Source organism: Tachyglossus aculeatus, chromosome X1 (assembly GCF_015852505.1).
Source record: "Tachyglossus aculeatus isolate mTacAcu1 chromosome X1, mTacAcu1.pri, whole genome shotgun sequence".
NCBI classification, from domain to species: Eukaryota; Metazoa; Chordata; class Mammalia; order Monotremata; family Tachyglossidae; genus Tachyglossus; species Tachyglossus aculeatus.
Window position 1 is genome coordinate 52,794,443 of NC_052101.1, and position 143,745 is coordinate 52,938,187.

The 143,745-nt window shown below is 51.3% G+C and overlaps 1 protein-coding gene across 3 annotated transcripts; it reads right to left on the reverse strand.

The window, feature by feature from the left end:
* Positions 1–9,563: 9,563 nt before the first annotated feature.
* KLHL3 (kelch like family member 3) lies at positions 9,564–99,243 on the reverse strand. 3 transcript variants are annotated; one of them, XR_005457350.1, is made up of 16 exons: positions 98,924–99,243; positions 87,316–87,435; positions 77,366–77,472; positions 65,814–65,935; positions 54,965–55,127; positions 41,873–41,982; positions 34,029–34,145; positions 31,380–31,529; positions 27,912–28,029; positions 26,914–27,111; positions 25,842–25,943; positions 21,196–21,324; positions 19,383–19,523; positions 17,243–17,386; positions 14,750–14,956; positions 10,089–10,156 (listed from the first exon to the last, which is right to left on the reverse strand). XR_005457350.1 is itself a non-coding variant. In XM_038772751.1 (15 exons), the coding sequence occupies exons 1-15, from the start codon at positions 98,935–98,937 to the stop codon at positions 10,053–10,055; spliced, it is 1,839 nt and encodes a 612-aa protein (XP_038628679.1). In that variant the 5' UTR covers positions 98,938–99,243; the 3' UTR covers positions 9,564–10,052. The 3 variants fall into 3 exon arrangements, 2 of the variants coding, with proteins under 2 accessions (XP_038628679.1, XP_038628680.1); XM_038772751.1 differs by lacking the exon at positions 14,750–14,956 and having other exon boundaries at positions 9,564–10,156; XM_038772752.1 differs by lacking the exon at positions 10,089–10,156 and having other exon boundaries at positions 11,948–14,956.
* Positions 99,244–143,745: the final 44,502 nt, after the last annotated feature.

Below are 143,745 nucleotides of genomic sequence, written 5' to 3' on the forward strand. Positions count from 1 at the left end.
TGACGGTCTTAATTTCCATTAAGATACAATTTGCTTCTATCTACCCCTGCAATTAGTACAGTGCCAGGCACATAGTGCTTTAGAAATACTGCAATTATCATTATTATCATTACCATTACAGGTCCCTGATATGTGGTCTAGTTTCTAGGAACCTGCAGGGTAACAGGAATGCCACAGCTCCCCAAAAGGGCCCTCTCCGGGGAGCCACGGGTCAGGGGGAAGAGTCCGGCAGGGTTACCAGACTCTGCTTACATGCCTGGTTCACCTGCCCCCCAAGGCAGGAGTCCATTGGCACTCTTGTCCTGCAGTGCCACATCCACCCCTGGCCCTCACTTTCAGCCCCTGTTGGGCCCATGGGACAATTCCAGGAATCTCTAAACTCCCCCAACCCATCCTAGCCATCCTGCAGAGAGATTGACCTGGGTGCCCAAAGCTGGTCAGGGTCACAGTTTGGTGCCTCTTCTCATTAGCTGAGAATGCCAGTGAAAAGCAGAATAGCCTAGTGGAAAGAGCCCAAGACTGGGAGCCAGGAGATGTGGGTTTAAATATCAGCTCTGACACTTACCTGCTGTGTGACTTGAGCAAATCACTTGATTTCTCTGGGTCTCATTTCTTCATCTGTGAAATGGGGGTTAAAAACCTGTTCTCCCTCCCCTTTGTGAGCTCCTTCTGGGTCAGGAACTGCATCTGATGTCTTGTATCTACCAAGGTGTTCGGCATATAGTAAGGTTTAAACCAACACTACACTTATTTCCATTATTATAATGAGACCAGTGTGATTGGCTTCTCTGCTGGTCAGAGCACATATACGTGGGTATGTATGTGCCCAATTGTGCTGTGCAGGGCCTCTCCCCACTCTCTCCCTTTGCTCCATTGTGAACAGGAGTAAAATCTGCTGGGTTTTTTTTTTTGGTGGGGGGGGCGGGCGGTGGGAGTTCCCTTATTTTACAGATGAGGGAACTGAGGCCCAGAGAAGTTAAGTGACTTGCCCAAGGTCACACAGCAGACAAGTGGCAGAGCTGGGATTAGAACCCAAGTCCTTCTGACTCTTAGGCTCATGCTCTATCCACTAGGCCATGCTGCTTCTCTTGTGCTGTGTTTGAAGTCCTGCTCTCCCAGTGCCCATGGTTGGCACTTCTAGAAGCCCTTGGGGGGCAGCTGGGCATAGTTTCTACAAAGCCACTCAGCCCTCAGCGAGCGGTGGTGGTTCCTGGGTTTGGATTTGGGATGCCCATAACTCTGGAGGGAGCAGGGAGAGAGGAGGAGGAGAAGGAGGAGGCAGAGAAAGGAGCAGCATGGCCTAGTTGAAAGAGCACAGGTCTGGGAGTCAGTGGAACTGGGTTCTAATCCCAGATCTGCCACTTGCCTGCTGCATGACCTTGGTCAAGTCACTTAAATTCTCTGAGTCTCAGTTCCCTCATCTGTAAAATGGGGAATCAATATCTGTTCTCCCTCCAATTTACAATATGAGCCCCATGTGGGACCTAATGATCTTGTATCTACCTCAGCGCTTAGTACAATGCCTGGAACATAGTAAGTGCTTAACAAATGCCACTATTATTATTATAATTGTTGTTATTATTATCCACATGGATTCTTGGGGCTGACTCTGGAATAGGACCTCAAAGGTGGCAGGTCTATCAATGAGGCCTGGCTGTGGAAAGTCCCAGAAAGGCACATCCACCAGTCTAGCCATGTCAGCCCCAGAAAACCATTAAACTGGCACAGTCACTCAGTTTTGGCTCTGTAGTGGGCATAGTCACCATGTATCTCCCCTTTTTGGGCCTGCAGGAGGAGGCGGGGTGGGGGGGTGGGGGGCTCCCAACACCCCACTCTCCCAGCTTTTATCTCCGAACAGCAGCTCAACATTGCTGCCAGGAAGAGCTGAATCCTGCTTACCCTAGCAGGACTGGCGTTTGGCAGGGAGGGGGCAGGAAATGGTGACTGGGCAAAGGATGAGGAGTAATCCACAAGAGCAGCTGCCTGGAGGGGGGAACTGAAAATGGGATCAATCAATCAATCAATGACATTTATTGAGTGCTTACTGTGTACAAAGCACTGTACTAAGCACTTGGGAGAGTACAATATAACAACATAACAGACACATTCCCTGCCCACAATGAGTTTACAGTCTAGAAAGGGAGACAGATAGAAATATAAATGAATAAATTACATATATGTACATAAGTGCTGTGGGGCTGGGAGAGGAGATGAATTAAGGGAGCAAGTCAGGATTACGCAGAAGGGAGTGGAAAAAAAGGAAAAGAGGGCTTAGTCAGGGAAGGCCTCTCAGAGGAGATATGCCTCAAATAAGGCTTTGAAGGTGAGAAGAGTAATTGTCTGTTAGATATGAGGAGGGAGGGTGTGCCAGGCCAGAGGCAGGATGTGGGCAAGAGGTCAGCGGCGAGATAGATGAGATGGAGGTACAGTGAGAAGGTGAGCATTAGAGGAGTGACATGTGTGGGATGGGTTGTAGTAGGAGAGTAGGGAGGTGAGGTAGGAGGGGGCAAGGTGATTGAGTGCTCTAAAGGCAGTTGTGAGGAATTGCTGTTTGATGTGAGGGTGGATGGGCAACTACTGGAAGAGTGGGGTTGGCCCGAACGTTTTTGTAGAAAAATGATCTGGGCAGCAGAGTGAAGTATGGACTGGAGAGTACTATACAACAAAATCAGCAGAAACATCCCCTGCTCTCAATAAACTTGCTGTCTGGAGATACGAACAGCAGCGGTTAGGATCAGGGCAGGGCCAAGGGCAGCAGGGTTTGGGGCAAGGACAGATGGCCCTGAAAGCGGGGGCCCTTAGGGAAAAGGAGGCCAGAAGACAGGGAGCACAGGGCAAGGTCTGATGGGCATTTGAAGGAGCTGTGGGAGGGCTAGGGTTAGTTGGAAGGGAGGAACTAGGAGTAGATATAAAGGCCACAGTGGGACATTCAGGGCCCTGCCTGCTGGATCACGTCACAGTGGAGAGCCCTGGTGGGAAACACAGCTGTCCTGCCTGCTGCGCCCCAGGACTCCTAAGTGAGGACCCTCTGGCAATAGGGTGGGTGGACAGCAACTTCATCTGCAGCTGTTTTCTCCATTTTATGGCCTCTCTGGCTTTCCCTCCCACTCCAAGCACCAAGAAGACCTAAGGAGCCCCTGCAGTGGCTAAAGAGAAAGGGAACATGATTCCCCCGCCAACCCATGAGCCTGGGGTGTCTTTGAAACCTGCAGTTCCCTGCCCTGCTCTTGGAATGCCTATGGCTGGAATCCAAGTATTAGTGACCTGGGGCTTTACTGGGCAGTCTGGGGCCTTGCTAAGGGGCCTGGAGCATTGCTGGGTAGCCTGCAATTCATTCATTCATTCAATCATATTTATTGAGCTCTTACTGTGTGCAGAGCACTGTACTAAGCGCTTGGGAAGTACAAGTTAGAAACATATAGAGACGGTCCCTACCCAACAGCGGGCTCACAGTCTGGAAGGGGGAGACAGAGAACAAAACAAAACATATTAACAAAATAAAATAAATAGAATATGTGCAAGTAAAATAGAGTAATAAATACGTACAAACATATATACATATATACAGGTGCTGTGGGGAAGGGAAAGGGGGATGGAGGTGGGAGGAGGAGAGGAAGGAGGGGGCTCAGTCTGGGAAGGCCTTCTGGAGGAGGTGAGCTCTCAGTAGGGCCTTGAAAGGAGGAAGAGAGCTAGCTTGGCGGAAGTAGGGAGGGAAGGCATTCCAGGCCGGGGGATGATGTGGGTCGGGGATAGATGGCGGGACAGGTGAGAACAAGGCACAGTGAGGAGATTAGCGGCAGAGGAGCGGAGGGTGTGGGCTGGGCTGTAGAAGGAGAGAAGGGAGGTGAGGTAGGGGAAGCCGAGGTGATGGAGAGCCTTGAAGCCCAGGGTGAGGAGTTTCTGCCTGATGCGTAAGTTGATTGGTAGCCACCGGAGATTTTTGAGGAGGGGAGTAACATGCCCAGAGCGTTTCTGGACAAAGACAATCCGGGCAGCAGCATGAAGTATGGATTGAAGTGGGGAGAGACACGAGGATGGGAGATCGGAGAGGAGGCTGATACAGTAATCCAGATGGGATAAGATGAGAGGTTGAATGAGCAGGGTAACGGTTTGGATGGAGAGGAAAGGGCAGATCTTGGCAATGTTGTGGTGGTGAGACTGGCAGGTTTTGGTGATGGCTTGGATGTGAGGAGTGAACGAGAGAGTGGAGTCGAGGATGACACCAAGGTTGCGGGCTTGTGAGACGAGAAGGATGGTAGTGCCGTCAACAGTGATGGGAAGGTCAGGGAGAGGGGAGGGTTTGGGAGGGAAGACAAGGAGTTCAGTCTTGGACATGTTGAGTTTTAGGTGGCAGGCAGACATCCAGATGGAGATGTCCTGAAGGCAGAAGGAGATGCGAGCCTGGAGGGAGGGAGAGAGAGCAGGGGCAGAGATGTAGATTTGGGGGTCATCAGAGTAGAGATGATAGTTGAAGCTGTGGGAGCGAATGAGGTCACCAAGGGAGTGAGTGTAGATCGAGAACAGAAGGGGACCAAGAACTGAACCTTGAGGAACCCCTACAGTAAGGGGATGGGAGGGGGAGGAGGAGCCTGCAAAAGAGACTGAGAATGAAGGACCAGAGAGATAAGAGGAGAACCAGGAGAGGACGGAGTCTGTGAAGCCAAGGTTGGTTAGCGTGTTGAGGATAGGGTTCTCACAGAGGGGCATTTCTTGGTGTTGAGGAAGGAAAGGGTTAATGTTGAAGTGCTCCTAATAGGGGAGTTTCCCCTTGATGGGGAGACTATCTTTCCAAGATAATGGCAAGATAATGGATTGTGTGTAAAATGCTAGGAAGACCTGGAGACAAATATGTAGGGAGGCTTGTGGGAAACTGGAAATTGATGAGGGGCACCAGAGGGACTAGGTGTGGCTGATCACCTGGCAGATGACCTGGGCTCTCACCATAGCAGCTAGATGTGTGCAGAACGATGAATTTTATGTCATGAGAGACTCATCTGAATGAATGGTCATGCCACGTGTGTGAAACACCAGTTCCTGCCAAGTCTGTGCAGTAGAGGGTGCAGCGGAGAAGGCAGAGACTAATATTGCTTCGTCCTTTGGGTGGCGCTCACATGAACTGCAGGGGATAAACATGTGAGCCCAAGGGCGAGGCTGGAGTACTCGGGCTTTTCTACAGGGGTCTTTTGCATTCAGTCAGTCTTTCGGTAGAGGTGGATCTCTCTGCCAAGAGACAAGGGTCTGCAAGGGACCCAGCCAATAAAGTCAATCAGCTCTGTTCACATAATGGGTGTTACTTGCTGTAGGATAATTTAGTAGTAATAGTATTCATTAAGCCCTTACCTTGTGCAGAGCACTATACTAAGCTCTGAAAGAATGTCCACAACACCCCCGGGAAGTAGGGTTAGAACTTAGAACTGCTTCGGGCCAGGATCAAATACTACCAGCGCTGCTTGCAGAAGGGGAGAGAGGGAGGATTTGCTTGGGTCCTGGCCAACACTTGGCAGAGTGGGGCATCACTTGTAGATGTAGGGCACCCTTGGGCAATCTGGGGCATGGCTGGGTGGTCTGGGCCATCTTTGGGCAGTGTGGTGCTCGCTGGGCAGTTTTGCACATCATTTGGCAGTCTGAAGCTTAGTACAAGCGCTCAGTACAGTGCTCTGCACACAGTAAGCACTGGATAAATACAATTGAATGAATTAATGAATGGAGCATCCTTGAGTGTTTGGGGTCTTGCTGGGGAATTTGGACATCGCTCAGCAATCTGGAGCATCACTGGTGGGACTGAGGCATCCCTGGAGGGTCTGGTACCTCCCTGGGGCGGTGGGGGGGGGGGGGGAAGGGGCTTGGAATCTCACTGGAAGCCAGGGGCAGCTTTGGTTGCCCTGAGGCATGGCCGAACTACCTGGGGCATATCGGGGCAGTCTGGATCACTGTTGGGTGGTCTGGGGCCACGGACCCTATGGGAACCATGTTGGGGTGGGGTTGGGAGAACAAGGCCATGGATTGAACATTTGAAGCCTCCTCCTGGGGCCTGGGGATCGAGCTTTGTTGGAAGTCAAGAGTAGGGGGTGGGAGGGCACAGGTCCGCACTACAGCACCATTACTCAGCCATCTGGGGGGGGGGGGGGGGGGGGGGTTTAAGTGCCACCCTGATAGAAGGCAGGGGGAGGGGTGGGCTGACCTCTCAGGGTCACTCCTTCCCTCAACAAGCCAACCCTTTACCAATTATTTGAGAGGAATGGTTGGAATCTGCAGCCACTAAGTGAGGACGGCGGGTGGGGCCCCAGGCAACAGTTTCCACATGCTGGCTGGTCACTGAGGGTTGCGCGTGGACAGACAGCCACCCTCAGCACCTGCTGCAGGGGGTGGCGAACCCAGTCCCAAGGTGGGGCCGGGCACTTTCACATGGCTTTCCGGCCTACTCAGCCCAGAGAAGTTAGCCACCACCCCTGCCCATCCACCCACACCCACCGGGACACAACCATTTTACCTGAATAAATGGAGCCCCAGAACTGTTGGCTTCCAAGGCTTAGTCGGGCTAAGACAAAGCAGGGCGGATGTGAGTCTTCTCTTTCACACTTCTTCTCTTGGCAGCCCTGCCTCCCTTGCCCCAACCTGCAGCTGCTGCTGCCATTGCCCCCTGCCTCCCTTTCACTCTAGATTTTCCCATCTGGGGGAACCCATCAGTGGAGAGCAGCTTGTAAAGCAATGTTTTAGCTGGTAGAATCCAACTAAACGCTTACTACAGTGCTTTGCACATAGTATGCACTCAATAAATACTCAAAAAGCACTCAAAAAAATTAATAATAACGGTCACCTGGAAGCTATCACTTGTGGAGAATCAGGACTTAGTAAGCCACACACTTGCGCCCTACTGTGGCCTATTACCATTTTGGCAGGACTAACCTCCTGTTTGTTTTTCAAATAATAATTATGGCACACTAGCACTTACTCTGTGCCAAGCACCATTTTAAGCTCTGGGGTAGATAAAAGTTAATGAGGTTGCTTGGCACATAGTAAGCGCTTAATAAATGCCATCATTATAATTAGGTTGGACACAATCCTGTTCCCACATGGGGCTCACACTCTTAATCCCCATTTTACAGATGAGGTAAATGAGGCCAGAGAAGTTAAGTGACTTGCCCAAGGTCACACAGCAGACATGTGGCAGAGCTGGGATTGGAACCCAGGTCCTACCGACTCCCAGGCCCGTGCCCTGTCTGCTAAGCCACACTGCTTCTGTAAGCTCGCCCACCACCAGAGGGCAGTGTGGCCAAGTAGAAAGCACAAAGACCTGCAAATCAGAGGACCTGGGTTCTAATTCCAGCTCTGCCGCCTGTCAGTTGTGTGACCTTAGCTAAACTTTTAACTTCTCTGGGCCTCACGTCCTCATCACCTCTTACTTCCTCTGAGCCCCATGTGGGATAGGGATTGTGTCCGACCTTGATTATCTTACATCTATCCCAGTAAGAACAGTGACTGGCACATAGTAAGTGCTTAACAAATGACATTATTACAGCATGGCATAGTGGATAGAGCACAGGCCTGGGAGTCAAAAGGTCATGGGTTCTACTACTTCATTACTTGTCTGCTGTGTGACCTTGGGCAAGTCACTTCATTTCTCTATGCCTCAGATACCTCATCTGTATAATCGGGATTGAGACTGTGCGCCTGACATGGGCCTGGGTCTGTACCCAACCCGATTTGCTTGTATCCACTCCAGGGCTTAGTTCAGTGCCTGGCACATAGTAAGCGCTTAAGAAATACCATAGTAGTAATTATTATTACAGTGTTTGGCACATAGTAGGCAGTTAACAACTACCACAATTATTTTTACTAGGGAAGTGAGGTCCTTCCTTCAGGAAAAACAAAGGCCTTCACATTGTTGTAGGATGCTAAATCAATCTTTGTAGCTTGATTTCTACTCTTCCAGAGATGATAGAAGCTGTGGTATCCTTTGGCCCCTTAGGTATTCACCCTAGTCACTTAAATGTTCTTTCTAGTGTTAAAAGAAATCAAGCCCAAACATATCCTTGGGGTGAAGAGGGCAAGAAGGCCTATCGAGGCTAGTTGGCTCAGGCTCAATCAGGGTGAACAGTGAGTCTAGGCAGTGGAGGGAATGGAATTCAGTCAGCATTGGCCCTAGGCATTCCCCTAACCTGGAATACCCTGCCTCATCTTCTTTTGCCCAAACCACATCCCTTCATCAACATGCTACCCAAAACTTTTGTCTACTGTGAAGCCTTCATGGGTTCACACTAACTGGCTCCTGTGGCTTTTATACCTTTCAGCACTCCTATTTCTGTAAAGTGCAGCAATGTGTTTGGAGCTTTAGGCTTTTTAAGTCCTTTTACAGTCCACAGGCTTGCCTATTTGCATGTTGATGTTGCTAGGTTAGCTCTGCTTTCTCATTAGACTGTCAACTCCTTGCAGGCAGGCTCCAGGTCTCATTATTTCTCTACAGCTCTCCCTTGCACTCACTTCCAGGCCCATACACTCAGGTGACACTCCTTAGTTCCCAGCCACCCACTGACAGATTTCTCCCTGCAGTGAGCTTTTCTGAACTGTTAAAAACCTGACTCAGCCCACCCCCACCAAGATCCCTCCTTCCCTCCCCCTCTACCCATCTGCTCTTACCTACCCAGCTTCAGCCTTCCCTCATCTTTTCTCCCTTCCCGGCTCGGCTCCCTCACCCATCTGCCCCTCCCCATGCAGCTCCTTCCTTCCCGCCCCCTCCAACTCTTCCCCACTCTGCCTTCTTACCAATCTGCCTTTCACCACCCAACTCCTTCCCTCCCTCCCCACTGATTAACTCTGCAGTCACAAGGATCCAGGATTTAGGTTTGGGGGCATAGCCTGGCCCTGTTACTGGCTGGCTGGCCTTGCTGACTACTTCAGCTGTGGTTGCTACAAGGACTCACTGCAGGGCTGGTTTTCTGGCTGTCCAGTTTGGATGGGTGAGGGGCTCAAGGCCACTACTTGCCTGAATCTTACCTACTGAATGGCAGGAAGGGACCTAGAGGTTTCATTTAGTCAACCCCTGCTTCCAAACAGTGCTGCTTCAAAACCATCCCATACTGAACCATGATTCTTTTCAGTAATCTTAGACTTCTGCCAGATCAGGCCAGGCCGCTGTGTGTGCTTGGCGGGGGAGCGGAGAGGGGCATTGGATTTACAAATGGTGCTCTGGAGGAAGGGAGGGAAGGAAGGTCTGGGGCCCCAGAAGGTGTTAAGGAGCTAGAAGCACTAGAGAGCCAGGGAGGATTAGAGTTAAGCTCCTGGTGCCAGGATTGGGGAAGGGGCAGAGTAGGGGTTGTAGGTGCGTAGTGGGGATGGGAGGAAGGGGAGGACTGGGGGGAAGAGGAACCAGGTATACTGAACCATAAGGGATCTCCATAGAGGGTCTGCAAAACCATAGGTGGCCCTCCCTCTTTTGACCCCCCCACTCCATAACCAAGACCCACTACCCCTGCCAGTCAGCGCTCGCTACCCATCTGCCTGCTGCCCCCCACCGGGGAGAGTTGAACCCCAGAGAGGCGGTCTCAAGGAAATATTGAGACGGGTTTAGAGTCCAGCTTTTATTCCCATTAAAGTGAGGCTGGGAGAACACCATTCCCATTAGGAGAGCGCAGCTCCGGCTTCCCCAACATGGATGTGATCATGGCTGCCACGACACCCCCTCCTTCAGGGGCCTGGCCCGCCACGCTCAGCACAATGCCCTGGGCCCAGGACAGCTCCATCCAGCCCCCACCCCACCTCCTGCATGGCCCCCTGTGTCACTCTCCAGTGGAGAGAACAGGGTGGGGGTTCATGCAGTGAAGCGCCACGTGGCATGTACAGAGAGAAGCAGCACGTAATCACAACACAGCAGACAAGATCTCCTGATTGGCCCCTGTAGGCAGGCGAAGCACTTAACAATGGTGGCAGAGCGGAGCCCTGGGGACCGAGGGTCCAACTGTTCCCTGCCCCGAATGGTCACCCCTGGGCCAGGCCTCCAGAGGGTCCAGCTGCCCAGAGTGGAGTGCCTGTGCCCAGGAGCCCTGCGGGGCAGCCTAGCCCTGGCTTTTGTAAGAGCGGTGGAGCAGTCCCGACGTCACCCTTAGCTGGGGGATCCTCTTCCGCTTCCAGATGCAGGCCTGGGGCAGCGCCATCGAGCCTGCTCCACCAAGGGACAAAAAACATAGGGCAAGGTTACAGAGGCTGACCATTGCTGGGGCTGTCATGAGAAGAACACTGTGCCCACCTTCCTGGCATAGGGGCCTGGGACAAGCTGTCATTGCAAAGGTGCACAGCCTTGCCCACATTCCCCCAGGGGAATGCAGGCCCAGCTGCACCCAGGCCTGCAGCAATCTGAGGCCGCCCATCCCCCAAAGAAGAGAAGGGAATCAAGGCTGCTGGGGGATTCAGTGGGGAGAAGCCCCTCCTCCACTATTCTTCCTCTCCTCCAGAGCATTGGGTTGGAGCTCCCTGAACAGCTTGCCCCATGCGGCCCCTGAGTGGCCCTGACAGGTTTGAGGTGCTGCCCCTGGCAGCCACACTGGCCTCTTCTGGGTCCCAAGCCTGGAGGCCACAGGAGGCTGCAGGAGGCTGTGGCTGGTCCCTATGCAGATTTTATGTTCCAGCCCAGGAATTCAGGACCACCTGGGAAGCTGGAGCAGGGGCGGGGCCCCAGGCAGTGTGGAGCAATGCTGGATTGTGGGGGAGTAGAGGATGAGGGAGCCTGTGGTGAAGGCAGTGGCCAGGTCAGGCCGGGCAGGCACATGGTATAGGCACCTGCACGGTGAGATGGGCACTGGAGAGGCCCCGTGGATTCAGGCCATCTGGTTGGAGTTTTCAAAGGTTAAAAGGTTCCAGGCCCAAGACTGTGGCACCCCGCAGTGGCCTCCAAGCCTGGTTTGTGTAGAAAACACTGCAGCCAAACTCTGTGCGGCCGCTGGCATGGGCCAGGCAGAGGGAGAAAAGCACAACTGAGGCGCTGCCTCTTGATCCCCACATACCATAAAAAGTGATCAAAAATTCTTAAAAATCTTATAAAAATATCTACAGTAAGTCTTCAGCCCGAGCCTGCACTTGCAATGCAATAAAAAAGCGAGATCTTTGACAGGCCAGGTTCAGGATCAGAAAAATGTTACTCACAAATACCGAAGTAACGACAGGTGAACTAGTGTTTCTCGGGCAGTTACCACCAGGGTTCCACAGAGTGACGTCTGGCATATTGCATAGCAAAAAACGAGGTCTTCGGAATTTTCATCATGCCACATCTTTTAGGGCAGATGGGAAGCCACCAGGCCACCGTGAGGAATTACCTTTGGAACCTGGGGCAGAATGGGCACTTTGGGCTGAGGAACCCCAGCCACGCCAGCGTGGCCTGCCAAAACCCAGACCTAGTGGCTTTGGTCAAACTGGGAGAGCAAACATCAGAGGATAGACTGGTCTGCTGGACCAGCGGAGGCCGCAGGGCCCACGAGACCCTACTCGGGGGTGGGTGAGGGGTTGGGAGGGGATTTCAGGGGCTTCCATGGCTTGGGCCACATTGCCCCTGAATGAACTCAATTTATCTGGGACTTTTACGACTGGCCACAGCTCTAGGTGGACTGGTCTTCTAGTGTGGCCCGCCAGGGTTCAGATCCCTTGGAGCAGGCACAGGATGGGGCGGATGGCATTTCCCTGAGGCCTCGGCTATTACATGGCCTTCTGGGAGTCAGAAGCAGCAGCTAAACCAGAACGGGGGAGGGCAGAGCTACAGGGCCACCATTTGCCTCCACCAAGAGTGTGTCCATGGGTGGGGCACATACAGCAGAGCTCCCCTCCCTCCTAATTGCTTGATGCCCCAACTCCCGCCTCCCATGGGAGGGTTGAGCTGACAGGCAAAGTTCATTTTTCATTGCAAACTGGGTTTAACCCAAAGCCACATCTCCATCTTCATCTCCTCCTCTTCCTTCTCCTCCTCCTCTCCCTGCCCCTTTCCTCCCTCCTCCCTCTTCCTTTCTATTTCCTCTTCCCTACCAGCCCCTTCTCCTGCTGGTGGGAGGGGAGCCTCCGCAGCCGGCCCCGGGGCCGGCATGGCTCTGGTGGAATCAGCGTTGTCGCAACCCCTGCTCTTCCCTTCAGAGGAACCCCTCTAGCCCAAGCTGCTAGATCCCATCAAAGAGGTTCAGTCCATCCCTGAGGCAACGCAGTCACTGGCTTTGTGGCTGGAGGGAACACCGGCAAGCACAATGCAGGAAGGCGCTTCTCAAGGCAGCAGGGCCGACACCATGGGCGTGAGGGCAGGGAGGCCAATGGGCATGCAGACATCTGTGGAGGGGCTGAGGCTCCCCCACATTGGCTCAGCCAACCCCGCCCTAGCGGTGCTACGTGTTTGGAAGCTAGGCAGTAGGCATAGTTCCTGTGTGTGTCCTGGAATGATCAGAAGGGCTAACAGCCCATCTGGCCTCCAGAGATGGAGACAGTCTCTGTGGCTCGCCCCAATGTGGTATTTGGTTCTGGGGGTCCTTCCTTCCCCTGGGCTTCAAGGCCAGATCCGAGAGCCAGCCCCCACTGCCACAAAGCTGCTGACTACATTCTCTCAGCTGGTGACCACGGGTCACCGGCACCACTCACAGAGCTCAACCCCTTGGTCCCCAGAGATGAAAACCAAGGCTGGAAGCCTCCACTTCCACTCTATTCCATTCCTTCCCAGTGGCTTGGGACAGGGCTCATCCTGGGCCTCCCTGCCCCCTCAAATACACACCATGCTCCCCTGGCTCTGAGGCTGCCACTCAGGAGGAAAGCTGGGACCAAAAAGGCCGGCCCAGGACCCCTCCCCTGTGTCTAGTGTACACGAGACCCGAACCAGGGCAGCCCATCTGTTTTGGTATCCGTCAGTCCGACCACGCTTGGACGATGGATTTGTGTGTCTGACTGCCATTGCCCTGTTGGTATTCCCCCCATCCCCCCCCATCACTGTGCCTGCTGCCTGCCTGGGGATCCCTCTGGACATCCAGAGGGTGGAATGGAATGTGCCACAGCTGAGCCAGTGGCATGCTGGGCCTGTGCTCTGGGTGGAACCATGGGCCGGCTTCCTGTGGGGGCAGGGGGGAAGAACCTTCCTCCTCCTCTTCTTCCTCCTCCTCTCCACACATCCATGAAAAAGACTCCACCAGGTGGGCTGGGGCTCTCCCCGCTTGAGAAATTAGCATCTCCAAGACTTCAAGGCAGCCCATTCTCTGTTTCTCCTGCTTCTCAAGGCCACAAGCCAGGGATCCACAGACGATCTGTTCTGTTGATTGCTCCATGGACTGCCTGAGGAGGGCTGCTCTGTGGACCACACCGTGGACTGAGGATGGCTCTGTCACCTGCTCTATGACTTATTCCGTGGACTCCCAAGAATGACTCCACGGCCTGTTATGTCTAACTTGTTCCGTGGACTGCCCAAGGATGACTCCATGACCAGCTCTCTGGTCTGCTCCGTGGAATGCCTGAAGACTCTCTGTGATCTGCTCTGCAGACCACTCTGCATGTGGATGGCTCCATGAACCACTCTGATCTGCTTTGTGGATGGCTCCATGGACCACTCTGATCTGCTTTGTGGATGGCTCCATGGAACACTCTGTGTACTGTTTTTGGGTGACTCCATGACCTGCTCTGCAGGATACTCCATACTTGAGCCTAAGGGTAGCTCAAGGAACTGCTCTGTGATCTGCTCCATGTACCACTCTATTTTCTGCCTGAAGATGGCTCCATGATCTGCTCTGTGGGCTGCTCCGTGAACTGCTTGAGAACTGCCCGAGGAGGGATTAGGGGACTGCTTCGTGGGTTACTCCTTGGACTGCCCAAGCGTGGGGAATTGCTCCATGTCTTGACCACTCTGTGTTCTGCCTGACGACTGCTTCATAACCCTACGGGGTTACTCCGTAAACTGCCCAAGGATGGTTTGGGAAACTGCTCCGTGTTCTACTCCATAGACCACTCTGTGTTCATGTCCAGCTCCATGGACCACTCTGTGTTCATGTCCCGCTCCGTGGACCACACTGTGTTCTGCCTGAGGACGGATCCATGACCTGCTCTATGGGCTACTACATGGACTATCCAAGGATGGCTTGGAGGACTGCTCCGTGGACTACCCGAGGATGGCTTCATGCCTGCTCCATGACCTGCCGTGCGGACTGCCTAATGTCGACTCCACTGACTGTCCCGAGGACTGCCCCGTGAAATTTGATGCATTGCTGGCCCGTGGCTTATGAGTACAACCGTGCTTCCTGGCATGAGAATGGCAGGGCCCATCTTCAATCGCTCCCCAGCTGATCACCACAAAAAGTTTACAATTGCCAAGAACTGATACATGCACGTGGTCTCTAAGAGGATACTAATGGACTCAATACCACCCCAACTGCTGTCCCATAAGGCTGCACTCTAAGGCCAGCAGCCTTCCAAACTCACCACCTATGCAGTACAAAGCTCCTGGTCCCGTAGTAACAGGACCACCTTATTGGGCTGGATAGCCCTTGCTCTGGCCTTGGGGGGCGAGGGGGGCATGGGGAGAGGGCAGGATCGGAGGATCAGCAGAATTGAGGCTAGGGGGCTCTGGCCCCACCGATCCCTACAAAAGGTATCATGTCCGACCTGAGCCGGTCAGTTCTCTGGCTTCGGCACCCTGGCGTGGGCCAGCAGCCACTCTCAGAAGGCTGTTTAGGACAGCCCAGAGGCCGAAGCAGAGCAGAAACGTAGAAGGTTCATCATAGGGTTTTCACGTGGTTTCACTACTCACTGCCGAACCAGAGCGGCGGGGACATTCTTGTGATTTTACTGGCCGTGTGCTGGATGAGGTCCCCGAGAGTTGGATAAAGTCAGGTGACAGTCACACTTCTCTGTGCTCCCGGCAGCAGCAGCAGTGGCAGCATTCATTCACTTCCTATACCTTCCGCCTGCTTGAGGCTGGATGTGTGTCACAATGGCTTATGAATCACAGCAACGCCTAGTATGAGAACAAAAACAAAATAAAAAAAAAATCACATCTACTTGTGTCTCTCCTCACTTGTGTGCTCGGTGGGCCCAGGAAAGCTGCCAAGGCTTGGGCCACACCTCCCTGGCAAACCAGAGCCGGGTGGCAGGATCCTCCCTGAATATTCAACCCAACGGGGAAGGTGATGTTTCGGGGGGTTGGGATGTGTGGGCAGCCTTACAATCTGCTGGTCCCAGATAGCCCCAACTACAGGACCAGCAGTGCCTGTCTACCCAATCTGTCCTCGGCCCCCTGCCCAGGCCTGCTCCGACAGGTCAAGGGACAGGCAGGTCGCAGGACAAATCTGGATGGGCACCAATTGTTCTTTCTCCAACTCAGACTGCTGGAAAAAGAAGGAGCCCACAAACCAGATGGGTGAGATCAAGCAAACACTGGAGGGTCTGAGAACCTACACAAGTGACTGGGGAGTGACCACAACCCCGTCCAGCCCATCAGTCTGCCAGCCGACCTCCGCCAACATCCCCCAGTGAACGCCCATCTGCCCCTCGGGTTCCATGCCGGGGCCCCTGTTGGTGACGCTTGCCTCCAGGTGTGCGGGCAGCTGAAGACATCAATGCAGGACGGGCAGTCCTGGCCTGCCTCAAAGACTGTCCATGGGGCACCATCCCGCGTGCTGTTTGCAGCACCTAATGCTCCTTCTTCTGCTCTGACCCGCTGATCCCCCAGGTCTCCCGGAGTTCCTGCTGCCCCAAAGAGGCTCCTTCCCAGATGGCCAGGGGTTGGGCGGGTCTGCGGTCCAGCATCCTGTTGTTATGGCACTGCCCAGGCTCTGGGCCTGTGGAGGAAGGGTATGGCGGCTGCCTCCTGGTCTTCCATCCCTGTGGTCAGGGAGATTCCTTCCATCCCTGCCAGCTTTGCCCCGACACCATGTCTTGGGCCAAGTGTGCTCCCGGATTCAGGTCACAAATCTTCTTTGCTCCATCAGCGGGGGCCTGCCTGTGCTCCATCTCAGAACAAACCCTAGCCAAACCCCTCCCACTCTCAAGCCACCCAGGACTGGAGTTACAGAGTTGGGAAGAGGGGCCTTCACTGAGCCAAGCTACCTTAGGATGCCAGGAGCAGGTTCAGGGCTTCCCTGGGTCCCTCCCTCCCCGATCCTAGGCCCACCGTCCCACGGCCCCCAAACTGGCCGGCTGGAGCTCAGCCCATCCCTTTTGTCCCAGGCTTGTTCCTGCTCAGGAGGGGCTTAGTGGCAGGGGTCCAACATCACCTGGATTAGTCCCCTCAGAAACACCTCCAAAACTGCATTTCCAAAGTCCCTCCCAACTGCCAGATTCTGGAACTAATGGCATGGGATCTGAAGGGGGAGCACAGGTCCCATCGTCGGGGGCTCAGCACCCCTGAACTTCCATCAAGTTGATGTGTCCTCCGAGGCCAGCCCAGAACCTTACTGGCTGGGACACTCTCTGGGCAGGTTATTTCAGGAACTCTGGATAGGAACAAACATTAATCATTCTTCCTTTCCTTCCTTCCTTTCTTCCTTCCTTCTTTCCTTCCTTCCTTCTGGGAAGGATGGTGATGGACCTATTTGCCAAACATGTACAATTCTGAGGGATGAGTCTGGGCTACTCGTAGATTCTGGAAATAGCTGTCCCTGGGCACAAAGAGACCAAGAATGTTCTGAAGGGTCAATTTGTTCTTTCCTGCTGGGAAGTGGGCTTTCTTTGAACAGATGCATGGAGCGGTGAATGCTGATGAAATCCAGGCTCCCTGGTGGCCAACCTCTGCTCCGAGAATGGGGAAGACCTCCCTCCAACCAGTGCGTGATTCATTTCTTTTGTCCACCAAGAGTGCAACCTTGCCAAACCACAGGTGGGCCGGCTGCTCAGCTTAAGCGATTCCCCACTTAGTCTCCACCTAACTGTTAGCTCAAAGCCAAAATTTCCTCCATCACCCGCACTTCCTGCCTGCTTCCCGAGCAGCCAACACTGAATGAGTTACACTGTAGCAAGTACCCGAGGCGCTTGTCTCCACCGTGCTCGACTCCGCCTCTGTCTCCACCCTTTCTGGTAGCTAACCTAACTGCCTGCCCACCCATCTATGACCTTACCCACAATCTAGCCACCAACCCATTTAGAGTCCCCCCGCCCAACCACCTACACACCTCCCCACGGCATATCCATCTACCACCCACCTATCCGCCCACCTAGGCACCTGCCCACCCATCTACAGACCCACCCACCCTCATACAAAGCAAGGTGTAAGCATGTGAGATGGCAGTTTGAGAGATCCCCTTACCTGCATAGCTCCTTCCTGTGCTCATATTGGTTGGCAATAACGTCCACTTATCAATGACGGGATTGTAGTATTCTACAGATGCCAGGTTGCATGACCCATCATCTCCTCCCACCACGTACAGGAGTCCATTCACGGCACACACTCCTAGGAACATAGACAGGCCTTGGATAAAGCTTGCAGGCCTCTGGCAGCCCCTGAGGCCAGTAGCAGTAGTATTTATTAAGTGCTTACAGTGTTTAGAGCACTGTACTAAGGAATGAACACACTGTTGGGCACTAGACACATTCCCTCACCAACAATCTCAACAACCTCACGGTGCAGCTTGGTGAGAAAGGAGTGACCCTGGACCAGAAACACACCTCTGAGGCCAAACGTTCACTGGCTTGGACTCCCTGAAGGGTCTGATAGAGTCCCCACAAGGAGGAATTTTACTGACTGTTCCCTGTAAATCATTCAACTTTCTGAGTCCCATTTTAACCCTTCCCCATCTGCCTGGTCAGGAGCTTCACTGTTGTCACCAACATTATTTATTGAGCACCCACTGCAGGCAGAGTATTGGACTAGGTAGCCACTCTGTGCAAGGTGCTTTACTGAGTGCCTGCCGTGTGCAAAGCCTTGCACTGGGCACCCTCTGTGTGCAGGGCATTTTACTGGCCACCCACTGGGTTGCAGGGGCCCATTCTAAGTACCCACGGTGTGCGGGGCACTGAACTGGACCTCGGGAGCCTACGGAAAAAGGCGTGGACCAAGCTCTCAAAGGTCCTGGTCTCCCTGGTCCTCCATCTGCCCCTGCCCGGAAACAGCTATCTTCCTCTTTCCTCACTCCCTCTTTAAGCTGCCTCCTGAGCCTGTGGCTTCTCCTGCCCAATGCTGCCTCTCTCTAGCTCTGGCCCTCTCACCAGGCTACCTGCCTGACAGGCCATCAGCCCCACTGCTCCACCCCCTCCCTGCCCAGCTGCCACCTCATTGGGCTGTGGCTCTGGTCTCCACCTGGACCTGGACCCCTACACCCAGTTCCCCCTGCCACCAGGCCCTCTCTCCACCCTGTCTGCCTGACTGTTTGACCTCTTGACTCAGGACCGATCTTACAATAATAGCGGTGGCTTCTCCCTTCCCTCCCTCTTCCCCCCCACCATCAAGCTTGTCCAGGTGGCTGGCAGGGCAAGTGGGGGTGGGGCTGGCAGGAGACAACCAGGCCCAGTGATCTGGATGGCCCTTGGCCTGGAGTCGGCTTCCAGGGTGCAAGATGTACCCAGGAGGGAAGCTGCCTCAGTCTGGCCCAGTGATCTGGAAGTCAACAGGCGGCCAGGAGCCGTGGAGTGGAATCCTGGCAAGTGCCTGGAATACTGCAACACTGGAAGACTGGAAGGGAGGGAGGTGGGGGCTTGCAGGGGCTGGAATTCAGATGCTTTTGGGGGTTCTAAATCCCCAGCCCAGTGGCAAGAGGGAAACCACAGTGGGGATGTAGCTGTGACTCACCCCACCTGGGAAGGGCTGGGATCTGAGTCACCCCCTATCCTCCCAACATTGGTATCTCCCGCTGTGGAGCCTTGTGCCCGTGGGGTCTGGCTGCCCCACGACACTGCTGATCAAGCCAGCACACTCCTGCATACGCCTTCCTGGTCCAACCAATGGAAGTATTTGGACCCCGATGAGGGGTTCCTCCATTGTACTGTATTGTTGTATTGTACTCTTCCAAGCACTTAGTACAGTGCTCTGCACACAGTAAGCGATCAACAAATACGATTGAATGAATAGCTGCCTGCCAGAGGTGCCTACTTGTCACTCTGGAGAAGGGACAGGGTCTTTAAGGGAGGGGACAGGCTTCAAAGAGCTAACAGGCCAGAGAGCCCCTATTTTGGATCTTTCGGGCCCTGACTGGAAATCCCTGGGCCACATCAGAGCCCTGGAGTGAGCGGGGCTGGGAGTCAGTTTCAAGCAGCCAAAGGGACCACTGCCCCCATTCTCCCTGTCATCAACGTGGGGTGGGGGCACCTACGATGCCAGCCACACTGACCACCTGTCCATGCTGTGCACCCATGCTGTCGTCTCCTTGGGGCAGGTGTAGGGACAGACCCAAGGGGACAGAAGAAGCTCTCCCACAACTCCACAGCACAGAGTCCTTGGGGGTGGAGATTACCTGCATTCCTCCTGCACATGTTCATGTCCGCAACCTGCTTCCAGGTGTTGGTCCCGGGGTCGTAGACCTCCACGCTCTTCCTGACCAGCGGCCCGTCGTGGCCCCCCGTGGCATACAGCTGGCCGCTGAGCACGCCCACGCCTGATAGATAGACAGAGCACAAGGCCTGCACTCGCCCAGGCCCTGGCACCCGAGCTGCACCCAAGCTGTACCCTCACCACTCCTCAAATGGCTCATGTCTCAGCTGTGGCGGCCAAGAGCTTTCCTGCAAAAGGCTGTGGTTGGTCTGGAGGGCCTGCAACCCCCTCCTGGCCTCCACGGTTTCACAGACCTGCTGTGGGACCACCTGAGAAATGACCTCGGTGGAAATGACAGCAGAAGATGCTACACCCCTGCCTACCCCCTCACTCATCACGCTTTGGGCCTTGGCGGAAGCACGACCAGCAGAGATGAGAGAGTGCAGGTGTCGCCACGCACAAGCCCATAATGCTCTCAACAATTTCTTCCTGAGGGTTATCGGCCCTCAGGTCTCAGGAACAAAGCTCCTCCACCACTGTCGTTGGGGGACTCCTTCCCCATCCCCACCTGAGACAAGCTGGAGCTTGTCCCCGAGGGACCCCAATAATCAGTCCCCGCTGTCTCTTCTCCAAGGCAGGTGCGCTCAGTGTCTGTGGTTGGCGGGGCTAAACCGATTAAAGCAAAGTCGCTCCAAACCCAGCATGGGACTCAGCACAGGATCCAGCACAGCACATAACTGAGTTTCATGAGGCAAAGTCTGGTGGGGCTTTTTCGTTGTCTTTTTCCCCAGGGGGCAAACACCACCACCACCACCATGATGAAGCAGCAGCGGGAAGGGGAATGACCCCTCTATTTTCAGGGAACTGTCTTGCTATGTAGCTCCTCCTCGCTGAGGGCTAAGGGCAGGAACGGGCATTGGAGATAAACACCGGTCTCGGGTTCTCCCTGAGGAGCCCGCACACCCTGGTCCCACCCCATCAGAAGCCGTCTGCCAGGACCATGGCCAACACCCACTCAATCTCTAGAGCCAGAACACTGCCAACTACAGACCATCGCTCTCCCAGTCCTGGGGGGAGCAGTCATTCTCCTGGGCACTGGCCAGGCAGGTCAAAGCCAAGGCCTTGGGCCTGGTTTTGCAGGGGGATACTGATTTACCCGGCTCGTCCTGGCACCATTTTCCACTGCCCAATGGGGCCAACTCAGTGCCCCAGAAGGGCAATGTGTCAGAGCCACATAGGGTACCTGTGGCTCTGGCAGGGGTACAGGACCGTCTCTGAGTCTGGACCGGGATGTGCGGGGCCTCGTTGGGGAAGTAATTATTGAAACTATGGCACATGGAGTTCCTTTGCCCAGCAGAAGACTGCAATTTGAACTCCAGAGTGCAACTGCAAACACCCATGGGGACTGGCAGGAGGAAACTGAGAAAGGCTCTGGGTGGCTCATCACCCACAGAGAAGGAGACAAGATTGGCTGTGGCCATCTGTAACTGTGGGCAATTATGGGAAGCCACTGGCTGCCAAGGGCAACTGTGGATAACTGCGGGTAACTTTGGGCAACCGTAGGCAACCCTAAGTAACCACATGGGCAATCGTGGGCAACTGTGGGTAACCACATGGGTAAAGGTGGGCAACTGCAGGGAATCAAGGGCAACTGCGGACAACCATGGGTAACCGCAGGCAACTGTGGGCAACCGTGGTCAGTTGAGGACAACCATGGGTAACCGCAGACAACCATGGGCAACCATGGGTTCGGGATGCCCCTGATTCTCCGCTTTACCAGGGGCCATGCTCGCTACCTGCACCGCTGCGCCGGGTGCTCATGTCAGCCACATAGGTCCACTCGTTGGTGGCGGGACTGTACTGCTCTACTGTGCTCAGGCATTGGCGGGATGCCCCGTCGTAGCCCCCAACCGCGTACAGCTTCCCTGAAAGACATAAGCCATCAGTCCGTCAGCAACACTGACTGCCACCACCTGCAGACCCGGTGCAGTGGCCAGTGCTGGCGAGGACATGGCAGGAGCAAACCCTGGGCCCTGATCCTCCAGAACCAACGAGATAGAACCTGAGGCTGGGCCCCGACCCTTCTGGGCTGACAGGCTAGAACCTAAGCCCGGGCCCTTGCCCTCCTGGCTGATGGACTAGAAACTGAGCCCGGGCCCCGGCCCTCCTGGGATGACAGGTTAAAACCTGAGCCCGAGTCCTGACGCTGCACAGAGCACAGAGCTCCCAATCAGTTTCCCACTGAGTCTGGAGAGGCTCTAAGCAAGATGGGCCCTACTGTGCTCCTTGGGAGCCAGGAGCCCACTGCCAGCCAAGATCCCCCACTCAGAGTGCCTGCTCCATGCGCCCACAGGCAGCTGCGGGGGTTGAACAAGTGCCCCACTACGGTGGTTCCTATGTGTAGAGTGAGGGGTACTGTCAAGACGTCCAGTCGTCTTGGCTGCTCTGGGCAGGACAAATGGGACAAGTTGGGAAATCCACCTGATGGGTAGAGATCTGACCTACTGCAACCGTCTGCCCAGCTGGCCTTTTGTCTTCAGCGGTGCGACTCCAAACTCGGCCTCCTCCTCCTCTCCTTCTCTACTCTAACCAGTCCAGGCAACAGGAACTGGACGGATCCCAGCTCCGCCATTGCCTGCTGTGAGACCTTGGGCAAGTCACTTCACTTCTCCGTGTCTCAGTTTAAATCGTCCTCCCTCCAGTGTAGACTGTGAGCCCCATGTGGGACAGGGACTGTGTCCAACCTGATTATCGTGTAGCTACCCCAGTTTTGAGTTCAGTGCCTGGCACACAGTTAGCACTTAATAAGTGCCATCACTAAATCCTGTTAGTTCTATCTTCACAACACCGCCAAAATCCACCCCTTCCTCTCCATCCAAACTGCTACCACAATAATGCAAGCAATTATCGTATCCTGCATTGATTATTGTATCAGCCTCCTTGCTGACCTCCCTGCTTCCTGTTTCTTTCAACTCCAGTCCATACTCCGTTCTGCTGCCCAAATCATTTTCCTTCAAAAACGTTCAGACCATGTTTCCCCACTCAAGAAACTCCAATGGTTGCCCATCCACCTCTGCATCAAGCAAAAACTCCTATTGGCTTTAAAGCACTTAAGCACCTTGCTCCCTCCTACCTCACCTTGCTGCTCTTCTACTACAACCTAACCCACAAACTTGGTTCCTCTGGTGCTAAACTTCTCACTGTATCTTGATTTCGTATATCTCGCCGCCAACCTCTCATCCACATCCAACCTCTGGCCTGGAGCGCCCTCCCTCCTCATATCAGACAGATAATTGCTCTCCCCCCACTTCAAAGCCTTATTGAAGGCACTTCTACTCCAGGAAGCCTTCCCTCACTGAGCCCTCCTCTCCTCTTCTCCCACTCCCTTCTGCGCCACTCATACTTGCTCCTTCATTCATCCTCTTTCCCTTCCCCACGGCGCATATGTATATATCTGTAATATATAATAATAATAATAATGGCATTTGTTAAGCCCTTAATATGTGCAAAGCACTCTTCTAAGCACTAGGGAGGATACAAGGTGATCAGGTTGTCCCATGTGGGGCTCACAGTCTTAATCCCCATTTTACAGATGAGGTAACTGAGGCACAGAGAAGTGAAGTGACTTGCCCAAAGTCACACAGCTGAAAATTGGTGGAACTGGGATTTGAACCCATGACCTCTGACTCCCAAGCCTGTGCTCTTTCCACTGGGCCATAAATATATTTATTTGTTTATATTATTGCCTGTCTCCCGCCTGTAGACTGTGAGCTCACTGTGGGCAGGGAATGTGTTTGATGTTATAGTGTACTCTCCCAAGTGCTTAGTACAGTGTTTGGCACACAGTAAGCATTCAATAAATAAGATTATTATTAATAATAATAATAAAATTCAAAAAACATCCTTGGTCACAGGCTGCAAACAACACTCCTCTGGGCCAACAGGAGTGGAGGCCTTGCAGGGCGGACAGACTGCTGACCCACTTGGGACAGACAGACATAGTGCAGCCAGCCCAGATACCACCCCAAATACTGGAGAAACACCCGAAGCCATCACCATCCAAGCCACATGGGTCTCTCCAAAGGTGAGAATTCTCCTGGGTGGGCTTCCCTGGGGCATATGCATGGGAAGGCATGCCCTTGGGGAAGCCCTGCCTGGAGGTACCCTGGCACTGCTGCCTGTGTCTTGGTCTCACTGAGACTCACTTGGGCACTGGTTCAGCCTAGGTCAGCTAAGGAATCCAGTCTGAGCCTAGGAAGCCCAGCCTGGCCAGGGCCAGAGAAGCTGGCAGTCAGTCAGTCAGTCAGTCTCTCTCTCTCTCTCTCGCCAGGAGAAGGTTTACTCTCTCCAGTCAGTGCAGGGTTGGGATGGGGACCATCAGGGTAAAGGGTCTCCAATGTCCCATTGAGAGATGCTCTGGGGTCTGAGACTCAGGGATAATAATAATAACAATAATAATAATGGCATTTATTAAGCGCTTACTATGTGCAAAGCACTGTTCTAAGCGCTGGGGAGGTTACAAGGTGATCAGGTTGTCCCACAGGGGGCTTACAGTCTTAATCCCCATTTTCCATTTTACAGATGAAGTAACTGAGGCACAGAGAATCAATCAATCAATCAACCGTATTTATTGAGTGCTTACTGTGTGCAGAGCACTGTACTAAGCGCTTGGGAAGTACAAGCTGGCAACATATAGAGACAGTCCCTACCCAACAGTGGGCTCACAGTCTAGAAGGGGGAGACGTTAAGTGACTTGCCCAAAGTCACACAGCTGACAATTGGCAGAGTCGGGATTTGAACCTATGACCTCTGACTCCAAAGCCTGTGCTCTTTCCACAGTCCCTGAGACAGCCCACAGTGGAAAGAGACCTCCCCTGATGGACACCAAAGGATGGGGTGCTCAGCTGGGGAAGGGATGGCCTAGCCAAACTCAGGAAGTTAGGCCATGAATGGTAGGAACTGCTACTGAGTCTCTTCCCCTCAACTGAGTGTCTGATACAAACTGCCTGTGCTTTGTTCCCACTGCCGGGATGATCCATTTTCTATCCCACAGAGAGCTTGGTCAGGTGACCCTAAGGGGCACACTACAGCCCTTCCAGGGGTCTGTCACCAAGCAGGATGGCTGGGGTCAGGGATGCAGAGGAAACATTCAAAGGAATTCAGAGTAATTCAATTCATGTGAAAAGAAGAAGCTAAAGAGGCTTGGTTTGAACTCGGTAGGGGAATCCCATATCTGTTGCTGATGATTTGCACCATCAGCTGCTGAAATTAAGATACTAGCTTGGTGCTTGCAAAAAACTGTCCCCCGGAAAAACAGCACTTTCTTTCCAACATTGAATAAATGGATGATACATTCAGATGGCCATTATTTTCATTTTGTTTTTCCAATCAATGGTATTTATTGAATGTTTACTGTGTGCAGAGCACTGTACTAAGCACTTGGGAGCAGTCCACGGACCTGAACAAAGATTCTTGATGTTCTAAAACACCTGAGTCTCAAAGGCTGCCCACCTATTTCGGAAGGAGGCAGAAATGCTTTGGAGGGCCTCTGCCAGACATCTTGCCTGACTACTGGTGAGGCAGGGGGGCCTAGTGGAGGGCACACAGGGCTGTGGGGCTGGAGACCTGGATTTGAGTCGGCTCTGCCAGTGGTCTACTTGTGTGATCCTAGGGAAGCAGCGTAGCCTGGTGGAAAGATCACAGCCCCGGGAGTAAGAGGACCTGCCCGAGTTCTAATCCTTTCTCTGCCACATACTTGCTGTGTGACTTTGGGCAAGGTGCAACGTTTCTGTGCCTCAGTTCCCTCATCTGCAGAATGGGGATTCAATACCTTACCTGACTCCTACTTAAGACTGTGCGTCTCATGAGGGACCTGATTATCTTGTATCTACCCCACTGCTTAGTGAATTTCTTGGGACATAATAAGCGCTTAACAATACCATTATTATTATTACTATTATTTATTAGGGGTGGCAGGGGAGATTTGTGCAAAACCTGCACATTTTAATTAAAAAACTGAGGTAGGAAGATCAGAGGTTCAGTGGTGAGCCTTAAGCTGCTGGGTCATGATTTAACTAAGGCATATGCCATGCCTGTCTGGGAATACGCTGCTCCCTTCCCACACCAACCCAAGAACACACCTCTCCTCAACACACCTATTCAGAACATGCCTCTCCCTCCTCACACCTGCCCAAGAGCCCATCTCTCCCTTCCCACACCTGCCATGGGACACATCTTCCCTGAACACCTCATAATAATAACCATGGTTCATGTGTTCAGCACTTACGGACCAAAGCGCCGGGATAAATGCAAAATATTCAGGTCAGTTCAGACACAGCCACTTGCAGATCCGGATGCGGAGGAGAGACCCACCCACCAGCCCATCTGCCGGCGTGGCACTGCACGCTCGCCTGGAGGCCGCCGGGGAAGCACGACTCCTCACCTTCCACCACTCCCACCCCGACGCTGCTGCGGCGCGTGTTCATCGGGGCCACGAAGAACCACTCATTCGTCTTGTAGCTGTAGGCCTCCACCGACGCCAAACCTGGGGGATGGCAAGGGACGGAATGGGCTGAGCGGCAGCCGCTTCCGACCAAGGGGTGAGACTTGGGGGCTGTGGCCCGAAGGCCAAGCCCGGACCGTCCTCCACCTCCACTGCGGGCACAGGAAAGGAAACAATCCAATGGCCAGGAAGATATAAGCCTGGCACAAGTGTGGTACTGCTCCAGCCGGGAGGCCGAGGAAGCCATGGGATAAGTTTCTGGGGCTGGGGGCATTTTTGCTTAGAGGCAGGGCCCCAGAAAAGGATCCAGTGGAATTCATAATCTTGGCTTTGGAGGCCCGAGTGGTTAAACCGGAGGAGCTGCCAGGGTAATAGATCAATGGTACTTACTGGGCTCTTACCAAGAGCAGGGCACACGTACTAAATGCTTGGGAGAGTAAAATATAATAAAGTTGGTAGACAAGATCCTTGCCCTCAAAGAATTTATAAACTAAAGTGGGAGTCAGACATTAAAATATATTTCAGATAGGGGAAGGGGCAGAGTGTAAGGATATGTGCATAAGGGCAATGGGGCTGGGGGTGGAAGGGGTACAGGCCCAAGCGAATAGGTGACACAGAAGAGAAGGGGAATAGGGTGGGGAGATGAGAGATTTGTCAGGGAAGGATCCATGCTGGAGATGTGATTTTAGTAGGGCTTTGAAGTTGGGGCCGATTGAAAGTCTTTCGGAAGCCAAGTGGGAGGGAACTCCAGGCAGGAAGGAGGGAGTGAGCAATAGTTGGAGGCAAAAGAGATGCAGAGTAGTTTGGTTTTAGGGTCTGGGCTGCCTCTAAACTTAATGAAGTGCGGGGGGGGGGGGGGGGGGAGGGGGGTCTCCTCTGGGAGGCTGTGTGGTCCAGGCTCTGCGGGAAAGCAGGGGCCGAGGCAGTGCCTGAACAGCTCCCTCAGCTTCCTGGGGTACCTGATCCTTCCCGGCCTACCCCCCGGCACCACCCAGCCCCACTGAGCACGCACCGGTGCTACCGTCGAAACCGCCCACAGCATACAGGAGATCATTCAACACCGCGGCCCCAAGCGTGCTCCTCCGCTCCTGCATGCTGGCGATCGACGTCCACTGGTCCTTCGCCCCATCGTACACATCCACTGTCCGCACCCGCAGGGAGCCGTTGAAGCCACCCACAGCATACACGCTGCCGGCCATGAACACTACGCCTGCCGGACACAGGGAGGAGGCTGAGGTCCCAATGGGGAGCAAGCCCCTGGCCCCCCAGGTCTCAAGGCTTGGAGGCTGAGGGAGCTCCTAGGAACACCAGTTATTCAGAGACTACTAGGCCATGTGGGGCTGGATTGTCCACTCTAGGCATTCACCGTGCCATCTGCTGGCACAAATGCTCGGCTGGCCCTCGGGCAACCCAGGCCACCCCACGCCCCCCGACACCATCATGGACTGACCGATCAGACCCATGCCCTGATTCCTCCTTTACCCTCCCTGCTACTTGCCTTGGGAGTGAGAGTGCCTGCCTATGTGGCATTCTGACCTGTCCTTCAGTCCTCAGGGACAGTGCACCCCATCCACACAAGGATCCGACCCCGGTCCTGGTCCCAGCAGGAGCACAATAGTTCAGTAGATTTGTCCTTCCTGATCGTGTTCTTCACTATATGAAGAGCAGGCTCAGCCCTGCAGGACTGCGTTGGGTGACCAGGCCCAGGGACCCAGGCCACCACGCAGCTGCACTGGGATCCAACAGAGGCCAGGCCGTCTTACAGCTGCATGGGGACTCATCTGGGACCACACTACGCAAATGTTCCCTCTTCCCTGAGATCCTCCTTCCCACTCCCCCTTAGGCATGGCAAACTCTGGCTGCACAAGCCATTCCTCAGAGTATGGTGGGAATTCTGGTCAGAGGAGGCAGTGGCCCCTTGGATTACTGAGCCCCGAAGCGGAGGGATCGGAGTGGGCAGATGCCGGGAGCCACCGCCAGGGGAATGGGGGAGTGCTGCGCCCTCCTTACCCGCCCGGCACCTTCTCGAGGGGAGCTCGGCGATCTGGTCCCAGCGGTCCTGCTCGAAGTCGTAGCACTCCACACTGCGGATGGCCTTGGGTGCCTGCCCACCCACCACGATCATCACCTGGAGAGAGACGCCGACACAGAGCCCAGCCGCCATCATCAGAATTTACCAATTCTGTTGTATTGGTCTCTCCCAAGCACTTAGTACAGTGCTCTACGCACAGTGAGCACTCAATAAATACCACTGATCAGGTCAGAACCCTGCAACCTATGCCCTCCAAGGCCTGAGTCCTCTGTGGCCTGTGGTCTCCACAGCCCACGCTTACCGCCCCCATCCCTGCAGCCACTTGGCTCCACACCCAACCCACTCTGGCCTGAGCGGAGCCCGTCCAGCTCCCTGGGTGAACATGACCCAAGGGCCAGCCGCAAAACCATCCTTCAGCTCCCTGGCCACCTTCAGCCTCACCAGGAGTCCAAAACTAATTCCCAGTGGAAATAGCTTGCCCACATTTCCAGAGAGGAAAGGCAGAGTCATGTTAGATGCCACGGCGTGGTGGTGGAGAACCTGGGGCATCTCTCCAGCTTCTGCATGTTCCCAGGGCTACTGCTGATGGGTGAGGGGACGGAGAATTGGGTGGCTCTCGAGGGTTGCCCATGGCAACTGAGCACCTGGCTACCGTGACATGTGTTGGTTCTGAAACAGCATTGCACACCAGCCTGGCATCAAGGCATAAGTGAGGTTTGCCCCCAGCTAGGGGATCTGCCCACCCTGACTCACTGGAGTCCCCAGGCAGGGGAAGTTGGTGAGGAGGGAGGGCAGGGCATCACCAGTCACTTGGCAGGAGGGAGGCAAGGGCAGCCAGGAAAGCCAGTTTCAGGCAGTCAGCAGGAGGCGCCCCTGAAGCCAGTGTACACTTCGCTTGCCCTGGCTTGGGCACTGGGCTAGGCTGGCCCCAATGCCCAGCCCCAGGATCCACAACCCAGCTCCAACCCATTGCCCAGACCAGCCACCAGTCCCAGCCAGCACCCACCTTCAGTGCCCAGAGCCCAGCTCTGCATCCAACCCCAGTGCCTAGTCGAGTGCCCAGCCCAGCACTCAGGTCCCAGTCCTCAGCCCAGCACCCAACCCAACCCTAGCACCCAGCCCAGGGCCCAGGGCCAGTGCCCAGCTGCAAGAAATGGGCAGTCGGGCCCAAGATCCCTCCTGGCATAGAGCTGACAACTGCCTCCGCCCAAAGCATCTGTCCATCTGTCCAGGGAGTTGCCGACAGAACCCACGCCCCTGCCAAAAACCTATCAGCAGCAGTGGTGGGTGTGGGTTGTCCCAGCGGGGCCCCGGGGTCAGGCTCAGTCTTGGCACTCTCATCATTAGAAAGTGGTATATCTTTTTAGACTGAGACCAATGGAGAGATGCTATTCACAGGTCCTCACTAATCACAGCGAGGAATCCCTTGACCAGGTCCCAGCCCTCGGTTCTGCCAAGACCAGAGCTCTCCACCAAGCCACAGTTACTCCTCAGAGGTGGCACACCTGCACCAACCCCTGCTGTCCCTTGCAGGACCGAAACAATGACATGGGAACCTCCAATACGCTGAACGGAAACAGCCCAGGAACAGGGGCAGAGGACAAAAGAACTTCCAGGTAAGGCAAACAGACCAGTGTCCCCAGAGGAAAGCTTGGGCCTCAGGCTGTGTGACTGGGTGATTCCACAGATGCTAGCAGGACTCGGTTTGGCTTATACAAAACAGTCCTGGTTCTTCTCCTGCTCTCTCTGACTGCTCAGTTTCTCAGTTCCATCTGCTGGCTCCTCCCCTTCCTCTCATACTCTTACCATAGGTATCCCTGGAGGCTCTATTCTGGGCCCTCCACTCTTCTCGTTCTCCCCTCTTTCTCAGGGAGCTGGCCCGCTCACATGGCTTCAGATACCAACTCTATGCAGAGGACTCCCTCGTCTGTCTCTCTAAGAATAATAATAATAATTTTGGTATTTGTTAAGTGCTTACTATGTGCCAAGCACTTCTCTAAGCACTGGGGGAGATACAAGATAATCAGGTTGTCCCACATGGGGCCCACATGGGTCTCACAATCTTAATCCCCATTTTCCAGATGAGGTAACTGAGGCACCGAGAAGTTAAGTGACTTGCCAAAGTCACACAGCTTTGGGCGGAGCCAGGATTAGAATTGATGACCTCTGACTCCCAAGTCCGTGCACTTTCCACTGAGCCATGCTGCTTCTCTAGCTCTGACCTGCAACCCTACATCTCCTCTTGCCTCCAAGACAACTCCCCTCAGATGTCCCGTTGGCATTTCAAAACTCAACATGTCAAAAACATAACTCTTCCTCCTTCCCGCTGAACCTGTTCCCCCAACTGACTCTGCCAGCTTGAGCATCACCACCACCATCTTCCCCATCCCATAAGCCCACCACCTTGGTGTCCCCCTTGACACTTCGCTGTCGTCTAACTCCCACCTCCAGTCTGCTGCCAAATCCGGAAGACTCTTCCTGCCCAAAGTCTCCTGGATCCTTCCCTTCCTTTCCTCCTAAATTGCCAGCACCCTAGTAAAGGCTCTGGTCTTGCTCTGGCTAAGCTACTGTCACTCCAGCCCCGTCACTGGCCTTCCAGCCCCCAACATCCCCCCAACCCCCGCTTCCAACGTGCACCACACCCTAAGGCTCGGATCCCATCTTTCTGAAGCTCCATTCGTCCTACATCTCTCCTCTTTCTGAAACCCTCCACCGTGCCCCACCGTATCAGATAAAACCTCCTCCCGGTCGGCTTCAAGCCTTGCCACCATCTGCCTCCCCCCACTCACCTCCTGCTCTCTTCTCCCTCTTTCTCCAGCTTGCTGACTTCACTCCTCCCAAGCCAATCTTCTCGCTACCTCGCTTCCCACCCTCCTGCCTCCGTCCCCTGGCTCATGTTGCTCTCCCAGTGTGGAACTCCCTCCCCACAGCAGACAGACCCCAGCTCTCCCCACATTCAAATCCCTCCTAAATTCCGACCCCTTCCAACAAGTATTCTCTGATTGGTTTCCAGGCACCCTGAGTCACATCAGCCAACTCTACCACTTCCAAACTTAGCGCTCAAGTATATATGCTCTCTCAATTTATTTCGACCACTCCAGTTGTAGATATTTTTATCCATCTCCCCCATTGCACTGTGAGTTCCTTGTGGGCAAGGAATGTTTCACTTTGCTATTTTGTTCTTCCCGAGCGCCTAGAATAGTGCACCTCGTTACAACTCCTCCTCCTCCTCTGCCACTACAGACCTTGCTTAATTTGGAACCAGCCTCAGCAGGAGCCCAACTGCCCGAGGGACCAGCAGTGGTGACAGGATTACCAGGGCTCAGTGTCCACCTTGGGGTCACTTGCCCCCATTCCATCCATGGAGGGGGAAGGTCATCCCCAAGTCTGGGCTCCCTAGGAGACTGCTAGCCAGAGCAACATACAGGGACCCAGGACGGTCTTACTTTGGGCATGCTGACGGGTGTGCGGGGCTTGGTTCTGGGGTTCTTGATCAGTTGCCTTTGGTCCAGAGGCAGTAGGTGGTACTTCATGGCCTCAATGAGGAAGTCCTTGCATGTGTTGTTGTTCTTGATCAGAGCTTCTTCCTCCACGGTCTGGAAGACACAGCACCAGTTACCGGGAGAAGTAGGCATTGATGTTCATACGGCATGGGAGGCAAGGTGGGGGGAAACTGTCCTAGCCCCAGAGCCTGGACAGCCAGGCAGTCAGACAGGTAGCCCAGGGAACACACCTCTTGAGAAAGGAGGGTTTGGTCTCAGACCGGGGAGCTCAGTCTGGGAGGATCAGGCTGAGGACTCAGACGAGGTCGGGCGCAGGAAGGGACAGGCAGGCCCACTCAGAACAGATTTCTTCCCAGATTTTCCAAACCCCACTTGACCTCAGCCAGCTGCAGACCTCCTACTTCCTCAGCCTTCCTGGCAAGGAAACATCACTCCCCTGTAGTGCACCCAGCAGCTGAATGGGAATCATCACTAAAATCGCCTTTGGAGTCATGCAAGCAGGAGATTTCTGCCCATAGGCGATACGTGCCAGGGTCCTGCTGCAGTACCCAGCAGGGCTCCTGAGGACAGGGATCAGGCAAGAGTGCATTCAGCACAGTCATAGGCTTGGGAAGCAGGGATGCAGCCCGTGTGCAATACTGGACAAGGGTGACTGGCAACTCCGGAATGCAACGAAAGCCTGAGGGAAGAAATGGGGTTCCAGGGAAAAGAGCATGGGGTGGGGTGTCAGGACAACCAGGTTCTGATCCCAGCTCTGCCCCTGGCCTACTGTGTGATATGACACTGGGTAAGTCACTTAACCTCTCTGGGTCTCAGTTTACCCACCTACAAAAAAGGGATAAGACAGCAGCTCTCCCTGCCCCATAGGGCTACTGTGAAGATAAAGAGATAAATACCACCAGAAGGCTTTGGATTTTTTAAAATGATATTTTTTAAGCACTATGTGCCATGCATTGTACTAGGGTAGATACAGGATAATTAGGTTGGACACAGTCCATGTCCCACATGAGGCTCACGGTCTTCATCCCTGTTTCACAGATGAGGTAACTGAGGCACAGAGAAGTGAAGTGACTTGCTCAAGATCATACAGCAGACAAGTGGTGGAGTGGGGATTTGAATCTAGGTCCTTCTGACTCCCAGGCCTGTGCTCCATCCACTAGGCCATGCTGCTTTTCAATAAAAACAAGAACAGTCTACAAATACTAGGTGCCATTACTGTACTTTCCCAGTTGTCTGGAAAAGAACCCCTGTCCCTGTCTGCCACTGATCTGCCTCTCCAGGCTTTTCCTCCAGTTGTCCTTCTCCTGGCAGAGCACAGGGCTGCTGTATCCTCCCCCAGGATTGCTCTCCACCCCTGATGGTGGTCAGGCAGAGCTGGCCCCTGGACCAACGAGAGAATGACCCTAGGGGCCCAGAAGAGCAGGACTCCCTGGAAACAGTCAGATCTCAGGGCTGGGATCCTGGGGATTCCAAGAAGCAGGGAGAGTATGGCATATAGACAATGCACTCTTAGAAGATCCCAGGCCATGGTCCCATCCAGGGAGACAGTGCCTAACAGCCATAGCTCCCCCAAGACCCTAAATCCTTCCTCACTGCTCCTCCAAGACCTGCCTACTGACCGCAGGACTCCTGCAATCCAAGGACTCGTTGTCTGACATGGGTGGTGAGGCCAACCAGTGGAGGGGCCCCGGACCAGCAGTCCAGCAGGGGTTCCAGGGTGACTGAGGCCAGAATGCTACCAGGGCTCGACACTTAGTTGTCTCTGGCCCTTGGACGCTACTCCCTCCACCTTAGCAGAGATGCACACAGTAAGTGTTAAGTAAATAGGATTGAAAGAATTGAATGACTACATAGACCTCTTGGACCTGCCCCTAACCCCAACCTCTCCAGCTTCCCCCAGGACAAGAAGAGCTGAAAGAGCACTAGGAGCTGAAGCCTTCCCCCTTGGGCAGAGCAGCCCAGGGAGTGGGAACATCTCTATTTGGGGCCAGCAAGAAGAGACCAGTGACCTCCCTATAAAAGCTTTAATGGCTTCCCAAGCCACAGAGAGCAGTGGTGAGCTCCTGCACACTAGGCTGAGGCTCTGACCCTCAGGCAGAGGCCGGATACTGAAGCTGCAAGCTCCTTACACAAACTACATCCTGGGCTCAAAGGCCGGTGGCTTCTTGGGCTTTTGAGAAACCCCTTCCCACACTCCTGCCCTGCTGAATGGGGAGAAAGTCTTCAGCCCTGCCATTAATGGGAAGCCCTCCCTTCACTCCCAGGCCTGCTCGTCCATGCCCTGACCCTCTCTGCTGGTCTTCTGGGCCCTTGGGTGAGCCCTATCCTGGGGTGTCCATTGGTGGAGTGGTTTGGGGCTAGGGGATTGTGAGGCTGTCCTTAGGCAGTGCCCTGGGAAGCTGGCTGATGGCTAGCCAGGGTGGGGCAGGGGAGGGCAAGGGGTGGGCAAGAGGTGGATGAGAGCTGCTGGTCCAGCATGGGGTGGACCACAGCCACTAAACCAGTGTGCATTTCAGCCCACAAACCCAGAACCAAGCAAGGCCCAGTCTGGCACAGACAGCTGCCCACAGGTCAGTGGCAGCCGTTACTCACCTGGACGAGGTAGTCCCGTGGCAGGAGGGGGAGGCGCACATGTTCCATCAGCTTGGCCATGTGATCGAGGCGGGTCTCCTTCTCATAGTTGATCCAAGAGATCACAGCCTCGAACACCTGGGGAGAAAGGCGGTAGAATCATCTGCTGGATTGGACCTGCAGCCAAGACCTTGAGCAACCTTGGGGGGGCTCCCTCCGGGTTGAGGGTAGCCAGGGTTTCAGCAGGCTCCATGGAGCCCCTGAGCCCATGGTCTCTTGAGAAATCATAGAACTAAACTGTCGCGGACAGGATCTGGGCAGTGGGGAGGGGACTACACCTCCAGGGTCCTGGCACTAGGGAAAGGGCTGTCCACTGCACGAGATGAAACCCCTTCCACCGAAATCATCTCCTTTGCCCTGCTTCCTCTCACTTTGTCCATTTCCCTTCCCCCTGTCCCCATAGGGGCCCTCTCTGACTGGAGCCCAGCCAAGTGCAGAGGGCAAAGCAGAAAGGGCTCAGGAGCCATGAGGAGCTCAGTGGAGGGTGGCGCGGACCACTGAGGTTTAGCTGGTGCTGGGGCAGATTGGAGAGACAACATTACTCAAGAAGGGAGCAGTGTACCACTAGCGAAGGGGCCACAGATCCTGGAGTAAGGGATAATGGCTACTCCTGAACCCCCCTGGGCACTGGGAAGGGATCAACCGGCCCCAGCTTGCCCCTGGGGGTTGGCCGGGGGTGCTAAGCAGAAGTGGGTCCAGATGCGGGGGACACTGAATTGCTGATGACGCAGTGGGCATGAAAGCTTCAATCCGCTGGGAACCTTAACCCACTGGGAATGGGGATCTGAACCAGTCCCGGGGAAGAGACCAGTGGTGATGATGGAGTCTCTCATCTTACACAGGATTACAGGCGGGCCACCTCAGACCTGTTTATGGCTTTGGGACTGAGAATCTGGGAGAAGGAAGGCATTCAAGTCTGGGTGAAATATAAGGCCCAGTTTCAAGATAAGAGCCCTCTTGGCTCCCCCTGACTCCCCTTCCTCTGTCCTCTCTATTCATCGCCTTCTCCACCTCCTGTTCTTCCTCCATCTCCTCACCTCCTCCGTCTCAATCAACTCCATTTCCTTCCCCTCCCCCTTCATCTCCTCCTCCATCTCCATTTCCTTATCCATTTCCTCCTCCTTCATCTGTCTCCTTCACCTTCTCCATCACTTCCTCTATCTCCTCCTTCCTTTTTCTCTTCCTTCTTTCCCCATTTTGCTTCCTTAAAGCCCCACCCCAAGAGCCCCGCCCCCTCAAATCTCCGCCACATGCTCACCTTCACGCTAGAAATGAAAAGCGGGCACCCCTGGGTGGGTGAAAATGAGGTATTCTAGCAAAACAGCGCCCCATGTGCTGTCGGCATGTGTCACTGGAGCCACACATTCATTCATTCATTCACTCGATCATATTTATTGAGCACTTACTGTGTGCAGAGCACTGTATTAAGTGCTTGAAAAGTACAATTCGGCAATAAAGAGAGACGATCCCTGCCCACTCTGGGCTTACAGTCTAGAAGGGGGAAGACAGACATCAAAACAAGTAAACAGGCATCAGTATAAATAAATAGAGTTATAGATAGATGCAAATGCACTCGAGTGCTGTGGGGCGGGGAGAGGGGGAAGAGCAAATGGAGCGAGTCAAGGCGACGCGAACGGGAGCTGAGGAAAAGGGGGGCTTAGCCTGGGACTAATGGCAATGACACAAGGCAACCACAACCACAGGCACCACCCCCACATGCCACCCGAAACTGTACATGCCACCCACAGCCATACGTGCACACTCTCTCTCCAAGCCCGTTTTAGAACAAATCCAAACATATTGGTGTCATGACAAAGTAGCAGTGGTGGGAGCCACTGTACAAATCAGTCCAGGGAATCCCATGGAAGAGAGGGTCAAGGATGAGTTAAGGTGGAGAGTGGTACAGGAGAACAAGAAAGCTTCTCTCATAACTGAGTGGATCAGGAAAAGTCAAGAAACCTGAAAATGGGACTTCTATCTTATGAAAATAATAAGTCTACTCTGAACTGGTCAAGGGTTTCCATTATCCTGGAGGCCCTTCACCCCCACTGTTACCTTTGCCTTTCTCAGGCTCTGTGGCAGAGAGGGGAGTCCCAAACTGCTTCTGCCATGGAGCTGACACTAGTCCCTGCCCCACACCTTCCCAGTCCTTGTCCACTCCATCCTTCCCCTGGTGCCACAGAGCCCTGCAAAGAGAGTTCAGGCTGCTGTAGCGGGGGTTAGGAAGAGCAGCCCTGGGGGCTGGGATATAGGCAAAAGCAAGGGTGAGGAAGAGCACCATGCAGAGAGCTTGGGCTGTTGCAGAGCTGGTGTCCCCTTTCCCCTCACCTCAGAGATCGGAGCCCTGGTTCCAGGCCCCCATCGCCTATTTATATCATTGCTACTGTTTTATCGCTTCTGTATCTCAATTGTTAACCTCCCGCTGTACTGTCACTCGCCCTGCTGACCTCACCATGAACTTTCAATTCCCTTGCTCCCAACTGCCATTCCCATTCCTCACCTTCCCCTTCCCCTTTCCCACACAGCTTTTTCCCTCCCTCTCCCCTACCAAGGATCCCTCTGTACCAGCCCCAGTCCTCCACTCCTCCCTCCCAGCCCCCTCCCTCCCCTTCTCCCCGCCCCCACCCCATCCCAGTTCTCCTTTCCCATCGCCACCCCTCTTCCCACTCTCCCCGCCCAGGCCCCCGCCAACTCATCCCAATCCAAACCCTCCCCACCCCTCACACCCTTCCCCCTCCCTCCCCTCCCTCGACAGCTACTGCCAAGTGTGGCCTCTGGAACCCTCGCTCCATTTTAAGTAAGATCCCTTTCATCCTGGACCTATTCCTTTCCAGCTCTCTACTCCTCCTCGCCCTAACTGAAACATGGTTGTCTCCGGACGACACAGTCTCTTATGCTGTTCTCTCCAGTGGAGGCCTCTTCTTCTCCCACTCCCCCAGACTCACCGGAAAAGGAAGAGGTGTCGGTTTCCTTCTTGCCCCCTAATGTTGCTTTCGCACTATCCCTCCTCCCCCTTCCCTTTCCTTCCCTTCCTTTGAAGCCCACATTATTCACCTCTACCACCCCCTCCAGATTTTTGTAGCCATCATCTACCACCCCTCCGGCCCCACCTCCAACTTCTTTAATGATTTTGACCTCTTCCTCACCTTCCTTCTCTCCTTTTCCACGCCCACTCTGATCTTCGGAGACTTCAGCATCCACATGGATATCCCTGATGACTCCTCTGCCGCCCGCCTTCTATCTCTCCTTGATGCTGCCAACCTCTTGCTCCACCCCACCTCACCCACTCACCAACTTGGTCATACCCTCGACCTCATCATCTCCTACCGCTGCACTGTGGCCACCCTCACCAACTCTGAAATCCCTCTCTCTGATCATAATCTTCTCACCTGCCTCCTCACTCACACTCCTTTCCCCATATTACTCCCTCACAGAGCTCTCCACTCTCTTGACCCCATCCATCTTTCTGAGCGCCTCACACCCCACCTCGCCTCCCTCTCCTCTCTACCCAGTCTTGACGATCAGATTACTGCTCTCAACTCTACCCTTTCTACTCAGCTAGACTCACTCGCTCCCCTTTCCCTTCACCGCTCTTGTACCACTAACCCACAGCCCTGGATCACTGCCACAGTCCGCCTCCTTCGCTCTCATGCTCGACCTGCCGAACGCTGCTGGCGAAAGTCTAAACACCATGCCAACCTCGTTCACTTCAAGTTTATCCTTTCCTGTCTTAACTCAGCCCTCTCCTCTGCCAGACAAAACTATTTCTCCTCCCTTATTGACACCCATGCCCATCATCCCCGTCAGCTCTTCCGTACATTCAACTCCCTTCTCAGGCCCCCAGTTCCCCCCACTCCTCCTTCCCTCACCCCCAACGATCTGGCCTCCTACTTCATTAACAAAATTAAATCCATCAGGTCCGACCTCCCCAAAATCACTCCCCCACCTTCTCCAACCCCCCAGCTCTCAACACTCTCTGCTACTCTCCCATCCTTCCCAGCAGCATCCTCAGAGGAGCTCTCCTCCCTCCTCTCAAGTGCTACTCCGGCCACCTGTGCTTCTGACCCCATTCCCTCTCATCTCATGAAATCTCTCGCTCCATCCCTTCTCCCCTCCTTAACTTCCATGTTCAACCGCTCACTCTCCACTGGTTCCTTCCCCTCTGCCTTCAAACATGCCCAAGTTTCTCCCATCCTAAAAAAACCCTCTCTTGACCCCACCTCACCTTCTAGTTATCGCCCCATATCCCTCCTACCATTCCTTTCCAAACTACTTGGAACGAGTTGTCTACACGTGCTGCCTCAAATTCCTCAACACCAACTCTCTCCTCGACCCCCTCCAGTCTGGCTTCCATCCCCTACATTCCACGGAAACTGCCCTCTCAAAGGTCACCAATGTCCTCCTGCTTGCCAAATCCAATGGCTCATACTCTATCCTAATCCTCCTCGACCTCTCAGCTGCCTTCGACACTGTGGACCACCCCCTTCTCTTCAACATGCTATCCGACCTTGGCTTCACAGACTCCGTCCTCTCCTGGTTCTCCTCTTATCTATCTGGTCGTTCATTCTCAGTCTTTTGCAGGCTCCTCCTCCCCCTCCCATCCCCTTACTGTGGGGGGTTCCTCAGAGTTCAGTTCTTGGTTCCCTTCTGCTCTCGATCTACACTCACTCCCTTGGTGACTTCATTCGCTCCCACGGCTTCAACTATCATCAGCGTAGGCTGATGACACCCAAATCTACATCTCTGCCCCTGCTCTCTCCCCCTCCCTCCAGGCTCACATCTCCTTCTGCCTTCAGGACATCTCCATCTGGATGTCTGCCTGCCACCTAAAACTCAACATGTCCAAGACTGAACTCCTTGTCTTCCCTCCCAAACCCTGCCCTCTCCCTGACTTTCCCATCACTGTTGACGGCACTGCCATCCTTCCCGTCTCACTAGCCCGCAACCTTGGTGTCATCCTCAACTCTGCTCTCTCATTCACCCCTCACATCCAAGCCATCACCAAAACCTGCCGGTCTCAGCTCTGCAACATTGCCAAGATCCACCCTTTCCTCTCCACCCAAACCGCTACCCTGCTCATTCAAGCTCTCATCCTATCCCATCTGGACTACTGCATCAGCCTTCTCTCTGATCTCCCATCCTCGTGTCTCTCCCCACTTCAATCCATACTTCATGCTGCTGCCCGGATTGTCTTTGTCCAGAAATGCTCTGGGCATGTTACTCCCCTCCTCAAAAATCTCCAGTGGCTACCAATCAATCTGCGCATCAGGCAGAAACTCCTCACCCTCGGCTTCAAGGCTGTCCATCACCTCGCCCCCTCCTACCTCACCTCCCTTCTCTCCTTCTACAGCCCAGCCCGTACCCTCCGCTCCTCTGCCCCTAATCTCCTCACCATGCCTCGTTCTCGCCTGTCCCGCCATCGACCCCCGGCCCACGTCATCCCCCTGGCCTGGAATGCCCTCCCTCTGCCCATCCACCAAGCTAGCTCTCTTCCTCCCTTCAAGGCCCTACTGAGAGCTCACCTCCTCCAGGAGGCCTTCCCAGACTGAGCCCCCTCCTTCCTCTTCCCTTCATCCCCCCTCCATCCCCCCGTCTTACCTCCTTCCCTTCCCCACAGCACCTGTATATATGTATATATGTTTGTACATATTTATTACTCTATTTATTTATTTATTTATTTTACTTGTACATATCTATTCTATTTATTTTATTTTGTTAATATGTTTGGTTTTGTTCTCTGTCTCCCCCTTCTAGACTGTGAGCCCACTGTTGGGTAGGGACTGTCTCTATATGCTGCCAACTTGTACTTCCCAAGCACTTAGTACAGTGCTCTGCACACAGTAAGCGCTCAATAAATACGATTGATTGATTGATTGATTCTCCCCCTTATTCCCTGCCCTGTGGGTTCTGGAGTCAAGCAGCGGGTGGAGCTCATCCCGACCCTCCCCAGGTGCCTCTTTCCCTTCCCGCTCCCCAGGGCTCAGCCCCTTACCAACGGGGACCTGGGCTCTGCCCCTTGCTCTCTGGAATCCGACTGGGGTCCAATCCCAGCATCTTGCTTCCTCCCAGAACTCAACAGGAGGAGGGCCCAGACTGTGCCTCTCAGCCTCAGCAGGCTGGCCGGAGGTCCAGGCCGGGTCTGCGCAAGGCGAGCTGGGGCAAGGCAGCATGACACTGCGGCAGCAGCATCCTGCAGGCCAGCCACAGAGGGGGCCACTCCCCTGCCAGCCCTGACAGTCACTAGGCTGTCAGCTCCTCCAGGGCAGAGACTAATGCCCCCCAAGTTCTACTATAGTCTCCTCAGCACCCGCTCCCATGCTCTGCACACAGCAGGCGTTCCCAACCTCTCTGGTGCTATGTCCTGGACAAAGAAGGCGCACAGAACGGTGCTCTGCACCCAGAGAGTGCCAAGTATAGTGCTCTAAACACAGCAGTACAGCACTCAACACACAGCAGGCGACCAGTACAGCATTCTACATACAGGGGGCACCCAATACAGCACTCCGCACACAGTGGGTGCCTAGTACAGTGCTTAGCACACAGTGGGCTCCCAGTACAGTGCTCTGCACACAGTAGGAACCCAGTTCAGCACTCTGTACGCAACAGGCATCCAGTACAACACTCTGCCCTGCCCACTTGCCAGGTGTCCAGCCCCCAAAGGTCCCTGGCTGGGCCACAGGCAGGGCTGCTGAGCAGGCCCCTAGAGGGCCAGAGGTGGAGACCCCTCCGGGGCAGGGTGACCTTCTTGACTTCCCACCAAAACCACTATAAGCCGAGGTCACCTCCACTCCGAGGGCTCCAGGAAATGGCCCACAGCTGGGTCAGAGGCAGCGAGTTTTTCCAGGCCCTTGGGCAGACCGATGATGACTCATCATGGGCTCAGAACTGACAACCCCAGCCTAGCAGGGCCTCAGTAAGGGCATACACTCACACATGTGTACACAAGCAGTCCCTGCCCCACATACCTGCACACCCTTCCCTTCCCCATATGTACACATGCTTGCCCCTCCCTCTCCACACACACCCCAAAATACACCTACTCCCCAATACACACATACCTCCAAGTGCACACACATACCTATACACACACCTGCACCCCTGATGCCCTGGCATACCCAAACATGTGCACACACACTGCATCCGACACTGCGACACACACACACACACACCCATGTTGCCATGCGATACACCAGGCCTCTTCTATCAAGGCAGAGTGTTTTTATTAATTATTCCCATTTTTAGCATTTTTCCTTTAGAATTAGTTTCACCCCAATCTTAACAGAAATAATTAGCACATGCAGGCTTGGGACCCTGCTCTTTGACAACGCTCTCGTTTCTCACTCTTCAAGAGAACACCTAAGAATCAGGCAGAGAGTGGCCCTGGGGCCAAGTTCCACTTCTTCCCCATCCTGGCAAGCTCAGACATCTGTCCTATCGGGACAGGGGTCGGCCGTTGTTCCTCACTGGCCAGCAAGCGGGGCCAGAACAGCAGGTTTACATAGTCTAGAGGAAAGAGCCTGGGCCTGAGACTCGGGGGGTCTGGGTTCTAATCCTGCTTCATCACCTTGGGCATGTCACTTCACTGCTCCATGCCTCAGTTTACTCGATAAAATGGAGATTCGATACCTGTTCTCTCTCCTCCTTAGACTGAGGCCCATGTGGGATGGGGGCTGTGTCCAATCTGACGGTACTGTATCTACCTCAAGAGCTTAGCACAGTGCTTGGCACCCAGTAAGCCCCAAGAAGATATCACAGTGATTATAATCACCGCTTGTAGCTCCTCCGGGCCGCGGGGTCCACGCTACCTTTTCTTCTGAAGAGACGGTCAGCTTGTCGCTGGATATTAGGCTGCACACCTGATCCAGGCTGAGGCTGAGAAACTCTTCTCCCAGCATCACCTCCGGAAAGTGCTGCTCTGTGCCAAAACAATGAATGGTGGACACACAGTCATGGCTGCCCCATTTAGCCATCACATCCCTCCCAGCTGCCCCACCAGTAGAAGCAGGACAGAACCCCAGCAAAGCCCGCTCAGTCCCACTGCTGCCCAGGGTCTCTGGACAGACACCGTCCTGGGCTCCCTCCCCTCCAAAATGTAAACTCCCTGAGGGCAGGGCTTGGGTCTTCTAACTCTTTTGGATATGAAGGTAAGTTCTTAGAAGGTGGGGTAAGTCTGTGGGTAGAGAAGTGCCATGGGTGCATATATATAAAATTGGCACAGGAGGGCTGAGATGCTAGAAGGGGGATGTGACCCGGAGAGAAGAAATGTGAATCAGGGAAGGCCTACTGGAGGAAATGTGATGGCAGAAGGCCTTTGAAGCTGGGGAGAGCTGTGGTCTGGTGGATTTAAGAGAGGAAGGCGTTCCAGAAAAGAGGAAGGGCATGTACAAGGGGGTTGGAAGCAGGAGAGCCGAACACGAGGCCCGGTGAGTAAGTTGCCTTGAGGGGGACGAAGACTGTGAGCTGGGATATAGTGGGACCCGCGAATGGATAAGTAAGTAAGGAAAAGGGAGAGAGCTTCTGGAGGGCCTTGTTGCTGGTGGCCGAGGGTTCCTGCTGAGGCAGGGAGAGGGCCACAGGCACAGGAGCTGAGGAAGCCCATCCTCTCACTGACTGTGAGCCCCACGTGGGACAGGGACTGTGTCCAATTTGATTAGCCTGTACCTACTCCAGTGCTTAGTATAGTGCCTAACACATCAAAAACACTTAATGAAAACAAAAGACTTGGCTCGCCCAGGTCAGGGGCAGGGAGAGTGTTCCCATTTGGTGGCCAGAAACCGCCTGGAGCTGGGCCAGGGGTCATCGCCTCCTCCTTTCTGGGCCTGTGAGCTCTCCTCAGGGTCCCAGCCTCTAAGGTCCCATCGCCCCATTCAGGCCCTTGGCTTCCCCGTCGCCTGCAATGTCAGCCCAGCCATTGGTGTCATTCCAATTAATCAATCAAACAATCAGTGGTATTTATTAGATGTCTACTGTGTGTAAAGCATCATCCTAAGTGCTTGGGAGAGTACAACAGAGTTGAAAGACACATTCCCTGCCTACAAGACCCTTACAATCTATAGGGGGAGACAATAGGAGCAGCGTGGCTCAGTGGAAAGAGCACGGGCTTTGGAGTCAGAGGTCATGGGTTCAAATCCCGGCTCCACCAATTGTCAGCTGTGTGACTTTGGGCAAGTTACTTAACTTCTCTGTGCCTCAGTTACCTCATCTGTAAAATGGGGATTAAGACTGTGAGCCCCCCGTGGGACAACCTGATCACCTTGTAACCTCCTCAGTGCTTAGAACAGTGCTTTGCACATAGTAAGTGCTTAACAAATAGCATTATTATTATTATTATTAATAGAAATTAATGAATTTCAGATAATGTAATTACTTTTCCAGGAATGTTTGACATAGCATTCCTGCTTGCCCCTTCACGGCCAGAATTCCTTCACTGCCAGGGGGCGAAGTCTATGTGCCTTCCCGGGGTCTGGGACATGGCTTAGAGTGTGGTCCCAGGCCCTCCCAACTAGCTCCCAAGCATCCCCAGGTTCCCCCCCACCCTTAATCTGGAACACAACCTAGCCTTCTCCTCCCAAAGTTATCCAGACCAGTCTTCCGCCTCTGGCTCACCATAGGCACCAAGAGTGTCTCAGGCACTGACCAGGCCCCCAGAAGGGAGAGTGCAAAACCTCATTCCCAAGTGTGAGGGCAGTTCTGCCCCAGGGCAGAGCCATCGGTGCCATGCCCTGCCTCCCAGGGGAAACCTCCAGCTTCCCCAGCCCAGGGACCTCCATGGAGTCCAGCGGGTGTGGGCCCAGCCAGCCTCGCTCCAATCCGCGTCTGTGCCTCCAGGAAGAATGCCCACTGCCGACAAAGACACCAAGGGCAGCCATTCACAAGTGGGGACTCGGTTCCCACGGTCACACAGGAGGGAACTAAACACTCATCCTCACCTGCTCTAATTCTGTTCTCTCTTCTGCACAGCAACACCATGTTTCCTCCCTCTTCAGCTCCCAAGCCCAGTGCCCCCACCTCACCCCAGGAGAAGCAGCGTGGAAAGAGCATAGGAGTTGGGAGACCTGGGTTTTTATACCAGCGCTACCACTTGCCTGCTGTGTGACCTTGGACAAGTCACTTGACTTCTCTGTGCCTCAATATCCTCATGTGTAAAATGGGAATTCAATCCCTGCTGTCCCTCTCCCTTAGACTGTGAGCCCCCTGTTGGGCAGGGACTGTGTTGGATCTGATTGTATTATATCTATACCAGTGCTTGGCACAGAGTAATTGCTTAACAGATACCATGATTATTATCATTATCTTGCCAACAACTTGGTTGACAAAATCGAACAAGTTCCATGATGTGTTGGCACATTTTTTGCTCCACAAAACATTATTTAGGCAAAATCCTTCAAGATGATATGACATTCCTGTGCTTTGGAGTCAATCAATCAACAGTACTTGTATGTACTGTTTGTATGTATTTATTACTCTATTTATTTATTTTACTTGTACATATTTATTCTATTTATTTTGTTAATATGTTTTGTTTTGTTCTCTGTCTCCCCCGCTAGACTGTGAGCCCACTGTTGGGTAGGGACTGTCTCTATATGTTGCCAACTTGTACTTCCCAAGTGCTTAGTACAGTGCTGTGCACACAGTAAGCACTCAATAAATACGATTGAATGAATGAATGAATAGTACTTATTGAGCACTTATTGTGTGCAGAGCACGGATAATGATTGATCCTCTCCAAGTTTGGATTAATAGGTCGCCTGATCTTCTGAGCAAGGGGTGGCACCAGGGAAGAGGGAGGTGGGACTTTTTCTATGAAATGCAGGACAAAGGAACCTGGGGCAACTGCACATGCATTTTCCTCCTCTGTCCCGGCTCATTTTCCTGGGACTGGATGAGGGGAAAAAGTAAAATGCATTTTACCGGCCTCCAGAACAGTGGTTACAGAGTGGAAAGCAGGAAAACCCATTTTCCTCCATTGCCTTGGCTCACTTTCCCAGGTTCCAGAGTGGGAGAAGCAGGAAAACATGTTTTCTTCCACTTGTCGTGGCTCTCTGTTCCAGGATGATCACCACAGCAGTTGGAGAAATGCTGCTGCTGCTGCCACTGCCACACTTGGGACTGAGGGATGGAAGAGAGCTGAGCTCCCCCAGTGGGGCACAGAGAACTCGGGAGGTTTGTGCTTTCATTCTGCCTGAGGTCTGTTTCCCCGTGGGGCAGGTAGAGGAGGTGGAATGAGAAACCTTGTGGTTATTTTCTTTTTATTTTAAAAAAGCCAAAAAAAATAATCCTTAAGGCCAGTAGTGCTCCCAGGCAGGGATGACTCCATATTGGGGAGTGTTGAGGCCACAGCCTGGCCTAGTGGGGCCACACATGGGGGCAGGCAGTAGGTTGGAGCCAGATTTCATCGAATGACTTGTGGGTGACACGAAGAGGAGGTGCTATCTTGAACCATAGTTCAACCCCTTTGCCTCAGGATTGGTAGAACTGACAGGCTGCCCAGACAAAGTTGAAAGCCAACCAAATGCCTCTTATGCACATCATACCATCATTGAGGACTCTCTCCTCCTTCTTAGCCATCTCTCAAGAGACGACCTCCCACCTGCTTTCAAAATCTATCCCTTCCTCCAGTGCCTCCAGCCTCATGCCTTTGCACCTTATGAAAACACTTGAGCCTACTCTTCTTCCTTCCTCAATTGCTTACCCTCCAATGACATCTTCCCATCTGCCTTCAAACATTCCTACATCTGCCCTCACCTTAAAAAAACAACAACAAACAAACTTTGGAATTCCACCACCCCCTCTCCCTGCTCCCATTCTTGTCCCAACACTTTGACCAAGTTGCATAAACTCCACTTTCCCTCTTTCAATTCCCTTCCTGATGCTCTAAAATCCCACTTCCACATTCTTCACCTCCTGAGGCCGCACTCTCCAAGGTCACCAATGAACTTCTTGCCAAATCCACTGGCCTCTATTCTATCCTCATCCTCTTCAACCTCTGTGCTGCCTTGTTTTTTTCTGACAAGGTTTTCTCCTGTTTTCCTCTTACCTTTTTGGTTACTCTTTCTCAAGCTGTTTTGCCGGTTCTCCCTCTGCCTCCCACCCCTTAGCTGCAGGAGTCCCTCAAGGCTCAGTTCTCAATCCCCTTCTATTCTCCATCTATTCACTGCCTTGGGACGCTCCTCTGCTCCAATAGCTTCAACTACCAGCTCCCTGCAGGTAACTCCTAGTGGAAAGAGCTGAGAGTCAGGAAACCTGGGCTGTCATTCTGGCCATGACACTTGCCTGCTGTGTGACCTAAGACAAGTCACTTAGTTTATCTGTGCCTCAGTTTACTCACCAGCAAAATGGGGATTCCATGACTGTTCCCCCTCCTACTTAGACTGTGGATCTCCATGTGGGACAGGGACTGTGTCCAACCTATATATCTTGCATCTACAATAGCGCTTAGAACAGTGCTTGACACATAGCAAGCACTTAAAAAATACCACTACTATGATTATAATTATTCTCTGCAATTTTGCATCTCCTCCTGCCTTCAGGACATCTCTAGCGGCACCTTAAGCTCAATATGTCCAAACCGAACTCCTCGTCTTCCCTCCCAAATCCTTTCCTTCAACTAACTTTCCCATCACAGCTGAGGAAAACACCATTCTGCAACCTTGGCAGCACCCTTGTGTCCTCCTCTCTTTCAACCCCCATATTCAGTCTGTTGCCAGATCCTGTTGGCAAGGCCCTGTCCTCATGCAGTGGTGAGAACAGACAGACCCAAGTCTCCCAGATAGTAGCCCCGGCCTTGCTGCCACCGCCAGACTCTTCAGTGATGGACCCATGTGGCATCCCAAGGCTGTTCAACAGGTGGCGCTCTTGAGCTAGGCCCACCAGCATGCGTGTAACCGCATTTACAGCAAAAGGAAATTTGGATTTCAACCAATCAGATTTCCCGTCATCTGGGCATTGATGATAGCTGCTGTCCTGAGGGAGCAGAAGAAGCACTCTTATTTTGTACCTGGCTTTTACCTTCATTTTGTAGAGTGACCACAGTACAAGCTGAGGGAGAGGGTGGCAGTGGAGCAAGAATCTAAGACACCCCAGACTTGGGTGGGTGGATTCATCATGTAGTGGTCTGTGAGCCAGGTCTGGGTGGGCAGGAGTGGGTGCAGAGGTACAAAGACAGGCCTGATCTAGGGAACAGCAGGTCCAGAGGGTGTGTTCTCAATCAGACAACCAATATTATTTAATAATGACAAAGGTGTCCCATCACTGTAGACAACACCTCTATCCTCCATATCTCACAAGCCTGTAACCTTGGCATTATACTCGATTCATCTCATTCACTCAACCTTCTGTCACCCAATCCTGTCGGTTCAACCTTTACAAAATCACTCAAAATCCACCCTTTCCTCTCTATCCAAACTGCTACTATGCTGACCCAACCACTTTGCGTATCCCACCTTAACTACTGCATCAGCCCCCTCACTGACTCTCCTGTCTCCTGTCTCTCCCTGCTCCAGACCTTACTTCACTCTGCTGCCCAGATTAGTCCATGTCTCTCCACTCCTCAAGAACCTTCAGTGGTTGTCCATCCACCTCTGCATCAAACAGAAACTCCTTTCCATTGGCTTTAAACCATTCGATCGGCTCTCCACCTTGCTGATTTCCCACTACAACCCTGCCGGTACACTTCAGTCCTCCAATGCCAACTTACTCACTATCTCAATCTAATTTTTCTCACCGCCAACCCCTTGCCTGGAACGTCCTTTCCCTTCATATATGACAGACCACCACTCTCACCACCTTCAAAGCCTTATTAAGGTCATATCTCCTCCAGGAGGCCTTCTCTGATTAAACCCTCTTTTCCATGGTTCCTGCTCCCTTCTGCATCATCTATGCATTTGGATCTGTACCCTTTGGACACTGGATATACACCCCACCCTCAGCCCCACAGTTCTTATGTCCACATGTGTAACTGATTTTAATGTCTGTCTCCCTCTCTAGACTATAAGTTCACTGTGGACAGGGAACATGTCTACCAGCTCTGTTGTACTGTACTCTCCCAAGAGCCTAGTACAGTGCTTTGCATACAGAAGTGCTCAATAAATACCATGGATTGATTGATAAAGGCAGCCTTTGCCAAGTGCTGTGTTAAGCACTGTGCTAAGTGCAGAGTTCGTACCTTGCAGAATATCAGAGGCCGTCCCTGGTTGGCTTGTGGGTCTGAAGTGGCCCCAGGGCCCCCCACCAGCCTCTTCCTGGGGCCAGCCAGATGCACTGGAATCCTGCAGAGCTCAGGTGCTCTGTCCTGGGGGTGGCAGAGATGGAGCCTGCGCTCCAGGGCTGTGCTTCAGGGTTTGGGCTCTAGGTGGGTGTCCTCATGTGGAAACAAGGAGCCCAAAGAATGTTAATTATCCCCAGATTAATGGGGCCTAGGGCTGGCCAAACAACAAAACTGCCATATATGAGGAGTTAAAGATTAAACAGCCAGAGAAATCGCAGACCAAGCTGGCACCTGGCCAGTTCCACACTGGGGGGTATCTCTCTGGGCTGGGTGGTGCAGAGAGAAGAGTCTCCCTGACACACAGGGTCTGGGAGAGCTGGCGGCCAGTGAGGTCCCTTATGGGCGGGCAGCAGTCTCCTGGGACAGGAAAGCAGGCCCACAGAAAATAGCCACTTGCTTCAGGGAACCCAAGGCTCCTGTCCAAAGTTGGAAACAAAGCCCACAGATCGAAGAAGTTAGCACCTCGGCCCATCTCCTTCCTGTCAACTCTGGCCAGAGCAAACTGGGCCAGAGCAAACTGGGTAGGCAGGAGAGGCTCTGGGGAGGGGCAGGGGAGCAAGCCAAAGCCTGTAGAGCTCTGTGAGGCCTTGCTTGAGGATCCAGGCTCCCTCCTCAAAAAAAGAAAATCCAATAGTTGCCCATTTCTTTCCACATCCAGGAGAAATCCCTGACTGCTGGGTTTAAGGCACTCAATTGGCTCTCTTCCTACTCCCGCCACACTGCAGCTCACACTCTTCATCCCTCTCAAGCCAACCTTGGAGGAGGGGAGGAGAGTGGAAGTTGGAGTGGCTGGCCAGCTTGCCGGGTCAGCTCTGCTTCTCACTCGCCCCAAGGCCGTGTTGACCCTCTGGTTCCTGCTCTGGCCCGAGTCACTGTGGAGATTTTAACCCCCTGAGCCACAGTGTGCATTTACACTGTAAGAGAAACAGTGTGGCCTAGCGAATAGAGCACAGGCCTGGGAGGCAGAAGGTCCTGGATTCTAATCCCGGCTCTGCCACTTGTCTGCAGGGTGGCCTTGAGCAAGTCACTTAACTTCTCTGGGCTTCATTTACCTCATCTGTAAAATGGGATGAAGACTGTGAGCTCCCATGTGGGACAGGGACTGTGTCCAACCTGATTAGCTTGTGTGCTCACTCTGGGCAGAGAATGTGTCTGTTTATTGTTGTATTGTACTCTCCTAAGCGCTTAGCACAGTGCTCTGCACACAGTAAGTGCTCAATAAATATGATGGAATGAATGAATTAATATACCTCAGTGCTTAGAATAGTGCTTGACACATTCTAAATGCTTAACAAATACTATTATTATTATTATTAACTGTACCAATCAATCAATCAATCATATTTATTGAGCGCTTACTGTGTGCCGAGCACTGTACTAAGTGCTTGGGAAATACAAGTTGGCAACATATAGAGACAGTCCCTACCCAACAGTGGGCTCACAGTCTAGAAGGGGGAGACAGAGAACAAAACAAAACATATTAACAAAATAAAATAGAATAGATATGTACAAGTAAAATACAGTAATAAATATGTACAAACATATATACATATATACAGGTGCTGTGGGGAAGGGAAGGAGGTAAGACGGGGTGGATGGAGAGGGGGACGAGGGGGAGAGGAAGGAGGGGGCTCAGTCTGGGAAGGCCTCCTGGAGGAGGTGAGCTCTCAGTAGGGCCTTGAAGGGAGGAAGAGAGCTAGCTTGGCGGATGTGGGGAGGGAGGGCATTCCAGGCCAGGGGGATGACGTGGGCCGGGGGGTCGACGGCGGGACAGGCGAGAACGAGGCACGGTGAGGAGATTAGCGGCAGAGGAGCGGAGGGTGCAGGCTGGGCTGTAGAAGGAGAGAAGGGAGGTGAGGTAGGAGGGGGCAAGGTGATGGAGAGCCTTGAAGCCGAGGGTGAGGAGTTTCTGCCTGATGTGCAGATTGATTGGTAGCCACTGGAGATTTTTGAGGAGGGGAGTAACATGCTCAGAGCATTTCTGGACAAAGACAATCTGGGCAGCGGCATGAAGTATGGATTGAAGTGGGGAGGTGCCAGGCTTGAGCAATTGACATTTGGCCCCTCCCACCAGGGATCAGAAGTGAGCCAGGCTTCTGGAGTTCCAGAAGTCTCTCTGGAGCTCCCTCTCTGAGGCCAGGGGCCAGGAGCATTTGGGAACTCAGATAGCAAAGGTGAAAGTACTTCTGGTACTCTGGGAGGAGCCTGCTTCTGGGCAGTGTGGAAGCAGGGGCTCGGAGGAAGTCGGTCTGGCTCTTCACAGACATCGGTTGATCCTGTCAGCTTAGAGCAAGCAGAGGCTGAGCTGCCTGTCCATCCTGAAGGCTTTCAAAGGCCCTGGCAGATGCAGCTGCCCTTGATCCCTAAATGGAGCCTCCCTGCCCCAATCTTGACCTCAGCCTCAGCCTTTGCGGCCTGGCAGGTCAGCCTCAGACCCCGTCCAGGGGTCATTCCAGCCCGGCCCCCTCCTTGCTCTGGGATCGCTCTGGCCCAGAAGTGTCCATCAACTCTCGGAGAGGACCATATTGGCCTTTGGTGATGGTGCTCAGCACGAACCTCCCCAGCTGAGGAACCCGAGCACCCAATCAGTGGGGTAGCTGGGGCTCTCGAAGTGTAGGCCCAGGCTTTCCCAGTGGGCAGGTGGACATCAGGAAGCCTGGGCACAGAGTAACTAGTCAACTGTGGGCTAGTCATTCCCTTTCCCTTCAGAACAGAACTCCTTGAGGGCAAGGGCCATGCCACCCTGTGTCCTTGGTCCCTAAGCATCCAGTCCAGGGCTCTGCTCAGAGGAGGTGCTCAGTACAGAGCAGTGGGGATGCTGCAGTGCATGATAGGAGGCCAGAGTACAGAGTACAGGAGTAGGTGTATGAGGAGAGGGGACAAGAGAGGCTGCAGGTTCTGTTCTTCCTGCATATGCTCACCACTCCCCAGGCACCTCCTCGCCACCTTCACCCTTGAATCCTGTCCAAACGAGTTGGCATCATCCCATGGAGTTGAGAGGGGGTTTGTGGCCCTCACTCACTGGCTCTGATTTTCCCTTCTGACAGGCAGCCCTGGTCTGGAAGAGGCAAATTTCCAGATCCTTCCTGATGAGCCATCGGCAGGGTGGATGGTGAGATCGGGTAGAGTGGAATACTGCACTCTGCATACTTCACGCCGCTGCCCGGATTGCCTTTGTCCAGAAACACTCTGGGCATGTTATTCCCCTCCTCAAAAATCTCCAGTGGCTCCCAATCAACCTACACATCAGGCAAAAACTCCTCACCCTCGGCTTCAAGGCTCTCCATCACCTCGCCCCCTCCTACCTCACCTCCCTTCTCTCCTTCTACAGCCCAGCCCGCACCCTCCGCTCCTCTGCCGCTAATCTCCTCACCGTACCTCATTCTCGCCTGTCCCGCCGTCGACCCTGGCCCACGTCATCCCCCTGGCCTGGAATGCCCTCCCTCCACACATCCGCCAAGCTAGCTCTCTTCCTCCCTTCAAGGCCCTACTGAGAGCTCACCTCCTCCAGGAGGCCTTCCCAGACTGAGACCTCTCCTTCCTCTCCCCCTCCTCCCCCTCCCCCCGCCTTACCTCCTTCCCCTCCCCATCCCCCCCGCCTTACCTCCTTCCCCTCCCCACAGCACCTGTATATATGTTTGTACGTATTTATTACTCTATTTATTTATTTATTTTATTTGTATATATTTATTATATTTATTTTATTTTGTTAATATGTTTTGTTTTGTTCTCTGTCTCCCCCTTCTAGACTGTGAGCCCACTGTTGGGTAGGGACCGTCTCTATATGTTGCCAACTTGTACTTCCCAAGCGCTTAGTACAGTGCTCTGCACACAGTAAGTGCTCAATAAATACGATTGAATGAATGAATAGAACGTGAAGCAGGCAACTGGAGGGACTACGGATTAGAAAGCAGAGTGGGCAGAGAGGTGGCAGTGGTGGGGACAGCAGGCTACTTTCAGTTTTGTCCTCTGCAAAGGTTTTCCTGGCTAAGGAAAGATGGCAAGGAGTCAGGGGCTGGGGGGACATCCCAGCCACTCTGCTTGAGCAATGAGGGGTCACCTGGGGGATTCTTTCATGAGGACAGATTTGTGGGAGTGAAGCAGGATAGGGGAGCGGACAGAGGGGGACGGGGGTGGGAACAGCAGAGGCAGAGTCCGAGGGCTTGGGGGAGGTAAGGAGGAACGATCGGGAAATCCAAAGGTATGAGCTGGGGCCAGGGGTGTGAGGGGGCAGGTGAGGATGAAGGGAGATACTTAAGGAGCAGGGCTGGGGGAATAGCTCTCACCACCACAGCCCCTTCCAGACCCCCCAATCCAATGCCAAGGTCCCTGGGTAGCAAAGGGCACCAGGATCCCCCGGAGCAGAACAAAGCACAGGACCTGCTGGGCCAAAGCCAAATGAGGCACCAGGACCCTCAGGGCAGTATGAGGTACTAGGCCACCTCCTACCCCAGGTCAAAATGAAGTGTCAGGATCCCCTAGGGCAGAACAAAATGCTGGGCAGGTGCTAGGTGCACATGATAGGGGCAGGGGCCAGGACCCCCCAGCCAGAATGAGGTGCTGGGACCTCCGGGGCAATCAATCAATGGTATTTATTGAGTGCTGGGTGTGTGCAGAGCACTGTACAAAGCATTTGGGAAAGTATAATACAACAGAGTTGGTAGACACATTCGGTGCTCACAAGGAGCTTACAGTCTAGAGGGGGAGACAGACAATAAAGTCAGTTACAGATGTAGACATACTTCTGGTGGGGCTGAGGGTTGGGTGAATATCAAGTGCCCAAAGGGTACAGATCTAAGTTCCTAAATGGCACAGAAGGGAGAGGGAGCTGGAGAAAAGAAGGCTTAATCAGAGAAGGTCTCATGGAGGAGATAATAATAATAATAATAATAACTATGGTATTTGTTAAGCACTTCCTATGTGCCAGGCACTATACTAAGTGCTGAGGTGGATACAAGCAAATTGAGTTGTATACAGTTGCTGTCCCATGTGAGGCTCACAGTCTCAATCCCCATTTTACAGATGACGTAACTGAGTCCCAGAGAAGTGAAGTGACTTATCCAAGGTCACACAGCAGACAAGGGGCAGAGCTGGGATTAGAACCCTTTTGCTCTTCCCCCCATCCCAGCCCCACAGCAATCAAGGCAGAATAAGATAAGTGCTTGAACCAACATGGTAGAAGTTAGGACAGAGATGTGATTTCAGTAAGGCTTTGAAGGAGAGGAGAGTGACTATCTGTCATATGTAAAGAGGGAAGGAAGAAGTTCCAGGGCAGAGGGAGGACATAGGCAAGGGATCAGCAGGCAGATAGACAAGATCAAGGCACAGTGAGTAGGTTGGTATTAGAAGAGTAAAGTGTGCATACTGGGCTGTAGAAGGAAATCAGTGAGATAAGATAGGAGGGGGCAAGGTGATTGAGTGCTTTAAAGCCAATGGTAATGAGTTTCTGTTTGATGCAGAAATGGATGGGCAACCATGGAAGGATCTTGAGGAGTGGGGAGATGCAGACTGAATTTTTTTTTTTGAAAAAATGATCTGGGTAACAGAGTGAAGTATGGACTGGAGTGTGGAGAGACAGGAGTCAGGGAGATCAGCAAGAAGGCAGATGTAGTAGTCAAGATGGGATATAAGTGCTTGTATCAATCAATCAATCCTATTTATTGAGTACTTACAATGTTCAGAGCACTGTACTAAGAGCTTGGGAGAGTACAATATAACTGAGTTGGATCAGCATGGTAACAGTTGGGATGGAGAAGAAAGGGTGGATTTTAGCAATGTTGTAAAGATAGAACCTACAGGATTTGGTGACAGATTGAATATGTGCATTGACGAGAGAGATGAGTCGAGGATAATGCCAAGGTTATGGACTTGTGAGACAGGATAATGGTGTGGTCTACAGCGATGGGAAAGTCAGGGAGAAAGGGTTTAGGTGGGAAGGTGAGGAGTTCTGTTTTAAACATAAGTTTGAGGTGTCGGCAGGACATCCAAGTAGAGATGTCCTGAAGGCAGGAGGAAATACGAGACTGCAGAGGAGAAAGACCAGGGCTGGAGATGTAGATTTGGGAATCAACCCCATGAAGATGGTAGTTGAAGCCATGGGAGTGAATGAGTTCTCTAAGGGAGTGGGTGTAGATGGAGATTAGAAGGGGACCCAGAACTGCACCTTGAAGGACTCCCAGGGTTAGGGGGTGGGAGACAGAGGAGGAACCCATGGAAGAGAATGAGAATGAGGGGCCAGAAGACAGGAAGAGAATGAGGAGAGGCAGCCAAGTTTGGATTATGTGTCCAGGAAAAAGGGGTTATCCATAATGTCGAAAGTAGCTGAGATGTTAAGGAAGGCTAGAATGAACTACAGGCCATTGGGGAAGCAACAAGATATCTGGACCCCCTGGGCCAGAATGAGAGCCAAGACACCCAAAGGCAGAATGAGACAGAATGAGACACTTGGTGGGGTCGGGGGGAGGAGTGTGGCCCCATGCCGCAGGGAGATACTATGAGAGCAGCAAATTATTTGCTAGAACTGGGGTTGGAGGCACGGGGAGACAGGCTGCTGGTCAGCTGACCCTCCCATCGGCGACCCAAGCCCCCAGCCTGGAACCCCCACCATCACCCACTGGAGCACACTGCTTACCTGCGTAGGCATCGGCCTGCTGGAGTAGCTCGGTGCAGGTGTGCACGTCGGCAAATGCCCGGATGCCCAGGCAGTTGGTGGGATGCAGCTGAGCCTGTAGGAAATCACAGCAGTTCTGCCGGACATCCATCAGCTGAAGTAAGCTGGCGGCTGGCAGCAGGACCTGTGGACACAGGAGGGTGATCTATCAGAGGGCCGAGGGACTGGGGCTCCTCTGGGGCTTGCCCCATGCTCCAGGCCTGTCCCTAGAGCCAGGATGCGACAGCAGCCACCCACCACTTCCCAGATGGAGGGGGGTGAGACAGAAGGCGGGGAGGAGGGAGGACGCAGAGAGATGAGATAGACAGAGGCGCAGAGGGAAAGAGGCCAAGACAGAGATATTATCCAGCAAGACCCAATCCCAGCAGCTCCCACACAAACCCTGCCCTGAGAGAGGAGGAATGGGGGAAGGGCTGGCAGGCGATTCCAGTCATCAGGGCAGAATGACCTCCGCAGAGAGAGGAGGGGACGTCATCTCCACCATCCTACAGAGAGCTCTTCATCCCCCTGCTGATGCTCTTCTGGACATTGGCAAAACCAGAGGCCCCTGACTCTCCTCAGAGTGATCCCAGACTGGCCACTCTGCCAGGCGTGGCAGGAGAAGCGGTTCTCCTGGGCCCCCACTCTCAGGTCCGCCCAGTGCATTGGGTTTTGTCCAGAAAGAGGTATGAGACCTGGGATTCTTGACACTGATTTTCCAACTTCCCTTCCTCTCCCCATTCCCCCCGACCACCCGGCATACCCTAACACCCACCCAAAGCATAGCCCCACCCTGTAGCCTTTGCCCCTACTTCCAACAATAATCACTGCCTTCCAGCACTGGGAACAACTCTGCTTCCCAGTCCCTGGCACTGGGGTCAACTGACTTTCCATCCACGCAAAAAGGTTTGGTGATGGAGCACCATGCTAATGATGCATTGGTGCCCACTGCTGGGGGCAATTCCCAAGAGATGGTGGGAGATGGGCAGAGATAAAGGAGATGGGCAGAGATGGGGAGAAGAGCAGAGGTGGGCAGAGGCAGGGGAGATGGGAAGAGATGGGAAGAGATGGGGAGAAGGGCAAAGATGGGGGAGAAGGACAAAAATGAGGAGTAGGGCAGAGATGGGGGAGATGGCCAGAGATAGGGGAGATGGGCAAAGATGGGGAAGAAGGACAAAGGTGGGGAGAAGGGCAGAAGTGGGGAGAAGGGCAGAGGTGGGGAAGGAGGGCAGAGGTGGGGAGAAGGGAGAGACAGGGAGATGGGAAAGATGGGGAGAAGGGCAGAGGCAGGGAGACAGGCAAAAGCTGGGAAGAGATGGGATGGAGATGGGGAAGAAATGGGCCAGACAGGAGGGGGATGGGGCAGAGAGAGCACCTAGCTGCAGAGAGACCTGAAAAGTCACACTCTGCTGCCCCATAACCCTGTTTGATGATAATAACAATAATTGTGGTATTTGTTAAGCACTTACTATGTGCCAAGCACATAGTGCTGGGGTAGATACAAGATAATCAGGTCAGACACAGTCCCTGTCCCACATAAGGCTCATAATGTAAGTAAGGTATTGAATCCTCACTTTACAGATGAGGAAACTGAAGACCAGAAAAGTAAAGTGCCTTTCCCAAAGTCACACAGCAGGCGAGTGGCAGAGCCAGGTTTGTAACAAAGGTCCTCTGACTCCCAGGTAACCAATGACCTTCTTCTCGCCAACTCTGGCAGCCTCTTCTCTATCCTAATCCTTCTAGACCTCTCAGCTGCTTTCGAAACTGTAGACAACCCCCTTCTCCAACCTGGGCTTCACTGAGACTGTCCTCTCGGTTCTCATCTTGTCTCTCTGGCCACTCCTTCTCAGATTCTTTTGCTGGATCCTCCTCTTCCTTCCTCCCTCTGACAGTGGGGCTCCCTCAAGGCTCAGTTCTAGGTCCCTTCTATTCTCCATCTACACCCACTCCCTCAGAGAACTATCCACTCCCATGGCTTCAACTACCATCTCTATGCCGATAATTCTCAAATTTACACCTCCAGCCCTGATCTCTCTCCTTCCCTGAAATCTTACATCTCCTCCTGCCTTCAGGGCATCTCTATCTGGATGATCCACTGACACCTCAAACTAAACATGTCCAAAACTGAACTCTTTATCTTCCCACGCAAACCCTGACTTTCTCATCATTGTAGACAATAGCACCAACCTCCCTATCTCACAAGCCTGTAACCTTGACGTTGTCCTCAGCTCATCTCTCTCATTCCACCCACATATTCAATCTGTCACCAAATCCTGTCAGTTCTACCTTCACAATTCTGCTAAAATTTGCCCTTTCTTCTCCATCCAAACTGCTCCCACACTGATCCAAGCACTCATCCTATTCCACCTTGACTACTGCATCTGCCTTCTTGCTGAACTCCTGGCCTCCTACCGCCCTCCGCATTTGTCCATACTCTGCTGCACAGATCATTTTTCAACAAAAACGTTCAGTCCATGTCTCCCCACTACTCAAGAACCACCAATGGCTGCCCATCCACTTCTGCATCAAACAGAAACTCCACACCATCAACTTTAAAGCAGTTGATCAGCTTGCCCCATCCTACGTCACTTCACTAATCTACTACAGCCCAGCCCGCACACTCCCCTCCTCTAGCCCCAGCTTACTCACTGTGCCCTGATCTCGTCTATCTCACTGCCAAACCCTGTCCTATGTCTTCCCCCTAGCCTGGAGCCCCCTCCCTCTCCATAAAAGCCAGACTACCATTCTCTCCACCTCCAAAGCATTATTAAGGTCAAATCTCTTCCAAGAGGCCTTCCCTAATTAAGCCCTCTTTTCCCCAGCTCACTCTCCCTTCTGCATTGTCTATGCACTTGGATCTGTGACCCTTGGACTTTTGACATTCGCCCCACCCCCAACCCCACAGCACTTATGAATGTATTTTTAATTTATATATTATAAATTACTTATTTAATTACATTAATGTCTGTCTCCCTTTCTAGACTGTAAGGTCATTTATGGGCAGGGGACATGTCCACTAATTCTGCTGTATCATACTCTCTCAAGTACAGTGCTCTGCACATAATAAGTGCTTAATAAATACCATCGATTGATCGGTTGATTGACTGATCCCAGGCCCGGCCTCTTTCTACTAGTGTCTTTTTTTTCTCCTCCTTCCCTTCCTCTCCCTTACCACTTCTTCTCCTTCTCCCCCTCTCCCCCTCCTTCCATCTCTCCTCCTCCTTCCCTTCCTTCCTCTTACCGCTCCCCCTTCTCCTCCCCCTACCTCTCTCCCTCCTCCCCTTCCCTACCTCTCCCCTTCCTTCCTTCCCGCTACCTCTCCCCTCCCCACCCCCACAACCTCCCCACCCCCACAACCTGGAGAGAGACCAGCCCCAGATCAGCCATCTCCCTCACCTGACCCAACCACTGGGGGAAACTCTTCCTGCCCTCTGACCTCCCTTCCTCATCTTCCTTCCCTCTCCTCTCCTCTGCCCCCCTCCCCTCCCTCTTCCATCTCAGGCTTCCAGCAGGTCAGCTGTGAATTAGCAGTGTGTCCTTGGGTATTTTCTGAGCTACTAATTCATTCCAGCAGAAAACAAGTCCTAAGTGTGCACACGCATGTGTACATACACACACACACACACACACACACACACCCCACCCCCACTCCATCCTGGGCTGCCTGCAAGCCCAACCAATGGCAGGATAATGCCCTGTTCCCACCAGGCAGCCATAAAATGGGAAACTCAATTAACCTGGGGTCGGCTGGGCCTGGGTGCCCACAGATTCCAGGAACAGATTAGCCACTCCCGCTGGGTAAGTTGAGTTAACCATTCTTGCTGCTCTCTTTCTTTTTTCCCCCAAACACGAAATGAAGCCTGGCTTTCTGCAGGCTAGACAGAGAACAGAAAGGTGCCTGCCTCCATTCCTTGGGCTGTCCAGGGGAGAAGCCAACCTTGTCCAGAGGGACATGGCCCTCGGCCTCTCAGAGACCGAGGGGGTGGGGAGGGGAGAGGTAGCGGGAAGGAAGGAAGGGGAGAGGTAGGGAAGGGGAGGAGGGAGAGAGGTAGGGGGAGGAGAAGGGGGAGCAGTAAGAGGAAGGAAGGGAAGGAGGGGGAGAGATGGAAGGAGGGGGAGAGGGGGAGAAGGAGAAGAAGTGGTAAGGGAGAGGAAGGAAAGGAGGAGGATCAGGTGACACTATGCAGCGCAGGAAGGAAAACTCGCACTGTGGTGGAGGAGGAGCAAGGGTGGGCAGTGCTGCCCATTTATCTGAATGGAGCAGTGCAAGCCAGGGGTCCACAATGCCACCAGGCTTCCCTCTGGACACAATGTATCCAAGCTTCTGCCATTCAGACTAGGGGGCAGAGTACAGGACCAGGAGTCAGGAGACCAACACTCTTGTCCCTTCTTGGCCACTAGCGTTCTGGGTAACCTTGAACAAGTCACTTGACCTCTGGAGCCTCTGCTTCCTCAGTGGTAAAATAGGATAAACTCCCTGCTCTCCCCTCCCACTTGAACTGGAAGTACCATTTGGGACAAGAACCGGGCCAAACTCCATGTTCGCCCAAGTGCTAGGCAAAGAGAAAGTGCCAGATGCTCCTGGAAAATGCTGGGAGAGGGGAAGAAGATCCCAGAGGCACCCAGGGCCTAAAAAGCACTGGGCACACAGAGAACAGAATGGCAGACACCCCCCACCAGCATCTCCTCAGAGGATGGCACCAACTCAGTCTCCTCCTTCAATCAATCAATCAATCAATCGTACTTATTGAGTTCTTACTGTGTGCAGAGCACTGTACTAAGCACTTGGGAAGTACAAGTTGGCAACATATAGAGACAGTCCCTACCCAACAGTGGGCTCACAGTCTAAAAGGGGGAGACAGAGAACAAAACCAAACATACTAACAAAATAAAATAAATACAATAGATATGTACAATTAAAATAGAGTAATAAATATGTACAAACATATATACAGGTGCTGTGGGGAAGGGAAGGAGGTAAGATGGGGGGGATGGAGAGGGGGATGAGGGGGAGAGGAAGGAAGGGGCTCAGTCTGGGAAGGCCTCCTGGAGGAGGTGAGCTCTCAGTAGGGCCTTGAAGGGAGGAAGAGAGGTAGCTTGGCAGATGGGCAGAGGGAGGGCATTCCAGGCCCGGGGGATGACGAGGGCCAGGGGTCGATGGCAGGACAGGCAAGAACGAGGTACGGTGAGGAGATTAGCGGCAGAGGAGCGGAGGTGCGAGGTGGGCTGTAGAAGGAGAGAAGGGAGGTGAGGTAGGAGGGGGCGAGGTGATGGAGAGCCTTGAAGCCCAGGGTGAGGAGTTTCTGCCTGATGCGCAGATTGATTGGTAGCCCTCAGATTTGCACCTCTCAGCCCGACTGGGCCAGACTGTTCAAGCCTCACGGGGCCATCTGAGCTGCCCCAGTCAATCTGAACCTCACCAATCCGTCTTGGTGTCACAGGATCATCTGAGCCACACCATTCATTCATTCAATTATTCATTCATTATTGAGTGCTTACTGTGAGCAGAGCACTATACTAAGCACTTGGGAGAGTACAATATAACAATAAACAGACACATCCCCTGCCCATAACGAGCTGCCCAAGCCTGCCCTGGGCCACCTGAACCTCATCGGTCTGTCTGAGCATCACAGAGCCATCTGAACCACACTAGGCTGCCTCAGCCCGCCCTGGTCCACCTGAATCTCATCGGGCCATCAGCACCTCAAAGGGCTATCTGAGCCACCCCAGTCACCTGAACCTCACTGGACCGAGCCCGTTGTTGGGTAGGGACCGTCTCTATATGTTGCCAACTTGTACTTCCTAAGCACTTAGTACAGCACTCTGCACACAGTAAGTGCTCAATAAATACAAATGAATGAATGACCATCCAAGCTCCTTCAGGCTGCTTGAGCCCACCCCAGTCCATCTGAACATCATCTGGTCATTCAAGCCTAATGGGGCCATCAAGCTGCCTGAACTCTTCTGCCATTCATTCATTAATTCAATCGTATTTGACAGCTTACTGTGTGCAGAGCACTGTACTAAGTGCTTGGGAAAATACAATAAAACAATAAATGGACACATTCCCTGCCCACAACGAGCTTACAGTCTAGCAGGGGAGACAGACAATATATATAGATAAATTACAGATATGTCCATAAGTTCTGTGGGGCTGGGGGCTCAGGGTGGGGCGTGAATAAAGGGAGCAAGTCAGGATGATGCAGACAGGAGTGGGAGAAGAGAAAAGGGGGACTTACTCAGGGAAGGCTTCTTGGAGATGTGCCTTCAATAGGGCTTTGAAGATGGGGAGTGCAATTGTCTGTAGGATTTGAGGAAGGGAGGGTGTTCCAGGCCAGAGGGAGGATATGGACGAGGGGTTAGCGGTGAGGTAGATGAGATCGAGGTACAGTGAGAAGGTTAGCATTAGAGGAGCGAAGTTTGCAAGCTGGGTTGTAGTAGGAGAGTAGTGAGGTGAGGTAGGAGGGGGTGAGGTGATTGAGTACATTAAAACCAATGGTGAGGAGCTTTTGTTTGATGTGGAGGTGACTGGCCAACCACTGGAGTTTCTTGAGGAGTTAAGAAACATGTCCTGAATGTTTTTGTAGAGAAATAGTTCGGGCAGCAGAGTGAAGTATGGACTGGAGTGGGGAAGAGACAGGAGTCTGGGAGGTCAGGAAGGACGCTGATGTAGTAATCATGGCGGGAGAGGATAAGTGATTGTATTATACCAGCTCTTCCTGCCTCTCACTCCCTACCAGTGTGTGTGCCTTGGGGCCCCTTTTTTCTCCCCACACATTACACTCACTCTCCCTTTGGAGCACTTAGGCTCCCAAGGTTTCCATTAATACCTTCATGTGAACAACTCACAATCTATCCTGCCAGCCCTGTAGTCTCACCTCCTCTGCCCCTGATTGTCTACTTTAAGGCACGCCATTATCTCTCTCCCTTCAACTTACCCACTGTGTTCTTCCATTGCCCCAGGCTGGCACTTTTCATTCTGCTCAAGTTCACCTTCTCATCATGCCTCACTCTCAACCCTCCCACCTCCAACCCCTGGCTCACATTCCCTCCTGCCTGAAACTTCCTCCCACTTCAAATCCCTCTTCTTCCCATCGTCAAAGCTCTTTTGAAAGCCCACCTCCTCCTGGAGGATTTCCCTGATTCATTTTTCTCCTCCCCATGTCAGACTCTCCCAATTTCCATCCTGACATTTATGCCCTCACAACGTAACCTGTCTGTACATTCAGACTGCCATACTCTACTGTCTTAGCACATATTCATCCGCATATCCATTTGGCTATTCTCTTTGTCCGCCTATTAGTAATTATCTTGTGTCTGTCTCCTTTGCTGAGCTGTAAACTCCACAAGGGCAGGGATCGCATCTATCAGCTGAAGCAGCATGATGTAGTGCATAGGGCACAGACCTGCGAATCAGAAGGTCATGGGTTCTAATCCTGGCTCTACCACTTTTCTGTTGTGTGACCTTGGGTAAGTCACTTAACTTCTCTGGGCCTCAGTTACCCATCTGTAAAATGGGGGTTAAGATTGTGAACCCCATGTGGGACAGAGACTGTGTCCAACCTGATTAGGTTGTATCTACCCCAGCAATTAAAACAGTGCTTGACACTTAGTAAGTGCTTAACAAATACCATCATCATTATTATTATAACCCTCCAAAGGGCTTAGTACAGTGCTCTGCACACATCAAGTGTCCAATAAATACCATTCATTGACCAAACTCAAGCCGCCTGCCACAAGGCATGATCAGTAACACCTTTGGGAGTCTCTTCTGTTCCATTTGTAAGCCTTCTCTGAAGAATACTGCCCAGAGTTTTTTATTTGCCCACTATTTGCCCAAAGGGCTGGGGAGATGGAGGCTGGAGTAGTTTTCTCCCAGTCTGTCTCATCTGCTTCTGTTTTCACAACACTCTCGTGGCTCATCCTTAAAACAAGCAGCCTTTGGCCTTTGCTATTAGTCACCCCGCCTGTCCCATGCCCACTCGCTCGGCCAAGATTGCCCATTAGTAAATGGATTCCTGGCCCTTTCTGGCCTGGCCTAGAAGGTTGTGTAGCCTGGTGGAAAGAGCTCAGGACTGGGTTAAACAGGACACCTGGGTTCTAGTCTTGGCTCTGCCATCATTCATTCATTCAATCATATTTATTGAGTGCTTACTGTGTGCAGAGCACTGTACAAAGCACTTGGGAAGTACAAGTTGGCAAGCCAAGTAAACTCTCTGGGCCCCAGTTTCCTCCTCTGTTAACTGGGGACAAAATAGCTGCTTTCTCCCACCCTCTGAGCCAGGAGTCACGAGTGAAACAGGGGCTATAACTGATCTGATCATGCTGTACCCACCCCAGAACTCAGCACAGCTTCAGGCCCATGATAGGTGTGCTGAATAAATATCATCATTATACTAAAGGTTCTGCAGTTTAGGGAAATGAGGCTTGGACAGGTGAGCAGAAACCAGGGCTCAGGCAGCTGCTCCACCTCCCGATCATCCCATCACGAAGTCAAGGGGGCTCTAAGGAAATTTGGAGTCCCACCCAAAAAGGTCCCCGAAGTCAGCTGAGACAAATCCCAGAGAAGAGCAGGTCTCTGTGGCCAGCAGCAACAGGAATCACTGTCTATGTTCCACCGTTTGGTGGCCCGGCTCTCCGTTGACCATCCCGTTCTCTCTGATGCCCCTGAGCAGCTCCTTGGATCTCCTGACCACAGTTTGGCCAGGGGGTAGGGGAAAGGGTGTGCCCTGTCCTCTATCAAACAGGGCCTAGAACAGGAGGTCAGTGACCAGCAGCCCCACCCATTTCCGAGGCTGGACAATGGCTTGGGGCCAGAGCACAATGTTCACCACCTGTCCGCCTCCCAGGCTGGGCCAAACAGACCTGACATGGCCTGCCAAGGAGATGAGACTGGACTCCTGGAGCGGGATCTGGCCACCCTGTTGTTTGTCATTCCCCTTGCCCTGCCCCCACCCTCGCCACTACCTGGAAGCTCGCAGAGGATATCCCGTTCCTGAGCCTCCACTTCCTCCAATAATAACAAGAGGAAATGCCTGCCAGCACCACTGCCTCTGCTGAGGGGACGCCCAACGTCCCGGCCTCCCAATCCCACAATGCAAGCCTCCCACAGGAGCCTGAGGGACACCCAATGGTCCCGTTCCTCAGGAAGACTCACAGTCCAGCTCCTCATCCCAGAATGCAACTCTTGGGCACCCAAGGTCTGTCCTTGGCTTTCCCTCCGTTCCTTCTCTTCAGCCAGGCTGGCTGAGGCTAAGGCAGGGGACTCACATGGTGGCTTGGCACCCATGACTTCCAACTTACAGAACTGTTCCGGCTGGGGTCACTAAGCAGAGTCCCCTGTTTGTTCAGTGGGTCAGAGAGTAGCTAACCTTCTGGCATAGGGCTCCTGAAATGGCTCCTTAGCTGCAACCTGAACTATCATTTCTGCTGTGTCATCTCTGGATTACCCCTCCTAATGGGGCACAGGACAAGTGGAATTCTAAAATATTCACACTGGGCATTATGTTAATATTACTACTGGGTTAACAATTACTATTATTATTATTGTTGTTGTATTCATTAGGCACTTTGTGCAAAGTATGGTGCTAAGAGTTAGGTCTGATACAAAACAACCAGATCAAACACAGTCCCTGTCTTACACACAGCTCACAGTCTAAGAGGGAGGGAAAGCAGATACCTCACCCGCATATTACAGATGAGAAAACTGAGGCCCAGCAAGGGTAAGTGACTTGCCCCAGGTCACACAGCAGGCCAGAGGCTTAGCTGGAATGAGAACTCAGGTCTCCAGATCTCTTTTCTCTAGCCATCCCCAGCCCATGACATCAGCCAAAGGCTAATGGGAAGGGCACCTGAGAGTCCTCTATTTCCCCTCCAGCAGGAGTAGGGCACAAGGCCAGGACCTGGATGGTTCAGCCGCTGGCTCAAATACTTTAAGAATCTTGTTCTAGTCTCTCCTGCCAAATAAAGGTCCGTATTAGCCCAGAACCATTCTCTGGATGGGGCCCGGAGAGATAATTGAAAAGCTTTCTCAAGGAGCCTAAAGGTTGGTCCCCAGCTGGGAGAGAGAAGCTGGGATCCGTGGAAGGGGGAAGAGGGGCCAGTTTCCCTTCAAGTCAGGAGGCCCTAGCTCTGAGGGGCAGAGGGTGGATGAGCTGAACACCCCGGGCCCGGAACGTGTGCTCAGACCCAAATGATAATTCAAATAGGCTGGAGAGGAGACGAGCTGGTTTTTCCTCCCGAAGATTGTTGGCCAGATCCCCTCCAGTCCACTCTCTGCCTTGTCTTCCCACCTCCAGAGCCCCTCCTGAGCCCAGCCCCATCCACAGACAGAACAAGTCCCCAGGGCCAGAATCTGCAGAACTGTCCAGCAGACCCCAAGGGTCCCAAGAGCTCCCAGCTCACTCTCTGCTTTCCCTGAGGTCTGGGGGCACAACCATCAGCCAATTCTCCCAACCTCTCCCACCTTCCACTCTGAATTTCCTGCCAGTGGTGGCTCCCACCCCACAGGTCCCCGCTCATCCCCCCCAAGCCCCAATACAGTAGAAGTGCAGGCACAGGGCTGCTCTGGACCAGCCCTTGCTCTCAGCAGTCTCAAGGCAGAAGTCAAAGGGCATCAGGCTCCGCAAGCCCCAGGCTGAGCAGATTAGACCTTCCAGGGCACAACAGGTTGATCGTCTCTCCCACCATCTGTCCCCTACTCTCCCTCCCTCCCCACCCTCCAGCAGGGCCGTTGGAGGCTGAGGTGACTTTGAGCTCACAGGGCTATTCCAGCCAGGATCACAGGGGATGAGACTGTCTCCCACGGGGGCAGAACTTCCCGGTGGCCTACCTGGACGTTCTCTTCCGTCACTTCAATCTCAGCTGTGTAGATGTAGTCGATCAGCTTGCTCAGCGTGTGCCCATCCACATCCTTGATCTCAACCTTCCTGGCCTTGCTTTCTGTCATGTCACCTAAGGCCAAAATGGGAAAATAAATGGGAAAATAAGCTGTATTGACATAATGGGAAGCAGCGTGACTCAGTGGAAAGAGCCCGGGCTTTGGAGTCAGAGGTCATGGGTTCAAATCCCAGCTCCGCCACTTGTCAGCTGTGTGACTTTGGGCTAGTCACTTAACTTCTCTGGGCCTCAGTTACCTCATCTGTAAAATGGGGATTAGGACTGTGAGCACCCCCATGGGACAACCTGATCACCTTGTAACCTTCCCAGAGCTTAGAACAGTGCTTTGCACATAGTAAGCGCTTAATAAATGCCATTATTATTATTATTATAACTCCTCCTCCAATGGCCACCCTATCCCCACTGACTGACAGTCCCCCCATCCCCAGACCCCAAGATAACTGACACCCCCCAGCTTCAGCCCCCTCAATAACTGACAGACCTTCAATTCTGGCCCCACTCTCGGCAGGTTCTGCTCCCCTCCCACAAGCTGAGCGTGACTTTGGACACCACATGCCAGAGGAGCTTCAGACAGCGCTGAGTCACGACCTTTCCCATAGGGACAGGCCTGGCCCCTGCTTATCCCCACACCCTGAAAAAACAGTCTCTTGGTGAGGGCCCCAAAAAACCCCTGCCACAGAGAAACAGGCTTGAAAGCCTCACAAAAGGGTAGCTACCAGTCAGATCTGCCTAATCCCGCTTATTTGGGATCTGATGACCTGCTGACGATTCCTCAGCCCACACCACCGGCATGACACCCATGGCCAAAGGTCTCTCACTTCTCCAGTAGCCTGCAGGTGCCCATCCACCCATTGCCACAACCTGGACTCCACCTGCAAACCGTACCCTCCCCAGGGAGGGAGCAATTAAAGGTGTCTGTACTGGGCCCCATCCCCTCCCTGGGCACCGGCCACTGGATGATTTAGAGGATCCAGTCCGAAACCTGGGTAGGCCAGGCCTATCTCTGCTAATGATAATAATAATAATGGCATTTATTTAGCGCTTACTATGTGCAAAGCACTGTTCTAAGCTCTGGAGAAGTTACAAGGTGATCAGGTTGTCCCACGGGGGGCTCACAGTCTTAATCCCCATTTTACAGATGAGGGAACTGAGGCCCAGAGAAGTTAAGTGACTTGCCCAAAGTCACACAGCTGACAATTGGCAGAGCCGGGATTTGAACCCATGACCTCTGACTCCCAAGCCCATACTCTTTCCACTGATGGGTCCCTGGGGAACACTGGGCCCCTCTGAGGAGCCCAGGGAGGGTGCTGACCCACACCAGGGATCTCCAGCAGAAGCAGGCAGCTGCCAAGAGCCCACAGAGAGAAAGTGAAAGCTGGACACTATGCCTAGGCCCTCCCACCCATCCCAGGCTCCCTGTCCTGTCTGCGGCCACATCTCCATGCCCCATGGGGCCTGGCCCCGGCAGGAGAACCTTGTGTAACCAGCTCACATGCTCCAAGGATGTGGCTTTTCCCAGCATGCTCCCCCATCCCGCAACCAAAGGATGATTTTTGCAGTGGCAATGCCCCCAGACCCACCGCCACAGACCAGCTAAGTGGGGATAGGAGAGCGGGACTGGTCTAAATCAGAGGATTGTCAGAGCAGGGGAGAGCCACTCACTCGCTTTCCCTCTCCCTCTGCAGATCCAGGCCTCAGAGCTAAGGGAACAGGAACTCCACCAGCTGGGAATAATGTGTGGGCTCAACTCTCCTACCTCCCAGCTGCCAGCCTGCCTGTTCCTCCTGCCCAGATCTCTGCTCCGCCCCTGCAGGACAGGGGCTGCAGCGTGGCTCAGTGGAAAGAGCAGAGTCAGAGGTCATGGGTTCAAATACCAGCTCTGCCAATTGTCAGCTGTGTGACTTTCGGCAAGTCACTTCACTTCTCTGTGCCTGTTACCTCATCTGTAAAATGGGGATTAAGACTTTGAGCCCCCTGGGGGACAACCTGATCACCTTGTAACCTCCCCAGTGCTTAGAACAGTGCTTTGCACATAGTAAGCACTTAATAAATGCCATCATCATCATCCCCGCTCCCAAGCCCCACCACACTTATGCACATATCTGTAATTTCGTTGTGGGCAGAGAATGTGTCTGTTTATTGTTGTATTATACTCTCCCAAGCGCTTAGTACAGTGCTCTGCACACAGTAAGCGCTCAATAAATACAATTAAATGAATGAATGAATGAATGACTCACAATCTCTCAGGGGCCAGCCCACCACTGATGCTGCCACAGCAATCACACCCACAATCTTCCACCCATCTCCTGGGCTCTGCTCTGCTCCCTGGAGCAAGAGGTCTGTGGAGGCCTCTCCCCTCCACAGCCCGGCAGGACAAACGGCAGCATCCCATCACACTCCTCGGACTCTCCAGACCCCTAACCCACAAGGAACCTGGACACAGAAAGGGGCTAAGTCCAGAGTTGGGGTTTGGAGGAGCTGGGGAGATAAGGCGAGGCTGATGTGCGTGTCCCCTCTAGCCAGCCTCCCAGGCATGCACATGCATACCCAACTCATGCACACAAGTGCACACATCCACCCAGATGCATATGTACATAGATTCTCATACACACAGTTACATGCACATCAGTCAGTCGTATTTATTGAGCGCTTACTGTGTGCAAAGTACTGTACTAAGTGCTTGGGACAGTACAATACAACAGAATTAGCAGATACCTTCTCTGCCCATAACGAGCATACAGCCTAGACTAATGATAGCAAGAATAATAATAACTATCCTATTTATTAAGCCCTCATTATGTACGTACTAAGTGCTGGGGTGGGATCAACAAGCCAATGAGATTTGACACAGTCCTTGTCCCATAAAGGGCTCACAATTTATCTTATGTAATCTATTTTATCTTATTTTTCAGATATGGGAAGAGAGAATGAGTTGCCTAAGGTCGCCCAGCAGGCCAGTGGCAGAGCTGGAACTTGAATCTAGGTCTCTTGACTCCCAGTTCTGTGTTCTTTCCATTACCAAGCCCTTATTATGTACCAAAGCACTGTGTCTTCACCAATGAGGTAGCTTTAAGGTAATTGGATGATGATGATGGTATTTATTAAGCGCTTACTATGTGCAAAGCACTTTTCTAAGCACTGGGGGGATGCAAGGTGATTAGGTGGTCCCACGTGGGGCTCACAGTCTTAATCCCCATTTTACAGATGAGGGAACTGAGGCACAGAGAAGTTAAGTAACTTGCCCAAAGTCACACAGCTGACAATTGGCAGAGCCGGGATTTGAACCCTTGACCTGTGACTCCAAAGCCCGGGCTCTATCCAGTGAGCCATGCTGGGTGGTCTCACCCGCCTCTGCCGTTACCCTCCCGGAACTGGTGGGCCGAGGACAGCGGGCCCTCTGGATTTCCCGCGCCCACCCCCACACCCTGGGCTCTGGCTGACCCATGGGTGTCCCCGGGAAATCCCAATCACCAGGGCAATGAAGTTCTCCGAGTGCCAGCAGTGCGCGGAACCGTTGGCCTAGCCCCGAGACAGGCGAACGCTTCCAGGGCTCGGCCAGCCCTGGCCCCCTCCCGGCCCCGTGGGCGGCCCCCGGGCACTAAGACAAGATCCCTGTCCCACATGGGGTTCATGATCTAAGAGGTCGGCAGAGCAGGGATTTCATCCCCATTTTACAGATGAGGAAACTGAGAAGGTAAATGACTTGCCCAAGGGGCCCCAGCAGGCTCACAGCAAAGTTGGGATTAGAACTCAGGCCTGCTGGCTCCCAGTCCCAGGGGCTCCTTCCGTTAGGCCTCTAGAGAAGCAGCATGGTGTAGTGGATAGAGCATGAGCCTGGGAATCAGAAGGTCATGAGTTCTAATCCTGGCTTTGCCACGTGTCTGCTGGGTGACCTTGGGCAAGTCACTTCACTCCTCTGTGCCTCAGTTACCTCATCCGTAAAATGGGGATTGAGACTGTGAGCTTCATGTGCCTTAACTCAGACCTCTCCTCTGCCAGACAAAACTATTTCTCCTCCCTTATTGACACCCATGCCCATCATCCCCGCCAGCTCTTCCGTACATTCAACTCCCTTCTCAGGCCCCCAGTTCCTCCCCCTCCTCCTTCCCTCACCCCCAACGATCTGGCCTCCTACTTCATTAACAAAATTAAATCCATCAGGTCCGACCTCCCCAAAGTCACTCCCACGCTTCTCCAACCCCCCGGCTCTCAACACTCTCTGCTACTCTCCCATCCTTACCAGCAGTATCCTCAGAGGAGCTCTCCTCCCTCCTCTCAAGTACTACTCCGGCCACCTGTGCTTCTGACCCCATTCCCTGCATCAGCCTTCTCTCTGATCTCCCATCCTCGTGTCTCTCCCCACTTCAATCCATACTTCATGCTGCTGCCCAGATTATCTTTGTCCAGAAATGCTCTGGGCATATTACTCCCCTCCTCAAAAATCTCCAGTGGCTACCAATCAATCTGCGCATCAGGCAGAAACTCCTCACCCTGGGCTTCAAGGCTGTCCATCACCTCGCCCCCCTCCTACCTCACCTCCCTTCTCTCCTTCTACAGCCCACCCCGCACCCTCCGCTCCTCTGCTGCTAATCTCCTCACCGTACCTCGTTCTCGCCTGTCCCGCCATCGACCCCCGGCCCACGTCATCCCCTGGGCCTGGAATGCCCTCCCTCTGCCCATCCGCCAAGCTAGCTCTCTTCCTCCCTTCAAGGCCCTACTGAGAGCTCACCTCCTCCAGGAGGCCTTCCCAGACTGAGCCCCTTCCTTCCTCTCCCCCTCGTCCCCCTCTCTATCCCCGCCATCTTACCTCCTTCCCTTCCCCACAGCACCTGTATATATGTATATATGTTTGTACATATTTATTACTCTATTTATGTATTTATTTATTTTACTTGTACATATCTATTCTATTTTATTTTGTAGTGTGTTTGGTTTTGTCTCCCCCTTTTAGACTGTGAGCCCACTGTTGGGTAGAGACTGTCTCTATATGTTGCCAATTTGTACTTCCCAAGCGCTTAGTACAGTGCTCTGCACACGGTAAGCGCTCAATAAATACAATTGATGATGATGATGATTCCCTCTCATCTCATGAAATCTCTCGCTCCATCCCTTCTCCCCTCCTTAACTTCCATCTTCAACCGCTCACTCTCCACTGGTTCCTTCCCCTCTGCCTTCAAACATGCCAATGTCTCTCCCATCCTAAAAAAAACCTCTCTTGACCCCACCTCGCCTTCTAGTTATCGCCCCATATCCCTCCTACCATTCCTTTCCAAACTCCTTGAACGAGTTGTCTACACGCGCTGCCTCGAATTCCTCAACAGCAACTCTCTCCTCGACCCCCTCCAGTCTGGCTTCCGTCATCATCATCATCATCAATCGTATTTATTGAGCGCTTACTATGTGCAGAGCACTGTACTAAGCGCTTGGGAAGTCCAAATTGGCAACATATAGAGACAGTCCCTACCCAACAACGGGCTCACAGTCTAAAAGGGGGAGACAGAGAACAAAACCAAACATACTAACAAAATAAAATAAATAGAATAGATAGGTACAAGTAAAATAAATAAATAGAGTAATAAATCTGTACAAACATCTATACATATATACAGGTGCTGTGGGGAAGGGAAGGAGGTAAGATGGGGGGATGGAGAGGGGGATGAGGGGGAGAGGAAGGAAGGGGCTCAGTCTGGGAAGGCGTCCTGGAGGAGGTGAGCTCTCAGTAGGGCCTTGAAGGGAGGAAGAGAGCTAGCTTGGCGGATGGGCAGAGGGAGGGCATTCCAGGCCCGGGGGATGACATTCATTCATTCAATCGTATTTATTGAGCGCTCACTGTGTGCAGAGCACTGCACTAAGCGCTTGGGAAGTACAAGTTGGCAACATACAGAGACGGTCCCTACCCAACAGTGGGCTCAGTCTAGAAGGCCCCCGCACTGTGTCGGGGGTGGGGTGGGGGGCGATAAGACGACCTGGACACCCCCCCCCCCCGCTTAAATAATAACAATGAAGGTATTTGTTAAGCGCTTACTCTGTGCCAAGCACTGTTCCGAGCACCGGGGTAGATGCTTTGCACATAGGAAGCACTTAATAAACGCCACGCGTGGCTCAGTGGAAAAAGCCCGGGCTTGGGAGTCAGAGGTCATGGGTTCAAATCCCAGCTCCGCCACTTGTCAGCTGTGTGACTTTGGGCAAGTCACTGAACTTCTCTGGGCCTCAGTTACCTCTTCTAGACTGTGAGCCCACTGTTGGGTAGGGACCGTCTCTAGGTGTTGCCAACTTGGACTCCCCAAGCGCTCAGCACAGCGCTCTGCACACAGCAAGCGCTCAATAAATACGACTGAACGAATGACTGAATCACTACCCATTTCTACCTCACTACCCTCCTACAACAACCCAGCCCGCAAAATTAACCAACCCCATCCCCCCCACCCGCCTTACCTCCTTCCCCTCCCCACAGCACCTGTATATATGTAGGTGTTTGTACAGATTTATTACTCTATTTCATTTGGCTCCTTCCCCTCCCCACAGCACCAGTATATATGTTTGTACATATGAATTACTCTCCTTATTTTATTTGTACAACTTTCAACTCTCCCTTGAAGCTGACAATTGCCCAGAAGCCCGGCCTCTCACTATTTCCCGCCCCACACCCTTTTCCTCTCCATCACTCATTTCAATCGTATTTATTGAGCGCCTACTGTGCGCAGAGCACTGGACTAAGCGCTTGGGAAGTCCACGTCGGCAACATAAGACGGTCCCTACCCAACAACGGGCTCACAGTCTAGAAGGGGGAGACAGGCGACAAAACAAAACATGTGGACGGGTGTCAAGTCGTCAGAATAAATAGAACTAAAGCTAGATTCATCCATTCATTCAATCGTATTTATTGAGTGCCTACTGTGTGCAGAGCACTGAACTAAGCGCTTGGGAAGTCCAAGTCGGCAACATAGACGGTCCCTACCCAACAACGGGCTCATGGTCTAGAAGGGGGAGACAGATGACAAAACAAAACATGTGGACAGGTGTCATCAGAATAAACAGAACTAAAGCTAGATGTGCATCATTAACAAAGTATATTCATTCATTCAATCGCATTTATTGAGCGCTTACTGTGTGCAGAGCACTGGACTAAGCGCTTGGGAAGTCCACGTCGGCAACATAAGACAGTCCCTACCCATCAGCGGGCTCACAGTCTAGAAGGGGGAGGCAGACGACAAAACAAAACATGTGGACGGGTGTCAAGTCGTCAGAATAAATAGAACTAAAGCTAGATGCTCATCATTAACAAAATAAATTCATTCATTCAATCGTATTTATTGAGCGCTTACTGTGTGCAGAGCACTGGACTAAGCGCTTGGGAAGCCCAAGTCGGCAACATAGACGGTCCCTACCCAACAACCGGCTCACAGTCTAGAAGGGGGAGGCAGATGACAAAACAAAACATGTGGATGGGGGTCAAGTTGTCAGAATAAATAGAACTAAAGCCAGATGCGCATCATTAACAAAGTAAATTCATTCATTCAATTGCATTTATTGAGCGCTTACTGTGTGCAGAGAGCACTGTACTAAGTGCTTGGGAAGCCCAAGTTGGCAACATAGACGGTCCCTACCCAACAACGGGATCACAGTCTAGAAGAGGGAGGCAGACAAAACAAAACATGTGGACGAGTGTCAAGTCGTCAGAATAAATAGAACTAAAGCTAGATGTGCATCATTAAAAAAGTAAAATCATTCATTCAATCGCATTTATTGAGTGCTTACTGTGTGCAGAGCACTGGACTAAGTGCTTGGGAAGCCCACATCGGCAACATCGATGGTCCCTACCCAACAACTACATTCCATGGAAACTGCCCTCTCAAAGGTCACCAATGACCTCCTGCTTGCCAAATCCAACGGCTCCTACTCTATCCTAATCCTCCTCGACGTCTCAGCTGCCTTCGACACTGTGGACCACCCCCTTCTCCTCAACATGCTATCCGACCTTGGCTTCACAGACTCCGTCCTCTCCTGGTTCTCCTCTTATCTCTCCGGTCGTTCATTCTCAGTCTCTTTTGCAGGCTCCTCCTCCCCCTCCCATCCCCTTACTGTGGGGGTTCCCCAAGGTTCAGTGCTTGGTCCTCTTCTGTTCTCGATCTACACTCACTCCCTTGGTGACCTCATTTGCTCCCATGGCTTCAACTATCATCTCTACGCTGATGACACCCAGATCTACATCTCTGCCCCTGCTCTCTCCCCCTCTCTCCAGGCTCACATCTCCTCCTGCCTTCAGGACATCTCCATCTGGATGTCTGCCTGCCACCTAAAACTCAACATGTCCAAGATTGAACTCCTTGTCTTCCCTCCCAAACCCTGCCCTCTCCCTGACTTTCCCATCTCTGTTGACGGCACTACCATCCTTCCCATCTCAGAAGCCCGCAACCTTGGTGTCATCCTCGACTCTGCTCTCTCATTCGCCCCTCACATCCAAGCCGTCACCAAAGCCTGCCGGTCTCAGATCCGCAACGTTGCCAAGATCCGCCCTTTCCTCTCCATCCAAACCGCTACCCTGCTCGTTCAAGCTCTCATCCTATCCCGTCTGGACTACTGTATCAGCCTTCTCTCTGATCTCCCATCCTCGTGTCTCTCCCCACTTCAATCCATACTTCATGCTGCTGCCCGGATTATCTTTGTCCAGAAACGCTCTGGGCATGTTACTCCCCTCCTCAAAAATCTCCAGTGGCTACCAATCAATCTGCACATCAGGCAGAAACTCCTCACCCTGGGCTTCAAGGCTCTCCATTACCTCGCCCCCTCCTACCTCACCTCCCTTCTCTCCTTCTCCAGCCCAGCCTGCACCCTCCGCTCCTCTGCCACTAATCTCCTCATCGTGCCTCGTTCTCGCCTGTCCCGCCATCGGCCCCCGGCCCACGTCATCCCCTGGGCCTGGAATGCCCTCCTTCTGCCCATCCGCCAAGCTAGCTCTCTTCCTCCCTTCAAGGCCCTACTGAGAGCTCACCTCCTCCAGGAGGCCTTCCCAAACTGAGCCCCTTCCTTCTTCTCCCCCTCGTCCCCCTCTCCATCCCCATCTTACCTCTTTCCCTTCCCCACAGCACCTGTATATATGTATATACATATTTATTACTCTATTTATTTATTTATTTATTTTACTTGTACATATCTATTTTATTTATTTTATTTTGTTAGTATGTTTGGTTTTGTTCTCTGTCTCCCCCTTCTAGACTGTGAGCCCACTGTTGGGTAGGGACTGTCTCTATATGTTGCCAACTTGTACTTCCCAAGAGCTTAGTACAGTGCTCTGCACACAGTAAGTGCTCAATAAATACGATTGATTGATTGATTGATTGACAGGGACTGTGTCCAACCTGATTTGCTTGTATCCCCTACAGTGCTTAGCACATAGTAAGTTCTTTACAAATACAATCATTATTATTATTATTATTACCCAAAGCCTGATCTGCACTCTGTTTTCTCCCAAGGTACCTTCGCCACATCCTGGGAAGCATATTTATGAGAAGAAGATGCTTTGCTTCAGCTGCAAACAGACTCTTCCCTAGCTGCTGGGGTTTTCAGACCAAACCAAGCAGTGTGGTGGTGGTGCCTGTCGATTAATCAGGAAGTAGCTGAGGGCTCCGCGACACCAGGGCCATCAGTGGCCATCCCACAGCCCAGGGATGCTGAGGCCATGGTGGGGGCAGAGTATCAGGGCCTTCCTTTCCCAGGGGCCAGGCAGGGAGGCGAGCCTGGAGGCGAGTGTCCCTAGAGCACACAGGAATTTGCAGCAGGGATCCTGTGGAAGTTGAAATCTGGCCAGTGGCAGGTTCTGCAGGACAATCCTGGGGACATTCCTGGGGACATTGGGACATTTAGTGCACCATCCAGACTTATGGACACCGCCTTGCCCTTTCCCAGTGGATCTCAATTGGACCCCTCCGCCAACATCGGGTCATCCTTGGCCACCCCTGGTCCCTAGAGCGGAGACCACCCACACCTCAGCATGGGCAATGGCTGGGTGGGCTGGTACCGGCCCAGTCAGTGGAGATGTCCCACCCCTTGCCCCGGTCTCAGGGATCCCCACTGGGAGCTCTGGTGGGAAAATCGCTGCTCGAGTCAGTGGACAGAGCACCTACAGAGGAGGACAGAGACCGACAATCTGCTCTTGCTGACCACTAGTTAATAATAATAATAATAATGATAACTTTGGTATTTGTTAAGCGTTTACTATGTGCAAAGCACTATTCTAAGTGCTGGGAAGGATACAAGGTGATCAGGTTGTCCCATGTGGGGCTCACAATCTTAATCCCCATTTTACAGATAAGGTAACGGAGGCATAGAGAAGTTAAGTGACTTGCCCAAAGTCACATAGCTGACAAGCGGTGGAGCTGGGATTTGAACCTATGACCTCTGACTCCCAAGCCCGTGCTCCTTCCACTGAGCCATGCTGCTTCTCTGGAAGAGCTGGGAGAGCTGGGGCAAGCTAGTTCATTTCTCTGGGCCTCAGCATCCCCATCAGGTAACACAGGCTTGGAAGACTTGCCTCTCCCAGGGTCAATGAGCTGGGTTGTAGGGAAGCAGCCTGGCCTAGTGGAGAGAGCACGGGCCGAGGAGTCAGGGGACCTGGGTTCTAATCCGGCCTCCACCACTAGTCTGCTGTGTGACCTGGGGCAAGTCATGTACTTCTGTTTGCCTCAGTTTCCTCATATGCATATGCATATACCTGCTCTCCCCACCCAACCCTAGACTGGGAGCCCTGTGTTGTCAGGGACTGTGTCTGACCTGCTTATCTATCTCAAGATTTAACACAGTGCTCGACACATAGTAAGGACTTAACAAATACCACAACTTATTATTGTTGATGTTATTATTCTTATTATTGTTGTTATTAAGTACAAAGAGTTGCTCCAGAAGAAGGGGCTGTGCAGACAGCGATGTCCCACTGGCCCTCAGGAGGCCAGAGGTGCTGAGCAGCAGGGAAAGACCAGGCAAGAAGACAGATGGACAGAGGGTCAAACCCCCAGCACTGACCTCCAAGCCCCTGGCCCATGCTCAGCCACGCAACTCCCATCGCAGGGGGAAAGGGAGGACCAAGACTAGCAATGAGAGGCCGTCCACCATCATCATCATCCTTATCAACCAACTCACAGTTTCCTGTTCCAGACAGAGCCAGCACATCACCTCCCAGCCTATAGGAGGTGCCGCCCCCAACTAGGGAATGGCTCTCTAGTCTTTCTCTCCTTCATTCATTCATTCAATCATATTTACTGAGCGCTTACTGTGTGCAGAGCACTGTACTAAGCGCTTGGAAAATACAATTCGGCAACAGATAGAGACAATCCCTACCCAACAACGGGCTCACAGTCTAGAAGTAGAGTAGCATCACCTCCAAGCCAACCGAGAGCTGACATCCTTCCCCACCTGGACCCCCATGCCTCCAGCCTCCCTCTCCGGTTTGCAGCTGCTGGTGGGAACCTCCGCTCTCTGCTCTGGTACCTGTAAACATGGCGCAGAAATACGGGCTGCAGGCTGCCAGGACCACACGATGAGCTTCGATCTCCACATCTTCAGCGACAATCATCACATCACACAGCATCTGCTTACTGAAAGGCAGCAAGGGTGAGAGCAGGGTTTCAATATGCAGCGGTGGGAGCTTGGGGTCTGTTCCCCGGGTCCCAGCAGGGTCCCCCTCACTGGAGTCAGCCCTGGAGGGCTGCCCCCTCTCCCCCACGTCCCAATCCAAAATTTCCTGGGAATTCCTAGAGCAGGCAGCACTGAGGATTCTGGGGTTTTCTGAACCTCTTCCACTGCCCTTCCTCAAGACAGAGGAGAACTGAGCAATTTAAATGCTTAATAACCTGCATGTGTCTGACACCCCCGATTAGACTGTGAGCTCCCGGAAGGCCAAGGATTTGTGCCTTGTGCTCCAGTGGCTCCCCGGGAGCTTATTTCAGTGATCTGCACTCAGCAGGAATTCGGAAAACATAGAGAATGGACAGATTGGTCAATTCACTTGATTGACAAGTCCGTGTACTGCCGGCAGCCTGCGAGTGACAGATGCACAAGCAATCCAACGTGGAGAATGCAGAGTCATTGCTGTGAAGGTCCTTCTGGGAGACCACCATGCCCAGCTCTGGAACCAGGGGAGACTTCTAAGGACAGCCAGCTGCTCAGAGAGAGCCTGGCAGGGAACCTCCCCAAAACAGAGAGGGTCCTACGGGGCTGAGGCTCACAGTGGTCCCAGAGATAATGAGCTCTGGGTTTGCAGAATCATATTCACTGGCCCCTTGCCCACCGCCTCAGAGTTAGTTGTAGAGCTAGTGAGGAGGGAGCAGGTCAGGAGTGGGGTGCGTTGAGAGTTGTGGCCACTAGCTTCCTCTCCAGGCCCCCTAGAGCAGCCACCCTTAAGGTGGCAGAAAGAGGTTACTCCCCAAATGCTAGGGGGGTGAGGGCAAACCGGGCACAAACAGAGGGTGAGATCACAGACAGGAAAAGAAACAATTGATCAAACGCCATTAAATTGAGATGTTCAAAATAAGGTGAGCACAGTTCAAGACCTCTACAACCAGGAAACGCAGGAGTTCACTGACATTATATTCCCTACACAGGATAGTTGGGCAAGGCAGTTCCCCCGCTCCTGGACAGGTGCCTTCACCACAGCTCTCCTGTCGAAAAACTACACCCTCCATCTAAAGGCTCCTGGACGCCATTTCCTCAAGTGCCAGAAGTCACTCAAGAACAAAGAAAAACAGCAGCTCTAAAGTACTTGAGGGCCATGAGGTCCAGCATCCCAGACGCCTCTGGCTCCTGACTAAAATCTCCCCCACCCCCAGGGGGACTGACAGTAGTGGGGAAGCCACTCTGAGGGCACCTCAGGTCTGGAGCACTAGTCCATCAACGGGATTCGTTGAGCAATTTCTGTGTGTAAAACACTGTACTAAGCACCTGACCCTCACAGAACCATCCCCCAAGAAAGCAGCCCAGCTGCAGCTGGGGTGATTCTCCAGAAGGACCCTCTCAGCTAGCTACACACCCTCCCCCAAAACAAGAGAGGGACACAAGTATCCTGGAACTGCCGGGTCTGGGTCCTCTGCACTTGGCCAAACCCTGCCCCACCCAGAGAAGGTCTTTGGTATGGAGCCGAATCTTCACTCTCATGGACAGGAACCAATATCCCGAGTAGGAACCACAGTGGCACAGATGGAAGGGAGAAGAGGCTTAGTGAACTGACTTAACACCTGAAGCCAGCAGCCAGCAGAGTCACAGTGCTCCTCCATCAGTCTGGGTGAGAGATGGAAGAGAAAGAATTGCGGTGATGAGGAGGACCTGACTGGGATGTGGAAAGGACGGGGCGGGGAAAGGAGGTGACAGGGAGGGGAACATCAGGGAAGACAGTGCCTGAGGGCAGCCTTGTCCCTGTGGCCAAGCCTAGACCAAATAGCCTGTCTCTGGTGAGGACAAGGAAATACCCTGGTCCTTCAGAGCAAGGTCCTCTGGGCTTCTAGTACAACCCAAGGCACCCACTTTGCACTGCCTTCGACTTGAAAGTATAAGTGCTGCTGCAACATGGAGGATACCAGTGAGGGAACGCAAAGGAATGTCCAGGCCTCAGCTCCTTGGGGATGGGCAGTCCCAGCCCCTCTTCTCTTTGTGCCTCTTGCAATCTGATGCTTGGCCTTTTCTCCTCTCATTCACACTGCTGCCCAGAATCAGGCTGCAACCAGTCAGACAGTGAAAGTCGAACTGGCCAAGGACGCTACGTGTTTCCAGCTCAGGTGAAGAAGCTTGACTGACCTGAACGGTTGACATAGGGATTTTCGATGGGCTCCCTGGGCCCACTGCCGTAGATAACTAGGCGCTGGAGGCACCTCAAGCGGGAGGCTTTCTCCAAATGCCTGGAGCGAGAATACATCTCACCTGGGAGGTTTGGTCCCTGCGCCCAGGTCGAGCCCATCCTGGGAGGGGCATTGGAATGAGAGTAGGGTTGGTCATGGGGTGGGGGGCATGAAACCAGCCTCTCCTTTGCCTGTCCTGTGTAGTCCAAGAGGAGGTTCATGAATGTGAGGCTCAGAAATGGTGGAGGCCACATGTGCTTGGGCCAATGCCATATGCCATGGGGAGAAAACCACCAATGGGGAAGGGGCTGAAGCATCCTGGAGCCTCCAGTCAGACCACCTGGAAAGGCCTCCATGCAAGGCAACAAGGTTGCTGTCTTCTCTTGGGTGAAAAGCGACCATGCTTTGCACTGAGCCCAGGGTGCCACAGAGCCCCTCTCACTTTTGACCTCTTCTCAGCCCTGCCATAGCCTGACCACAGAGATGTCTCCATGGGGCCCCTCCAGGTTCCATCACTGGGAGGGCTGGAGCTTAAACTCAAAGGAAGGGCCTAAGATTGCAGACCGGGAGCGGGTGGCCGGACCCATGGAAGGACCAGCTGGTGGGAACGCTGAAGCGGGATACCAAGGCTTTGGCCCAGAGAAGTCTGAGAACAGGATTGATGCTCCTCAGCCTCCAGGGATTTCAGCATGGGCAGTTCCGGGAGCTGGGGTCAGATAGGGACCTATTTGGGGCTCCTTCCAGCTCCAAAATGATCTGCGGGCCATCACGGTGCGCTGCCACATGCCCAAAAATTGGTTGTACCAAGTCATTCATTCATTCAATCATATTTATTGAGAGTTTACAGTGTGCAGAGCACTGTACTAAGCACATCACTACAGCTGGTGAGTGGGGACTGGAGGCTACAGATGACTTCGGTCCCCCATGGAACTTACAGCCAGAACCAAGAATAGTTTTTAGCCCAAAGGATGAGAAAACTGGGGAGACTGGATGAAGAGACTAGTAAAGGCAGTAAATCCAGGATAGCTGGCCATCATCATACTGGTCAGGCAATCAATTCTGGAGTGTTGAGGACCTCTAAATTGGGAGACACCCAACACAAAGTCTGTCCTGAGGATTCCTTCTCCTTCTCCTGTCCTCTACTCTCCTCTTCCCAGTTCTGGAATCCTTCACAAAAACCAGAGGCCCGGGGGAAAAACATTAAATCATTTGGTGTTCAGGAAGCGAGTTGCGCGGTATAACAAATGAAAACCTCTGCTCCTGAAGCAATGTTTGGACATCTCATCCCCCTTGCCCTGGCCAGTTGCTTCAGACCTTTAACTGCCCCCTCAAACCTCTTGCCCCCCCGTCTCTCCCATCTCTTGTCCCTAATGACCTGGCCAAATATTTTATTGAGAAAATTGAAACCACCAGGCATGATCTCCCAAAAATCTCCTCTGCTCCTCTCAAGGCCCTCCCTCCTCCTGCTCCTTCTTCATTCTCCCAACTTTCCCAGCAGTATCTAAAGAGATCTCCCACCTCTTCTCAAAATCCACCCCCTCTACCTGCGCCTCTGACCTCATCCAATCACACCTTATCTTATCTCGCTCCATCCCTCCTCCCCTCCTTAACTTCCATCTTCAACCGCCACTGGTTCCTTCCCCTCTGCCTTCAAACATGCCCACGTCTCCCCCATCCTAAAAAAACCCTCTCTTGACCCCACCTCCCCTTCTAGTTATCACCCTATCTTCCTCCTACCATTCCTTTCCAAACTCCTTGAACGAGTCATCTACTCCTGCTGCCTCGTCTTCCTCAACGCCAACTCTCTCCTCGACCCCCTCCAATCTGGCTTCCGTCCCCTACATTCCACTGAAACTGCCCTCTCACAGGTCACCGATGACCTCCTGCTTGCCAAATCCAACGGCTCCTACTCTATCCTAATCCTCCTCAACCTCTCAGCTGCCTTCGACACTGTGGACCACCCCCTTCTCTCAACACACTATCCAACCTTGCCTTCACAGACTCTGTCCTCTCCTGGTTCTCCTTTTATCTCTCTGACCGTTCATTTTCAGTCTCTTTTGCAGGCTCCTCCTCCCCTTCCCATCCCCTTACTGTAGGGGTTCCTCAAGGTTCAGTTCTTGGTCCCCTTCTGTTCTCTATCTACACTCACTCCCTTGGTGAACTCATTTGCTCCCACGGCTTCAACTATCATCTCTACGCTGATGACACCCAAATCTACATCTCTGCCCCTGCTCTCTCTCCCTCCCTTCAGGCTCGTGTCTCCTCCTGCCTTCAAGACATCTACATCTGGATGTCTGCCTGCCATCTAAAACTCAATATGTCTAAGACTGAACTCCTTATCTTCCCTCCCAAACCCTCCCCTCTCCCCAACTTTCCCATCACTGTTGATGGCACTACCATCCTTCCTGTCTCACAAGCCCGCAACCTTGGTGTCATCCTCGACTCTGATCTCTCGTTCACCCCTCACATCCAATCCGTCACCAAAACCTGCCAGTCTCACCTCCGCAACATCGCCAAGATCCGCTCTTTCCTCTCCATCCAAACTGCTACCCTGCTGGTTCAATCTCTCATCCTATCCTGACTAGATTACTGCATCAGCCTCCTCTCTGATCTCCCATCCTCCTGTCTCTCCCCACTTCAATCTATACTTCACGCTGCTGCCCGGATCATCATCATCATCATCATCATCAATCGTATTTATTGAGCGCTTACTATGTGCAGAGCACTGTACTAAGCGCTTGGGAAGTACAAATTGGCAACATATAGAGACAGAAACGCTCTGGGCATGTTACTCCCCTCCTCAAAAATCTCCAGTGGCTACCAATCAACCTACACATCAGGCAAAAACTCCTCACTCTCGGCTTCAAGGCTCTCCATCACCTCGCCCCCTTCTACCTCACCTCCCTTCTTTCCTTCTACAGCCCAGCCAACACCCTCCGCTCCTCTGCCACTAACCTCCTCACTGTGCCTCGTTCTCGCCTGTCCCGCCGTCGACCCCCGGCCCACGTCCTCCCCCTGGCCTGGAATGCCCTCCCTCTGCACATCCGCCAAGCTAGCTCTCTTCCTCCCTTCAAAGCCCTACTGTGAGCTCACCTCCTCCAGGAGGCCTTCCCAGACTGAGCCCCCTCCTTCCTCTCCCCCTTCTCCCCCTTCCCATCCCCCCCACCCTACCTCCTTCCCCTCCCCACAGCACCTGTATATATGTTTGTACAGATTTATTACTCTATTTTACGTGTACATATTTACTATTCTATTTATTTTATTTTGTTAATATGTGTTCTTTCGTTGTCTGTCTCCCCCTTCTAGACTGTGAGCCCGCTATTGGGTAGGGACCGTCTCTATATGTTACCAACTTGTACTTCCCAAGTGCTTAGTACAGTGCTCTGCACACAGTAAACGCTCAATAAATACGATTGAATGAATGAATGAAATGCTTGTCCCCGCCCTTCTTCCCTCCCTGACTGCTATCTTCAACTGCTCATTCTTCATTAGCTTCTTCCTCACTGCTGTCCAACATGTCCCACGGCTACCTCCAGTTATCATCCCATCTCCCTCCTACTATTTTTCTCCAAACTCCTTAAGCGAGTTATCTACACCCGCTATCTCCACTTCCTCTCCTCCAATTCTTTCCTTGACCCTCTCCAATCTGACTTCTGTCCCTTTCATTCCAAGGTCACAAATGATCTCCTTCTTGCCAAATCCTGCAGCCTCTACTCCATCCTAATCCTCTTCAACCTCTCAGCTGCTTTCAACACTGTCGACTACCCCCCCGCCCCCATCCAACATTATCCAACCTTGGTTTCATTGACACTGTCCTCTCCTGGTTCTCCTATCTCTCTGGCCACTCCTTTTCAGTCTCTTTTACGGGCTCCTCTGCTGCCTCCTATACCCTAAATGTGGGAGTTCCTCAAGGTTCAGTTCTGGGTTGCCTTCTATTCCCCATCTACACCCACTCCCTTGGAGAACTCATAAGCTCCCATGGCTTCAACTACCATTCTATGCAGATGACTCCCAAATCTACATATCTAGCCCTGATCTTACTCCTTCTCTGCAGTCTGGCATTTCTTCTTTGTGACTTTGGGTGAGTCACTTTACTTCTCTGTGCCTCAGTTACCTCATCTGTAAAATGGGGATTGAGACCGTGAGCCCCTCGAGGGACAGGGACTGTGACTGAGCCGATTTGCTTGTATCCACCCCAGCGATTAGTACAGTGCTTGGCACATAGTAAGCGCTTAATAAATGCCACAGTTATTATTATTATTATTATTGCTTCAGGACATCTCTACTTGGATGTCCCACCATCAACTCAAATTTAACAAATCCAAAACAGAACTCCTTATCTCCCCATCCAAACCCTGTCCTCCCCCAGACTTTCCTATCGCTATAGACAGCCTCACCACCTTCCCTGTCTCACAAGCCTATAACTTTGGCATTATCCTCAACTCATTTCTCTCATTCAACTCACATATTCAATCTTTCACCAAATCCTGTGAGTTCAATCTTCACAACATCGCTAAAATCTGCCTTTTCCTCTCCATCCAAATGGCTACCATGTTAATCCAGGCACTTACCCTATCCTTGATTACTTCATCAGCCTCCTCTCTGACCTCCCTGCCTCCTGTCTCTCCTCACTCCATTCCATACTTCACTCTGCTGCCCAGCTCATTTTTCTACAAAACCACTGTCTGTTTCCCCACTCCTCATCCACCTCCGCATCAAACAGAAACTCCTTACCATCAGCTTTAAAGCACTTACTCATCTTGCCCTTCCTACCTTACCTCACTGCTTTCCTACTACAACCCTGCCCACGCAATTCATTCCTCTAATGCCAACCTACTCACTATACCTTGATCTCATCTAACCCACCACCAAACTCTTGCCTACATCCTGCCCTTGGCTTGGAACATCCTCCCTCTTCGTATGCAACAGACGATCACTCCCCACCTTCCAAATCTTATTAAAAACACATTTCCTGCAAGAGGCCTTCCCCAGGCCCTCATTTTTGTTTCTCCCACTCCCTTCTGCATCCCTCTTGCACTTGGATTTGCTCCCGTAATTCACCCCTCCCTCAGCCCCACAGTACGTCTTGTCTTGTCTTATGTTGTCAGGTCATTTCCGACCCATAGCGACTCCATGGACGCATCTCTCCCAGAATGCCCCACTTCCATCTACACTCATCATGTGAGTGTATCCATAGTGTTTTCTTGGTAAAAATATGGAAGTGGTTTACCATTGCCTTCTTCCACATGGTAAACTTGAGTCTCCGCCCTTGACTCTCCACCATGCTGCTGCTGCCCAGCACAGGTGAGTTTTGACTTGTAGCAGATTGCCTTCCACTTGATAGCCTCTGCCCAAGCTAGGAATGGAATGGGTATGCCTCTCCTTTCCCTCCCATAGCTGAGACTGATAGAGTACTGGAACCTCTCCAGGTACGGTACTGAGAGGGGAACAGTATATATATATATATATATATATATATATATATATATGTATATATGATATGTGTGTGTGTGTGTAGATATATATATATATATATATGCATCATTCATTTATTTATATTGATGACTGTCTCCCCCTCTAGACTGTAAGTTTATTGTGGGCAGGGAATGTGCCTACCAACTCTGGTATATTGAACTCTCCCAAGCACTTAGTATATAGACCTCTGCCCACAGTAAGCTCTCAGTAAATATGACTGATTGATTAATTGGTCTCATGAGGAAAGTAAGGGGAATCCCCATGTAGAGGCAAGAGGTGACACCCCCACTAACCCCCTCTGGAGATCCAAAAAAGAGAGACTGAAAGAGGAACTGCACTGAGAGCTGGGCAGACTGAGGCATCAGAGTCCCCAGGGACCGGCTCACAAAAGGGAAGGAAGGAGAGGAGAGGAGAGGGGAGAGAAGGAAAAAGTAGAGGAAGAAAGGGGAGAGGAAGGGAGAAGAGGGGAGAGGAGAAGGATAGGGAGTGGATAGAAAGGGGAAGAGAGGAAGGGAGAGGAGGCTCACAGCAGCCTCCAACGGCTTGTCAGCAGCCGATCTGGTTAAAGTTTTCATGAAGAAGGAAGTTGGGCCACACCTGGCCAACAGAGTTTGAGGAGCCAGATTGGGGTTGGGAGGATTTGGGGCTGGGGCGGTCATTCTGTCAGCTGGGTAACAAAGAGCAGAGCAAACCAACACATTTGACTGTAGCAATTCCTTGAGGACAGAAGCCGGATATCCCCACCACCCAGCCCTACACCCTGCTCTACCTTGCACTGCCAGGACCCTGTTTTTTAATGGTATTTTTCTATTTATTATGTGCCAGGCACTACACTAAACACTGGGGTAGATGCATGATAATCAGGTTAGGCACAATCCATGACCCACATGGGGCTCACAATCTTAATCCTTATTTTGTAGATGAGGTAACTGAGGCACAGAGAAGTTAAGTGACTTACCCAAGGTCACACAGCAGACCAGTGACAGAGCCAGGATTAGAACACAGGTCACCTGAGTCCCAGACCCATGCTCTATCTAATAGGCCGTGCTGCTTCACTTGCAGGAGACAAACCAGGACCAATGAACTAGACCACAGGGCCAACCCTCTGGGCCTCTCACAATACCAGGCCAGGGCAGCCAGGAAAATGAGCTCTTGGCCCTGTGCCCAGAGTCGGAGAGCAGGAAAAAATAGGCAGCTCTGACCTAGAGAGTCAAAGTGTTTCTCTCACACACACACACCCTCACCCCCCACCAAGACTGGCCTCATAATGTGCCCTGCTCTGGGAATCAGCAGACCTGGGCTTTAGTCCCAATTCTGCCTGCCGAGCCCATGCCGACAGTGAAGGTGACTGACTGAAGACCCTCCTAGGGCATTCAGCAAAGTGGACAAGCCCAGCACAGATCCTGACAAATCACTGGCAAAGGTACACACACACTTGGGAAGGCAGAGAGAGAAAGAGAGAGAGAGAGAGAGAGAGAGAGAGAGAGAGAGAGAGAGAGAGTGCACACAAGCAAGCAAGAGCACACAGAGGGCCATGGCTCTGCTGCTCAGGCCACCACCACGCAGATTGCAGCACCTTGTGTCAACCGGAGAGAGGCCGGATTTCATCCCACCCCAGGAATAAAGTGCAGCTAAGTTGTGAGACACGACTGGTGAAGCCATTTTGCCGGCAGAGTTTGGATGGCAGAGGTAGGTGGGGCAATGAGGGACGTGGCCAAGGCATTCTTGGCACCAGAATTTCCCAGCAGTCAAGTGTGGGTGTCTTGATGACGCCGTCTCTGCCCTCCCCGTAGGCAGCTGCTGGAAGGCCAGGGAAGAACAGAAGTCTCAAGAAAGGGTGAGAGCCGCTGCGCGTGGGGACGGGAGCGCGTGGGGACGGGAGCACGAGGTGTTCCAGAAACCGAGGGGGAGAGGCTCCCCACCTGCAGGAGTCTGCTCTCAATCAGAGCACAGCTGGGGAACAAGCAGCCTGCATCAGCTAGGAAGGTGGGCAGGCGGGGATGGTCTCTAATGGGCACCATTTCCCACTGTTGTGGGCACCCACTAACCAACTGCTCCAAGCAGATACTTCTGCTCAGGGGAGAGGCTGGAGGCCAAGGGTCAGGGATGGGGACAAGTGTGAAATAGGAACGGTACCTCCTCAGTTCATTCATAACCCGGAAAGCCTTCCCCATATGTGCCGCATTGACCGTAACCGTCCGCTGCTCCTTCCCTTCATGCTCCGCTCCCACCGGGGACTGAGACGTCAGCTTGTTGCTATAAACAGAGACGGGAGAAATAGGAGGGATGGGTAGGGATTGGGAGGATAGAGGGGGAAAGCACATTTTAGCCACTCAATCCTCCATTCCTCTTATTGAATCAAGCTTCGACTATCAATACCAGTCACTACAGCCCACCCAGGATGGACCCCAAATGGACCAGCACTCAGTCAAAGGCTAAGTCAGCCTGCCCACTCACAAGCTAAACAACAGAAATTCACTCATCTGGGGCAAACTGCTACCCTCTTGGGCTGCGGGAGAGGGACTCTTAGGCAAGTCAGTTTCACCAGTTTGAGTCCAAAAGTGTTTTCCACACCACGTCCCTCCAAACTCTAAACTCAACAACTGGCAGAAGCCATGGGCCCAAGCTGCCGGCCAGTCAGACTCCTACAGAAGCCAGAGGATTCAGCACCCCCGAGAAGAGGTGATGGCAGTGGGAGAGAGCAGGCTCCAGATGACCAGCCCACAAAACCCCAGAAAAAGCCCCAAACAGACAGGATGGAAACCCCCAAGGAGTCAAGCAAGGCTGGGAGTCTAAAGGCCTCCTCTCCTCTGGGGTACAGGTCCCCACAGCCCCCGGCTCCCCCACATCACCCCACCTGAGTCTAGGCAGAGCAACACATGGCAACATTAAATATCATCAGCCACAGCACAGCTCGCTCAGGTCAAACCGTCCTCCGTGCTGAGAGCCCGGGAGCAGGTCCGGGTGATCACAGGGGCTCATGGGGCCCGCTGGGATTCAGAAGCCCCCCTCCATCCCTGACCTTTGACATTACATTACTGCTACAAGAAATCCCACCAAGAGCGGTGTCACTACTACTCCTACTTCCATCTCTGCCTTCGGCCTCCAGGCTTCACCTCCCACAGTGCAGCACAGCCTGATGTGCCTTTGATGCTGCTGCCTCCATCATTTCCCACCCACTACCAGCATCTCCCAGGCCCAGCCCCCTGCCACAGGGTGCCTGTGTGAGGAGCCCCTGCCTCCAACCACAAGTCCCAAGAGCCCCCACTCTCAAGTACCCCCATACAGGTACCACCACCATCACTAGTAAATCAAAGAGTTATCTCGCATCTTCCCCAGCGCTTAGTACAGTGCTTGAATACAGCAAGTTTTTAACAAATACCACAGATATTATTAATATTATCAGGAGCCATTTAGAGGATGTCTCTGTGTGTTTCAAAGGGTTTTGAAGCTGGGGACTGAGAGAGCTGTGATCTGGGGGGTTCGAAGGAGAAGGAGTTACAGTCGAGGGATGAAGACAGGAATGGATTTGGAAATGGGAGAGACCAGAGCAAAGGACAGGGAGTGAGAGGGTTTGCTTGGGAAAACATGGAGCTTTAATCTGAAATGAAAAATATATGAGCAAAAATGTACAAGTTCTAATAATAGTTGTAACTATGTAAGTGCTAGAGGTGGCTGTTGGATTTATGTGGCTTAGAGTGCTAGGAATTAATTTGGGAAAGCTTGCTGGAGGCCTTCAATAATAGGCCACAGAGTAGTAAATTAAAATCCGCAATTTTATGGCTTCTATTAATGATTCAAGGAAGGTGGAGTCTGGGTGAAACTGTGGGGGATGGGGGTGCAGATTCATTCAATTCAATGCAATCACATTTACTCAGCGCTTACTGTGTGCAGAACACTGTACTAGGCACTTGGAAAGTACAATTCAGCAACAGAGACAATCCCTACCCAACAATGGGCTCACGGTCTGGAAGCAGGGAGACAGACATAAAAACAAGTAAACAGGCATCAATAGCGTCAATATAAATAAATAGAATTATAGATATATCCACATCATTAATAAAATAAATAGAATAATAAATATGTACATATATACACAAGTGCTGTGGGGCATGGAGGGGAAGGGAGGGAGTTGGGGCGATGGGGAGGAGAGGAGGAGCAGAGGAAAGGGGGGGCTTGGTCTGGGCAGTAAGATGCAGTGAGGCTGTAAATTTTCAGAAATCTCCTTTACTTCATCCTTCACATTTTTTTCATATTTTGTTAGTCCCTCACTAAGCCCCACAGAAGGGGTTTCAGGGACAGAAGCTTCTGTGCTTTGAGATGTATGTGATCCTGGAGTGTCCCGCAGAAATGATGAACCTCAGTCCTGAGACGCTAGAACCAGAACCTGCACAAAGGATGTCCCTTTAGTGCCAGGAGCACTGGCTCTTCAGCAGTGCTCAGTGAGGACCGGGGTCCCTCTCCCTGCCGTTCCTCTCCCCGCACCAGCTCAGCTCACACCCACGGCCTTCTGTGCCCTCAGGGAAACAAGCTTCATAGAGAAGCTTGGAGAGGGAGGAGAGAGGAGAAGAGGAGTGCAGTAGTAAATGCTGCTTGACAACTCTGGGTCCAAAGCAGCACCCCTCATCTTCCCTTCTTGGGGCAGCAGGGCCCCACCCTCCTGGTTCCTGTTCCCTGTGCAATCCCCTCAGAAATATGCCACCCTGCCCCAGCCGCCTGGTTGAGCCTCTGCAGAAAACCAAGTCAGCCACAAGTCCTGACTCCATCGCCAACCTGGGTGGGGAGGTGGTATGGCATAGCACTATGATACAGTCATGCTGCCGCACATTCGTTATCAGTGGACGGGGCGTGAGGTATGTCATCAGGCATCTTATGGAGCATGAGGGCCCCACAAGTCAGGTTAGCCCCAGGCTCTGAATTTCCTAGACCCAAGCCGGCCTGGGAGCAGGCCTGAACCTCAGCAATGAGGTGACTGCTAGGAGGAAGAACCCAGGTTGGACCCACACCTGATGGAATCCTGCCCAGGACTGAAGACTGCTAAGAACCCAGAGTTCTCCATGCAGGGCAGAGACCAATTCCTCGGGGCAGCAGGCAAAGGTGGGGGGTGGCACGCTGAGCTGGGCAGAAGGGAGAAGGAAGAGGAGCCCTGCTGAGTCAAACTCAACCTCAGTGACAGTCCTTGGCAGCCAGACAAGCCACTCCATCCATCCATCCGTCATTTTCCTAGTGTCCATGCCCTGCAGACCTGAGAGAACTGAGTGCTGAGATGACAACGACAGAAACAAGGCCCAGGGGTGAGTGGTGAGGGGGGAAATGTTGGATAAGTTTGTGAGGGGCAGGAGAAAAAAGAAGTGGTGTAGGGAGGAAAACGAGGTAGAAGATATGATGGCCAGAGCCATCAGGTCCAAGATCAAAGTGCCAAGGGGCAGCTCTGCATCTACTGGCCACAGCCTGCCCTGTTGCCACCAACCACAGCCAAGGAACACAGCCTAAACCACTGCCACCAACCTGGCCAAGGCCTGCAGCCTTCACAACTTTTGGACATCAACACAGTGCCCTACTAAAATGGTATCTCCTCCAAGATTCCCTGACTAACCCCTCATTTCCCCACTGTATTTGCTCTCCCTTCTGCATCGCCTAAGCACGTGGGTCTGAACCCTTTAAGCACTTTGATATACTCACCCCATAGCCCTTATATACATATCCTTAAACTCTGCTGTTTCCCCTACCTGCATTTTAATGTCTACCTCCTCCACTAGATGGTTAGCTCCTTGAGGACAGGGATCATTTCTACCAATTATATTGTACTCTCACAAGCACCTACTACCCTGGTCTGCACACAGTAAGAGCTCAACAAATACCAATGATTAATTGAGTCTCCCCCTCCAACTCTTTAATGGGGGGAGGGGCTGGGTCAGCTACAACCAATCTCCCTTAAATTCTCCCACTCAGTCAAGAAAGGGTTGAAGCTGAAGAATCCGGTAGGTGAGAGCTCCACTCAACAGACAGAGGAAGGGGAAAGCTTTGAACTGAGAGATACTGCACAAACTTAGTAGTGACTGTGGTATTTGTTAACCACTTAATATGTGCCAAGCACTGTGCTAAGTGCTGGAGAAGAGATGAGATAACCAGGTCGGACTTAGTCGCTATCCCACATGACTCTCAGTGTAGTGGATAGAACACAGGCCTGTGAGTCAGACAGTCATGGGTTCTAATCCTGGTTCTGCCATTTGTCTGCTATGTGACCTTGGGCAAGTCACTTCACTTCTCTGGGCCTCAGTTACCTCAACTGTAAAATGGGGATTGAGACCGTGAGCCCCTCGGGACTGTGTTCGACCCGATTTGCTTGTATCAACCCCAGCGCTTAGTATGGTGCCTGGCACATAGTAAGTGCTTAACAAATACCACAATTATTATTACTAAAGGAGAGGGAAAACAGGTATGGAACCCCCATTTTACAGATGAGGAAACTGAGATTCAGAGAAGTGACTTGCCCAAGGTCACACAGCAGACAAATGGCAGAGCCAAGATTAGACGACTAAAGGAGCAGCACGGTGTAGTGGATAGAGCACGGGCCAGGGAGTTAGAAGGGTCATGGGTTCTAATCCTGATTCTGTCATTTGTCTGTTGTGTGACCTTGGACAAGGCACTTCACTTCTCTGGGCCTCAGTTACCTCATCTGTAAAATGAAGACTGAGACTGTGAGCCCCAAGTGGAACAGGGACTGTGTCCAACCTGATTTGCTTGTATCCACCCCAGCGCTTACTACAGGGCTTGGCACATAGTAAGTGCTTAACAGATACCACAATTATTATTACTAAAGGAGAGGGAAAACAGGTATGGAACCGGCAATTTACAGATGAGGAAACTGAGATTCAGAGAAGTGACTTGCCCAAGGTCACACAGCAGACAAGTGGCAGAGCCAAGATTAGATGACTAAAGGAGCAGCATGGTGTAGTGGATAGAGCACAGGCCTGGGAGTCAGAAGGGTCGTGGGTTCTAATCCTGGTTCTGTCATTTGTCTGCTGTGTAACCTTGGGCAAGTCACTTCACTGGGCCTCAGTTACCTCATCTGTAAAATGGAGACTGAGACTGTGAGCCCCAAGTGGGACAGGGACTATGTCCAACCCGATTTGCTTGTATCCACCCCAGCGCTTACTACAGGGCTTGGCACACATAAGTGCTTAACGAATACCATAATTATTATTAACCCAAGTCCTCTGACTCCCAGGCTCGTGCTCTTGCCACCAGGTCATGCTGCTTCCTAACAATCTAAATGCTTCATTAAGACATGACCTAACAATCTAATTCTGATAGTGGTAGTCTTTCAGGTTAGTTTTTTCCCCAGTGACTCTTTCCGAAATGGAAAGTTTGGAGCTAATCAAACAGTGGCCCAAACAGAAAACTGTATTGGCTGACATTTCTACCCTCAATTTCTATGGAAAAGGACCCACTAGTAGAAACATTTTCAACCATATCTGCAGTCAGGTGTTCCCCAAAGCACTAAGTATCTTGGTGCCTGCAAACCCATGGTGGCAGATGAGATGCCCCAGGGAAATGTCTTCACTACTGCTTGGTGGTGCTCCTTCCCAGACTTGGCTGAATCCATCAGGTCAGCACAGAACAAGTTGTGCTCTAAAGCTTTCGGGCTCTGCTTCCCCAGGTTTGATCCAATTGTGAGATTCCCCAGGTAGAGCCGGTGGGGTGCCCTGCCCAGGAAACAACTGTGCGGAAAGGAAACTGGCGGCGGCAGGGAAGAGATTTAACTGATACTAGCCATCTCACTAGGTGCTGGGGGACTCGGCCACAAAGCGTGGATGGCTCAGTGCAAACCAGCCTCAATACTGCAAAAACAATGTGAGCATGCGTTCCGCTGGCAGGAGACCACACCTTTCACCTCTTTACCATCGGTATCTCAACAATGCTCCCCCAAATGGCAGGGGTCAGAGAAGAGGCACTGTATTTTTGAGGGTCTGGTGTGCAAGAGATTCTCTCTCAAATACACTCTTGGAAGCCATCCTGCCAGGGGCAACGTCGCCTGAGAACCAAGGGGCCACCCTACTATGACCACCATTGGAGGACTGAAAGTGGAGGAAGCCATGGACTGGCTGGGCCCCACGCTGCTTCTGATGCAAGCTGGGCCCGGCCTCCACCAGGCCTGACACTTCCCCCATAGGGTGCGACAGATGGTATGCCACAGGGGAGGGAGGGCACGGGGGTCTCGGGGTTTAAGTGGGTCTTTGGCAAGACCTACAGGGTCCTGCAAAGGAGAAGAGAGAGCAAAGCAACTGCCATTTTGATGAAGCCCATTCAATTCCACCTGTGCCCCCACACCACCCATGTGCGCACATGAGCATTTATACATACAGGCTTCATCGCCATGGTACCCAAGAGCCCTTAGGAACGGACGCGACTATGTTCATTTTCCTGCATCAGACGAACAGCATATTCTTGCTGTCCTGGGGGGCAGGGGCGAAAATCTCCAGCAGAGGAACCCTCCAAGATACTTGTGGCCAGAATGCCGGGGTGGAGGGGGCCAGTGTGAGACCAGGCCTCGGCCCCATGTCTAGACTGGAAGCTGATCTGGCCTCAGACCGGGGTCAGAGAATTGTGAGCCAGCCCCCAAACCTGGCTCTGGGGGGCTCAGTGACTTGGTATGGGGGGGATTGTGGCCAATCCCAGAAGGCCTCCTCAATCTTGAATCTCAGCAGGGGGTTCTTTAGATGCTCACAGCCACCTGTAGACCTCCATCCACATCCACTGAAAGTGGGAACCCCATGTGGGACGGGGACTGAGTCTGACCTGATTAACTTGTATCTACCCCAGTGCTTAGAACTGTGTTTGATGCATAGTATGCGCTTAGCAAAAACCATAATCATCATTACTTACTACTAGTTACTGCTACTACTTCCTCCCACACAGTGCCATCTCCTTAGTCTCTTCTCCCTCCAACCTGTAATGCCTGCCCCTCCCCTCCCTTACCCTCCTCCCTCTACCCCCATGCATTCCCCCTCAAGGACAGGGATTGCATCTGTAATCCAGGATTCCAAGTGACTCCTTCCCTCTTCCCTTGTCCGCAAGTGATGCGGATGGGTATTTGGGTCCCAGCTGGGAGCACCTATTTTATTCCCCCAAGTTCACGTGAGCCCCATCCAGAGGGTGGAGCAATGTTTGCCACTTTCTTCTCTGCCAGCTGCCTCTACAGTGCAGGCTTGGAGGGCACTGGCATGTTACACACACTTGGCATGACCATTCAAATGAGTCTCTTGCAACATAAAACTTGCATCATCTTTGCCACCGTGCATAACTGGCCACTACAGTGGGAGCTCAGGTCAGCTCCCAGGTGGTCAGCCACACCTACCAAGCAGGGGCTCCTCATCAATTTCTAATTGAGGCCAGTATTGTCTGGAGCACTCCCTAATATTTTATTCACAACCCTGCGGTTATCTTGGGGGGAGCTGGTCCCCCTGGAAAGAGGCAACATCTCAAAGCTAACCCTTTCCTTCCCAACAGTACCTTCAAACTGAACTCTCTCTTGAGCACTTAGCACAGTGCTCAGCCCATAGAGGAATACTTAATAAATCCCATAGATGGATGGATGGAGTGGATGGATGGTTGGTGTGCATTGCTTGTACTTTCCCAAGCACTTAGTACAGTGCTCTGCACATAGCAAGTGCTCAATAAATACAATTGATTGATTGATTGATTGGGTGGGGACAGAATGGTCAAAACTGGGGGGCAGGAAGCTGACTGCAGCACCAGCCTGGCTTAGCCAGGGGTCAGACCCCCAGCCAGAGAGTCTGGGGTCCTACCCTCTTGGTGCAAAGACTCTCAACCCTGACAAAAAGCAGTCATTTCTGGTTCCTCCCAGGCCAAGAGCCTCTTTGCTACAGCTCTCTGAACAGGACCCAGGGGAGAATGTTTCTGAGGGGGATTTCTCAGCATCTACAACTGCTTAGTTCCCTGCTGCCTCCAACCCAGCATGGCAAGCCATGTACCTGGCTTGCTGATCCACCTGACAGCAGGTCTTTCTTAGAGAGCTTCACCAATGCGGTCTAAAACAGATGGTCCAAACATCTCACTGACCTCCCTGCTTCCTGTCTCTCCCTGCTCGAGTCCAAACTTCACTCTGCTGCCTGGATCATTTTTCTGAAAAAAACATTCGTTCCACATCTCCCCACTCAAGAACCTCCAGTGATTGCCCATCCACATCCACATCAAACAGAAACTCTGAACCATCAGCTTTAAGGCACTCAATCAGCAACCTCTTTCCTTCCTATCCTCTTCCTCTACAACCCAGCCCACACACTTCGCTCTTCTAACACCAACCTACTCACTGTCAAACTCTGCTCATGCCCTCCCCTCCTGCCTGAAACTCCCTCCCACTTCACATCCAACAGATCAGCACTCTCCCCATCTTCAAAGCTCTTCTTAAGCCACAACTCCAGGAAGTCTTCTCTGGGTTGATTTCCCCCACTCCCTGCCCCCAGTAACACTTATGTACATATCCTGGCACTCTGTCACTCCCCCTACCAATAATTTATTTTAGTGTGTCTCGACTAGATTGTAAGATCCATAAGGACAGGGGCTATGTCTACTTATTCTATTATGCTCTCCCAAGTGCTTAGTACAAGGGTCTGCCTGCAGGGTTCTGCACAGAGTAGGTGCTCCGTAAATGCTATTGATCGGTTGAGTTAAACAACAAATCAAAAGAAACAGAGACCATCTATGTAGTCCTGCCAAAACACCCAGACTGAAAATTTACATTTCCAAAAGGGAGTGATAATTGATCACAGGCTCTTTCTGGAGGCCAGGCTATCACCCTATCAGCAAAGTTGGCTGCAGGGACACTCCGTGTTCTCTGGTATTGGCAAAACAGAAACAGCAACTCTAGAAATGGTTTCTGTGGGGACTTATGTTCAGTTATTTCGGGTGCCCAGAGAACATTAGCTCTATCTCTCCATCATTTAATTGGCTTGCTGGAGAAACCAGCAACAACCCGTGACTCTGCGGTGGCTGCCCCTGCTTATCGACTGAGTCAGAGCCCAGCCACTTCCACCGTGGAGGCTAAGTCACCTGGACTCCAACCCCCCAGGCCAGCTACCCCAGCATCTCCCGCAGGACCACAATCCTCAGTGACTCTTTGGTCATCAAGCTAAAGAGGCAAACTGGGGAGGCCTTGCTCTGCCTAGGAAAAACAGAACCGGGGCAGTGATTTTGTGAGAAACGGATCTGCTCACTGACTCAACGCCTCTGGGCCAGTAGAGACCTAAACCAGTCACTGTATTAATTGAGCACTTGCTGGGTGCAAGCCCTGTACCAGACACTTGTGAGAGTGTAACAGTAGAGTAGGTAGACAGGATCCCTGCCCTCAACATATTTACAATCTAGCAGGGGAGACATATATTAAAGCCAGACACCTTCACTTGAAAAAAAACCTGATCTGGGACTCTGGATTTCAGAAGTGTACGTGGGTGCATGGACACACACATACACACACAAGTACTCTCACTCTACCAATCCTCGCCTGTCCCGCCATCGACCCCCGGCCCAGGTCATCCCCCGGGCCTGGAATGCCCTCCCTCTGCCCACCCGCCAAGCTAGCTCTCTTCCTCCCTTCAAGGCCCTACTGAGAGCTCACCTCCTCCAGGAGGCCTTTCCAGACTGAGCCCCTTCCTTCCTCTCCCCCTCGTCCCCCTCTCCATCTCCCCCATCTTTCCTCCTTCCCTTCCCCACAGCACCTGTATATATGTATATATGTTTGTACATATTTATTACTCTATTTATTTATTTATCTTACTTGTACATATCTATTCTATTTATTTTATTTTGTTAGTATGTTTGGTTTTGTTCTCTGTCTCCCCCTTCTAGACTGTGAGCCCGCTGTTGGGTAGGGACTGTCTCTATGTGTTGCCAACTTGTACTTCCCAAGCGCTTAGTACAGTGCTCTGCACACAGTAAGCGCTCAATAAATACGATTGATTGATTGATTGATTAATTGCAGAGCAGAGGGAAGCCCAGTGTAGGATTCATCCCAGGCCTCAGGGGTGGGGTTAATGGGGAGAGAGCCTGAGGGTGCGCTCCCTCCCCCAGACACACACAGATGTCCCCCAGCTTGAGGGTGGTGTCTGCTGCCCCCTCCTAAGGACTTCTCCAGTGTTGAGCAGTGGCATGGAAAACCTGGCCCCGCCAGGATCCATGTGGACTGATCTCTCTCCCTTTCCTTTTTCACTCAACCTGCCTTAACATCCACTCAACCTGCCTTCACATCCACTCCTTGATCTGACCCCTTTTGCTTGCTTGCCTGTCTGCCTCACACCCTGTTGCAGGGACTTGGAATCTCTAACCTCCATATTGAAAGGATTATTATTTATAATAATAATTTTAACAACAACAATAATAATAACAACAATAATAATACCGAGCTGGGCTATTCCGAATGAGGGAGATTTATTCCACAACCACTAATGCCTCCAAAATCCCAACCAAGTGAGTTTCTGCTCCAGCCAGGGAAACCCCATCACTACTAAATTCAGAAGCAGCTTCCCAGCCTGGCCAGCTGAGAAGGGAAGTGAGGATGGAGAGGAGGAGGGAGGGGAGGAAGGGAAAAGGAAAGGAGGGGAAGATGGGGGTGGGAGGCTGAAGGGAGAAAATGGTGAGGAGCAGGGAGGGAGGAAGGGGAAGACTGAGAGGAGGAAGAAGAGGGAGGGGGAGAGGAGGAAAAGGGAGGGAGGGAAGAAGGGAAGACAGAGGAGGAGGAGGAAGAGGGAGGAAGAGAGGGGAAGACGGGGGGAGGAGGAAGAGGGAGGGAGGGGGAGGAGGAAGAGGGAGGGAGGGGGAGGAGGAAGAGGGAGGGGGGTGGAAGGGGGGAAGACGGGGGGAGGAGGAGGAAGAGGGAGGGAGGGGGAGGAGGAAGAGGGAGGGAGGGGAAGACGGGGGGAGGAGGAAGGGGGGGAAGACGAGGAGGAGGAGGAAGAGGGAGGGCGGGAAAGACGGGGAGGGGGAGGGAGGGAGGGGGAGAGGGAGGGAGAGGGAGGGAGGGGGAGGAAGAGGGAGAGGGAGGGAGGGGGAGGAAGAGGGAGGGGGAGGAGAAGGGGGAGGAGGAAGGGGGAGAGGAAGACGGAGGTGGAGGAGGGAGAGGGGACGGGGAGGGAAGACAGAGAGGAGGAGGAAGGGGGAGACGGAAAGGAGGAAGAAGACGGAGAGGAGGAGGAAGAGGAAGGGGTAGACAGAGAGGAGGAGGGAGGGGAAGACGGAGGAGGAGGAAGGGAGAGGGAGGGGAAGACAGAAAGGAGGAGGAGGATGGAGGGGAAGACAGAGGAGGGGGATGGAGGGAGGGGAAGGTAGGGGAGGAGGATGGAGGGAGAGGAAGAAAGAGGAGGAGGAAGAAAGAGAGAGGGGAAGAAGGAGAGGAGGAGGAAGATGAAGGGAAGGGAAGACGGGGAGAGGGAGGAGGGAGGGAGGGGAAGACGGAGAGGAGGAGAAGGATCCGTGGAGAGGAGGACGAGGCTGTCAGCCCGCGGTCATTTCGGCGTAATGGGGAACAAGACCGACCGGGGATCCAGCCCGAGTCGGCGGGACTGTGCCTCCGGCCCCATCCTCACGGAGACCCCCAGGGGTAGGGCCGGCCCAAGCGCGTGCACGTACACACATTTGCGCGCGGGCATAAACACACCCGCATAGTACACGCGCTCGCGCGCGCACACACACACACAAACACACCCTCCCCCCACCCACCCCATACCTTTCACCCTCCATTGTGAGCAGCCGGTGCGGAGATTGAACTCCGCATGGACCCGGGCGTCCCGGCCTCCCAGCCCCCCTGGCCCGGCCCCTCGGCAATCCGCAGGCAGCCAGCGGGAAGGAGCGGGGCCGGGCTTGAGATGGAGCACGGAGCCGGGGCCCGGCTAGGCTGGAGATCGGAGCTGGAGCCGGGTGGGCTGGAGCTCGGAGCCGGGGCCGGGCGGACTCAGAGTCCGTGATTCAGCATGGCTGCAATTGGATCCTTCTTCCTCAATCTAACCTTCCTCTGACCGACTCCGGGAGCCAGCCGTGCTGCTCCGTCAACGGCGACGGAAAGGGCTTTTCCCAGAGCTCCCTGCAGCCCTTTCCCAGCAAAAAGCAGCATCCCCTCCCTCTTCCCTCCTCCCTCCTCTTCCCTCCTCCCTCCACCTCCTCCCCCCCCCCCTCCTCCTCCTCCCCCCCCTGCCCCCCGGCCCCGAGCTCGCTCCTCGGTCTCCTAGGAGCCGGGGCCGGGCTCCGCTAACCACGTGTGCATCGACCGCCCCGGTTGGGCGGCATCCGCCCCGGGGCTTCCCACGGCAGTCCGCCTTTGCCCCCAGGGGAGTCAGGAGGGGTAGACCTTCAGCGCCGCACTTGCCCCTCCCCAACCTCGAAACTCGGGCGATCGTTCCTTCCCCCCCCCCCCCCCCACGGCCGAGGTCGGGGCCGGCAGGCCGTCGGCTGACCTCCCCTTGAGGGTTGTCCGGAACTTGCGGCCGGCCAGGACCCGTTGCCCGCCCCCCCCAGTCACCCTTTCTCGCGGATGGTCCGGGGAGGAGGAGGCACAGAGGGGCAGGAAACTCAAAGTGGGACTCCACGACCCTTGGAAGGATCGCACCCGTGCCGCGGCCCTGAGAGGAACTCGGCAAAACTTAAAGTCAGACGCTGAGCTAAATGTCACGGGTCCCCCCTTTCTGCCGGAGTTGTCCGCTTACTCCAGTTCTAACTCGGGGCTGGGACTTCTAAGAGGAAAGAGGTGCCATGGGAGAGGACAGGCAAGGGTATGGGGCCAAGGGCTCCTCTCCATCTGCTTGGACGAAGCTCATCCTCCCTGCTGCAGGTGTCAGCCAGGGGCGCATTACAAGCACCAGTGGTGTCTGTTCTAGGGGGCTGCTGGACCCAGCAGCCCACTGCGGCCCTCCCCACAGCACATGGCAGAAGTGAGCCCTCCAGGTGCAGGTGCAAATCCCCTAGGACAGGGCGAGGGTGGGCTGGGCCTGGCTCTCTAGCTCACACAGGGGGCTGGAGTGGTCAGTGACTGTCACCACCGGTTCTAAGAGATTCTGGGTCAGCAACAGTCAAAAGCCTTTGGGAGCTGGTAGGCATTTTCAGGGCAGCTTTAAACCACATCGATCTGGAACATGGGGCTTGGAGGAAGCACTGGAATGATCTGGAGGAGGTACCGAGAAGACCAGGCAGGTGGTCGGGAGAGGGAGAAGCTTCTGAGAGGAGAAACCCAGCAGGTCAGCTCTTTTCAGTCTGGTAAGTTGAAACTGAAAGGAGACCTGCTGGACCTCAAAATCACAAAATGTGCGGGCAGGGCCAACAAAGAAGGGATGTTCACAAAATCAATCAATAGATTGTATTTATTGAGTGCTTACTATGTGCGGAGCACTAAACTAAGCATCGGGGAGAATACAATATAATAGAGTTGGTAGACATATTCCCCGCCCATAACCAGCTTACAGTCTAGAGGGGAGACAGACATTAATAGAAATAAATTATGGATAAGTACATAAGTGCTTTGGGGTTGAGGGTGGGTTGAATAAAGGATGCAAATCTAAATTCAAGGGCAATGCAGAAGGGAGTCGGAGAAGAGGAAATGAGGGCTTGCAGGGAAGGCCCCTTGGAGATGTGCTTTTAATAAAGTTCTGAAGGTGGGGAGAGTGGTCATCTGTCTGATATAAAGAGGGAAGGAGGTACAGGCCAGGTGCGGGATGTGGACCAGCAATCACCAGTGAGATAGATGAAATTGAGGTACAGTGAGAAGATTAGCATTAAAGCAACGAAGTATGTGGGCTGGGTTGTAGTAGGAAATCAAAGTAAAGTAAGAGTGGACAAAGTGATTGAGTGCTTTAAAGTCAATAGTAAGGAATTTCTGTTTGATCCAGAGGAATGGGGAAACATGCACAGAGCGGTTTGGTAGGAAAATGATCTGGGTATCAGAGGGAAGCATGGAGAGACAGGAGGCAGGGAGGTCAACAAGGAGGCCGATGCAGTAGTTGAGGCATGCTAGGGTAAGATAGATACATTACCTTTTATCTACCCCAGTGCTTAGAACAGTGCTTTGCACATAGTAAGCACTTAACAAATGCTATTATTGTTATTATTATTATCATAAGAGCTTGGATTAATGTGGTAGCAGTTGGGATGGAAAGGAAAGGAAAGAGGGAATTTAGCTATGTTGTGAAGGTGGAATCAACAGGATCTGATGATAGACAAAATGTAGATTGAAGGAGAGATGAATCAAGGACAATGCCAAGGTTACGAGCTTGTGAGACAGGGAGGATGGTGATGCCGTCTACAGTGATGGGAAAGTCAGGGAAAGGAGAGGGTTTGAGTAGGAAGATGAGGAGTTCTGTTTTGGACATTTTAAGTCTGTGGTGTCAGTGGAACATCCAAGTAGAGCTGTCATGAAGGCAAGAGGAACCCTTCTCTTCTACAGTCCAGCCCTTACCCTCCACTCCTCTGCCGCTAACCTCCTCACTGCCTCGTTCTCGCCTGTCCCGCCGATGACCCCCGGCCCACGTTCTTCCCCTGGCCTGGAATGCCCTCCCTCCACACATCCGCCAAACTAGCTCTCGTCCTCCTTTCAAAGCCTTACTGAGAGCTCACCTCCTCCAGGAGGCCTTCCCAGACTGAGCCCCCTTTTTCTTCTCCTCCTCCCCATCCCCTGCCCTACCTCCTTCCCCTCCCCACAGCACCAGTATATATTTGTACAGATTTATTACTCTATTAATTTTACTTGTACATATTTACTATTCTATTTATTTTGTTAATGATGTGCATATCGCTATAATTGTATTTGTTCTGACGAATTTGACACCTGTGTACATGTTTTGTTTTGTTGTCTTGTCTCCCCCTTCTAGACTGTGAGCCCGTTGTTGGGTAGGGACCATCTCTATATGTTGCCGACTTGTACTTCCCAAGCACTTAGTACAGTGCTCTGCACACAGTAAGCATTCAATAAATTTGATTGAATGAATGAATGAAATAGGAGACTGCAGAGAAGAAGAGAGATCAGGGCTGGAGAGGGAGATCTGGGAATCATCTGCATAGAGATGGTAGTTAAAGCCATGTGAGAAAATGAGTTGTCCAAGGGAGTGAGTGTAGATGGAGAATAGAAGGGGACCCAGAACCTTGAGGGACTCCAACAGTTAGAAGGTGGTAGGCAGAGAAGGAGCCTGAGAAGGAGCAGCCAGAGAGATAGGAGGAGAAACCAGAGAGGACAGTGTCAATGAAGCCAAGTTTAGATACTGTTTCAAAGAGAAGGGGGTGGTCCACCGTGTTGAAGGCAGCTGAGAAGTCAAGGAGGATTAGGATGAAGTAGAGGCCATTGGACTAGCATGAAGGTGGTCATTGGTAACTTTAAATAGGGCAGAAGGGGACAGAAGCCACACTGGAGGGGATCAAGGAGAGAATTGGAGGAGAGGAAGTCAAAGCAGCAGGTGTAAGACAACTCACTCAAGGAGTTTGGAGAGGAATGGTAGGAAGGAGATGGGGTGAAAAGTGGAAGGAGCCATGAGGCCAAGGAAAGGTCTTTTAGGATTATTATATAATAATAATAATAATAAATAATGATGGTATTTGTTAAGCGCTTACTATGTGCCAAGCACTGTTCTAAGCACTGGGGTTGATACAAAGTAATGAGGTTGTCCCACGTGGGGCTCACAGTCTTAATCCCCATTTTACAGATGAGGTAACTGAGGCACAGAGAAGTTAAGTGACTTGCCCAAAGTCACACAGCTGATAAGTGGCAGAGCTGGGTTTAGAACCCACGACCTCTGACTCCCAAGCCCGTGCTCTTTCCACTAAGCCATGCTGCTTTTCTACATGAACATGTTGGAAAGCAGTAGAGAAGAAGCTATTTGAAAGTAAACAGTTGAAGATGGAGGTCAGGAAGGGAAAAAGGGAGGGGGCAAGTGCTTTGATAAGGTGTGAAGGTATTGGGTCGGGGGCACAGATTGGGAATGGATTTTGAGAAAAGGCAGGAGATGTACTCTTGAGCTACTGCTGGAAAGAGATGGGAGATTTGAAGAGGGAGCAGGAGCAGGGAAGGAAGATTTGGGGGGTGATCACACCTGATCAATCAATCGTATTTATGGAGTGCTTACTGATGGTAATCGAAGCCTGATGACGTCAAATTTATCAATGAAGTACATGGCCAGGTCATTAGGGACAAGAGATTGTGGGGTCAGTGGGAGAGGGGGTTTGAGAAGGGAGTTTCTAAGTCTGAAACAGCTGGTGCAGGCACTGGGCATGGAGTAAGTAAGGACGGACAAATACTGTTGCTGGGCAGAGTTAAACCCAAGTGAGTATGCATTTGAGATGTATGAGGTTGGCCTAGTGTCTGGGTTTCTGCTAACAGCACTCTGCAACTCAAACTCAAGAGTGGAGGAAGCATACTGTGGAGGTGATCCAGGGCTGTGGGTTAGTGGGAACACACCTTTCCATCCATCCATCAATCAATCAATCATTTAGAGGAAATGAGTAATTTAAGACAGAACACACAAAAACATAGAGAAAATGGAGTTCCACATGTACACCAGTTTGTACAGAACTTTCTGTGAAGACTAGTGTCTGGTAAACTTTTAATGGCATTTAAAGGCCTACAAAGTGTCAAACACTGTTCTAATTGCTGGGATAGATACAAGTTAATTAGGTTGGACATGGTCCCAGGTATCCCCATTTTACAGTTGAGGAAACTGAGGCACAGAGAAATTAAGTGACTTGTCCAAGGTCACAGCGAGCCATTGGCTGAGCTGGGATTAGAACTCAGGTCCTCTGACTCCCAGGTCCATGCTCTAGCCACTAGCCCACACTGCTTCCACCTAAGGCCCCCCGATCCCCATGCCAGACAAGCCTCGTGTCTCCACTCACATTAAAGCCCTAAGTTTCTGAATGCCCCTGCCCCCAAACATTTTTTTTGAAAATGACACTAAGTATATATTATGTGCCAGGTACTGTAATAAGCACTGGGGTAGATACTGCATTGCTAAGCAGTAATGTTAGGAGAAGAGAGGGGCTCAAGGAGAAGGCCAGCTTAGAAATTGGTAACCCAGGTCTCAGAATCAGTGAGGTCCACTCTCCAGCCCATAAACTCAACTTTTCTGAATCTGATTAACCTTCTTGTTTAATTAATAATGATGGTATTTGTTAAGAGTTTACTACATGCCAAACACCCTACTAAGCACTGGAGTAAAGACAAGATAATCAAGTTAGACACAGTCCCTGTCACACATGGAGCTCACAGCCTAAGTGGGAGTGGGAATTATTAACAGAGTAAATTCCCCTAGATAATCAACCTCTCTTTACAAAAGAACCTTCTCCTCTTCAATGAAACCGCTGGGCTCTTGCTTTCCCAGCAGAAAAGGGCCTGGGAAGCTTTCTTTCCAAGCAAAAGATCCACATCATTGCCCTCTTCCTTCCCCAGCAGACATAAGCATTTGTCTTTCGTTCCTTCCTCCTCCTCTAATCATCCTCGTGGCCCCTCTCCAGACGTTTCCTTTCCCCATGATTCACAGGGATGTGGAAAGTTGCAAACATGGAAACTGAATCCTAGAATCTGGGCCAGGGCACTGACACCCTCCAGGGAGACAACTGCGGGAGAGGGACAAGAAAAGCCCACACACACACACACCCCTGCATCCCGCAAGCAGAAAAGAAGCTTTGGTCCTTTCCTGCCCTGCTCAGCCCTGGCCTGAGCCCCACCATGAGTGGGGAAGGGCAGAGTCTGACAGCAGTGTCGGTAAGCAGAGTGTGTCAGTACTAACCCATCTGCTAAGCATGCTCAGGCTGACAAGGGCCCCCGGGGGTACTATCTCTTAGCACTACATGGAGCAGCCTCTAAGAGAAGGCCACCTGACTCTCCAGTCAACACGGTGCCCGGCTTCCTCCCAACAAGTCCCTTTTCTGCAAAGAAGGGAGTGGGGAGGGGTGCCAAGTGCACAGGTCCTAGGCCACTGTGAGAGGGTTCTCAGAGTTGCCACTGAGGGGGCAAGAGGGGACTTGGGGTTAATCACGAGGGCAAGAGGACTAGGCCAGAGAGCGTGGGAGGGTGGAAGGAAGTGAGGGAGGATCACCCAAGTGTCCGTATAGGGAAAGCATTACTACACCATCTTACCCAGGCCACTGGCTCACCAAGGCCCTGGAACCCCCAAAACAGCTCCTCCATCCGCAGAGAGGAGGCCCCTCACAGCCACGACTCAGCCAAAGATGACGGTACCTCTCTGGCGTCCCTGAATATCGAGGGTCGAGATATTCTTCAGGGAGGTATTAGAACAAATGGTGTTCACACCCCGCATACTCCCCGTGGTTCGGTGACCCCCTTGACAAACAATTTACTGTTCCATAGACTTTATGGCTGGTGCCCTCTAGTGTAGTCTACACTGGAAAGATGAACCCTGAATGTCATGCTTGCATTTCAAAAAAAAGTCGATCTCTTTCGAAGAAAAGTCGATCTCCCAGCTCTTGCCTCCAGAGGTGTTTTTTAGGATTTAATTTTAAAATGTTTATACCTATGCAAATTTACCCTGTGCGTCCATAAACAGGAGCCTCCGGCCCCAGGCCTAAAGGGGGGAATCAGCGGTCACACCTAAAATAGTATGAGTTTTTAGATTGTGAACCCCATGTGGGACAGCCCTGCCTGTCTCCCGCTTCTAGACCGTGAACCTGTTGTTGGGTAGGGACCATCTCTATATGTTGCCAACTTGTACTTCCCAAGCGCTTAGTACAGTGCTCTGCACACAGTAAGTGCTCAATAAATACGATTGATTGATTGATTGATTGATTGACAGGGAGCTACAGGTCTAATTATTTTGAATTAACCTCGGTGCTTAGCTAGTTACAGAATAAAAACCCCATAATTGTTATTTTCAGAGAGCATGTTCTAGCGTAATTATTTTCTGTCTGACTTGACCTGATTATCTTGCATTGACCCCAGCACTTAGTACAGTGCTTGGCACATAGTAAGTGCTTAACAAGTACTGTTATTATTACTATTGTTAATAATAGCAATCATAATCTTATCCCCTGCCTTTTCTAATACCTCTGGGTTGGGTTTTGGGAGCTTCTGGGTCCATACAGAACAATGCTTGGGCCCTCTCAGCCTATGGAATCGGGGTGGGAGGAATGAGTGACCACAGCATAGGGACAATCTTGAAGGGGCTGGGGAAACTGTTTGGACAGCAGACCTAGGAGGGCAGGGGTGCCCCTAATCTGCCAGGCTATCTAGAGTCCCAAGAGCAAATATGTCTCAAAAGTACTCAGTGTGCTTTAGTCTTAAGGACCCATGGGATAAAAACCAAATGTGAGAATTGGTAGATTTTGGGTGGACTCGAGCACAAACCAGAAAATGCAAAGATGTGTCTAATGTCACTTCTGCCCCTAAGTGCTATGTAGTCCTGGATATGCTACCTAACTTCTCTGTGGTGTTTGATTAGCTTTTCACAGTCTTCCTGGACCTTTGGACAAATGTGTTAATAAAAACATGCTTGTCGAATGACTCACCAAACAGAACTATACTAAGTTAAATGATAGTGCTTCCAGCTTTACTTCTTTCTCTTCACAAGATAATTTCCCTCGCCTGGATTACGTTCCTTCATACAGGGGCTGATTTAACATAACATAATATGTCCAACAGGATTTTTCCCAGGAAGAATACTGTTACACTAGAAAAATCCAACAGCCCAACCCAGTTCCCGAGAATTAGCTCAGCAATGTCTAAAGCTTTGTGTTTTCTTCATAACACTATTACACGAACTGTTTTACAATCGGAATAAATTTGTTGTTGAATTGAGTCCCACACTTTTCCTAATCAATAGATTGTGAGCTCCTTGAGGGCAGGAACTGAATCTCCCTACTGTTGTACTTTTCCAAACATTACTTACGGTGTTTCAAGCTTAGTAACTATCACCGACTGATAGACAGATCGACAAGGCCCTTGTTACCCTGGATCACCACAAAATCCTTGGGCTAGGAAGGGTTTGGAAATAAATGGGATTTTGGTGCTGGAAGAGTTCCACGCATTTTTTTGTGTGCTTGTTTTAGACTCTGGACATTTGTGGCCCCCACAGTGGACAGAAACTGCATGACCTAGTGGAAAGAGCACCAGCCTGGGAGTCACAGAACCTGGACTCTAATCCCTGCTCTGCCATTTAGAGAAGCAGTATAGCTTAGTGGAAAGAGCCCGGGCTTTGGAGTCAGAGGTCATGGGTTCAAATCCCAGCTCCGCCAATTGTCAGCTGTGTGACTTTGGTCAAGTCACTTCACTTCTCTGTGCCTCAGTTACCTCATCTGTAAAATGGGGATGAAGACTGTGAGCCCCCCGTGGGAACCTGATCACCTTGTAACCTCCCCAGCGCTTAGAACAGTGCTTTTCACATAGTAAGCGCTTAATAAATGCCATCATTATTATTTGCCTATTGTTTGTCCTTCGGCAAGTCACTTCATTTCTCTGGGCCTGTTTCCTCAACTGTAAAATGGGGATTCAATACCTGGTTCACCCTCCTACTTAGACTATGAGCCCCAACCTTAGACTGTGCCCAACCTGATTATCTTATATATATCTCAACGCTTATATCTGTGCGTCACAAAATACCATAAAAAAGTTCACTAGTATTTCTGATCAAGCCCTCCTTCCCTTTTTGACTGCCATCTTCAACTACTTACTTTCTAATGGCTCCTTCCCCACTGTTTTCAAACATGCCCTTGTATCCCCTATCCCCAAAAGCCCTCCCTTGACACCACAGCTCCCTCCATTTATCGCCCCATCTCCCTCCTATCATTCTTTTCCAAATTCCTCAAGTGAGTTGTTTACACCCACTGCCTCCATATTTTCTCCTCTAATTCTCTCCTTGACCCCCTGCAATCTGGCTTCCATCCCCTTCACTCCACAGAAACCACCTTGAGGTCATCAGTGACCTCCTTCCTGCTAAATCCAACAGACTCTACTTACATCATTACACTTACACTTTAGAAACCAAAGACCACCCCCTTCTCCTGGAAACATTATCTAACCTCAGCTTCACCGACACTGTCCTCTCTTGGATCTCCTCCTATCTCTCTGGCTGCTCCTTATCAGTCTCTTTTGCAGGATCCTCCTCGGCCTTCCACCACCTAACCGAGGGAGTCCCTCAAGACTCAGTTCTGAGTCCCCTCCTATTCTCTATCTACACCCACTCCCTTGGGGAACTCATTCACTCCCACAGCTTCAACCACCATCCCTAGGTGGATGAGTCCCACATCTACCTCTCCAGCCCCAGCCTCTCTTTCTCTGCAGTGCCACATTTCCTCCTGCCTTCAGGACATCTCTTCTTGGATGTCCTCGAACGAGTTGTCTACATGCGCTGTCTCGAATTCCTCAACACCAACTCTCTCCTCGACCCCCTCCAGTCTGGCTTCCGTCCCCTACATTCCACGGAAACTGCCCTCTCAAAGGTCACCAATGACCTCCTGCTTGCCAAATCCAACGGCTCATACTCTATCCTAATCCTCCTCGACCTCTCAGCTGCCTTCGACACTGTGGACCACCCCCTTCTCCTCAACACACTATCCAACCTTGGCTTCACAGACTCCATCCTCTCCTGGTTCTCCTCTTATCTCTCTGGTTGTTCATTCTCAGTTTCTTTTGCAGGCTCCTCCTCCCCTTCCCATCCCCTTACTGTGGGAGTTCCCCAAGGTTCAGTGCTTGGTCCCCTTCTGTTCTTGATCTACACTCACTCCCTTGGTGACCTCATTCGCTCCCACGGCTTCAACTATCTTCTCTACGCTGATGACACCCAGATCTACATCTCTGCCCCTGCTCTCTCCCCCTCTCTCCAGGCTCGCATCTCCTCCTGCCTTCAGGAAATCTCCATCTAGATGTCTGCCCACCACCTAAAACTCAACATGTCCAAGACTGAACTCCTTGTCTTCCCTCCCAAACCCTGCCCTCTCCCTGACTTTCCCATCTCTGTTGACGGCACTACCATCCTTCCCATCTCACAAGCCTGCAACCTTGGTGTCATCCTCGACTCCACTCTCTCATTCACCCCTCACATCCAAGCCGTTACCAAAACCTGCCGGTCTCAGGTCCACAACATTGCCAAGATCCGCCCTTTCCTCTCCATCCAAACCGCTACCCTGCTCGTTCAAGCTCTCATCCTATCCCGTCTGGATTACTGTATTAGCCTCCTCTCTGATCTCCCATCCTCATGTCTCTCCCCACTTCAATCCATACTTCATGCTGCTGTCCGGATTGTCTTTGTCCAGAAACTCTCTGGGCATGTTACTCCCCTCCTCAAAAATCTCCAGTGGCTACCAATCAATCTGCGCATCAGGCAGAAAGTCCTCACCCTCGGCTTCAAGACTGTCCATCACCTCGCCCCCTCCTACCTCACCTCCCTTCTCTCCTTCTACAGCCCACCCCACACCCTCCGCTCCTCTGCCGCTAATCTCCTCACTGTGCCTCGTTCTCACCTGTCAATCAATCAATCAATCAATCATATTTATTGGGCGCTTACTATGTGCAGAGCACTGTACTAAGCGCTTGGGAAGTACAAATTGGCATCACATAGAGACAGTCCCTGCCCAACAGTGGGCTCACAGTCTAAAAGGGGGAGACAGAGAACAGAACCAAACATACCAACAAAATAAAATAAGTAGGCTAGAAATGTACAAGTAAAATAAATAAATAAATAAATAAATAAATAGAGTAATAAATATGTACAACCATATATACATATATACAGGTGCTGTGGGGAAGGGAAGGAGGTAAGATGGGGGGATGGAGAGGGGGACGAGGGGGACAGGAAAGAAGGGGCTCAGTCTGGGAAGGCCTCCTGGAGGAGGTGAGCTCTCAGCAGGGCCTTGAAGGGAGGAAGAGAGCTAGCTTGGCGGATGGGCAGAGGGAGGGCATTCCAGGCCCGGGGGATGACGTGGGCCGGGGGTCGATGGCGGGACAGGCGAGAGCGAGGTACAGTGAGGAGATTAGTGGTGGAGGAGCGGAGGGTGCGGGCTGGGCAGTAGAAGGAGAGAAGGGAGGTGAGGTAGGAGGGGGCGAGGTGATGGACAGCCTTGAAGCCCAGGGTGAGGAGTTTCTGCCTGATGCGCAGATTGATCGGTAGCCATTGGAGGTTTTTGAGGAGGGGAGTAATATGTCCAGAGCGTTTCTGGACAAAGATAATCCGGGCAGCAGCATGAAGTATGGATTGAAGTGGAGAGAGACACGAGGATGGGAGATCAGAGAGAAGGCTAGTGCAGTAGTCCAGACGGGATAGGATGAGAGCTTGAATTAGCAGGGTAGCGGTTTGGATGGAGAGGAAAGGGCGGATCTTGGCAATGTTGCGGAGCTGAGACCGGCAGGTTTTGGTGACGGCTTGGATGTGAGGGGTGAATGAGAGAGCGGAGTCGAGGATGACACCAAGGTTGCGGGCTTGTGAGACGGGAAGGATGGTAGTGCCGTCAACAGAGATGGGAAAGTCAGGGAGAGGACAAGGTTTGGGAGGGAAGAAAAGGAGCTCAGTCTTCGACATGTTGAGCTTTAGGTGGCGGGCGGACATCCAGATGGAGATGTCCTGAAGGCAGGAGGAGATGCGAGCCTGGAGGGAGGGGGAGAGAGCAGGGGCAGAGATGTAAATCTGGGTGTCATCAGCGTAGAGATGATAGTTGAAGCCGTGGGAGCGAATGAGGTCACCAAGGGAGTGAGTGTATATTGAGAACAGAAGGGGACCAAGCACTGAACCTTGGGGAACCCCCACAGTAAGAGGATGGGAGGGGGAGGAGAAGCCTGCAAAAGAGACTGAGAAAGAGCAACCGGAGAGATAAGAGGAGAACCAGGAGAGGACGGAGTCTGTGAAGCCAAGGTCAGATAACGTGTTGAGGAGAAGGGGGTGGTCCACAGTGTCAAAGGCAGCTGAGAGGTCGAGGAGGATTAGGACAGAGTATGAGCCGTTGGATTTGGCAAGCAGGAGGTCATTGGTGACCTTTGAGAGCGCAGTTTCCGTGGAATGAAGGGGACGAAAGCCAGACTGGAGGGGGTCGAGGAGAGAGTTGTTGTTGAGGAATTCTAGGCAGCGCGTGTAGACAACTCGTTCAAGGAGTTTGGAAAGGAATGGTAGGAGGGATATAGGACGATAACTAGAAGGTGAGGTGGGGTCAAGAGAGGGTTTTTTTAGGATGGGAGAGACATGGGCATGTTTGAAGGCAGAGGGGAAGGAACCAGTGGAGAGTGAGCGGTTGAACATGGAAGTTAAGGAGGGGAGAAGGGATGGAGCGAGAGATTTCATAAGATGAGAGGGAATGGGGTCAGAAGCACAGGTGGCCGGAGTAGCACTTGAGAGGAGGGAGGAGAGTTCCTCTGAAGATACCGCTGGGAAGGATGGGAGAGTAGCAGAGAGTGTTGAGAGCCGGGGGGTTGGAGAAAGGGGGGAAGAGACTTTGGGGAGGTCGGACCTGATGGATTTAATTTTGTTAATGAAGTAGGAGGCCAGATCGTTGGGGGTGAGGGAAGGAGGAGGGGGAGGAACCGGGGGCCTGAGAAGGGAGTTGAATGTACGGAAGAGCTGGCGGGGGTGATGGGCATGGGTGTCAATAAGGGAGGAGAAATAGTTTTGTCTGGCAGAAGAGAGGGCTGAGTTAAGGCAGGAAAGGATAAACTTGAAGTGAACGAGGTTGGCATGGTGTTTAGACTTTCGCCAGCAGCGTTTGGCAGCTCGAGCATAAGAGCGAAGGAGGCGGACAGTGGCAGTGATCCAGGGCTGTGGGTTAGTGGTGCGAGAACGGCGAAGGGAAAGGGGAGCGAGCGAGTCTAGCTGAGTAGAAAGGGTAGAGTTGAGAGCAGTAATCTGATCATCAAGACTGGGTAGAGAGGAGAGGGCAGCGAGGTGGGGTGTGAGGCGCTCCAAAAGATGGGTGGGGTCCAGAGAGCGGAGATCTCTGTGAGGGAGTAATACGGATTTACAGGGGAAAGGAGTGTGAGTGAGGAGGCAGGTGAGAAGATTACGATCAGAGAGAGGGATCACAGAGTTGGTGAGGGTGGACACAGTGCAGCGGTAGGAGATGATGAGGTCGAGGGTATGACCAAGTTGGTGAGTGGGTGAGGTGGGGTGGAGGAAGAGGTTAGCAGCGTCAAGGAGAGATAGAAGGCGGGCGGCAGAGGAGTCGTTAGGGATATCCATGTGGATATTGAAGTCTCCGAGGATCAGAGTGGGCATGGAGAAGGAGAGAAGGAATGTGAGGAAGGGGTCAAAGTCGTTAAAGAAGTTGGAAGTGGGGCCCGGAGGGCGGTAGATGACGGCTACAAGAATCTGGAGGGGGTGGTAGAGGCGAATAATGTGGGCTTCAAAGGAAGGGAAGGAAAGGGAAGGGGGAGGAGGGATAGTGCGAAAGCGACATTGGGGGGCGAGAAGGAAACCGACACCTCCTCCTTTTCCGGTGAGTCTGGGGGAGTGGGAGAAGAAGAGGCCTGCACTGCAGAGAGCGGCAGAAGAGACCGTGTCGTCCGGCGACAGCCATGTTTCAGTTAGGGCGAGAAGGAGTAGAGAACTGGAAAGGAAAAGGTCCAGGATGAAAGGGATCTTACTTAAAACGGAGCGGGGGTTCCAGAGGATGTCCCGCCATCAACCCCCGGCCCATGTCATCCCACGGGCCTGGAATGCCCTCCCCCTGCCCATCCGCCAAGATAGCTCTCTTCCTCCCTTCAAGGCCCTACTGAGAGCTCACCTCCTCCAGGAGGCCTTCCCAGACTAAGCCCCTTCCTTCCACTCACCCTTGTGCCCCTCTCCATCCCCCCACCTTACCTCCTTCCCTTCCCCACAGCACCTGTATATATGTATATATGCTTGTACATATTTATTACTCTATATTTATTTATTTATTTTACTTGTACATATCTATTCTATTTAATTTTTTTTGTTGGTATGTTTGGTTTTGTTCTCTGTCTCCCCTTTTTAGACTGTGAGCCCACTGTTGGGTAGGGACTGTCTCTATATGTTACCAACTTGTACTTCCCAAGTGCTTAGTACAGTGCTCTGCACACAGTAAGTGCTCAATAAATACGATTGATTGATGTCCTGCTGACAGCTCAAAACTTTGGGAATGAAAGTATAATACAATAGAATTGACGGACACAATTCCTGCCTTCAAGGAGCTAAAAGTCTACAGGGGGAGACAGACATCAACATCAATTACAGATAGGGGAAATGGATTATGCACATAAGTGGTGTGGGGCTGGAGGTGAGTATCACACAACCAAGCGCATAGGCGACAGAGGGGAGGGTGAGTAGGGGAAGTCAGTCAGACAGTCAATCGTGTTTATTGAGCGCCTACTGTGTGCAGAGCACTATACTAAGCACCTGGGAGAGTACAAAATAACAATGTAATGGACACATTCCCTGCCCACAATGAGTTTACAATCTAGAGGGAGCAAGTCAGGGAGACACAGAAGGGAGTTAAAGAAAAAGAAAAGAGGGGTTAGTCAGGGAAGGCCTCTTGGAGGAGATGTGCCTTCAATAAGGCTTTGAAGCCGGCGGAGAGTAATTGTCTGTCGGATATGAGGAGGGAGGGTCATCCAGGCCAGAGGCAGGATGTGGGCAGGAGGTTGGCAGCTCCATAGACAAGACTGAAGTACAGTAAGAAGGTTAGCATTAGAGGAGCAAAGTGTGCGGGCTGGATTGTAGTAGGGCTTAGTAGGAGAAGGCCTCTTGGAGAGGGTTTTAAAGATGGGAAGAGGGACAGGCTGTTGGATATGAAAGAGGAGGGAATTCCAGGCCAGAGAGTGGGTGTGGGCCCTTCCTGTCTCGCAAACCCATAACCTTGGTGTTATCCTTGACTCATCTCTCTCATTCAACCCAAATAGTCATTCCATCACCAAATCCTGTTAGTTTTACCTTAACAACATCTCTAGAATCCTCCCTTTCCTCTCCATCCAAACTGTTTCCATGCTGGTCCAAGCACTTGTCATATCCCACCTCATTTCTCATTTCTTAGAAAAAGATAAAATCATTCTGCACACACCACCCCATTCCTCCAAAACTTCAAGTAGATGCCCATCCACTCTACATCTAATGGACCAAATATTTTTCCAAAGAGCCCTGTCCTTTTGCAGTACTGGGATTAATCAATCAATGGTATTTACTAAGCACTTATTGTATGTAGAGCACTGTACTAAGTACTTGTGAGAGTACAGTAGAATTGATAGACATGATCACTGCCCTCAAAGAGTTTACAATCTGATGGGGAAGACAGATGTTAAAATAAATTACAGATAGAGTATAACAAACAGTGTGTTTGTGAGTGCTGTGTGGGTGACGTGAGTATCACAGTGGTTAAGGGGTACAGACCCAAGTGGAGAGATGACACAGAAAGGAGGGACAATAGGATGGGGAGATGAGAAGTTAGACTGGGAAGGCTTCTTGGAAGAGATATGATTTTAGTAGGGCTTTGGAGAGGGGGAGAGTGGGAGATATGAAGGGGGAGGGAATTTTAGGCAGGAGGGAGGACATGAGCAGGCAGTCCATCTTGCAGGGGATCTGCCAATACATTCATTCATTCAACAGTATTTATTGAGCACTTACTGTGTGCAGAGCATTGTGCTAAGCACTTGGAGAGTACAATTCAGCAACAATGAGAGACAATCCCTGTCCACAATAGACTCACAGTCTAGAAGAAAAAATAATGATGGTATTTGTTAAGTGGTCTTTGGAAGGCCAAATGATTCAACTTATTAATTCAGTCAATCATATTTATTGAGTGCTTACTGTATGCAGAGCACTGTACTAAGTTCTTGGAAAGTACAACTTGGCAACATATAGGGACAGTCCCTTCCCAACAACGGGCTCACAATCTAGAAGGGGGAGACAGACAGCAAAATAATACTTTGTCAATACCAGCAAAATAAATAGAATTATGGATATATCCACATCATTAATAAAATAGAGTAATAAATATGTACAAATATACACAAGTGCTGTGGGGAGGGGAAGGGGGTAGGGCAGAGGGAGGGAGTGGGGGCAATGGGAAGGGGAGGAGGAGCAGAGGATAAGGCGGGCTCAATCTGGGAAGGCCTCCTGGAGGAGGTGAGCTCTCAGTAGTGCTTTGAATGGAGAAAGAGAGCTAGTTTGGCGGATGTGTGGAGGGAGGGCATTCCAGGCCAGACGTAGGACATGGGCCAGGGGTCGACGGCGGGACAGGCGAGAACGAGGCACAGTGAGGAGGCTAGCAGCAGAGGAGTGGAGTGTGCGGGCTGGGCTGTAGAAGGAGAGAAGGGAGGTGAGGTAGGAGGGAGCAAGGTGACGGAGAGCTTTGAAGCCAAATCTGACTTAGATTAGCTTATTTTGGACACAGTCAGAAGGACTAATTCTCTGGAGAAGACACTAATGCTAGGAAATGTCCAGGGAAAACGTGGAAGAGGCAGACCAGCAGCTAGATGGATAGAGACCATAACAACGATAATGGAAGAACCATTAGAAAGGTTGCAGATTATGGCAGAGGACAGGACATTCTGGAGAAAACATATCCATGGAGTCGCTATGAATTGGAAATGACTTGACGGCACTTAATAATAATTTGTTAAGTGCTTACTATGTGCCAAGCACTGTTCTAAGCATTGGGGTAGATATGAGGTAATCAGGTTGTCCCACATGGGGCTCATAATCTCAATCCCTATTTTACAGATGAGGTAACTGAGGAACAGAGAAGTTAAGTGACTTGCCCATAATCACACAGCTGATAAGTGGCAGAGCCGGGATTAGAACCCACAACCTCTGACTCCCCAGCCTAGGCTCTTTCCACTAAGCCACGCTGCATAACCATGCTGGTTTGACCAGCCCTGAGCTTTGTGTCTGTGCTGTCCTCAGGCACCAACATTTCCCAGTGGCGCCCCGGGAGGTGCCAGAATCGAGCAACTCTCATTCCTGATTCCCACCTGGCTCATTGTCCGCCTTTAATTAGGTTTCTGTGCTCCTTTAGAGCAGGAGCTGGGCCCACAACCCAGGCCACACCTAGCCCATTTGAACCCTCAAAACATATATGGATAATGGATAATGGATATAGCACAGGCCGGAGAGTCAGAAGGACCTGGGACCTCAACTGTAAAATGGGGATTAAGATTGAGCTCCATGTGGGACACGGACTGTGTCCAACTTGATTAGCTTGTATCTATCCCAGCACAGTACAGTGCCTGGCACATGGTAAGTGCTTAAATACCATAAAAAAAATTCTTCCAAAATGCACATTTTTACTATGTGTCTTTGGAAATAGGTGGGGGGGGGGGCGGGGGCGGTTCTTTTTGACAACGTGAGCCTGTCTAGATAGAAGGCAGTGTGGTGTTGGAAGGAATTTCTGCAATGCAGATGAAGGCACGAAGAACACAACACAAGGTTCTTAGTGTGGGTTTACCTAGAACATAGTCCAGCTTGGCCCAGTGATTGGCCCCTAGTTCTATTTATTTCTTGCCTTTCCTTTTTTTTTTTTTTTTTGATCTGCCCCTGCCTGGTCCTTGTTGCCCACCTAAAGCCAATGTTCGTTCTTCCTGGAAAGCCAATGGGGAATGTAGCAATTTTCAGCTTGGGGATCTCCAATACTATCAAAGTCCCCCTGGCCTCAAGGCACACCTCCCAAACTCAGGGGCTTTCACTTCCATTGGGCTGCTCTGGCTCCTGCAGTCAGACCCCCAAATGCCACAATCACTGAAGAAGTTCTTGCCCAGACTTTCAGCAAGTGTCTCAATGAGCCAGGAGAACCAGTTCAGACCCCTGGGGGAAAGGAGCAAGAGAGAAAAAAAAAATAGTAAGGAACCTAATGTTCGGAAGAGATCCCATCAGCTCCTCACCTCCTGCACTCAATTCATTCCCAGTACAGGCCATCAGCTCCCACCCGCAAATGCAGAAAGGAAACCAACTTGTTCATCTAATGATGTGTGGCTGAAAGACCAGAGGAACCAGAAGAGGACAGGGTTTATGCTGCTAACTGCAGCCAACAAGTCCACTTTCCTGACATCCTTCAAGTCAACCATAATGCCAACTTACTGATTGCCTCCACTGACAATGAAAGTGGCAACTACAAGCTTATCCTGGCAAAGGGACTCAGCACAGCATGGGAAAGAACTTTCAGTCACACATTCTTGGTATTCATTCATTCAATAGTATTTATTGAGCACTTACTGTGTGCAGAGCACTGCACTAAGCGCTTGGGAAGTACAAGTCGGCAACATATAGAGACGGCCCCTACCCAACAACGGGCTCACAGTCTAGAAGGGGGAAGAGTTGCTAATTGCTGAGATTCTGAGAGTCAGCGCCCTAAGGAACTTTAGGTACTACTGGATACTCAACTATTTTTCTTCTTTCAACTTGGTCCAATGACTCTCTCAGCAGATAACAAACGGTGGAACAATTTTAATAGCTAGTCCTTTGACCTGCCTTATCTAAGATCTAGAATGGCCAGCCACCCAGTTAGATTTCTGTTCTCCAAACTGTAAGCTCTCTGCCAGGTTAACCTGGTGGATAGTCAGATTTCAGAGCTTTCTACAAGGCCTGCTGGCCTCTACTCCAGTGATTTCAATGGAACTTTAGGTGGATGAGGCCCACCCTTGCCCTTGTAATCTCCTTGTGGGCAGGGAACTAATTGAGCATTAGTAAGAGCTCAATAAATATAATTGACTGACTGAGTCTAGAGGTATTTGAGTACAAAAGGCACACTCTAGGGATGGAGTTCCCCCTCACCAATAAGACAGATGCCCTAGATCACCTCCACAGTCCACTTCCTTTGCTCCTGTTCACAAGCTGCAGAGACAAGGCTGACCTCCTCCACGTCACATTCATCCTTGCATGATATAACTCTGCCCCCTCCTCTGCCTGGCAAAATGATTTCTCCAACCTTATTATCTCCCATGCCCATTGCCCTTGCCAGTTGTTCCAGATGTTTAGCTCCCCCTTCAAGCCCCCTGTCTCCCTGTCTCCCCCATCTCTTGGCCCAAATGATCTGGCCACTTATTTCACTGAGAAAATTGAAACCATCAGACATGATTTCTCTAAAATCTCCCCTTCTCCTCTCCAGCCCCTTCTTTAACTCTCTCATCTTTCCCAGCAAGGGCTCAAGAGGAGATCTCCTGCCTTCTCTCAAAAACCATTCCCTCCATCTGCACATCTGACCCCATCCCTTTGGACTTTATCAAACACTTGCCCCTTCCCTTCTACACCCCCGACCAATATTTTCAACTGTTTGCTCCCCAGTGGCTTTTTCCCCACTGTTTTCAAACATAATAATAATAACAGTATTTGTTAAGCACTTACTATGTGCCAGGCACTGTACTAAGCGCTGGGGTGGATACAAGCAAATAGCATTGGTTACAGTCCCTGTTCCATATGGGACTCACACTCTTAATCCTCATTTTACAACTGAGGTAACTGAAGCACAGAGAAGTTAAGTAACTTACCCAAGGTCACACAGAAGATAAGTGGCGGAGCCAGGATTAGAACCCAGGTCCTTCTGACTCCCAGGCCCCTGCTCTATCCACTAGGCCTCTCTGCTTCTCAGCATGCTCATGTCCCCCATCCTAAAAAAGCCCTCCCTTGACCCCACAGCTCCCTCCAGTTATCGCCCCATCTCCCTCCTACCATTCTTCATACTCCTTGAGTAAGTTGTCTACACCCACTGTCTCAAGTGCCTCTCCTCCAATTCTCTCCTTGACTTCATCCAATCTGGTTTCTGTTCCCTTCACTCCACAGAAACTGTCCTCTCAAAGGTCACAAATGATCTCCTTCTTGCCAAATCCAACAGCCTCTACTCCATCCTAATCCTCCTTGATCTCTCAGCTGCCTTCGACACTGCTGACTGCCCCCTTTTCCTAGAAACCTTATCCTACCTTGACTTTACTGACACTGTCCTCTCCTGGTTATCCTCCTATCTCTCTCAGTCTCAGACTGCTCAGTCTCTTTTGTGGGTTTCTCTTCTGCCTTCCACCCCCTAACTGTGGGAGTCCCTGAAGGTTCAGGTCTAGGTTCCTTTCTCTTCTCCTTCCACACCCACTGCCTTGAAGAACTCATTTGCTCCCATGGCTTCAACTACCATCTCTGTGCAGATGATTCCCAAACCTCCATCTCCAGCCCCGATCACTCTCCTTCTCTGTAGTCTCACATTTCCTTCTGCCTTGAAGACATCTCTACTTGAATGTCCCGCTGACACCTCAAACTTAACATTTTTAAAACAGAACCCCTCATATTTCCACCCAAACCCTGTCCTCCTCTTAATTTTCCTGTCACTGTAGATAGCACCACCATCCTTCTTGCCTACCAACCCATAACCATGGTGTTATCCTTGACTCATCTCTCATTCAACCCATATCTTCAATCTATCACTAAATCCTGTCGATTCATCACAGCATCCGTAAAATTTGCCCTTTCCTCGCTATCCAAACTGCTACCACATTAATCCAAGCATTTATCCTATCCCACCTTGTGATTACTGTATCAGCCTCCTTGCTGATCCCTCCCTTTCTCCTGTCTCTCCTCACCCCAGTCCATACTTCACTCTGCTGCCCGTATCATTTTTCTACAAACCCAGTCAGTCCATGTCTCCCCACAACCCAAGAACCTCCAGTGGCTACTTTTGCATCAAACAGAAGCTCTTTACCATTGGCTTTAATGCACTCAATCACCTCGCCCCCTCCCACCTCACCTCGCTGCTCTAATTTAATTATGGTATTTGTTAAGTGCTTACTATGTGCCAGGCACTGTACTAAGCACTGGGGTGGCTACAAGCAAATTGGGTTGGATACAGTCCCTGACCCACATGGGGCTCACAGTCTCAATCCCATTTTGCAGATGAGGTAACTGAAGCACAGAAAAGTAAAGTGTCTTGCCCAAGGTCACACAGCTGAGCCAGATTAGAACCCATGGCCTTCTGACTCCTAGGCCCATACTCTATCCACTACACCATGCTGCTTCTCTAAAAGATGGGCATTATCTTCTGGGTTTTGCTCTACTACAACCCAGCCTGTGCACACTTTGCTCCTCTAATGCTAATCTACTCACTCTACTCCGATCTCAAATATCTCGCCACCATCCTCTCACCCATGTCCTGCTGCCCTCCCTCCTCATAACTCACAGACAATTACTCTCACCCTCTTCAAAGGCTTACTGAAGGCACATCTCCACCAAGAGTCCTTCCTCGACTAAGCCCTCTTTTATTTTTCTCCCACTCCCTTCTGTCACCCTGATTTGCTCCTTTCATTCGTCATCCCCTAGCCCCACAGCACTTATCAATCAATCAATCAATTGTATTTATTGAGCGCTTACTGTGTGCAGAGCACTGTACTAAGCACTTGGGAAGTACAAGTTGGCAACATATACACTTATGTACATATCTGTAATTAATTTATTTATATTAATGTCTGCCTTTACCATCTACTCTGGGCTCTTAACTCCTGCCTTAAACTTCCAGTGCCCCCAACTCCCACCTTGTCACTAAGGCAACTGTCAGTGCTTAATACCATGCTCTGCACTTGGGAAGTTTGTACTAAATACTCCTCCTACTATCAAAGACTCTAGTGACACTGAAGCCACTGGATTTGCCCTGCCCCCAAATCTTCCCCACCCACCGCACATCCACGCTCATCCTTCTCAGCTACCTCACATCTGCCTGATTTCAAAATCAGTTCCCTCAAACTTTGCTTCAAAGTGCTCCTCCTTCACACTGTCTGAACACTTGCATCCACGTTTCTTTCCCTCCTGGTTGGCATCTTCAACCAATTACTTTATGCTGAATCAATTCCTTCCCCACTGCTTTCAAACATGCCCAAATCAATCAATCAATCAATCAATCATATTTATTGAGTGCTTACTGTGTGCAGAGCACTGTACTAAGCGCTTGGGAAGTACAAGTTGGCAACATATAGAGACGGTCCCTACCCAACAGTGGGCTGACAGTCTAGAAGGGGGAGACAGAGAACAAAACCAAACATATTAACAAAATAAAATAAATAGAATAGATATGTACAAGTAAAATAAATAAATAAATAAATAAATAAATAAATAAATAAATAAATAGAGTAATAAATATGTACAAACATATATACATATATACAGGTGCTGTGGGGAAGGGAAGGAGGTAAGACGGGGGAAGGGAGAGGGGAATTAGGGGGAGAGGAAGGAGGGGCCTCAGTCTGGGAAGACCTCCTGGAGGAGGTGAGCCTTGAAGGGAGGAAGAGAGCTAGCTTGGCGGATGGGCAGAGAGAGGGCATTCCAGGCCAGGGGGATGACGTGGGCCGGGGGTCGATGGCGGGACAGGTGAGAACGAGGCATGGTGAGGAGATTAGCGGCAGAGGAGCAGAGGGTGCGGGCTGGGCTGTAGAAGGAGAGAAGGGAGGTGAGGTAGGAGGGGGCGAGGTGACGGACAGCCTTGAAGCTGAGGGTGAGGAGTTTCTGCCTGATGCGCAGACTGATTGGTAGCCACTGGAGATTTTTGAGGAGGGGAGTAACATGCCCAGAGCGTTTCTGAACAAAGACAATCCGGGCAGCAGCATGAAGTATGGATTGAAGTGGGGAGAGACACGAGGATGGGAGATCAGAGAGAAGGCTGATGCAGTAGTCCAGACGGGATAGGATGAGAGCTTGAACGAGCAGGGTAGCGGTTTGGATGGAGAGGAAAGGGCGGATCTTGGCAATGTTGCGGAGCTGAGACCGGCAGGTTTTGGTGACGGCTTGGATGTGAGGGGTGAATGAGAGAGCGGAGTCGAGGATGACACCAAGGTTGCGGGCTTGTGAAATGGGAAGGATGGTAGTGCCGTCAACAGTGATGGGAAAGTCAGGGAGAGGGCAGGGTTTGGGAGGGAAGACCAGGAGTTCAGTCTTGGACATGTTGAGTTTTAGGTGGCAGGCAGACATCCAGATGGAGATGTCCTGAAGGCAGGAGGAGATTCGAGCCTGGAGGGAGGGGGAGAGAGCAGAGGCAGAGATGTAGATTTGGGTGTCATCAGCGTAGAGATGATAGTTGAAGCCATGGGAGCGAATGAGGTCACCAAGGGAGAGAGTGTAGATCAAGAACAGAAGGGGACCAAGAACTGAACCTTGAGGAACTCCCACAGTAAGGGGATGGGAGAGGGAGGAGGAGCCTGCAAAAGAGACTGAGAATGAACGACCGGAGAGATAAGAGGAGAACTGGAGAGGACAGAGTCTGTGAAGCCAAAGTTGAATAGTGTGTTGAGGAGAAGGGGGTGGTCCACCGTGTCGAAGGCAGCTGAGAGGTCGAGGAGGATTAGTATAGACTAACTTCCCCAAACTTCCCCTAGTTTTAAACAACAACAAAAAAACCCTGCCCTGTACTCCACAATCCCACCCGCTGATCACTCCATCCCCTTCTTACCATTCCTGTCCAAATCCCTAGAGTGGCTCATTTACTGAGAGCTCACCTCCTCCAAGAGGCTTTCTCAGACTGAGCCTCCTTTTTCCTCTCCTCCTCCCCATCCCCCTCACCCTACCTCCTTCCCCTCCTCACAGCACCTGTATATATAGTTGTACAGATTTATTACTCTATTTATTTTACTTGTACTTATTTGCTATTCTATTTATTTTGTTAATGACATGCATATTGCTTTAATTCTATTTGTTCTGATGATTTTGTCACCTGTTTACATGTTTTGTCCTGTTGTCTGTCTCCCCCTTCTAGACTGTGATCCCGTTTTTGGGTAGGGACTGTATATGTTGCCGACTTGTACTTCCCAAGTGCTTAGTACAGTGCTCTGCACTCAATAAATACATTGAATGAATGAATGAATGAATCTCTCCCTTCTAGAATGTAAACTCACTGTGGGAAGGGACTATACCTGTCATATTGTTATAATGTACCCTTCTGAGTGATTAGTATAGTGCTCTGCACACAGTAAAGTGCTCAATAAATACAATTGATTGATTTCCCTGGGGACACTCAGTTACCTCAAGACCTGTCCTAGGGGCACTCAGCTACCCCCAGACCTTCTCAAGGACTGCTCAGCTATCCCCAGTTTTTTGTAAAGAAGTTCAGTTACCTATCCTGCCCATCAGGGCTTGATTTGTTTGAAGGAGCAGAAAAAATTACTCAGTTGATTTCTTTGCCATGCTTCTCTCCAGCTATCCAAAGAAATGATCCAGTAGTCATGTAAACAAAGGGAGAGAGGCACAATGAAGTACTGTCCCTTTTTAGTCTTTCTGCTATCATGTTAATTTGTTAATCTGACTTTTCACCTTTATTTACCAAACATTTCTTTCCAAAGATGGGCATTATCTTCTGGGTTTTGCTTCTTTGGGGGCAATTCATTTGAGATTCAAAACAGTGGAACAGTGGAATTAACTCAATGGGATACTGAAGTGTGAGCCTGTTGTTGGGTAGGGCCCGTCTCTATATGTTGCCGACTTGTACTTCCCAAGCACTTAGTGCAGTGCTCTGCACACAGTAAGTGCTCAATAAATATCATTGAATGAATGAATGAATGAATGAATGAATGAATGAAATAGTCCAGGTTTAACACAGTTTCTTTTTAAAGACCAGGTCAAGTCTAAAATTACCTCAATTCGCTGACTTGCCTCATCTACCCTCATGTGATCCTTTTGCATTCATTTTGATAGCTGGTGCATATTTACAAAGTGAGGAACATGCCGAGCACAAGTAGTTTGTGCTTTAAAAGATCTCACATAGGGACAACTGCAAGCATGTTACTCCCCTCCTCAAAAATCTCCAGTGGCTACCAATCAATCTGCGCATCAGGCAGAAACTCTTCACCCTGGGCTTCAAGGCTCTCCATCACCTCGCCCCCTCCTACTTCACCTCCCTTCTCTCCTTCTACAGCCCACCCCGCGCCCTCCGCTCCTCTGCCGCTAATCTCCTCACCGTGCCTCGTTCTCACCTACCCCACCATCGACCCCCGGCCGACGTCATCCCCCGGGCCTGGAATGCCCTCCCTCTGCCCATGCGCCAAGCTAGCTCTCTTCCTCCCTTCAAGGCCCTACTGAGAGCTCACCTCCTCCAGGAGGTTTTCCCAGACTGAGCCCCTTCCTTCCTCTCCCCCTCGTCCCCCTCTCCATCCCCCATCTTACCTCCTTCCCTTCCCCACAGCACCTGTATATATATGCATGTATATATATATATGTTTGTACATATTTATTACTCTATTTATTTATGTATTTATTTTACTTGTACATATCTATTCTATTTATTTTATTTTGTTAGTATGTTTGGTTTTGTTCTCTGTCTCCCCCTTTTAGACTGTGAGCCCGCTGTTGGGTAGGGACTGTCTCTATGTGTTGCCAACTTGTACTTCCCAAGCACTTAGTACAGTGCTCTGCACACGGTAAGTGCTCAATAAATATGATTGATTGATTGATTGTAAAGCTTGGCCCAAATGGCTTGCGTTCAATGCATTTACTGCATTGACACCACTGTGAAAATGAAATAAATTCCCAAATGTCCCTTTTAATAATTAGTATATGCCATTTGAGCTTCAGTCACTTGCAGGCTGGTTTTCTAGCTGAAAAAAACAACAGGATGATTTTTGAGGTTGGTATTTGGGGGTGTTTCCCAAGCCAATCAACCCTCAAGAGCAACCCTAACTGTTTTTGTAAACAGAAGTACGCCTTTAGATTAATTTCTTTTCAACTGCTCCCTTGCTGATGAAGTGAGGCTTTCATTCAATCACATTTACTGAGCGTTTACTGTGCACAGAGCACTGTACTAAGCGCTTTGAGTGTTGCACACAGTGCAAGCAGTATATGGATTACTTCCACTCTTGGACAGTTGTGAGGGTGTGTCCTCTTGCTGTTCAGCTTCCTGATACAGAATGTGGGGCACATTTCTCTACAGACAGAAGAGAAGTGTGGAAGAGAAAAGGTGAAGGAGAAATAATAAAACAGGTCAATCATCTTGGCTAGTTTTTTTGGATTTGGGGGGGCAGAGGAGGGTGGAGAGGGTGGTTGGTATTTGTTAAGTGCTTTTAACACTTAACAGTGGCAGACACTGTAGTTGGATAGATACACGGTTGTCGGATTGGACACAATCCCTGTCCCACATGGAGCTCACAGTCTTAATCCCCATTTTTCACATGAGGGAACTGAGGCACAAAGAAGTGAAGTGATTTGCCCTAGGTTATACAGCAGACTAATGGCAGAACTGGGATTAGAACCCAGGTACTTCAACACTGTGGACCACCCCCTTCTCCTCAACACACTATCCAACCTTGGCTTCACAGACTCCGCCCTCTCCTGCTTCTCCTCTTATAACTCTGGTCATTCATTCTCAGTCTCTTTTGTAGGCTCCTCCTCCCCCTCCCATCCCCTTACTGTGGGGGTTCCTCAAGGTTCAGTTCTTGGTCCCCTTCTGTTCTCGATCTACAGTCACTCCCTTGGTGACCTCATTCGCTCCCACGGCTTCAACTATCATCTCTACGCTGATGACACCCAAATCTACATCTCTGCCCCTGCTCTCTCCCCCTTCCTCCAGGCTCGCATCTCCTCCTGCCTTCAGGACATCTCCATCTGGATGTCTGCCTGCCACCTAAAACTCAACATGTCCAAGACTGAACTCCTTGTCTTCCCTCCCAAACCCTGCCCTCTCCCTGACTTTCCCATCACTGTTGACGGCACTACCATCCTTCCCGTTTCACAAGCCTGCAACCTTGGTGTCATCCTCGACTCCGCTCTCTCATTCACCCCTCACATCCAAGCCGTCACCAAAACCTGCCGGTCTCAGCTCCGCAACATTGCCAAGATCCACCCTTTCCTCTCCATCCAAACCGCTACCCTGCTCGTTCAAGCTCTCATCCTATCCCGTCTGGACTAGTGCATCAGCCTTCTCTCTGATCTCCCATCCTCGTGTCTCTCCCCACTTCAATCCATACTTCATGCTGCTGCCCGGATTGTCTTTGTCCAGAAACGCTCTGGGCATGTTACTCCCCTCCTCAAAAATCTCCAGTGGCTACCAATCAATCTGCGCATCAGGCAGAAACTCCTTATCCTGGGCTTCAAGGCTCTCCATCATCTCGCCCCCTCCTACCTCACCTCCCTTCTCTCCTTCTACAGCCCACCCCACACCCTCAGCTCCTCTGCCGCTAATCTCCTCAACGTGTCTCGTTCTTGCCTGTCCCGCCGTCGATCCCTGGCCCACGTCATCCCCCTGGCCTGGAATGCTTTCCCTCTGCCCATCCGCCAAGCTAGCTCTCTTCCTCCCTTCAAGGCCCTACTGAGAGCTCACCTCCTCCAGGAGGCCTTCCCAGACTGAGCCCCCTCCTTCCTCTCCCTCATCCCCCTCTCCATCCCCCGTCTTACCTCCTTCCGTTCCCCACAGCACCTTTATATATGTATATATGTTTGTACATATTTATTACTCTATTTATACATTTATTTTACTTGTACATATCTATTCTGTTTATTTTATTTTGTTAATATGTTTGGTTTTGTTCTCTGTCTCCCCCTTCTAGACTGTGAGCCCACTGTTGGGTAGGGACTGTCTCTACATGTTGCCAACTTGTACTTCCCAAGCGCTTAGTACAGTGCTGTGCACACAGTAAGCGCTCAATAAATACGATTGATTGATTGATTGATTATGCCCAGGATAGAGCAAGTGAAAAGAATTCCCTCCTCCCAGAATACCTATCATGGTTTCCTAAAACTGGGCAGGAAATTGCTGCCTTAAAAAAAAAACAACCAAAAAACCCAGAACCCATCATTCCTCCCTAAAGTTTCTCTTTCGAGGGGTAGGAAGCTTTTTAACTAGTGAGAGTGTCCTCTTGTGGTCTAGGTTGACATTACTTCTAACTTGCGTCTGCTTTGTCAAGTGGAAAATAGGCTTTGAATAATAATGATGGCATTTGTTAAGCGCTTTCTATGTGCCAAGCACTGTTCTAAGCGCTGGGGGATACAAGGTGATCAGGTTGTCCCACGTGGGGCTCACAGTCTTCATCCCCATTTTACAGATGAGGTAACCGAGGCTCAGAGAAGTGAAGTGACTTGCCCAAGGTCAAACAGCAGACGTGGCGGAGCAGGAATTAGAACCCATGACCTCTGACTCCCAAGCCCATGTTCTTTCCACTGAGCCATGCTGCTTCTGAAAATGAAAATTTGAAAATGAGCTATCATACATACAGTCCAGCCATAATGGGTAATCTCATGTGTTCTGGCTAAAATACCATCAGGGCCTTGGGGGATGTTCCTGGGGCAACAAGTGTCCACTGGTTGTGGTGCAGTGTGGTTTTGGAAGAAACTAGCATGTGTTCACGGTATCGGAAGGCATGAAGGCTTAGTACAAGTGCTAAGTACAGTGCTCTGCACACAGTAAGCGCTCAATAAATACAATTGAATGAATGAAGGCTACAACTTGATTTCCCCTTCACGAGAGGTTATTGAGGATCACAATGCCCAAGTTTAGAACTGACCATAGGTGGCTACAGACCCATAAATTGGCACGGGTCCTGTGAGAAGTTGCACTAAATCGAAAAGAAATTGGACTGAGCAAAAGAGAAACTAAAAAAAAGGAAAACTGAAATGGCATTGTCCTCAATACCTCTGATGTCTCCTGCCAATTTGCTACCAGCAGGTGAAAATTTGCAGATGATTAAAGTTGAAACTTTACCTGAATACAGGCAAACTTAAGCAAATTAAGCAAACTTAGTTTTGCTTAATTGTGAAGCCAGAAACACTACTGTCTCAAGACACTTGTGGGAAGTAGTAGTAATAGCATGTATTGAGACTGGGAATTACAGAATGAAGTGAGGAGGCAAATGTTATAAGATATTAGGCTGGGTTGTTGATCTTCAGATGCTGCCTTCACAATTTCATTAACTGATGTTCTACCTCCCAGGATGCAAATTAGTAACTAAGTGCTCCTCTGGGCTGGGGACTTACTGTATAAAGGAGCACTGTGGGATATATCCCACAGAGAGAAGCAGCGTGGCTCAGAGGGAAAGAGCACGAGCTTTGGAGTCAGAGGTCATGGGTTCAAATCCTGGCTCCGCCACTTGTCAGCTGTGTGACTTTGGGCATGTCACTTCACTTCTCTGGGCCTCAGTTCCCTCATCGGTATGAAGACTGTGAGTTCCATGTGGGACAACCTGATCACCTTGTATCCTCCCAGCGCTTAGAACAGTGCTTTGCACATAGTAAGCACTTAATAAATGCCATTATTATTATTATTATATATCGGAGGTCCAAGAAGCCAAGGGCCTCTCCCAGGAATTGACTCGCTTAGTGAACCTGGTCTGTTCTTCTTACAGTAAATTCTTCTTGCATTAAATCCATCAGTGGTATTTGAGTACTTTCTCTAGGTTGAACACTGTCCTAAGCATTTGGGAGAGTACAATAGAGTTAGCAGGCACAATCCCTGTCCTCGGAGCTTTCACTCTAGTGGAGGGAGCAGACAAAACTCTTTTGCTTCCCCCTATCTGCAATTTAAAGATCAGTGTCAATTGGTGGGGGTAGGATTGGAGGGGGAATATGCAAGTGGTTAGGGGGCCAGTACCCTAGTGTGTAGATATTTATTGAGCACTTAGTGTGGGAAGAACACTTTACTAAGCATGTGGGAGAGTACAGTACAATGGAGTTGGTAGATGTGATTCCCACCCACAAGGAGCTTGCAGTCTACAATAGTGTTGAAGTGCAGCAGGGGGTGGGGAAATAAAGGCACTCCTTGAGAAGGATGTGATTTTAAAAGTGCTTTGAAGTTGGGGAGAGTACTGGTGTGGTAGATGTAAACGAGGATGTATCCCAAGGAGGAGGGAAGGTGTGAACAAGAGGGAGATGACAGGAAATGAGGATGAGACACAGTAGATTTTAAACGTTTAGTCCTAAAATCGGAGCTCTTTCTAGGGCACACCTGATATTGCAAAGCTAACTTGGCTCTCCAAAATAGCATCCATCGCCAAATGCCACTTCCCTGATAGCAATGGAGGCATTTCTTTACCGACTTTGCTCTCTACTCCCACTCAATCTCCAAATCAGTGGTATTTATTGAGTGCTAAAGACTGCAGATTTCCCCATCTTTAAAGTTCTCCTGAATTCCCATTTCTGACAGGAAGACTGCCCTGATTAATTCCCAACACTCCAGTGGCATATAAGATTGATCTCCATCCTTAATGGTGGCCTGCTTTAATCCTATCCTCAATGCTTAGGTACCTATATACATTTTTGTTGATCTACATCTCTGAACATTCAGTTTATTCAGCTGTTTCAGCCTGATGTTTGTACTGCTTCCTGCTTTATCCTTGGTCTCACTCATTTGGAAATAGTTTTTGTCTGTCCCACTAGGTTAAAATGTCTAATCTGTAAAATTCTGGTGGGCAGGGACATGCCAACTTACTCTAGTATTGGAGTCTTCCAAGCACCCAATATAGTGCTCTGCCCACAATAAGAACTCAATAAATACCACTGATAGAAAAAACTCCTTGATGGCAGGAAACATGTTTCTTGTTTCTGTGGGACTCTCCCAAATGCTCAGCACGGTCTTCATTTTCAATAATTACTATTGACTGATTAGAAATTTGGCTTAAGGTAGTAGTAATGGTATTAACTAGTAAGTGCAAAGCACTGTGCTAAGTGCTGAGGCAGATAGAAGATGAATAGATCAGACTTGTCCCACTTGGAGCCCACACTCTGAAACACACAGAACAAATTTGTAAAATACGAAACAATAAAATACAAGATCAACAATGCATGATGATAAAGTATTGAAGAGAAGCAGCTTGGCTCAGTGAAAAGATCCCGGGCTTTGGAGTCAGAGGTTGTGGGTTCAAATCCCGCTCCGCCAGTTGTCAGCTGTGTGAATTTGGGCAAGTCACTTAACTTATCTGTGTCTCAGTGACCTCATCTGTAAAATGGATGAAGACTGTGAGCCCCCCGTGGGACAACCTGATTACCTTGTAACCTCCCTAGTGCTTAAGACAGTGCTTTGCACATAGTAAGCACTTAATAAATGCCATTATTATTATTATTATTGAAATAGCGAGGTGGTAGTGTTTTGTTTCATGCCCTTTGTTTCGTACCTCGGCATGACACTGACAGCATCAGTGCTAGCAGAGGATGAGGGTGGTGGTAGCAGCAGCAGAGAGGTAGGTGGCCATGTGTGGGCCATTGAGCTTTAGATGGGTCAGTCCTGGGTAGGATAAGGTGGCGATGGGCTTGAAATGGGAAGACCAACACAAGTTGTTGAATGCATGTTAGGGAGAGGAGGGTAAGGGAACCAGGGGAATGGCAAGAATATGGCTGGCCAAAGCCTAAAGACTAAATGAGGATGGAGGAAGCTGGGGAGAGAAGGAAACTCGATAGTTCTTACCTACCACCTTGGGCAGTAGCTGGCCGTCACAATGATCTTTTGTGTTTAAGATGTTGAACACAGATCAGCAGATCACCCTTAACCACCTCCACTCTCCTGTGGCATCTCAAAGCGCAATACAAGCATTTAGTTTCCACCCTGATCCCACCACAGAAAGTCAGGAAAGTGACAGGGCTTGTGGGAGTGACCGCCCTCTGAGAGCAATGGAAGCCACTCTGTGAGGAGGCCCGGGAGCGAGGCCAGCCCCAGCTTTGTCTTCTGGCTTTGGGCCACAGGTTTGTTTTTTCTACTTTGGGGAGGTGAGCCACATTTCTCTCCTGTACAGGTTTCCCTGGGCTTCAACTAGGTAAAGTGTCATGGTGAAGTCTCAGCACTGTCAGAGGATCCCTTGAGGTATCCAGTGAAATAACCAATGGTGGTAGGATTTGTGTTTCCCATCCTATGAACAAAATGCAGACCATATTTTTAAAAAAAAAAACAATATGAGAGTAGGAACTAAATGTTGCTATGGATTTCAGCACATTGTCAGCGTTTTTGTCGGTTTATATTTAACCCATTACTAGCATGTGTGTTTTATGGAGGAAATATCACTTCAGGTCCTAGTCTAGTAGCCCAGTTGAATGCTTCCAAATGAACCAGCCTGAATTGTCATTGAAGCAGTCTTGAAAAGGAGTGGTCTGAATTCTGGAAAGTAGCAATAGTATTTAAAGGCTTAGCCCTGGGGGCAAAGACCCAGATGGGAATCAAGCCCGGCCAGCTGAGCCTCTCCGAATGGCCTTTCCCACCCTCTAGCTCTTGAAACGAGATTGGTAGCTCTGGGTCAAGGTTGTGCTTGTTGTCGGTGGACAGCGGAATGGGAAGCCCTTCCCTCTTCCATCCCATCCATACTCTGGATCGGCTTCCAGCCTCCTGTAGAGCGCTGAATCTCCCCTCATTCCAAGCCTTGACTCAGAAGGAACAGTCTGGGTGAGGGTGCCCTCCCCAGCATCAAGACCATCTAGTGAAGCAAAACACAAGCTAGCACAATCGCCCTCCCAAAATATACATGAAAGGACAGCAGACATGTCTTTGAAGCAGAGACCTCAGAATATCCCAACCTCCTGCCTCTCCCCACTTGAGTCCATACTTCACTCTGCTGCCCGGATTATCTTTCTACAGAAACGTTCAGGACACCTCACCACCCTCCTAAAAAATCTCCAGTGGTTGCCTAATCAACCTCCATAGCAAACAAAAACTCCTCAATATTGGCTTCAAAGCTCTCCATCACCTTGCCCCTTCTTACCTCACCTCCATTCTTTATCCCAGTCCACACACTCCTCTCCTCTGGCACTATCCTTCTCACTGTGCCTTGATCTTGCCTGTCCCACCACAGACCCCTGGCCCACATCCTACCTCTGGCCTGGAACACCCTACCTCCTCAAATACGCCAATCACCCCCCCCCCCTTCAAAGCCCTACTGAAGGCACACCTCCTCCAAGAGGCCTTCCTAGACTAAGCCCCTTTTTTCCTCAGCTCCTCCTCCCTTCCGTGTCACCTCCACTCTCTCCCTTTTCTCTTTCCCCCCACCCCCACAGCACTTATGCATATAGGTATATATAATTCTACTTATATTGATGCCTGTTTACTTGTTTTGAGGTCTGTCCCCCCCACTCCCCTCCGCCCCCAACTAGACTGTAAACCCAGTGTGGGCAAGGATTGTCTATTGCTGTACTTTCCAAGCACTTAGTACAGTGCTCTGCACACAGCAAGCACTGAATAAATACTATTGAATGAATGAATGCTTTGCTAATAGATTTTAGCATTTAGTCTTTAATTTTTAGTCATCAGGCCACCAATATTTCCCTGGTCTCAAAGTCTGAGCCGGTGTTTCCCAGAGCTTTCTTCTCTCCCCAAACCCTTGACCCCCTCAGCCTTACCTCTTCCTTAGCTCCCAAACCTCTGTTTGCAGCACACGCACACAGTCTCTTGCTCTTTCTCACACTGAATATCAGAAAAGCCAAACAGAAAGGAATAGAGGTGAGGCAGAACTTATTCCATTTCCCACTAGCCTTGCTACTTGAGCCGGCAAGTACCGTGGAACAGCTTCACTAAGGCAGCCAGCACTTCCCAGTTGACCATATCCTGATGTCTCTTTGCCACCAGCCCTCCTGACTCCTTCTCTAACTCAGGTTTGTTGCATAAACTGGGGACCTACCCTAACTGAGGCCAGAGGTGCCGCTTCGGTCAGTGCCAGTCTTGCCGGGGGTATCGGCCATGGGGTCGTACATGTCGTACCAACGGTGGTGCAGTCAGTTCTCCAACAAGCCCCGTGTCCAAAACCAACTGTGATGATTTACTTCCATCTTGACCGAACCTGCCTTCACGCATACAATCGTTTATTCCAGCCCCACGCTACATTCTAGCCAGGTAGGTGCACATTGTCAGAACATCCCTATTCCCCAACAACACTGTAACCACGGAGTAGAAACCCTCGTTCTGGCAGAACAGATTGTATTTTGTCCCATAAGGTCTCTGTGGAAAAGGGTCAGGGAGTGGATGCTGAATGGTGTTTAGTTCTCAGCAAGTGTTTCCTCTAGTTGATGACCTGTTTTGTGTCTTTCTTTGCTCCCTTGGCAGTATTTTAGGCAACTTTTGAAGTCCAACCTGATTTGGCAAGAATACAAAACCAAGGAAATGAAATCCAAATCCCATTCCAAATGAGCATAATAATTACGGCATTTAAGTGCTTACTATAGGCCAAGCACTGTACTCCACACTGGGGTAGATATGAGTTGTGATTAAGACTTGTAGGACACAGTCTTTGATGAGCATGGGACTGCCAATCTAAGAAAGAGGGAGTAAACTTTAATTTCCATTTTACAGATGAGGTAACTGAGGGCCAGAAGTTAAGTGACTTGCCCAAGGTCACATAGTCGACATGTAGCAGAGCCAGGATTAGAACATAGGTCCTCTGACTCCCCGGCCCATGCTCTTTCCACTAGGCCACACTGCTTCTCTGGAATAGAATAAACCCTAACTAAAATCAAAAGGGGAAGTTCCAAACCAGCCTATCTTTCTGCATTTGGAGCTACTCAGGGTTGGGCAGGAATAGGACCAGTTGAGTTCAGAGCACTGTGCTACGCACATTGTCAAGCTCAGTAGACGCACAAGACATGCTCCCTGCACACAAGGAGCTAACGCTCTGATAGGCAAGGGGTATGGAAGTTGTGATCTTTTCAGGAGAACTAACCCATAAACCTACAAAAATATGCTTTAAAGAGAGGCTGGAGGGGCACAGATAGAGTATCAAAGGATTATATTTAGTTCAACAATGTACATTTCCACTTTGCTACTTCTATACTAGGCTTTCTTGAGCTGGTCAAAGATGAGAGTGTTTTCACAAAACGAGGTGTATGGCATCAAATGGTCAGTATCTCTTTTATACTGGAAGGGAATATTTTTCCATAATAATGGAGCATTTTCAACTTTGAAGTCACTAGAACCTATAAGAAGTGAAGGCTAGCCCTGCAATTGCCTCAGTGCCAAACTTCACAAGACTGAAGCAATCAATCATGTATTTAGTGCTTACTGATGCTTAGCACCATACTTAGTGTTTGGGAGAGTACCACATAACAGCTGGTAGACACTTTCCCTGCCTACAACTACTTTACAGTCTAGAAGGGGAGAAACACATTAATATAAATAGCAGGTATGTACATAAGGGCTGTGAGCCTGAGGGAAAGGTGAAAAATGACAGCAAATCCAAAGACAATGCAGAAGGAAGTGGGAAAGGAGGAAATGAGGGCTTAGTCAAAGAAGGCCTCTTGGAGGAGCTGTGCCTTCAGTAACACTTTGAAGGTGGGGAGAGTAATTGTCTGTTGACTACGAAGAGGGAGGGCGTTCCAGGCCAGCTGCAGGACGTGGGCGAGGTAGACAAGATTGAGGTACAGTGGGTAGGTTAGCGTTAGAGGAGCAAAGTGTGCAGGCTGAGTTGTAGTGGGAGAGGTGATTGAGTGCTTTAGAGCCACAGGTAAAGAGTTTGCTTGATACGGAGGTTCTTGAGGAGTGGGGAAATGTGGATTGAACGTCTTTGTAGAAAAATGATCTGGGCAGCGGAGTGAAGTATGGACTGGAGTGGGGAGAGACAGGAGGCAGAGAGGTCAGCAGTGAGGCTGTTACAATAATCAAGGAAGGATAGGATAAGTGTTTGGATTAACGTGGTAGTTTGAGAAAAAACTCAAAGTTGGAGAGGAAAACGGGGACTTTAGTGATGTTGTGAACATTGGACAGGATTTAGTAAGACTGAATAAGTGGGTTGAATGAGAGATGAGTCGAGGATAACAAGGTTGCAGGCTTGTGAGACAGGAAGGATGTTGGTGCTGTCTACAGTGAGGGTAAAGTCACGGGGAGGACAGGGTTTGGATGGGAATATGAGGCGTTCTGTTTTGGACATGTTAAGTTTGAGGTGTCAGCAGGGCATCCAAGTAGAGATGTCTTGAAAGCAGAAGGAAATGTGAGACTGCAGAGAAACAGAGAGATATCAGGGGCTGGAGATGGAGGTTTGGGAATCGTATTCACAGACAATAGGTGGAGCCATGGGAGTGAATGAGTTCTCCAAGGGAGTGCTGTAAAAGGAGACTAGAAGGGGACCCAGAACTGAAGCTTGAGGGACTCTCACAGTAAAGGGGTGGGAGACAGAGGAGGAGCCCATGCAAGAGACTGAGAATGAGTGGCCAGAGAGGTAGGAGAACCAGAAGAGGACAGTATCAGTGAAGCTGAGGTCAGATAATGTTTCTACAAAGGGGTGGTCGACAGTGTCAAAGGCAGGAGTAGAGGCCGTTGGATTTGACAAGATCATTTGTGACGGTTTCTGTGAAGTGAAAGGGACAAGGGGTCAAGGAGAGAATTAGAGAGGAACTTGAGGCACAAAACCATACAATTGCCATAATGGAAAAAGTATGAATGCATACAGCGAGCATAAACAGATAAGATTAAAAAAAAACCTTCATCCAATCAAAATGATAGTTGCATTAGTGATTCCCCCAAAAGCTGATAGGTTCTGACATTACTAGATTCTAACATTTTCTTTTCCCATAGTGATGGCAGCGGTCACATCTACTGGGTTCCCTGTACAGGCCACCAAATGATGGCGGTGGTGGTTCTGGATCGTCACCAAGGTTGCCGGACGACTAAAGAATTAGTCGGAACAGCATGTGACTATTGAAAGTTTTAATAAAGTTTTATTGGTAAGGCCAAAGACCGAATAGGGGGTAGCGCACCCGGCGGGCTCTTTTCCTTAAGGGAAAAGGCCCCGAATGCCTTATGCAATGAGCTTATATACTGCTGTTGCTGATCACAGTGATTGGTAGATTTGAAAACAGCGGGGACTGGATTGGTGCAGATTTGGTGCACATTTGGTGCAGAGCTGGGCGGAGTCTACCTCCTTATTTGGTTTGGTTCCTGGACCCAGCCAGTGGGCTGCAGGGTGTAAGGCCCATACCAAATATGGCAACAGGACCGTGTACATTCAAACAATATCTGCAACTTTTCCATGGTGCATGGGGTCCCCATCAATAGGACCACTAGATTCCATGAAAGCAAAGCTGTTTCAATCAGATTTGAAGAGCTAAAAGATGATCAGGTCATCAGCCATGGGAACCACTGCCTAACGTCTGCCCGCCCGCCAGGATTATAGGACATTTCATTTCCAATCTGCTGCAGCCAAGAAGCGGCCATTTTCTTCATCTTCCCTCTTTCCCTGCAGTAAGATCGAGGTATAACTGCTTAACCCCAGGGGATAAAGGCCCAGGTTCATATATTATTACTGTTTCAAAAGCTGCCTGCCTTCACACCTACTCTTGCCCAATCCAGGCTGTTTACTCCTACTCACTGGCCTTTTCACTCCCAAGGCCCCAGGGACAATTCAACCATCTCCTCTGGATTTCACCAGATTAAGTTATTGCTGTCATTTACCTCACCCCCACCATGACCCTTCAATCCCACTTGTCAGCCCATCTCAGTCCTCCCCTCCCACAACATCTCCCCCTCACCTCATCCCTGCAATCTTGTCCCAGAGCCAACCCTCATCCCCCCCAACCACCCTGCACCATCCCTAGTCAACTCACTCCCATCCAAACCTCTTCTCCCTCCCCCAAAAGACACATACAACTTCAGCCAAGTGTGGCCTGTGGAACACTGGAGTGTCAGCTCGTTGTGTACAGAGAATGTGCCTGTTTATTGTTGCACTGTACTCTCCCAAGCACTTAGTAGAGTGCTCTGTGCATAGTAAGCACTCAAACGTGATTGGATTGAATTAGTGGAAGCCCCACTCCATCATGGGGAAGCTTCCCTTCATCTTTGACCTTTTCCTCCTTGCCATCACTGAAACCTAGCCCTCTCCTGATGACAGTCTCCCTTGCCGCTCTCTCGAGAAGGGGCCTTATCTTCTCCCACTCCTCCAGATTCACTGGAAAAGGAGGAGCTGTTGGCTTCCTTCTCAGGCCCCAATACCATTTTTCACCATTCCACCACCCCCCATCCCTTTCTTTCCCTTCCTTTGAAGCCCATATCATCCACTCACTCCAGATTAACTTGAGAAGAAGTGTGGCTCAATGGAAAGCACACAGGCTTGGGAGTCAGAGGTCATGGGTTCAAATCCCAGCTCCGCCTATTGTCAGCTGTGTGACTTTGGGCAAGTCACTCAACTTCTCTGTGCCTGTTACCTCATCTGTAAAATGGGGATGAAGACTGAGCCCCACGTGGGACAATCTGATCACCTTGTATCCTCCCCAGCGCTTAGAACAGTGCTTTGCACATAGTAAGCACTTAACAAATGCCATTATTATTATTATTAGTGTCATCTGCTACCCCCCCAGGCCCCACCTCCAACTTCTTTAAACCATTTAGATCCCTTTCTCCATGGCCATATTGATCCTTGGGGACTTTAATATCCACAAAGATGTTCCTGATGACCCTCCTGCTATCCACCTTCTATCACTCCTCAACTCCGCTGACCTCCGGCTCCATGCCGCCTCATCCACTCAACAACTGGAACACAACTCGACCTCATCTCTAACCAAGGCACATGTCTACCTTCACTAACTCTGAAATCCCTCTATCCGACCACAAACTCACTTACCTCCTCTCCTCCCAGTAAATCTGTATTATTCCCCCAGAGACCTCTGATCTTTTGACCCTATCTAATTTTCTTAACTCACCATGCCCCACTTAGCCTCCGTACCCCAGCTACCCTCCCTTGATAACCAAACTGACGCTCTCAACACCACCCTCTACTGAACTCAACTCATTCGCTAACTTACCCTTTAGTCGATCTCGTACCACTAATCCAGTTTTGGATCACCTGCACAGTCTGCCTCCTTCGCTCTTGTGCCTGAGCCGCAGAGCGCTGCTGGCGGAAATCTATATTTCAAGCCGACTTCGTCCACTTTGCCCTAGTTTATCCTTGCACACTCTACCCTCTCTTCTGCCCAGCAAAATTATTTCTCCACCCTTCTTGACACCCATGCCCATCGCCCTCACCAGTTGTTCCAGACATTTAACTCCCTCCTCAGGCCCGTCCCCCCGCCTCCCCCTTCCCTTGCCCTCATGACCTGACTTCTTACTTTATTAAGAAAATTGACACCATCAGGTGTGAGCTCCCTAAAATTGCCCCGCCCCTCCTCAGTCCCTCCCTCCTCCGCCCTTCAACTCTCCCATCCTTCAGAGTAGTATCTCGAGATCTCCTGCCTTCTCTCAAAATCCACCCCCTCTACTTGCACATAATAATAATAATAATAATAATAATAATAATGGTACTTGTTAAGCACTTACTATGTCCCAGGCACTATACTAAGCACTGGAGTGGATACAAGCAAATCGGATTGGACACAGTCCCTGTCCCACATAGGGCTCAGTGTTATTCCCCATTTTACAGATGAGATAACTGAGGCCCAGAGAAGTAAGTGACCTGCCCAAGGTCACACAGCATATAAATGGAGCTTGGATTAGAACCCATGACCTTCTGACTCCCAGGCCTGTACTCTATCCCCTACACCATGCTGCATCCCCCCCTTCTCCAATCCCCCGGCTCTCAACACTCTCCGCTACTCTCCCATCCTTCCCAGCAGTATTCTCAGAGGAGCTCTCCTCCCTCCTCTCAAGTGCTACTCCGGCCACCTGTGCTTCTGACCCCATTCCCTCTCATCTCATGAAATCTCTCGCTCTGTCCCTTCTCCCCTCCTTAACTTCCATCTTCAACCGCTCACTCTCCACTGGTTCCTTCCCCTCTGCCTTCAAACATGCCCATGTCTCTCCCATCCTAAAAAAAACCCTCTCGACCCCACCTCACCTTCTAGTTATCGCCCCATCTCCCTCCTACCATTCCTTTCCAAACTCCTTGAACGAGTCATCTACACGCGCTGCCTCAAATTCCTCAACACCAACTCTCTCCTCGACCCCCTCCAGTCTGGTTTCCGTCCCCTACATTTCACGGATACTGCCCTCTCAAAGGTCACCAATGACCTCCTGCTTGCCAAATCCAATGGCTCGTACTCTATCCTAATCCTCCTCGACCTCCCAGCTGCCTTCGACACTGTGGACCACCCCCTTCTCCTCAACACGCCAACCTTGGCTTCACTGACTCCATCCTCTCCTGGTTCTCCTCTTATCTCTCCGGTCGTTCATTCTCAGTCTCTTTTGCAGGCTCCTCCTCCCCCTCCCATCCCCTTACTGTGGGGGTTCCTCAAGGTTCAGTTCTTGGTCCCCTTCTGTTCTCGATCTACACTCTATCCCTTGGTGACCTCATTCGCTCCCACGGCTTCAACTATCATCTCTACGATGATGACACCCAAATCTACATCTCTGCCCCTGCTCTCTCCCCCTCCCTCCAGGCTCGCATCTCCTCCTGCCTTCAGGACATCTTCATCTGGATGTCTGCCCGCCACCTAAAACTCAACATGTCCAAGACTGAACTCCTTGTCTTCCCTCCCAAACCCTGCCCTCTCCCTGACTTTCCCATCACTGTTGACAGCACTACCATCCTTCCCATCTCACAGGCCCGCAACCTTGGTGTCATGCTCAACTCCGCTCTCTCGTTCACCCCTCACATTCAAGCCGTCACCAAAACCTGCCGGTCTCGGCTCCGCAACATTGCCAAGATCCGCCCTTTCCTCTCCATCGAAACCACTAGCCTGCTCGTTCAAGCTCTCATCCTATCCCGTCTGGACTACTGCATCAGCCTTCTCTCTGATCTCCCATCCTCGTGTCTCTCCCCACTTCAATCCATACTTCATGCAGCTGCCCGGATTGTCTTTGTCCAGAAACGCTCTGGGCATGTTACTCCCCTTCTCAAAAATCTCCAGTGGCTACCAATCAATCTGCGCTCAGGCAGAAACTCCTCACCCTGGGCTTCAAGGCTCTCCATCACCTCGCCCCCTCCTACCTCACCTCCCTTCTCTCCTTCTACAGCCCAGCCCGCACCCTCCGCTCCTCTGCCGCTAATCTCCTCACCACGCCTCGTTCTCGCCTGTCCCGCCATCGACCCCCGGCCCACGTCATCCCCCTGGCCTGGAATGCCCTCCCTCTGCCCATCCGCCAAGCTAGCTCTTTTCCTCCCTTCAAGGCCCTACTGAGAGCTCACGTCCTCCAGGATGCCTTCCCAGACTGAGCCCCCCCTTTCTCTCTCCCTCCTCCCCCTCTCCATGCCCCCCACCTTACCTCCTTCCCTTCCCCACAGCACCTGTATATATGTTTGTACGTATTTATTACTCTGTTTTACTTGTACATATCTATTCTATTTATTTTATTAATATGTTTTGTTTTGTTCTCTGTCTCCCCCTCCTAGACTGTGAGCCCAATGTTGGGTAGGGACCGTCTCTATGTGTTGCCAACTTGTACTTCCCAAGTGCTTAGTACAGTGCTCTGCACACAGTAAGTGCTCAATAAATACGATTGATTGATTGATCCAACCCCATTACTTCGCACCTTATCAAAACACTTACCTCCCTAACAACCTTCTTCCCTTCCAAACAGGCATCTTCAACTGTTCGCTCTCCAATGGCTTCTTCCACACTGCTTTCCAACATGCCCATGTCTCACCTATCCTTAACCCCCCCCCCCCCCAAAAAAAAAACCCTTGAGCCCAGGGCTCCCCTCAGTTATCACCTCATCTCATTCTGGAGTTTCTCTCCAAACTCTGTGAATGAGTTGTTATTTCCTTGACCCCCTCCAATCTGGCTTCCATTCCCTTTACTCCACAGAAACTGCCCTCTCAAAGATCACACAATCTCCTTTTTGCCAAATCCAACTGCCTCTACTCCATCCTGATCCTCCTTGAGCTCTCAGCTGCTTTAGACACTGTGGACCACCCCTTCTCCTAGGAACATTAGCCAACCTTGGCTTCATTGACTCGTCTCTCCTGATTCTCCCCTTATCTCTCTGGCAGTTCATTCTCAGTCTCCTTCACAGGCTCTTTCTTTGCCTGGTCTTTCTGACCTCCCAACCTCCTCTCTCTCCCCACTTCAGTCTATACTTCACTCTGCTGCCCAGATTATCTTTCTACAGAAACATTCTGAGCATGTCACCCCCCTCTTCAAAAATCTCCAGTGGTTGCCCATCAACCTCCATATCAAGCAAAAACTCCTCACTATTGGCTTCAAAACTCTCCATCATCTTGCCCCGTCCTACCTCACCTCCCTTCTCTCCTTCTACAGCCCAGCCCACACACTCTGCTCCTCTGGTGCTAACCTTCTCACTGTACCTCGTTCTCACCTGGCAGTCGACCCCTGGCCCACACATCCTACCTCTGGCCTGGAAGGCCCTCCCTCCTGAAATCTGCCAAAGAGTCACACTTCCCCCTTCAAAGCCCTACTGAAGGCTCACCTACTCCAGGAGGCCTTCCCAGACTAGCCCCTTTTTTCCTCAGCTCCTCCTCCCCTCCCCATCGCCCCGACTTGCTCCCTTTGCTCTACCCCCCCCAACCCCACCGCATTTGTGTATATGTACCTACAATTCTATTTATTTATAATAAATGCCTGTTTACTTGTTTTGATGTGCACATATCTATAATTCTATTTATTTATATTGATGCCTGTTTGTCTTGATGTGTATATATCTATAATTCTATTTATTTATATTGATGCCTGTTTACTTCTTTTGATGTCTGTCTCCCCCCTTCTATATTGTGAGCCCTTTGTGGGCAGGGAATGTTTCTCTCTGTTGCTGAATTGTACTTTCCAAGCGCTTAGTACAGTGCCCTGCACACAGTAATCGCTCAATAAATACGACTGAATGCCTCCCACCCCCTAAATGTGGGGGTCCCTCAAGGTTCTGTTCTGGGTCCCCTTCTACTCTCCATCCACACCCATTCCCTTGGAGAATTCATTTGCTTCCATGGCTTCAATGACCACTTCTATGTGTCTGTTTGTTGTTATACTGCACTCTCCAAAGCATTCAGTAGAGTGCTTTGAACACACTAAACACTCAATAAATATAACTGAATGAATAAATGATACCCAAATCTACATCCTGATCACTCTCCCTCTCTGCAGTCTTGCATTTCCTCTTGCCTCCTAAACATCTCTACCTGGATGTCCTCCCGTCACCTCAAGATTAAAACGTCCAAAACAGAACTCCTATTTTCCTGCCCAAACCCTGTCCTCAACTATCACGTTCCTCAACTATCATATCTACACTGATGACACCCAAATCTACATCTCTGCCCCTGCTCTCTCCCCCTCCCTCCAGGCTCGCATCTCCTCCTGCCTTCAGGACATCTCCATCTGGATGTCTGCCCGCCACCTAAAACTCAACAATGTCCAACACTGACCTCCTTGTCTTCCCTCCCAAACCCTGCCCTCTCCCTGACTTTCCCATCACTGTTGACGGCACTACCATCCTTCCCATCTCACTAGCCCGCAACCTTGGTGTCATCCTCTACTCCGCTCTCTCATTCACCCCTCACATCCAAGCCGTCACCAAAACCTGCCGGTCTCGGCTCCGCATTGCCAAGATCCGCCCTTTCCTCTCCATCCAAACCCCTACCCTGCTCATTCAAGCTCTCATCCTATCCCATCTGGACTACTGCATCAGCCTTCTCTCTGATCTCCCATCTTCGTGTCTCTTCCCACTTCAATCCATACTTCATACTGCTGCCCGGATTGTCTTTGTCCAGAAACGCTCTGAGCATGTTACTCCCCTCCTCAAAAATCTCCAGTGGCTACCAATCAATCCGCGCATCAGGCAGAAACTCCTCACCCTCAGCTTCAAGGCTGTCCATCGCCTCGCCCCCTCCTACCTCACCTCCCTTCTCTCCTTCTACAGCCCAGCCCGCACCCTCCGCTCCTCTGCCGCTAATCTCCTCACCGTGCCTCGTTCTCGCCTGTCCCGCCGTCGACCCCTGGCCCACGTCATCCCCCTGGCCTGGAATGCCTTCCCTCTGCCCATCTGCCAAGCTAGCTCTCTTCCTCCCTTCAAGGCCCTACTGAGAGCTCACCTCCTCCAGGAGGCCTTCCCAGACTGAGCCCCCTCCTTCCTCTCCCTCGTCCCCCTCTCCATCCCGTCTTACCTCCTTCCCTTCTCCACAGCACCTGTACATATGTATATGTCTGTACATATTTATTACTCTATTTATTTATTTTACTTGTACATATCTATTCTATTTATTTTGTTAATAAGTTTGGTTTTGTTCTCTGTCTCCCCCTTCTAGACTGTGAGCCCACTGTTGGGTAGGGACTGTCTCTATATGTTGCCAACTTGTACTTCCCAAGCGCTTAGTACAGTGCTCTGCACACAGTAAGCGCTCAATACAATTGATTGATTGTCATTGTAGATGGCACCACCATCCTTCTTGTCTCACAAGCACGTAACCTTGGCATTATCCTTGACTCCTCTCCCACATTCATCCCATCACTAAATCCTGTCGGTCCCACCTTCACATTGCTAAAGTCCTCCCTTTCCTCTCCAAACTGCTGCCACATTAATACAATCACTCATCCTATCCTGCCTGGATTACTGCATCTGCCTCCTTGTTGATCTCCCAGCCTCCTGGCTCTCCCCACTCCAGTCCATGCTTGACTCTGTTGCCCGGATCATTTTTTCTACAAAAACGTTCAGGACACGTCACCCCGCTCCTCAAAAAACTACATTGGCTACCCATCCATCTCCACAAACAAAAACTCCTCACCATTGGCTTAAAGCGCTCACCTTGTCCTCTCCTACCTCATCTCACACTACAATTCAGTCCGCACACTTTGCTCCTCTAATGCTAACCTTCTCACTGTGCCTCCATCTCGCCTATCTGGCCCCGAGCCCTCGCCCACATCCTGC

Coding starts and splice junctions, on each gene's coding strand:
- KLHL3 (XM_038772751.1), bottom strand. Junction 27,112..27,911: donor CTCGAGAAGGTGCCGGGCGG/GTAAGGAGGGCG, acceptor TGTGTCCGGCAG/GCGTAGTGTTCATGGCCGGC. Junction 19,524..21,195: donor CACCCGGCGCAGCGGTGCAG/GTAGCGAGCATG, acceptor TCTATCTATCAG/GCGTGGGCGTGCTCAGCGGC.